Raw genomic sequence first — 144179 nt, forward strand, 5'->3', positions numbered from 1 at the left:
GATTGTTTATACATAGAGTCATAAAAGCCCTTAGCCACAAGTTGGCTCACCGGGCACCCACTCTTTCAATCTCCCACTTGCCCTAAAGCCAACTAGTCATACTACGTAGTCCCATTGCTTCGCGATGTTTGTCAAATAATGGTCCTGGCAAGGACTTAGTAAGTGGATCAGCGATATTGTCTGCAGAGGCCACTCTCTCGACAGTGATGTCTCCTCTTTCCACGATCTCCCGGATGATGTGGTATTTCCTCAGTACGTGTTTGGATCTTTGATGAGACCTTGGTTTCTTTCCCTGAGCAACGGCACCCGTGTTGTCACAGTACACCGGGACTGGACCAACAGCTTCAGAAATGACGCCCAACTCTTGGACGAAATTCCTCATCCAAACGGCCTCTTTAGCAGCAGCTGATGCCGCAATGTATTCTGCCTCAGTGGTGGAATCTGCTGTGGTGTCCTACTTGGAACTCTTCCAAGAGACAGCACCGCCATTGAGCATGAACACAAATACAGAGGTTGACTTCGAGTCATCCACGTCACTTTGGAAGCTAGAGTCGGTATAGCCTTCCAATTTCAGTTCTCTTCCTCCATAAACCATGAATACATTCTTAGTTCTTCTCAAGTACTTAAGAATATCCTTCACGGCTTTCCAATGCATTTGACCGGGATTGGCTTGATATCTGCTCGTGACACTCAGAGCAAATGCTACATCCGGTCTGGTAGATATCATCCCATACATGATACTACCTATGGCTGACGCATATGGTACATGTGTCATTTTCTCTATCTCTTCATCAGTCTTGGGACACATGGACTTGGATAGAGAAACTCCATGACACATAGGTAGATGTCCTCTCTTGGACCCATCCATTGAAAACCTTTTCAATATGGTTTCGATGTAAGTTGATTGCGTGAGTCCTATCATTCTTTTAGATCTATCTCTATAGATCTGAATTCCTAGAATATAGGATGCCTCACCTAAATCCTTCATCGAGAATCTACCTGATAACCATATCTTTGTTGACTGCAACATCCCTACATCATTCCCAATGAGTAGGATGTCATCAACATAAAGTACTAAGAATGTCACAGCATCCTTAATTACTTTCTTGTACACGCATGGTTCCTCCGGGTTCTTGATGAAATCAAAATCCTTTATTGTTTCATCAAATTTCTGGTTCCAACTTCTTGATGCTTGTTTGAGACCATAAATTGATCTCTGAAGCTTGCATACCTTACGCTCGCTTTCCACAGATGTGTATCCCTCAAGATGCATCATATAGATATCCTCCTTAATGTTTCCATTAAGGAATGCAGTCTTCACATCCATTTGCCATATCTCATAGTCATACCAAGCAGCTATGGCAATAAGGATTCTTATGGACTTGAACATTGCAACTGGTGAAAAGGTTTCATCATAGTCAACTCCTTGTCTTTGAGTATAACCTTTTGCCACCAATCGTGCCTTGTAGGTCAGTACCTTTCCATCAGGCCCAAGTTTTCTCTTATAGATCCATTTACACCCTATTGGAACAATTCCATCGGGAGGATCTACTAAAGTCCAAACTTGGTTTGTATGCATCGAATCTATTTCCGACTGCATAGCTTCAAGCCATAAATTTGAATCCGCATCAGAAATTGCTTCCTTGAAGTTTCTTGGATCACATCCAACGTCGGGTTCATCTTGATCCCCTTCAAGAAGAACACCATATCGAATAGGAGGTCTAGAAGTCCTCTCGGATCTTCTAGGTATAGGCGTGTCCTCTGAACATTCTTGAGGTATGGGATCATTATTTTGTATTTCGGGTTCTTCTCGAATTTTTTCGAGTTCCATCATCTCGCCTTTCTTATCCAATAAGAACTCCTTCTCCAAGAAGGTGGCATTCCTTGAAACAAACACTTTTGTTTCAGTAGGATGATAGAAATAATATCCGATTGAATTCTTCGGATACCCTACAAAATAACATAAGGTGGATCGACTATCCAACTTATCTCCCACTGTCTGCTTCACGTAAGCTGGACATCTCCAAATCCTCAAGTACGAATACTTATGAGTTTTGCCATTCCATAACTCGTATGGTGTTTTATCCACTGCTTTGGTGTGGACGTTTTTCAACAACAACACCGCCGTTTCAAGCGCGTAGCCCCAAAACGAAGGTGGAAGCTCAGTGATGCTCATCATGGATCGAACCATGTCCAACAAAGTTCGATTACGACGCTCCGATACACCATTCAGCTGAGGTGTCATAGGAGGAGTCCACTGCGAGAGAATCTCATTCTCTTTCAGATAGTCCAAAAACTCGGTACTTAAGTATTCTCCACCTCGATCCGATCGAAGTGCTTTAATACTTTTACCTAGCTTGTTTTCTACTTCAGCCTTGAATTCTTTGAACTTTTCAAATGCTTCAGACTTATATTTCATTAAATATAAATACCCATATCTTGAATAATCATTAGTAAAGGTAATGAAGTAGGTGTGACCAAATTTTGTACCAATACTAAATGGTTCGCAAACATCCGTATGGATCAAATCCAATAGATTTTGACTACGCTCAGGTTTTCCTTTGAAAAGAGATTTAGTCATTTTTCCTTTCAGGCAGGACTCACAAGTAGGTAGAGAGTTAATATCAGACATATCAAACATTCCCTCTCCCACTAGCTTTTTCATCATCCTTGATGAAATATGACCTAGCCTAGCATGCCAAAGGTTTGCCGGGTTTTGACTATCAATTTTTCTTTTGTTCGTTGTTACCGGTTTATCAACATAATTTATTGGAACGTCTTTTAATTTTAAGTTATATAGATCGTTTTCAAGTTGTCCATTTCCAATCAAACATTCATTCTTGTAAATATTGCAAATCTCATTCACAAAATTGCAAGAAAAAACCATCTCTATCAAGCATAGAAACAGAAATAATGTTTTTAATCAAGTGTGGAACAAATAAAACATCTCTCAAAAGTAACTTAAAATCGTTCTGCAATATTAAATAAACGTCTCCCACAGCTTTGGCTTCAACTCTAGAACCATTTCCGAGCCTCAGTTGGGTCTCACCCATTCTAAGCTTGCGACTTCTTGTCATCACCTGCAAATCATTGCAAATATGAGATCCACATCTGGTATCTAATACCCAAGAAGTAGTATTAAGTGAAACATTTATTTCAATATAAAACATACCCTTCGCAGTTCGCAACTGCTCTAGATATTCCTTGCAGTTACGTTTCCAATGACCGAGTTTCTTGCAGTGATGGCAAATATCCTTGGACTTTTCCATGTTTGAAGCCTTTGTCTTGTTCTTCTTCTCGGGTCCGGTTTTCTTGGATGGGGCAGAACATTTCTTACCCTTTGTACTTGGCCCCTTCTTAGCAGAAGAAGAGGAGCCCACCAAGAGAACCGGTTTATCCTTCTTTAAAGTGGCTTCATAAGTTACAAGCATATTGACCATCTCTTCAAGGGAGGCCTCTATCTTGTTCATATTGAAATTCACCAAAAAACCGTCAAACGATGAAGGAAGAGAGAGAAGTAATAAGTCCACATTGAGTTCATGCTCCAATACCAAATCAAGCGTTACCAACTTTTGAATGAGCCAAATCACGCGTACCCCATGATTACGGACCGAAGTCCCTTCACGCATGCGACACATCATTAACTCTTTTACAGTAGCGAACCTTTCAGCTCTCGATTGAGCCCCAAAAAGTTCCTTGAGTTGTACGTGAATGTCAGCAGCATTCACGGTATCCTCAAATTGCCTCTGGAGTTCATCAGACATCGAAGCTTGCATATAGCATTTGGCCTTGATATCATGGTCCCACCATTTATCAAGTTTGGCCAACTCTTCCGGACTTATATCAGCTGGTGCTTCCTTCGAAGGAGATTTTTCTAACACGTAGAACATCTTCTCCGAGGTCAAGACAATCTTCAACTTACGGAACCATTCCGTATAGTTTGCGCCAGTCAGTTTATTTTGTTCGAGAATAGAGAATAGTGGATTGCGCGAATTCATCTTAATGAAATACTGAAAAGAAACAGACAATAATCAATGATTGTTTAATTAATTTACTAAGACATAAAATAGGCGAAATTTATTTTATGAATCTCACTCCCACTATTTTAACGATTTCACTACCCTCTAGTGAAAATGAGAAACATTTTCTTTAGTGGGAACATGGAGTCCAATTGACAAACTATAGTCTCGAATAATATCAGCCAACCATAATTTTCAAAAGGTAGAGCCCAATTGCTTCCAAAGCAACCTCCATGTTTTTACCTCATGTCCAATAAGGGCCTAATAATATGACGCCGTTTATTGTGAGACGTCAAGATGACCCATCAATATTAAGTTGTGATGGACGGTCGCCATGTGGATCCCCAATAATATGAGCAAATCCCATGGGAGTTCCACCCAACTTACAACATGTGTCGATCCAATGTACAGCTTTCCGACAAACGGGCCCCCCCAATAATATGAGCCGGACCGTATCCGCAGGTAGCATCTCATACATTGATCGTTGATGGAAGGTAGGAACATTTAAACAATATTTAAATTCCCTTTTAATCTTGATATCAATTTTAAATCATATTTAAAATGAGGGATTTTAATTTTGAAAATTTGTCTCATCTTTCATTTTATGTATGCTTGCGGGATTCATATAATTTAGTCTAAAACATGCATACATCAATAATATCATATATTATTTAGGATGATCGATTCCATTTCTAATCGACCCGTGGTTGCCAATCACGAGTCTAAGTCCAATCCTAGGTAATATGCAAGTATGCAATGCAATCCTATTACATTGAGCTTCCAATTTATATTTCTTCAGTCTTTATTGTCTGCTGGGCCCACCTTCGTCTTCAAATCTTCATCTCCCACTAAGTATAATGTATTTACAATAAATAACTATGACAAGTAGGGGATACATTTTAAGGGGTGGGAACGGGCCATAAACCAGGCCCACTTTTATTACATATGACAATTCATATTGGGCCATAAACCAGGTCCATTAATAAATCCAACAACAATAAAAACAAATGTAAATTCCCTAACATACACCTACAAAATTGGTCATGGTAATCGATCATCCTTATCCAATAATATTTAATTCAAAATTAATTTATTGGATAACATGCAATGGCAATTAAATTAAAAAGGATAAAATCATATTCCATATATAAAATCTTATTTTACATACAAAATCATATTTTACCTTTTTATCAAATAAAATCATATTTTACATATAAAATCCAATTTTATACATAAAATCATATTTTACTCAATATTTTCATAAGCTCATATCTTATCATCAATTGTACCAAAAATAATTAATTTCATAAAATCTGATTTAACGGATAAAATCTATAAATTTTCCAAAAATTCAAATTTATCCAAAAATCAATTTTAAAATTTTCGGACTCGAACAATTCGATCCGACGCCTCGTGGACCAATCAAAAACAATTTTCGATCGGACCAAAAATAGAATTTTAACATATTAAAATTTTAATTAAAAATAAAAATTAATTTTCCCGGGCCGCCCGGGACGATCCCGGGCAGCCCGCGCCCCAAAAGGGGCTCGGGCCGGGCAGCGACGTTCGCTGCCCCGGGTTTGCCCATTAATTTTAAAATCCTTTTGTTTCAAATAAAAAACCAAGGCTTAAAAATTTTTGTACAATCGATTAATTTAATCGCTTGATCTGAGCAACTTGGCTCTGATACCACTGTTGGAATACGGTGTTCAGATCAATCAGAATTGATACCCGGTGCAGCAGAAGTTTTAAAATTTTATATGGAACGATTCCATATCATGGGTATCAAAACTTTACGATTAAATTGTGCGTGTAAAAATTAAATAACAATTAAATTTTTACCTTGAATCTCGAAACGAGATTATGGACACCAACAGATAACTCTGCTCTTGTTGTATATCCCAGGAACTGATGGACGAACAATTCTTCAATCAGGTCCATGAACAGAATTCGAATCCCTCTGATAGATTGCACTAGAAAATCTATCAGAAGTTTCTACGAAGAGAATTAACGAATTTGATCCGTTAAACCAGACTGCAAATTCGAAATTCACAAACTGGATTTCAGAGAGAAAAACACAGAGAGGGGGGCGGCCACTCTAGGTCTCAAAACCCTAGTGTTCGAAAAAAAAATGAGACTTGTGTCTAATTTCTGCACTGCAATAACTTATTTATAATGTGGGCTGCTAACAGTTTAGGGTCCATTAGTCATAAGTTAAAGCCTGACAAGCAAAGCCTGCATATTCAGAAATTAATATAGAATTCATCGTGACTCAGATTGATAAACCAATTTCACCAATGTGCACAGAAACATTTCCGCATCTTTTAAATTCAAGATAAATTTTCTGAATCCGAATTCAGTGATTTCCAAAAATGCCCATCCCTATGTCATTTTAGAAAATCTTACTCTTCTACTCTGATATAAGAAGTCCTACTTCTTTGTTCATTAAATTTAACTCTTTAAATTTAACTATCTCAACGGGAATTAGAAATCCATTACTTGTGTGACCCTCAATGGTTCAGGGATACAGCTAGCCGTGGGCTCACAACTCCTTGTGACTCGGAACAACAATTTCCGACTTGCCCATCGAATCATGGTAAGAGCGCCTAGCAACATCGCCCCATGATTCCCTAGGTATCACTGATAGTGCCTGCAAGAACCAGTAGATTTTGGTTAGCGTACAGTACGGTCCCTTCATCCATATATCCCGATCGAATCAACAACTATTGGTAAATCGAGAGTCGTTCGAGATTCGATAACTATGCAATGCATCTTGAAGATCAAATAGTGACATCGCATGTGCTACTAAGAAACCATTTCTTAAAACACATCATGTACTCTGGCCAGAGATTCGTCACACTAATATCTCCTCAGATTGCATAGGATATCCACACTCGCAAGTATGTGGTAAATCCTTGACAACAAAGCATCGACTCCTATATGTGTCGTAACTGTACCCAATCTCGACACCTGATGACCCCAATAGAATCGGTAAACGAGTCAAAGTACAGTACTAGCATATAGAGTCTCAATGATGTTTCAAGTAGTAAGGACTAATGGTGTACAACCAAAACCGCGGACTTTATCCACTCGATAAGTGATAACCACTTGGAAAGTCCGGATAGGGTAGTTCGATCATTCATCGTATGAATATCCATTTGCATGCTTTGAACATCTCTATGTTCCATACCAATGAAACGTGGTACTCGGCATCGCAAATGCTAGTCTTATTCTCGAGCGATCCTTATCCTTATTAACGGACGGCTCAATCGACTAGGAACTGTTTAGAATATACAGTGACTATAAGATGTGTTTCATGATAGCCATCCCCATGTGCCACCACATCTTACATACACTATAGTATATTCAAGGTCTTCATCTAAACATCTTATAGTATGTCACAACATAATAATATGATAAAAAATAAAGTAAATGCCATTATAAAAGTGTAAATTATATTAAACAAAAGATTGTTTATACATAGAGTCATAAAAGCCCTTAGCCACAAGTTGGCTCACCGGGCACCCACTCTTTCACTAAGGGTTATTTCTCGACTAGTTAGATGTTACCTGTAGTAACTCGTATCTTATTTTACAAGTTTAAATGGTTAAACTGGATTAAGAGATTTTAATATTATTAATCAGACCAAGAAATCGACTTTAAGATGTCCGAAAATAATGGTTCAAGAGTCAAAGTTGACTCAGATAATTTGGAAAGTCCGAACATGAACCATTGGGAGATCGGAAGATCCAAAGTGATCAGGCCAAGCGAAGGAGTTCGGAAGATAGATCGGAACTTCCGAAGAGTTAAGCCATGCATACTTGTGACGTGTTGCCAGTGTTTTGACATGCAGTTGCATTCATGAGATCAGAGCTTCAGAAGTAGGGATCGGAGCTTTCGATCAGCATAGATCGGAAACATGGCTGACATGTAGGGATCGTAACGTCCGAACCAGGATCGGAATTGTCGAAACCTTGCCTATAAATAGTGGCCGAAAACTCATAGTTCTATTTATGTTTTAGGTGTATAGGTGTGTTTCAGTGTATATTTTTAGGATTTTAGCCTTATACTTGAGGGTCGAGCGTTAGAGATGTGTTATGGGACTTATAACGGAGATATGCTAGGGTCAGTGCCTTTGACATCAGTGGGCTGACAATGGACGCAGGTATAATCCGAGATCCCTATTAGTATTAGGGATTATCTATTATTTTATTTAAGGCCTTTAGATTAGTACTAATGATGTTTGATTATCTTGGCTTATAGTGATGGACGGAAGATGTCTGTACATCTAGGACAGTTGTTGAGGTATGTAAGTACTGACTGAAATAATCATCGAGTATGCACGTTTATATGTTGCATATTGTATGTCATGCTACATGTTTACTATTTTGATATATTACGCTAAATGTGCATATCATATTGAGTTTGTTTCTCCTTCGAAATAAGCCTTACAGTAGGGTCGCTCAACCCTTATTTGAACGGATAGATGCTGAGTGTCACAGTGGCCGACGGGTTTAAAGGACTCTAGTGTTATTGGACAAGTGTAGATCCAAGTCCGGTTAGGAGTGAGGGAGTTACCTAATGGTTTGAGCTCCTGATGGTACTATTGATGTCTAGGCGCCAGTCTGAGCAGTATTGATCAATATATCTAGATACAGATACCAAGTTATTCATTTTGCATGCATCATATCAGTATGTTACTCATGCTTGCGTTCTGAGCGTATTTTGCTCACGTCTAGTGTTTTGTTTCTTAGAATGTTGTTGAATCCAGAGCAGTTAAGCACAGCAACTGCCTGCAGCTAGGTACTCAACTTCAGTGGTAGACGTGGCAATGGATGTTTGTTTCTTGCTAAACCATGAGATCAGTCTATCTCTGAGGAATTGACATGATCCACTGGTACTTTTTCTGTCCAGTTTAAATCCAGCATAGTCAGCATATGAGTATCCAACTATATTAAAGGAGTTATCTTTGGCATACCACAGACCAACACTTTGAGTTCCTTTGAGATACTTTAGTATCCTTTTGGCTGCTATGAAATGTGATTGCTTGGGATTGGCTTGGAACCTAGCACAAAGACATACGACAAAGACAATGTCAGGTCTACTGGCTGATAAATACAGTAGTGATCCAATTAGACCTCGATACATTGTTGCATCAACTGGTATTCTCCCTTCGTCTTTGTCAAGTTTAATTGATGCACCCATGTGAGTATTTGCAACTGTGCAGTTTTCCATTCCAAACTTTTTGACTAGTTCATTGGTGTACTTAGCTTGGCTTATAAATATCCCATTTTCCATCTGTCGAACTTGCAATCCAAGAAAGAAATTCAATTCACCCATCATGCTCATCTCGAATTTTTTCTGCATTAACTTAGAAAATATTGTGCATAGTTTGGGATTAGTTGACCCAAATATAATATCATCAACATATATCTGTACCAGTAGTGTGTGATAATCTTTTGTGAATTTAAACAGAGTCTTATCAACTGTGTCTATGGTAAATTCATGTTCAAGAAGAAACTGAGTTAGGGTGTCATACTAAGCTCTAGGAGCCTGTTTTAGTCCATATAGAGCTTTATTTAAATGATAAACATGATCAGGGAATAGATGGTTGACAAATCCAGGTGGTTGTTCAACAAAGACTTCTTCTTGAAGGTTTCCATTTAAGAAAACACTTTTGACATCCATTTGATAAACCTTGAAGTCCTTAAAAGATGCATAAGCAAGGAACATTCTTATGGCTTCCAGTCTAGCTATTGGTGCATAAATTTCGTCATAGTCAATTCCTTCCTCTTGCTTATATCCTTGAGCTACCAGTCGAGCTTTTTTCCTAATGACCGTTCCATCGTCATTTATCTTATTTCTAAAGACCAATCGAGTGCCTATAATAGATTGATGAGATGGTCTTGGAACAAGATCCCAGACTGAGTTTCTAGTAAACTGATTGAGCTCTTCTTGCATGGCTTCTATCCAACAGCTGTTAGTCAATGCATCTTCAATTTTCTTTGGCTCTACTTGAGATATGAAGGCTGCATGAAGAAGTTATTTGATCATTTGTCTTCGGGTCCTTAGTGGTGCTATAGGATTACCTATCACCAAACTGATTGGATGCTTCTTGGACCATTTCAGTCTATGTTCAGGATTAGTCTCAGTGTGCACATTTTCTTCTTGGGTTTGATTATACACATTGTCCTGGATGAATTATGTGCCTTCAGTGTGTAAGTGACGTTCTTGAGCCTCAAGTTGTTGTGCTTCACCTTCCTCAACTGGGTGAGTTTGGTGAGTGTCAACTGGTTGATCAAAAGAATGACCCTCAACTGCTGGTTCTACCAGTTCAGGTTCAGGAGTTTGAAGTGTTTTAATGAGTGGTGAGAGATCATCTTCACTGTCGCTGTCATTTTCACTGTCATTTTCCAGTTGAATTTCCTAAAATAGATATGAGATTTGATGAACATTAGTTGAGAGTTCAGTAGATGGATCCTCATCAAATATCACGTGAACTGAATCTTCAACGTTTAGAGTTCTTTTGTTAAAAACTCTATAAGCTTTAATAACTGAAGAATATCCAAGAAAGATACCCTTATCTGGCTTTGCATCAAATTCAGTCAGATGACTTTTACCATTGTTGTGGATGTAGCATTTGCATCCAAAGATCTTGAAGTAGGATACATTGGGTTGTCTGCCATTCTAGATCTAATAAGGAGTTTTCAAAAATTTCTTACATATTATCGATCTGTTCTGAGTGTAGCAAGCAGTGTTCACAGCTTCTGCCCAAAATCTTTGAGAGACTTTGGAATCAGCTAACATGGTTCTCGCAGCTTCTTTAAGAGTACAATTTCTCCTTTCTGCAACACCATTTTGTTGTGGCGTTTTAGGTGCTGAGAATTCATTCTTGATTCCATAGTGATCTATAAATGAAGACAAAGTTTTATTGACAAATTAAGTCCCCCTGTCACTCCTGATTCTGTCAATCTTACTGGATTTTTCGTTAAAAAGTCTTTTAAAAATTTTGATCAGTTGAGAGGCAGTTTGGTCTTTGAATTTTAAAAATATTACCCAGGTGAAGCGAGAGTAATCATCAATGATGACAAGGGTATACTTTATTCCCCCTAAACTTGTTACTGGTATTGGACCAAAGAGATTCATGTGCAACCGTTCTAAGCATCGGGAAGATGAGTTATAACCCTTGTTTTAAAAGATTACCTAACTTGCTTCCCAAACTGACAAGCTGAGCATACTTTGTCTTAGAAAAAATCAATTTTTGGTAGTCCTGTTACTAGCTCAAGCTTACTCAGACTAACAATTGATTTGTAGTTGAGGTGATTCAGTCTTTTGTGCCAAATCCAGTTGTGCTTAGAGTTGGAAGCTACAAGACAAACTGATTTGCTAGACTGATTGTTCCAACATACTTTGTATGTGTTTCTGCATCTGTTTTCTGTCAAAATAATTTCCCCAAAGACATCTTTAACAGTGCATGTTAGTTTTTGAAATTCAACAGAGTATCCATAGTCACACATTTGACTAATGCTGATTAAGTTATATTTCAAATTCTCAACGAGTAGAACATTTTGAACAATTATGTTACCGTAGATGATCTTACCTTTACCCACGGTCTTACCCTTCGAATTGTCTCCAAACGTGATGGTTGGACCATTGTATTTAGTGTGTTCAAACAGTATTTTATCATTTCCAGTCATATGTCTCGAACACCCACTGTCTAAGTACCATGATTATTCTAATTTTTTTTTAGTACATGTTACCTGTTCACTGGTGGATGCTTGCTCATGATCATTTTCCATTAGACACTTGACTTCTTCATCATCGTCACTGGAGCTAGAGGAGTAGTTGGGTTCTTTTGATTCACTATCCGATTCTGCCCATTTGGCTTTGCTATCCTTTGCAACCAGTGCTTCATGCTTCTGTTTCAAAGTGTATTTGGCATCTCTTGAGCTCTCCTTCTTTCAAAGTTCTTCGGTTTAGGACAGACAACTATGAAGTGTCTTGTTTTCCCACAGTTGAAGCAGCCTCTTTATTTTTCTACTGCATCTTTCTTTTGAAAATTTCTTCTATAATATCCCTCATGATTTCTCCGATTAATGAATTTTCCAAATTTCTTCACAAATAGGGACATAGAATCACTGCTCAGTTGCTCTGCTGTCTTTTCTGGTTGAGTAGGTGATTCTATCTTGACTGCAGGCAGGGCCTTAGTCAATTGAGAGGTAGACTGATCTTCCTCTCGAGTTTGCAGCTCAAATTCATAGGCCTTCAGGTATGCAAATAAGTCATATAGTTCCAATTTGTTCAAGTCCTTTGATTCCCTCATTGTCATTGTCTTTACATCTCATTCTTTGGGAAGACCTCGGATAACTTTGAGAATGACTTTTCTGTTGGGATATGTCTTTCCCAGTGCATTGAGTTCAATGACAATGCTACTGACTCTCTCATCGAATTCAGTCATTGATTCTTCGGGCTTCATTCTGATGTTGTCAAACTTCTGAGTAGCAACAAACAGTTTGTTCTCTTTGGTTTGTTCATTCCCTTCACAAAGTTGAATCAGTTTCTCCCAAATTTCTTTCCCTGTTTTGCACATCTTGATTTTACTAAAAGTGTTCTTGTCAAGGGTCTTGTACAAGATGTCTTTCGCCACATTATCAAGATTTTCTTTCTTCTTGTCTTCGATTGTCCACTCAACTCTTGGCTTCTCAATGTATTGTGGACCACCACCAGAAATGGCTATAGCAGTATTAACCTTGGTGATTGACAGAGGTCCATCAGTGATGACAAACCACATGTCATCATTTAAGGCTGATAAATGCACTTGCATGCGAATTTTCCAATCATCAAAATCTTCTTTGGAGAACATATGAATCTTGCTAAATGAAGTCATTTTGATGTAGTATTCAAGAGTAAGATAAAAACTTCTCTGATACCACTTGTTAGGATCGGTTGAAAGTGTAGAGGGGGGTGAATATACTTTCAAGCAGTTTAGTAAGAATTATTAAACTCGATCGGTTTAGTGACTGAGTTCGAGGCTTATCTTCTGATGTAATTTGTCAAACAAAATATGTGTGGAAATATGTCAAATTACAGATTTGAACACGGAGTAGATATCAGTTTAGGTTAGGCGATGATGGAGAGTAAACTGAAATAACACAATCAATTGTTTATGGATGTTCGAAGATTTAAACAACTCCTATGTCACCTCTTATTTCACCTCGGAAGGATATCACTAGAAGACTTTGAATTTTACAAACAATTTTCAAAACCCCGATCCGGTTTAGGACTTAACACTTCCTAAACAAGAACTCCTAGTACAACACCTCAGTTTCAGTCCTAGACTGATAAAAGAATAAAGATGATTACAATTCGAACTTCTTAGCACAAAATTGATCCTTCAATGATCAGAATGACATTTTGGCGTTTGTGCTTCGAGTTTCTTGATCAATTCTTGAGCGTGTAAGACTTTAAGAAATTCTCGTAAAATAACAGGAATTGCAGAGCGTGAGAGAGTTCCTTTGTTCGATCAAGATCTCTATTTATACCCTTGGATTGGTAACGGTCATAAATTCAAATTGAATCTTCAGATAGAGTTTCGAATTGTTTCCGTTGGATTTTTCACTATCATCAAAAAATTCTGGAGCTGACATTGCCTTTGCATTGCGGCACTACCTTCTGTAGAGTGTGTCAGAGTACGGACGAACTTATCCAGAAGTGACAAGGTAGTAGACTGATAGTTTAGCGAGTGTGAACTGATGAAGTCTGTTTAGCATCTTCGGCCAGTTGAGCGCGGTAGTTGAGCGTGAAGTAGTTTAGCTCCATGTATCAGTTTAGTGCCTTAGTTGTTTGATTAGTTTGGCCTTCTTTTAATCTTTGTATTTGTAAACACCAAAACTAATTTTTTTTCCAACATAGTTATAATAAAATAAATATATATTATATTTAATAATTCTAATGAATACATATTTTTATTTTCCAACATCTAATCATTTTTATGTTAATTGTTTTTAGATTTTCCTAAGAATTATGTTTCAATAAAATGTTATATCTCTAATGTATTTTTATTATCAAATATGTATTCAATTTTGACGTATCATTGTTTTCAAATTTTCTTATAAGTATGTCTTAACCAAATTTTATTTTTCTATTAAAAATTTTTTTTAAAAAAAACCACTTTGATACTCATGTGTTTTAAATTTTGTTTTCTTAAATTCATAGAAAATAATTCAAAACAATTCATTCAAGGTGAATTTTTATAATTAAATAAGAGGCAAATTGACATAATGTATTTTTAATAACAAAGAAACTATATGAAAATAATTTATTTCTTGACCGCCCTTATATTGTAATAGTATATATATGACTAACTTTATAAATGCAATATGATATTTACACTTCAAAAATTATATTATTATTCATACATCTATATAATTATTAGTCTATAACTTGATAGTATTGATAGTATTTAAAGTAGATGGAAAATATTAATGTAGAAATGATTTAATTTCCTTCATACCTCCTTGTCATGTTATGTATATAATTAAATGATCATTAATGATTGAAATTATTATTAGGATTTAAGTAGAATAAAAGTTTAATTATACTAATGATTTTCCTAATAATATCTCCTCACCATATTACACATAAATTAACTTTTAGAGATAGTTGATCTTTTCGTTTTATAATTTATTCATTCATATGTTATATTATATATAATAAAACAATGACGTAGATTAAAGGGGTATTGAAAGTTAATAAAGTTAAATATATAATTGTTCTACTCATAAATATTTCACTTGATTTAATTTATTGTTTATTTTTTTAAGTGTTAGTTTGTTTACAAATATACTACATTAGTTTAATAAAATTTGTTAAAAAATAATGATTTAATTATAAATTATTAGTAACTGTTAATAAAGATGCTAACTTTAATTATGTTAATTATCATATTAAAATTTTATTATATCCTCATTCAAAATTTTATCATTTAAAAAAAGTATTTTGTTTGATTTTTTTACCAATTAAAAAATTTATGTATCAAATGTAATGCTAAAACTAATAATCACTCTAAAGTTGTAGAGATTCATTATTACTTATGTCTTTATATGATTATAAGTTCATAACTTGAAATTATCATTAGTATTTAAATTGGATTGAAAAAGTTAGTGTAAATGGGAAAATATATTTTTTGGTCCTGTAAGTTTGTCACCTTGCGATTTTGGTCATCTATATTTTCCGATTTCAGTTTTAGTCCGCTATCTTTATTTATTTATTTTTGAAAATTTTAGTCTTTTTTTCGATGTGGTGCTGATGTGGCTCCAATGCAGTGCTGATGTTAAAGCTGACGTGCATTGTAGAGACCCTGCATGGAATCACCTACTAACTGGCAACTAATAGTATGCATTAAACTTAATACAGAAAATACTTAACAGAGTAAAAACGTACGGAAACATAATCCATAAATTACATATCAGCTTAGTAACATAATCCAGGCTTAAATCTGTAGTGATACAACCAAATCGAAATACTTAAACAGAGCTAAAACAAATCCTGCTGTATAATAAAATCTTCAAGGCTCCTGCTCTCTAGTCCTGCCTTGAACTACTAGCTCCGTGCATCCTGCGACCTGCCCCATGGAATAGGGTGTCCAAGATAACAACTAGGATGTGAGCGCTAACGCCCAGTACATAGACATGAGTACACGTAAATATATGATGCATGCAACATGATGACTGGTAACGGATCATCCGAAAATCATGCTCAGTACCGGCGCCACATAAGTGCTGCCACCGCACGGATCAACCTCTGGGTGCAACACACTCGTCTAGTACACCAGAGTAGACAGACATAAATGTCCCCGCCGTCGCGGTACTCTCAGTGATAGACTATCGAGTATAGAGTTGAGCGGCTCTATAGTCAGGTATAACAAGGTATATGCTCAACGTGTATATGCACATGACATATGAATATAGAAAACGGTAATCATACATCATGCCATATAATAATGCCAAATAAATGCAACATATAAACATGTATACTCGCTGGCAATCTCAGTCAATGTGTACGTACCTCTAGGCTAGTTCAAGTATAATAGGATCCTAGGTTCCAAGCCTATATTCAAAAGTTCACCGTATCACTACATAAATTCTATAAGCCTTAACTAAGCTAATAAGTACTCCCAAAACTTAAATAGATTCCCGGACCATACCTTCGTCCGTAGTTAGCCCTTTGGAGTTGCTAGTCCCGGATGACTATAACCACATCTTGGTTATTCCAGAACCTCTATTATAACCAATAGGGCCCTCAAGTGTATATCTCACACTATAAAACTGAAGAAATAAACTCGGGAATTCGTATTTCAAAATGAAATCGAACGAGCCCTATTTATAGGCAAAATTCCCGGCCAGGATCGGAACTTCCGATTTCGGGATCGGAGCTTCCGATCCAGCTCATTGCGTGCATGCAAGACACGCCAGGATCGAAACTTCCGATCGGGCGATCGGAGCTTCCGATCTGCTCTACGTTCAACACTTGTCAAAACTCGCGGCTGAGTCATCGAACATTGCTGGCAGCTGGAGATCGGAACGTCCATTCCAGGATCGGAGCTTCCGATCTCGGTGCTTCCGCTGAGCTTCCGAAGTGGCTAGGATCGGAACTTCCGATATGGATTCGGAGCTTCCGATCCGGCCCAAAGTCAAAAGCCCATATTCCCTTCCGAAGTCCAATAACATTCCGAAATTACTAACCCTTAATCATGTTTAACATATTATTATCTTAAAATTGAACCTGGGTTACTACATTCTCCCCACCTTTAGATATTTCGTCCGCGAAATAACATCTAAAGACAAAATCAAGATAATAATATGAAACATCAAAACATGTTTTATTACAACAACTGTAATTACATCTTACATGGTAAATCAAAATTACAAAGCAAACAACTCAGGATATTCCGCTTGCATATGACTTTCAGTTTCCAAAGTTGCTTCTTCAACGCCTCGGCGCTGCCATTGTACCATCACCAGTAGTATAGTCTTGTTCCGAAGAACTTTCTCCTTCCTGTCTAGGATACGGATTGGTCGTTCAACAAAAGACAGATCTGGCTCTAGCTGAATATCAGTAGACTGAATCACATGAGATTCATCAGCTATATACTGTCGAAGTAACGACACATGAAAAACATTATGTATACTGGAAAGATTTGGCGGTAAAGCCAAACGATATGCAACATCTCCGATCTTTTCCAGTATACGGAAAGGCCCAATAAAACGAGGAGACAACTTGCCTTTCACGCCAAACCTCATCACCTTCCTAAAAGGTGATACTCGAAGAAACACATATTCACCAGGCTCAAATTGAAATGGCCTGCGGCGAATATTAGCATAACTGGCTTGTCTATCTTGAGCAACTTTGATCCTATGCTTGATCAAATCTACCTTGTCTACAATCTGCTGCACCAATTCAGGACCCTCAACTTGTCGTTTCCCGACTTCATCCCAGAATAACGGAGTACAACACCGTCAACCGTACAATGCCTCGAAAGGTGCCATATCGATACCACGATGATAACTGTTATTGTAGGCAAACTCGATCAAAGGTAACTGATCCTGCCAAGATAAGCCAAAATCCATGACAGAAGAACGTAGCATATCCTCCAACGTACGAATCGTCCGCTCTGACTGCCCGTCAGTCTCTGGATGATATGCAGTGCTCAAACTCAGAGTGGTACCCAACGCCTCCTGAAAACTACCCCAAAAACGTGAGGTAAATCGCGGATCTCTATCACTGACTATGCTCACTGGAATCCCATGTAATCGTACTATCTCCTGGATGTATAAACGTGCCATGCGATCATAAGAATACTCCCGGTTATAAGGAATAAAGTGTGCTGATTTCGTCAAAAACGGTCAACAACGACCCAGATAGCATCACACTGACGTGACGTCATAGGTAAGTGGGTGACAAAATCCATAGTTACGTGCTCCCACTTCCATTCGGGAATCTCAAGATTCTGCAGTAATCCACCTGGTCGTCGATGTTCAGCCTTGACCTGTTGACAAACTAAATATCTCGAAACAAATTGATACACACTTCGCTTCATTCTTTTCCACTAGAATCTAGTTCGCAAGTCCTTATACATTTTCATGCTACCAGGATGAACTGATAATCGACTCCTGTGAGCTTGAGATAGAATATCCTTCCTGAGCTCCGCATCATTAGGTACAACCACTCGATTCGATAGGCACAATAAACCATCTGCCTGAAAATGGAATCCAGATGTATTAACTCCATTGGCCAGACGTGCCAAACACTGAGTCTTAACATCAGATATCTGAGCATCTCTGATCCGAGAATACAATGCTGGCTCAGATAGAATAGTATACAATCGAATCCCATTTCTCCCTTTCTTGTGCTTGAGCGTAAAACTCAATGAACAGCACTCTTGAATCATATGAGATACTTCACTAGTCTGAAGTGCAGAAAGTCTCACCTGCCGACTCAAGGCTTCAGCAATAAGATTAACAGAACCTGGATGATATTTGATTTCACAATCATAATCCTTCAAAAGTTCCATCCAGCGTCTCTGTCGCATATTCAACTCCGCCTGAGTGAATAAATATTTCAGACTCTTGTGATCCGTGAATATCTCAAATTTCTCGCCATAAAGATAATGCCTCCAAATCTTGAGCGCAAATACAATGGCGGCTAACTCGAGATCATGTACTGGATAATTACTCTCATGCGTCTTCAACTGTCGAGAAGCATAGGCAATAACATGTCCATGCTGTGTCAAAACACATCCTAACCCCTGACCAGAGGCATCAATATAGACAACATAACCTCCTGATCCAGAAGGTAGAGCTAGCACAGGTGCAGTAGTAAGACGTCCACGCAGCTCGTTAAATGACTCCTCACAATCCGAGGACCATATGAAGGCAACATATTTCCGTGTAAGCTGTGTCAAAGGCATTTCCAACTGTGCAAAATTCTCGATGAACCGACGGTAATATCCAGCTAGACCCAAGAAACTACGAATCTCAGCAACCGTCGTCGGACGAGACCAGTTCAGCACTGCCTCAATTTTACTAGGATCAAAAGATATTCCTGGATGATACTTGATTTCACAATCATAATCCTTCAGAAGATCTATCCAGCGTCTCTGTCGCATATTCAACTCCGCCTGAGTGAATAAATATTTCAGACTCTTGTGATCCGTGAATATCTCAAATTTCTCGCCATAAAGATAATGCCTCCAAATCTTGAGCGCAAATACAATGGCGGCTAACTCGAGATCATGTACTGGATAATTACTCTCATGCGTCTTCAACTGTCGAGAAGCATAGGCAATAACATGTCCATGCTGTGTCAGAACACATCCTAACCCCTGACCAGAGGCATCAGTATAGACAACATAACCTCTTGATCCAGAAGGTAGAGTTAGCACAGGTGCAGTAGTAAGACGTCTACGAAGCTCGTGAAATGACTCCTCACAATCCGAGGACCATATGAAGGAAACATCTTTCCGAGTAAGCTGAGTCAAAGGCCTTGCCAACTGTGCAAAATTCTCGATGAACCGACGGTAATATCCAGCTAGATCCAAAAAAACTACGAATCTCAGCAACCGTCGTCGGACGAGACCAGTTCAGCACTGCCTCTATCTTACTAGGATCAACAGATATCCCTTCATTAGAAATCACATGATCGAGAAACACTACCCGATCAAGCCAGAATTCACACTTTCTCAATTTTGCATACAGCTGCTTATCTCGTAACGTCTGTAAAACAATCCTTAGATGCTGTGCATGCTCATCCTTGTCATGAGAATAGACAAGAATATCATCAATGAAGACGATGACAAATCTATCCAGATACTCTCGAAATATCTGATTCATCAGATTCATAAAAACTGCCGAAGCATTCGTCAAACCGAATGGCATCATCAGAAATTCATAATGCCCATATCTGGTCCTGAAAGCAGTCGTAGATATATCTGAGTCTCGTACCCGCATCTGATGGTATCCAGATCTCAGATCTATCTTAGAATAAACAGAAGTACCCTGTAGTTGATCGAACAGATCATCAATCCGCGGCAAAGGATACTTATTCTTGATGGCGACACGATTCAACTGCCTGTAATCAATACATAATCGCATCGATCCATCCTTCTTCTTGACAAACAAAACAGGTGCTCCCCACAGAGAAACACTCGGACAAATATATCCCTTATCAAGAAGATCCTGTAATTGCTGTTTCAATTCCCTCATCTCTGACGGTGCCAGACGATAAGGTTCTCGGGATATAGGCGTAGTTCCTAGTACTAAATCAATACCAAATTCAACCTCTCGCACCAGAGAAAAACCAGGAATCTCATCTGGGAATACATCAGGAAACTCGCTAACAATCGGTAACTGATCAATACCCGTACTACTCGTGGACATATCAACTGCATAGATGAGGTAGCCCTCCCCACCTGACTCCAAGACATGACATGCCTTCAGAGCCGAAACAAGTGGCATCGGAGGTCGCGCACCCTAACCATAAAAATACCAGCTATCACCCTCAATCGGATGAAACTGTACCAAACGCTGATAACAATCCACAGTAGCGTGATACAAAGTCAGCATATCTATTCCCAAGATACAGTCAAAATCTTCCATCGCTAATATCATCAAATTAGCTGCTAACATATTACCCTCAAACTCCAGAATGCAACCCATCACTAGACGCTTAGTTACTATCTCTTACTCCAACGGAGTAGATACAACTAAATCCATATCTAATTATACATAAGGTAATCTATATCTCTTAACAAAGCGACTAGAAATAAAGGAATGCGACGCTCCAGTATCAATTAATACAAATGCAGGAATACCACATAACAGAAAGGTACCTGCCAACATGCAATCGCTTCCCTCTGTAGCCTGCTCCTGAGACAGAGCAAACACCTGCCCTTGAGTCTGGGGAAGATAACCAGAAGAACTCTGTGGTGCTGGCTGCTGACGTGGAACAATAGAAGCCTGAGATCCAACCTGTGATCTCGATCCACTAGCAGAACCCATGCGCTGAGGACAATCTCTTCGCAGATGTCCCTGCTGACCGCAAATATAACAAGCACCAGTAGCTTTCCAACATGAAGCTGCAGGATGCTTCCCTCCACAATGACTACAAAACTCCTCTTCTTCTTCTTCTTCCCAAAACGGAACATACCTCGTGAACCACGAGATCCAGATGAAATAGTAGGAGTAGAAGAAGACGTAGGTCCAGATTGCACAACAGATTGAGCTCTAGGCTCAAAAGATCCACTAGGCTGTCCTGGCATCATCAACTGTGCCCGTCTGTTGCTAGTCTCCACAAGACGGCAATGGTTCACCAAAGTCTCAAAAGATACCGGGTCATCACAGACGACAACCTGAGAGTAGATATCTTGGTTCAAACCTTGTAGAAAGATATCATACTTCGACGCATCACTCTCATTGATATGAGGACTGAAAGGTAGCAGATCAAGAAATCGTTGCTGATATTGATCAATAGTCATTGATCCTTGCCTCAAAGTAAGCAACTCCATCGATCGTGCTTGGCAAACAGCCGGAGGAAAATACAATTTCTGGAACTCCCGACAGAAATCCCCCCAAGTCACCTGTCCTCTCTCAGTACGTGCCTGAGCAGCCTTGGCATCCCACCAAAAACGTGCTCGATCCTCTAGAACGAATTCTAGAACTTCCAGTTTCTGATCCTCAGTACAATCGAAAGCACGAAAAGTACTCTCGAGTTTAGACATCCAGCTTCTAGCTTGTTCAGGATTCTCGCCTCCCACCAAGGGTTTCTGTCCTACTTGCATGAACTTATTGATAGAGTAGCGACGTCTACTCTCATGATGACGATGTAGATCATCATGATGGCAGTGACGATGATGATGACCACCTCCCTGGCCAACACTATCGTGACTCTCGTCAGCCATATCCTGAAAAGAATTGCACATTAAAATCCCAAATGCGCAAGAATTACTAAACTAAATCCCAAGTACTAATCCCAAAAGCTAAGCATGCTCTGATACCAAAAATGTAGAGACCCTGCATGAAATCACCTACTAACTGGCAACTAATAGCATGCATTAAACTTAATACAAAAAATACTTAACAGAGTAAAAACGTGCGGAAACATAATCCATAAATTACATATCAGCTTAGTAACATAATCCAGGCTTAAATATGTAGTGATACAACCAAATCAAAATACTTAAACAGAGCTAAAACAAATCCTGCTGTATAATAAAATCTTCAAGGCTCCTGCTCTCTAGTCCTGCCTTGAACTACCAGCTCCGTCCATCCTGCGACCTGCCCCATGGAATAGGGTGTCCAAGATAACAACTAGGACGTGAGCGCTAATGCCCAGTACATAGACATGAGTACACATAAATATATGATGCATGCAACATGATGACTGGTAACGGATCATCCGAAAATCATGCTCAGTACCAGCGCCACATGAGTGCTGCCACCGCACGGATCAACCTCTGGGTGCAACCACACTCGTCTAGTATACCAGAGTAGACAGACATAAATGCCCCCGCCGTCGCGGTACTCTCAATGATAGACTATCGAGTATAGAGCTGAGCGGCTCTATAGTCAGGTATAACAAGGTACAGGCTCAACGTGTATATGCACATGAAATATGAATATAGTAAACGGTAAATCATACATCATGCCATATAATAATGCCAAATAAATGCAACATATAAACATGTATACTCGCTGGCAATCTCAGTCAATGTGTACGTACCTCTAGGCTAGTTCAAGTATAATAGGATCCTAGGTTCCAAGCCTATATTCAAAAGTTCACCGTATCACTACATAAATTCTATAAGCCTTAACTAAGCTAATAAGTACTCCCAAAACTTAAATAGATTTCCGAACCATACCTTCGTCCGTAGTTAGCCCTTTGGAGTTGCTAGTCCCGGATGACTATAACCACATCTTGGTTATTCCAGAACCTTTATTATAACCGATAGGGCCCTCAAGTGTATATCTCACACTATAAAACTGAAGAAAGAAACTCGGGAATTCGTATTTCAAAATGAAATCAAACGAGCCCTATTTATAGGCAAAATTCCCGGCCAGGATTGGAATTTCCGATTTCGGGATCGGAGCTTCCGATCCAGCTCATTGCGTGCATGCAAGACACGCCAGGATCGGAACTTCCGATCGGGCGATCGGAGCTTCCGATCTACTCTACGTTCAACACTTGTCAAAACTCGCGGCTGAGTCATCGAACATTGCTGGTAGCTGGAGATCAGAACGTCCGTTCCAGGATCGGAGCTTTCGATCTCGGTGCTTCCGCTGAGCTTCCGAAGTGGCTAGGATCGGAACTTCCGATTTGGGTTCGGAGCTTCCGATCCGGCCCAAAGTCAAAAGCCCATATTCCCTTCCGAAGTTCAATAACATTCCGAAATTACTAACCCTTAATCATGTTTAACATATTATTATCTTAAAATAGAACTTGGGTTACTACATGCATAGTGTCACGTAAGTATTTTTCTCAATGTATTGTGGACCACTGCCAGAAATGGCTATAGCAATATTAACCTTGGTGATTGACAGAGGTCCATCAGTGATGACAAACCACATGTCGTCATCTAAGGCTGATAAATGCGCTTGCATGCGAATCTTCCAATCATCAAAATCTTCTTTGGAGAACATATGAATCTTGCTAAATGAAGTCATTTTGATGTAGTGTTCAAGAGTAAGATAAAAACTTCTCTGATACCACTTGTTAGGATCGGTTGAAAGTATAGAGGGGTGAATATACTTTCAAGCAGTTTAGTAAGAATTATTAAACTCGATCGGTTTAGTGACTGAGTTCGAGGCTTATCTTCTGATGTAATTTGACAAACAAAATATGTGCGAAAATATGTCAAATTACAGATTTGAACACTGAGTAGATATCAGCTTAGGTTAGGCGATGATGGAGAGTAAACTGAAATAACACAATCAATTGTTTATGGATGTTCGAAGATTTCAACAACTCATATGTCACCTCTTCTTTCACCTCAAAAGGATATCACTAGAAGACTTTGAATTTTACAAACAATTTGCAAAACCCCGATCCAGTTTAGGACTTAACACTTCCTAAACAAGAACTCCTAGTACAACACCTCAGTTTCAGTCCTAGACTGATAAAAGAATAAAGATGATTACAATTCGAACTTCTTAGCACAAAATTGATCCTTCAATGATCAGAATGACACTTCGGCGTTTGTGCTTCGAGTTTCTTGATCAATTCTTGAGCGTGTAAGACTTTAAGAAATTCTCGTAAAATAACAGGAATTGCAGAGCGTGAGAGAGTTCCTTTGTTCGATCAAGATATTTATTTATACCCTTGGATTGGTAACGGTCATAAATTCAAATTGAATCTTCAGATAGAGTTTCGAATTGTTTTCGTTGGATTTTTCACTATTAGCAAAAAAATTCTGGAGCTGACATTGCCTTTGCATCGCGGAACTATCTTCTGTAGAGTGTGTCAGAGTACGGACGAACTTATCCAGAAGTGACAAGGTAGTAGACTGATAGTTTAGCGAGTGTGAACTGATGAAGTCTGTTTAGCATCTTCGGTCAGTTGAGCGCGGTAGTTGAGCTTGAAGTAGTTTAGCTCCATGTATCAGTTTAGCGCCTTAGTTGTTTGATTAGTTTGGCCTTCTTTTAATCTTTGTATTTGTAAACACCAAAACTAATTTTTTTCCAGCATAGTTATAATAAAATAAATATATATTATCTTTAATAATTTTAATGAATACATATTTTTATTTTCCAACATCTAATCATTTTTATGTTAATTGTTTTTAGATTTTCCTAAGAATTATTTTTCAATAAAATGTTATATCTCTAATGTATTTTTATTATCAAATATGTATTCAATTTTGACGTATCATTGTTTTTAAATTTTCTTATAAGTATGTCTTAACCAAATTTTATTTTTTTATTAGAATTTTTTTTAAAAAAAACCACTTTGATACTCATGTGTTTTAAATTTTGTTTTCTTAAATTCATATAAAATAATTCAAAACAATTCATTCAATGTGAATTTTTATAATTAAATAAGAGGCAAATTAACATAATGTATTTTTAATAACAAAGAAACTATATGAAAGTAATTTTTTCTTGATCACCCTTATATTGTAATAGTATATATATAACTAACTTTATAAATGCAATATGATATTTACACTTCAAAAATTATATTATTACTCATACATCTATATAATTATTAGTCTATAACTTGATAGTATTGATAGTATTTAAAGTAGATGGAAAATATTAATGTAGAAATGATTTAATTTTCCTCATAACTCCTTGTCATGTTATGTATATAATTAAATGATCATTAATGATTGAAATTATTATTAGGATTTAAGTAGAATAAAAGTTTAATTATACTAATGATTTTCCTAGTAATATCTCCTCACCATATTACACATAAATTAACTTTTAGAGATAGTTGATCTTTTTGTTTTATAATTTATTCATTTATATGTTATATTATATATAATAAAACAATGACGTAGATTAAAGTGGTATTGAAAGTTAATAAAGTTAAATATATAATTGTTCTACTCATAAATATTTCACTTGGTTTAATTTATTGTTTATTTTTTTAAGTGTTAGTTTGTTTACAAATATGCTACATTAGTTTAATAAAATTTGTTAAAAAATAATGATTTAATTATAAATTATTAGTAACTGTTAATTAAGATGCTAACTTTAATTATGTTAATTATCATATTAAAATTTTATTATATCCTCATTCAAAATTTTATCATTTAAAAAAAGTATTTTGTTTGATTTTTTTACCAATTAAAAAATTTATGTATCAAATGTAATATTAAAACTAATAATCACTTTAAAGTTGTAGAGATTCATTATTACTCATGTCTCTATATGATTATAAGTTCATAACTTAAAATTATCATTAGTATTTAAATTGGATTGAAAAAGTTAGTGTAAATGGGAAAATATATTTTTTGATCATGTAAGTTTGTCATCTTGCGATTTTGGTCATCTATATTTTCCGATTTCAGTTTTAGTCCGCTATATTTATTTATTTATTTTTGACAATTTTAGTCTTTTTTCAATGTGGTGTTGACGTGGCTCCAATGCAGTGCTGATGTTAAAGCTGACGTGTATAGTGACACGTAAGTATTTTCGAAGAAAAATGATTGAAATTGCTAAAAATAAGAACATGAATGTCTAAAATTGAAATATGAAAATATAGATGACTGAAATCGCAAAGTGACAAACATGCAAGACCAAAATTACAGTTTTTCCAATATAATTTTCCACATATCTTCTTACCATGTTATGTATATAATTACTGAGTCAATTAATTGAAACAATTATATATTATGATTTAAGTTGATTAAACAATCATTTAAATGGATAAATGATTAAACAATCATTTAAAATAAGAACATGCATGTCTAAAATTGAAATATTAGAGAACATTCGTCTTTTGATTTTATGATTTATTCACTCATACGTTGTATTATATATAATAAAACCATTGACATAGATTAAAATATTATTAAAAGGTTAATAATGTTAAATATACAATATTACTACTTCTAAATGTTTAACTTGATTTAATTTATTTTTTTTTTTTTAGTATTCGTTTGTTTACAAATATACTGCAATAATTTAATAAAGTTTGATAAAAAAAACGAGTTAATTATAAAGTATGTGTAGTTGTATAAAGTTTCTCTATAATAAAATATCATTTCATCGTATTATATTGAAGAGAACTCAATACTAATCAATATAATTTTCTATTCATATTTGAACAAGTATAAATAAATTTAATTGAATATTAATTGCGAAATGCAAATATGCAATTATTAATATGATATTTGATTGAATTGACTAAAAACAACCTGATATCACGTGCCCTTTTTTTTTTCTAATAGTTAAAAACATGGGTACGACACCACCCATACGTGATTGGAAATACAATATATGAGAACTATTAAATGAACGATGATCGACAATGCATTGTGATGGGTCGTAATCAAAACTGGAAATATGACCTAATACTAACATTTCGGGTTTGTCACTTATTTTTAGAGGTTGCAAACACTACCTAAATATGATATTGAGGTAAAGCATTTCGGATATTAATATTTGAAATATTGAAACATCTTTTTTATTTTTGTATGAAAACTGAAACCTCGTGTTTTCCCTGTGCTTGTGTGTAAGATCATACAATTGAGAAGCAATTCTATATCTTACAAATTTACACATCTCATGGGATGGCAGCTCAAGAGGAAACAGTTTCTAGCTGAGCACTCAAATGATCGACACACTTTTATTAGTCTTGGTTGCTTCTCATTTCTTGTAGTTCCACTGAGGGGTCCAATTCGGGCACTTTGGACTGAAATAGCTGGACTCGACGCTGGAGTTGAACAGCTCGATAATAGGCTCGGATTTCACGCACCGAGGTGTTTTGTACTGAACGTTTGAAGACCCGAGGCTGATGGCAAAGTCCATGAGCTTGTCGAAGGTCCCAGCTTCAACAATTCTGATCTCAAGAGGGCTAATAATCTTGGAATTGCGGTGCTGGCGATACGTGCTGGCTAAGGACTCTTCAATGGTGAAGCAGCAGTCTTGAAAAACTGTTGGAGGAACCGGGTTAGATGATAATCCTTTTTGGCTGAGCTCCCAGTACAGCACATAGTGGCCTGGAATTTGAGTGGTGTCGGCATAGCTTGTGTAGTCTGCGACGGATACGTTGAATGGGATCAAATGGCTCGCTGCTTTTGCCACTGCATTTTGGAGTTCAGCTTCATCGGTCTTATCAGTATCTATGCTCAAGACAACATTTTCACGGCACACGAAGTTAAACTGAGGGGCATTGTTCTTGAATCCAGCCACACGAAGCACATCTCCAACCCGGTACCTGTAAAGCCCTGCACAAAGTATATTAACAACTATGTATATCAACAATTAAAAAAAGGTCAGATGGATGAAGCAAATTTACCAGCATAAGTGGTGACCACCACCTCGTACTCCTGTCCAAGTTTAACATTAACTAAATCAACCAATTCTTGTTGTTCCTCTCCATTTACAGATTTGGGCAAGAACTCGAAATAAGCCGGGGTGGGGATGAAGGTGTAGGCTACGTCACTAGGCTTGCAAAGAGGGTTCAGGTTGATGCCAAAAATACATTCGGAAGAAGCATACATACAGGAGACTAGGGGTAAACCATTGACATAGTAGTCAAGAATGGGTACGTATTGTGACATGGTGCCGGTCACGACAACATTTATGAACTTGATATTTGGCCACAGCCTAGGAATGATCCCCTGCCAAGAATCCTTCCCGCACTCGGATTCGACAAAATCTGCCAGCTCCGGATCGGGTCCGAGAATCCCCATCACTGCCTCCCTCACCAACGGATCGGTGATCAATGAATTAACACTTCCGGTTCTGATATCATCGCAAAGGAGGGACCAGTGTTCTTCCAAGAACCGGATGGCCCGAATGAAACCAGTGGGAAAATTTGCCCCAGCCTGCAGAATTTGTTTGTTTTGGCAGAGACCACAAAGCATTTGGGAATAGACGCTTTGGAAGTAGTCTTGGCAGAGAAACGTTTCCTTTGGGCTGGTGAAGGGATCGTGTGGTCCGGCAGTGAAATCGATCTTTCGTAATGCACTGGCTGTGGCTACCCGAGCGGGCAGCCCACATGGGGTCTTAGATTCCGATGGTAAAGACAAGAACCACATCGCTTTACCTCTGTCTAAGCCGGGAAAGCATTGACTTATCACAGCCGGCAAAAGGCTGTTAAATGATAACCTCCTCCGCATCTCTTCCTCAGTCATAGGCAACAATTTTCTCTCGCCACCAGATGTCCCCGAACTGCATAATCAAATGAAAAAGAAAGCAGAGTACAAGAAATGAAAAACGTAGGCATGAACTACCCCACATTGATCTCATGAACAAAACTCGAACCTGGTCAAGAACTCAGAGATGGGTTCGCAGCAGAGAATGGGAGACGAGTCGCCATTGGCGATGCGTTTGACATCAGGCTGAATGTCCTCGTAGGAGACAACGGGAACCATTTTCTTGAAAGTATCCGCATCCGTATGGCCGTCGAGCCCGTGTCTCTTCAAGTACTCTACGTTGGAATTTCTCGACAGGATTTCTGTAAGAACTTTTGTTTGAATCTCAGCAGCGTTTTGGGTCATCTCCTCAATGAACTCCATCTTTCTCCTGTTGATTTCTGCCACACGGAGAGGATAATTGTTTGCGGAGGAAGAAGAGTCGTGCGGTCTGTTGAATGCAAGAGATTGAGATGACTTGTGGACCAAAAACAGCTCGAAGTCGAATATGGGACTTTGAAAATGAAAAGGCTAAGCCTAAAATATCTCATGATGATATATCAAGTCCTTAATTTCTTTTGTTTTTTTCCCCGCTATAAATATTTCATCTTTATTTTAAAAAAAATAAATAAAAATAAATATCTCATCTTATTTTGTCTTTTTCCCCTTTACTTTGAAACCGAAAATTCGGTTCGATTTTCGGATTTTTGAATTTTTGATTTTTTGGTTCGATTCGGTTTTTTTCCAGCGGTTAATCGAACTGAACCGAAAAATTTTATTATATTATATATACACATATTTGCATTATATATTACATTATTTTTATAAATTCATAAATTATTATTATTGAAATTAAAAACGTTAGCAATTTCTTTGTTCTTATTTTCAAATATATTTTTCGAATCATTAAATCACAAATATTTTATTTAACCATTAATTTTTTTCAAAAAATTATTCGAAAAACTAAAAATATTTAGTTTTTTTTTAAAAAAAAAGTTTTAGTTTAAAATTTTATTTTGTTTTCAAAAAAACCGATTTTTAGAGAAATTTTTTTTTTCTAAAATTAACCGGTTAACCAAAAAACCGAACTGCTCAATTCAGTTCGATTTTCGATTTGGCCTTTCGGAGAACCAAAATTTCGGTTCTGTTCGGGCTAAACCGCCCGAATGAACACCCATATTATAAAGTGTATGATATATGGTTAATTAGACAAAAATCGCTCTTTATTGTTTCATTATGACTAATGATCCGAAGTACGCGTTGCATGTTTTTACATTATTTTTCTAATAAAATTTGTTTTTTATTTCTGGTTTGGGGGAAAAGAACGTTCGTTTGTGAGACATGTGAGAGAGACGTGGGATGAAATTAGACTAATGAAAGTTGTCAAAATGTCATTTTGCCTTTTGCCTTAAAAAAAAAAGCTGTGCAAAAAACTCTCAATGAACAGGGATAAAATGGAGAAGAAAATTGGTGTCATCTTGATACACCAAAAAAATAAATTTCTCATTATGATATAGTCCTTAATTTGTGGTTTTAATACCTTATAAAGTGTATGATATATGGTTAATTAGACAAAAATCGCTCTTTATTGTTTCATTATGATATGGTCCTTAATTTGTGGTTTTAATTTGTACGCCCTCACAAATACTCTCTATTTGTTTTTATAAACCCCCTAAAACAACAATTTTACACATCTAATTTCACTTGTCTTTCAAAAAAAAAAAAAAAAAATTTGTTGATGGATTTTGAACAAGTGCGAAAATTGGGTCAATTTTGGCAGCCTCAAAGACTCTGGAAATTGTCCATTCAATGGTGATGTGTTCGAGTACTATATATAGTTCAGCATATTTGTAGGCTTATTTTAATTTATTTTATTTTTAAAACGAAGTGATCACTAAATTGAATTGATAATTGAAGAATTATCGTCCATTTCTTTGGTTTGACAAAAAATAAACAAGTAATGGGTTTTCATTCTAAAACTCAATGAAATTATTTGTATTGGACATAGGACTATTATTTTATTTTTTTCCGTTTGTTTTTTGGTTTTCACTCAGCTCCTCTCTCTCTCTCTCTCTCTCTCTCTCTCTCTCTCTCTCTCTCTCTCTCTCTCTCTCTCTCACCTTTTTTTTTCCTTGGGATTTCTAAGCTTCTATTTGTACTGCATTAATATTTCAGTTCAAAGTTGTTTGATGTATATTAAGTGTTTTTAGACTAAGTGAATCGTTAGGAAAAAAATATTTAATGAAACATTCACACATATTTTATATCTCGCTTTATATATCTAATATCAATTATCAATTATCAATTATAAAATATGAGAAGAAAATTAATTGCATGGGCATTGTGTGGAAAAATGCTGTAAAAATTAGGGTCAAATTTGGGATATTTAATTTGTGAATAATAATCAATGTGTTGCTTATTCATTAAATTAGTGCATTTATTTTTTGAATCATTCAATACAACATTTTAATTGATTTTTATCATATTCTCACAAAATATGGGAAGAAAATTATTTTAATTGAATACAACATTTTAATTTATTTCAATACAATATTTTAATTAATTTTATCATATTCTCATAAAATATGAGAAGAAAATTATTTAATTGAATACAAAATTTTAATTTATTTTAATCATATTCCTAAAGTTATTCAAAATAAAATATAAGAAAAAAATTATAGATATAAAACATTTCTACCATCTATTGTTTTTAATAAACCATTTAAGTTGTGTATTTATTTTTTGACTCATTAAATATTTCAGCATTTTAATTGATTTTCATCGTATTCCTAAAGTTATTCTAAAAAAATACGAGAAGAGAATTATAGATATAAAATATTTCTACCATCTATTTTTTTATAAATAATTTACGTTGTGTATTTATTTTTTGACTCATTAAATATTTCAGTATTTTAATTGATTTTCATCATACTCCTAAAGTCATTCTAAAGTAAACATGAGACAAAATTATATATATAATATATTTCCACCATCTATTTTTTTATAAATCATTTAATTTGTGTATTTATATTTTGATTCATTAAATATTGCAGCATTTTAATTCATTTTCATCATATTTTTAAAGTCATTCTAAGAAAAACACGAGAAAAAATTATAGATATAAAATATTTGAATTTCATGATTATATTTTTGTTTACCATCAATTTTTATTTGAATTGTGATTGGAAGGTAAAAAATTTTAAATTGTGAAATAAAAAAACTTTGTCAGTTTTTATTTTATATAATATTTTACTGGATAGAAATTATTTTGGGATATAAATGTAAAAAATAAAATAAAAATTCGTTGGGGCATAAAAGAAAGAAAAAAATGTGGTTTATGCCTTTCAATGATGAGTTATTGTCGGTATATTTTCATTTGAGATTATGCATGATTCCAATACAACAAAAATGAAATTAATCACGGTACGAACATTTATATATTATGATGATTTATGAGACCTATTGATCAAATTATCAAAAAAATTTATGAAATTCTGTTTAAGTTATATTTTATTATTTTTATCACAACAAAATTAATCATGATACGTAAATTATGAAAATTTATTAATGATTATTTTATTATTTCAATTGATTTTAGTAATTAATAATTCAAATTTATGATTTAATTATGAAAACGTGAAAATCCCACTAAATAAAATTATAAAAAATAATTAATAAATATATTATATAAATAAAATATCACTACGTGCATTGTAATTGTTTACTAATATATATAGGTGTGAAGCTCGAAGTTTTTTCAACAATGACATCCCTACTCCCAACGTATTCGGTTATTGGTGTGAGACAATTTTTATATTAATATTATCGTGAAATATAATGTTTGATTTTTTTTACGTAATGTATTTTTGATATTGGTTGATATTTTATTTTGATTATTTGTCGGTGTTTTATCATTTGCATAATATAATTGTTTGGTAGTTTAGCAGAACACAATTTTATGTCAGATTTTCACCAAGAATTGAGTATCAAAAATCACATATCGAGTAAGTGTAAAGTCTATGAAATATATTACACTTAATTTGCAATATTTAGTACTAAATTTAAACAAGAAATTTTTTGTCATTAGCTATGTCAATTCTCCTGTCGAGCTTTCACGAGGAAATATAATGAATACCAAACATGATAACATAGGTATAAAACCTATCAAATTAAGCACCTTTTTTTTAGATGATCAAATTAAGCACTTACTTAATCATATAGGTATCATTTGGTACATGAAATGATAATGGGATGAGACACAAATTTTTACTCATCTCATGTTTTTTTCATTTTTTTGTTAACTCAATGATATCTCATGGCCCGATATAATATTAGATGTAGGTTTGATGACAAATACCTCTTAACCCATGGTATTAGTGGAGGATGACTGTCTTATAAGTGAAATTATGTGAAATTTACAATGATAATTAAGAGAATAAACAAAATAATCCTACAAAATAAAAAATATATAAAACAACATATTATTCATATCTATGACTTGTTTATCCACATCTCATCATGTTTTTATTCATATTGTACATCTCATCCATGATATCAAACGGTATCATATAGTACAAATTTGGATTAGTCAATTATCAGATTAGAATAGTATTAGATGTGGGTATAATAACCAATTTCAGTTACATAATATTTAATTACATTTTAAGAGTGCTTGATTATGGTTTAATTGTGTCCATTATTTGACACATGAATCAAATTATTGATCAAGCATGCAATTAAGTATCAAATTATATAATATCGCATAGTTATAACATAACAATATCAAATGAAGTACACTGACATACAAATATAGTGGTTTGTAACGAGTCAATTATATTTAGTGCATATCAAATTATATATTGTTCTACAAATTAAAACATTGATCCTATTAAAGGGGTTCATCGTTCATATCAAATTTATTTGAATTGAAGTTCCATAATGTGCCTTGATTTGATTGACATGACAATAACTTTATATCATTTTTGTTGCGTTGTTCTAATTCATTGATCTTGGTATGAAAATTGATCATCAAATTAGTTATTTAACATATTGGAGTTAATATATAGATACTAAAACTTAATTAAGGTTTTAAAAATATTTATATATATTTATTTTTGAGTTGGGGAAAGGTTGTTATAATTAGGTTTCGAAGACCTCGTCCTACACACGAGATCTTAGTGTCAGATTGATTTAATTAAATTATATAACCATAAATTATTGAAAGATTCACAGCCTTTGTTTATTGCATGAAACTCATATTTTTCCCGTGTTTGTGTATAAGATAACACAATTGAGAATCTAAAAAAAAAATGGATTACACAATTGAGACGCAATTATCCATAAGATATCAACCTATCTTACAATGTTTACACATTTCATGGGCTGGCAACTCAAGGGGAAACAGTTTCTGGCTTAGCACTCAAATGATCGACACACACTCGTACTCTTCTTGGTTGCCTTTGAAAAAAGTTGTCAATTCTTGTAGTTCCATTGAGAGGTCCATTGCGGGCACTTTGGACTGAAATAGCTGGACTCAACGCTGGAGTTCAACAGCTCGATAATGGGCTCGGATTTCACACACCGAGGTGTTTTGTACTGATTGTTGGAAGACCCGAGGCTGATGGCATGGTCCATGAGCTTGTCGAAAGTCCCAGCTTCCACAATTCTGATCTCAAGATTGCTAATTACCTTGGAATTACGGTGCTGGCGATACGTGCTGGCCAAGGACTCTTCAATGGTGAAGCAGCAGTTTTGAAAAACTATTGGAGGAACAGAGTTAGATGATGATCCTATTTGGCTGAGCTCCCAGTACAGCACATAGTGGCCTGGAACTTGAGTGGTGTCGGCATAGCTTGTGTAGTCTGCGACGGATAAGTTGAATGGGATCAAATGGCTTGCTGCTTTTGCCACTGCATTTTGGATTTCGGTCTCATCGGTCTTATCAGAATCAATGCTCAAGATAACATTTTTTCGGCACACGAAGTTAAATTGAGGGGCATTGTTCTTGAATCCAGCCACACGAAGCACATCCCCCACCCGGTACCTGTAAAGCCCTGCGTCACAAAATATATAATTAATGTTGAATAATATCACGTAGATTGTCAAAACCCACTGATCATAACTAAAGATAGATGAAGCAAATTTACCAGCATAAGTGGTAACCACCACTTCATACTCCTGTCCAAGTTTAACATCAACTAAATCAACCAATTCTTCGTGTTCCTCTCCATCGTTTTTATTCACGGGAGAGAACTCGAAATAGGCCATGGTGGGGATGAAGGTGTAGGATACATCACTAGGCTTGCAAAGAGGGTTAAGGTTGATGCCAAAAAAACATTCGGAAGAACCATATATATTGGAGACTATGGGTAAGCCATTGCCATAGTAGTCAAGAATGGGTACGTATTGTGACATGGTGCCAGTCACGATAGCATTTATGAACTTGATATTTGGCCACAGCCTAGGAATGATCCCCTGCCAAGAATCCTTCCTGCACTTGGATTCGACGAAATCCGCCAGCTCAGGATCGGGTCTGAGGATCCCCATCACTGCCTCCCTCACCAACGGATCCGTGATCAATGAATTAACACTTCCGGTTCTGATATCATCGCAAAGAAGGGACCAATGTTCTTCCAAGAACCGGATAGCCCGAATGAAGCTAGTGGGAAAAATTGCCCCTGCCTGCAGGACTAGTTTGTTTTGGCAAAGACCACAAAGCATTTGGGAATACATGCTTTGGAAGTAGTCTTGGCAGAGAAGAGTGTCCCTTGGGCTGGTAAAGGGATTGTGCGGTCCGGCAGTTAAATCAGAGTTTCGTAATGAACTGGTCGAGGCTGCGCGAGCCGGCAGCCCACTTGGGGTCTTAGATTCCGGTTTTACAAACAAGAAATACATCAATTTGCCTCGGTCTAAGCCGGGAAAGCATTGGAACATCACAGGCTTCGAAAGGTTGTTAAATGATGCCCTCCTCCGCAGCTCTTCCCCAGTCATAGGCACCAATTTTCTCTCCCCGCCTGCTGTCCCGGAACTGCACATATAATTTAGAAAAGAGAAAGACGTGATCAAGTTTACACAGTACGTACACAACTAAAAAATGGAGCAGGAAATGCCACATTGTTCCCAACATTTAGAAACAAAACAAAACAAAACTCGAACCTGGTCAAGAACTCAGAGATGGGTTCGCAGCAAAGAATGGGAGACGAGTCGCCATTGGCGATACGTTTGATATCAGGCTCAATGTCGTCGTAGGAGACAACGGGTACCATTTTCTTGAAAGTCTCTGCACCCGTATGGCCGTTGAGCCCGTGTCTCTTCAAGTACTCTACGTTGGAATTTCTCGACAGGATTTCACTAAGAACTCTTGTTTGAATCTCAGCAGCGTTTTGGGTCAGCTCCTCAATGAATTCCATCTTTTTTCTCGTTGATTTCTGTGACAGAGGAACAGGAGTCGTGCGTTCTCTCTTACGTGAGAGTGTTTTTGCAACTTTATAAAATACTCGGACGTACGTGAGACGGTGAGAGTGTTTTTCATTTTTCGTATTAATTATCCAATTGAATTCATTATGATGTTTATACTTTATACGGAAGATTTTGATTTTAAATAATGGTAAAGACAAATATAGCTAATCATATCTATCATCAATACACTATTCCAAAATCATTTTTTTAAAACAATATATATTCATGAGACTTTTCATTTTTTTAAATCTTTGTCATTGATTATTTTTCTTATCTCAACTTTTTTTTTAATTTCTCGCATTAATATGTTTAATATTCTGTTTTAGTAACTGATAAAATAATTATGTGTTTGTACTAAGGGTGCAAATGAGCCGGGCTACTCGTGAGCAGCTCGGTCAAAGCTCGACTCGAGCTCGAGCTCGAGTAGCTCGAACATACAATCGAGCTCGAGTCGAGGTTTAAATCTATGTGCTCGAGTAGCTCGCGAGCTACTCGATAAGACACACGTATAAAAAAATATAATATAAATATATATATATATATATATTTATATATTTATTTATTTAAAATATTTATATATTTATTTATTTATTATATTTATATATTTATTTGTTTATTAATAAATATAATATTATTACTTCAAATATATATATATATAATATTATATTTATTTATTTATTCATATATTTTTTATTTATATATATATATATATAATTTTTAAGCTCGAGTACTCGAACTATAGTCGAGCTCAAGCTCGAGTACAAAATTTACTACTCGATCGAGCTCGAGCTCGAGCTCGAGCTCGAGTAGTTACATATGCTCGGCTCGATTGCATCCCTAGTTTGTACCACATATTCTTTCTATTCTCTGTTTCACATAAATTGATTTTAAATATTAATGATATAAAAAATATATCCTACAAGTACGATAATTAATATTTGAGTATTGCTATAGGTACAACGAAATTTGTAAATCAAATTTTACGACACGAAAAATTCAATACAAGAATTTAATTTATCAAAATCTTACGATACATGAAACAAAAAATCTCGCGATAAAATAGCAAAATCTCACGATATTATTATTGTAAATATCGTTGTACATGATATTTGTTGTACTTCTAGCATTTTTCTTAATATTTACCGACAAATATAATTAGAATCTCACAAAGTTGTAAAAATTTTCACAAAATATTTATTTTGAATGACTTTTATAGATATTTGTAGGATTTTGTAATTTATGATTGTGATTTTTAAAATTTATTTCTTTGAATTACTAGTTAATGTCAATTAATTCTATTTATATTTCTTTAAAAAATTTTATCTATCAAAATAAATAATTTACTGACTTATATTTGATTTACAAAAATCGATAAATAATACTAAATTTATTGGAAGTAAGCAATTAATGTATCTCTATAAAATTTTAATATATTTAATTTCATATAATTGTCCATATATATATATATATATATATATATTTGTGTGTGTGTGTGTTTTTTTTTTATAATTTTTTAAAAATATTAGTGTATTGATGCACGTGTTGTGTGCTTGTATAATATTTTTTTAATGAATTTAATTTATATTCAAATAAGAGTAATATTATAGTTGTAAAAATTATATATCGAGAGATTAAACTAAATTTGAAATATCAAAATTGAAAAAACAAAAGAAAACAAAAGTATAATATTTATATCACATAAGGACAATTTGAGTATAAAAAAAGATGATATCTAAAGAGTAGATTCTTTATATATAGGAAAAGATATATATCAATATATCAAGTCAATGTATATCAATCACAAACATTACTTAACATCTAAAACATAAAAAAATAAATAATGAATTAAATTACAATTTATGGGTCAATAAAATAATATAATTTTTGTAATGTATCATAATAAATTTTGTGTTTAGAATTCGAAAAATAAAATAATGATGTTAATAATTTTTATTTTATTTTAAATTTGTAGTAGAAAAAAAATATTTGTATAGAGATTATTTTTAATATAACTAGTATGAATGAGACTATGGTTTTTATATACACTATTTTTAATAGAAATAAAATTGTGTATGAGCTTGAGACATTTTTCAATTAAATGTCATTCAAATCTTTAATTTGAATCAAATAAATTATTGACATTTTATTATTGTACATTAGACTTTAATTTATGTAATTAATAGAATTTCATGGAGTTTTTAAAATTTCATTGACATTAAGTCTTTAAAAGTCAAGTTTGAAAACAAATGGTTTTTAAAATCTAAAAATGCTTATCTTGAATAACATTAAACCCTATGGAATATATATAAAAGTTTAGATTGAATAACATATTTGCTTTAAGATTTTAAAATTATCATTATACTTTATTTGAAAAAATATATATAAAAAATGATTATAAGATAATTATGTAATTTTAAGTTCAATTTCAAGTACAATGTACACATAAAATGTGAGTTACATTGTTAAAAAAAATGTGAGTTACACATTATCGGAGCCTTAAAAACGAAATTTCCCTTTTTTTAAAAAAAAAAAATGATATCAAAAGTCTATTTGTTTTTCACACTAGAATTTATGGCTATTTTAAAGATTTGACAAGAAGATTAAAATGCAATTTACTGGATCCATAGTAGATGATACGGCTAAGCACCAAAATCTCAGTTCTTGTGGTTAGTTCCACCGAGGGCGGCTCCATTCCGGGCACTTGGGACTGAAATAGCTGGACCAAATCCTCGAGTTCAACAGCTCAATAATAGGCGGAGATTTCACGCACCGAGGTGTTTTGTACTGACCCATTGAGGCCCCTAGGCTAATCACATAGTCCATGACCTTATCGAAGGTTCCGGTTTCCACGATTCTGATCTCAAGTGGGCTGATTGTCTTGTGAACTCGGTGATGGCGATACGTGCTGGCTAACGACTCTTCGATGGTGAAGCAGCAGTCTTCGAAAACTGTAGGAGGTATTCGTCTAGACGATGCACTTTGACTGAGCTCCCAGTACAGCACATAGTGGCCTGGAACTTTGCTGGTGTCAGTATAGCTCGTGTATTCAGCAACACACGCGTCGAATGCGATCAGATGGCTTGCAGCTTTTTCCACTGCATTTTGGAGCTCAGTCTCATCGGTCTTATCGGAATCTATGCTCAAGATGACATTTTTCCGGCACACGAAGTTAAATTGAGGGGCATTGTTCTTGAATCCAGCCACACGAAGCACATCTCCTACTTGATACCTGTAAAGCCCTGCACATTGTCGAATATCAAAAACTAGTCCCCACCACCCCATTGATCGAAGCAATTAATTGATATACTTGATATATGAGGAATGTTTACCAGCATAAGTGGTGACAACCACCTCATATTCCTCTCCAAGCTTAACATCTACTAAATCAACCAATTCTAGTTGTTTCTCTCCATTAAGAGATTCGCCCACGGAGATGGATCCCGAGACCACATTGCCATCATCAATGCTTCTATTTAAAGGCAAGAACTCAAAATAAGCCATGGTTGGAATGAGGGTGTAGGATACATCACTAGGCTTGCAAAGAGGATCAAGGTTGACACCAAAATAACACTCGGAAGAAGCATATGCAGGGCTGACAATGGGCAGCTCATTGCTATAGTAATCAAGCATAGGTATGTATTGCGACATTGTCCCGGTAACAATAACATCTATAAGCTTGGTATTTGGCCACAGCCTAGGGATGATCCCCTGCCAAGAATCCTTCCTACACTCGGATTCGATGAAATCTGCGAGCTGGGGATCGGGTTGTCTGAGGATCCCCATCACTGCCTCCCTCACCAACGGATCCGTGATCAATGAATCAACACTTCCGGTTCTGATATCATTGCAAAGAAGGGACCAGTGTTCTTCCAAGAACCGAATAGCCCGAATGAGGCTGGCGGCGAAAAGGGACCCAACCCGTAGGACTTGTTTGTTTTGACAGAGACCACAAAGCATCTGAGAATACATGCTCTGGTAGTGGTCGTGGCAGAGAATCGTTTCATTCGGGCTGGTGTAGTTTGTGTAGGGATTAAAGGGTCTGTTCTTAAAATGGGAGCTTTTGTAATAACTGGTGAGAGCAGGTCGAATTGGCAACCCATTCGGGGTCTTTCCATCGGATCTCACAAACAAGAAATGCATCCCTTTGCCTCTGTCCAAGCCAGGCACGAAATGACTCATCACAGGCATCAAAAGCCTGTTAAACATCGCCCTTCTCCTCAGCTCTTCGTCAGTGAAGGGTATCAATTTGGTCTCACCACCAGATGTCCCAGAACTGCCAAGAAATAAAGGTCACAATCTTGAAATAACAAACAAAAGAAAACCAGAAAACCACATGTGCGAGAACCTTATCAAGAACTCGGACACGGGCTCCAAGCAAAAGATTTGGGACTTGTCGCCATTGGCAATGCGTTTGATGTCCGGCTGAATGTCCTCGTAGGAGATAACCGGGATAGATTTCTTGAAAGCCTCCCTGTCCGTATGGCGGTTGAGTCCGTGTCTCTTCAAGTACTCTACGTCGGCATTTCTTGACAGGATTTCAGCAAGAACTTTTGTCTGAATCTCATCGGCATTTTTGGTCAAGTTCTCAATGTACTCCATCTATTTGATTTTTGGTGTTTCTGGCTGATGATCGCTTGGTATTTTTTGAGTAACAACGGATTCAGGCTCAGCACAATGCATTTGGTTTATTAAACTTAGTTTTTGTCTGCAGATAAATAAATTTCAGCACTGCTTTGCTTTTGGCAATTGGCATGCCTCTATGCCAAATGGCCGCTTGGTATACCATGGTTCTCTCCGGTGACGTTAAATGAACATTAGATTACATATTGGATTATACTTTATATTTAAAATATTATAACTATCCTTAAATGCGCTTTTTAAAGATTGTTTCAAATAAAGTATGTGATAATTTTATAATTTCAATGTAACAGTACAATCCAACGTATAAATCAATGTGTATATATATATATAGATTTTATATTTCCAATAAAGAGAATTTGATATTCAAATAATAATTTCATTATGCGTCCATTTTTGTCTCAATGAGCTTGAAGCAATTTGATTGAAGTGATCAAGTTCGTAACGTTTAAGTACGAGTGAGTCTGTGCTAACATCAAAAGTAACATTTTTGGTTTTTATTTGTGTTTGAGATGTTTGGGCACAAAAATATTGGGTCTGTTGGTACTTATTTCTCCCAAATTTATTGAATCTTCTTTTCCCTATAGACTCGCGATTCATGGTCATTTTAGCGACCCGTCTCAAGTTACTTACTAATCAGAACTTAAGCATATAATTAATTTAAATAAATGAAAGATTAGAATAAAACAACCAAAACTTAAAGCATACCGTTATACAACTCAACTGGTGAAAGAAAGTATAGTAAATTAATAATATCTTTATATAACCAAATCGAAATAAAGTCTTTAAACAATATACATGTAGTAACCCAGATTTCATTTTAAGATAATAATATGTTAAACATGACTAAGGGTTAGTAATTAACCAATTCCAAAGCTTAATCGGACTTCAAAACTAAGAATTGAGCTTCCATTGTTTGGGCCAGTTCGGATGGTCCGAAGAGGACTTCGGACGATCCGAACTCAACAGTCCGGGGGCTCCAAAGAGGGCTTGTTGACTTCGGAGTTAAGGCCCGTTCAGACGATCCAAACCCATGATCGTACGGTCCGAACTTCCTTATGCCAAGCAGGCAGGATTACTCAGCCATGGATTTTGACAAGTGTTGGACGTTGAACACTTTGGACAATCCGAAGTGGCGATCGGACGATACGAAATCGACATGTTATGCATGCAAGCATTGAGATGGATCGGACGATCCGAACCTAAGTTCGGAGGATCCGAACTTGACCGATTTTGGGGTCTATAAATAGGGCTCGAATTCATTTTGAAATACGAATTCCGAGTTTCCTTCTTCAGTTGTATAGTGTGAGATATACACTTGAGGATCCTATCGGTTATTATAAAAGTTCTGGAATAACCAAGGCGTGGTTATAGTCATCCGGGACTAGCGACTCCAAAGGGCTTACTACGGACGAAGGTATGGTCCGAGAATCTATTTAAGTTTTGTGAGTACTTATTAGCTTAGTTAAGACTTATAGAATTTGTGTAGTGATACAGTGAACTTTTGAATATAGGCTTGAAACCTAGGATCCTACTAGACTTGAACTAGCCTAGAGGTACGTACACATTGACTGAGATTGCCAGCGAGTATACATGTTTATGTGTTGCATTTATTTGACATTATTATATGACATGATATATGATTTACCGCTTTCCATATTCATATGTCATGTGCATATACATGTTGAGCCTATATCTTGTTATACCTATTCATAAAGCCGCTCAGCTCTATACTTGTTAGTCTGTCACTGAGGGTACCGCGACGGCGGGGACATGTATGTCTGACTACTCTAGTGTACTAGACGAGTATGGTTGTACCCAAAGGTTGATTCGCGAGGTTACACCACTTATGTGGCGCCTGTACTGAGCATGACTTATCAGACGACCCTTTACGAGTCATTACGGTTGCATGCATCATATACATATGTTCACTCATGTTTATGTACTGGGCGTTAGCGCTCACGTCCTAGTTGTTATCTTGGACACCCCATTCCACAGGGCAGGATGGACGGAGCCGGTAGTTCGAGGCAGGACTAGGGAGCCGGAGCTTTCCAAGAGATTTTATACAGCAGGATTTTTTTAGCTGTATAATGTTTTAGTCAGTTGTATTTTAAGCTTTTCGATATGGTTGTATCACTATTATAATAAGCCTGAATATGTTTTACTAAGCTGATATGTAAATTATGGGTTATGTTTCCGCACATTTTACTCTGTTAAGTATTTATGCTTTAATTAAGCTTAATGCATGTCATAGTTGTCAGTTAGTAGGTGATTCAATGCAGGGTCACTGCTGTTGAATCTATATGCCCTCAAAACAATTGATTTAATATTTTATATGCATATTGAAACTTATTGGGTATATATTTTTATAATTGGTAGTTACACCAATTGGATATTTTACTTGGACATGTATTTTATTAAATTATTCTTATGATTAAAGAATCATCAGTGGGGAGTAATAATTTAATTATAATCATCCAAGTCGTTCTAGGTTACAAAATAACCTATACTTGTTGTGCTGCTATAAGATAGAATGATTTACTCCATCATTGAGGTAGTGACCTTAAGCAAACAAGTAGGTGTATTGTAAGTAGTACATGCACTGAACGGGATCAATTTAAGAATATATATAAACGTTATTGTCAAAATATATTCTTTCACAAATTCTTTTTTATCCTTAGACCTGAGAGATTTATGTATATTTTAATTTGAATATGCACGATTTTTAATATATCAATTGTTGATGCTGAATAAAAGCTACATACAGATTTATTGGGTCGTGCACATGAAAAATTAAATTATATAAATGCTCAACAAGGAATCCAAGATTCTCAATTAAAGAGAAAGCATATTCAATTTAAATTTCCATTAAGATTGGACTCAAAAGAAAACCGGCCGGTACTATTTTATATTATTTTGTATATAAAAATGTATGTAAATTAATATTTCAAATTTTGGAGTCCAATTGAGATATGGAAATCATGATTATCGATGGTTAATTATTTTGACAATTAACCAATATAGAATATAGTATTCTTGGAAGGATGAGATTGCAACTTTGTATGGAAAGGGAATTAATTATTATTTGTTTTGAATTTCAAATTAAATATGCATTATGTTGATGGATATAATTGCGATCTAATGGGTATTTAAATATGGAATTAGAAAAGTGATTATGGTAATCACGGATATTGACATATTAATATCCAAATTTGAAATTCAAATTCCCTAAGGATCCCACGCATAATCTCTCTATGAGTTCTTTATATAAAAGAACAGTTGATGTAGATATTGGCCATCACAATAATACGTCAAAAATCAATATCAAAAAGAAAGAGGAGAGAGCGTGAATACCTTGGGAGGCAACACACTTGAGTTGCTAAAGAAGTTAAAAGGTTGAATAAAATATTCTTCCTTGATTCTTATATTTATCATGAGATCATAATTTTATGCAAATAATTTGAAAATAAACTATCAGTGGTATCAGAGCCATGGTTGTATTATAATTATGAGTATTCGATTTCGTATATGTTCTGACATTCTGTTTGTTTGTTTTTCCGGTACTGCCGTATATTTCTTTATTCGATCTGTTCGACGTCAAATACATTGAACATTTGGACACGTGTGGTCTTGATGGAAACTGACGAACATGCAAATCGGTATGTATTTATCCGAGAGCTTATATTAATAACTTGTTTGTTATATGAATCATGAAAATGAGAAGGACATTATGATGTTTTCTGACATTTCTTAAAATAGACATTTAAATGTTTAATTGATTCTATTGTATACTTATAATATGTGGAACAAGTCAGATCTTGGTTATTCAAAAATCTACTCCACTTGAAAACAATTTTGAACATGCGATGTTTAGTAAAATCAAAGGTTGATTATAATTATTGGAGAATCACTAAATTTTCAATACTGAGTGCAAAATAGAATTATATGAATAATTTCTATGGTCATACATTGCTGATAAACATAAATTTTATTAGATTAAAAGTTCGATTGAAGCCAAAAAGGATACATTGAACTTTGATTTAATATTATTTATATTTATTTCTTGAGAAGATATGCATGTACATAACTAGTGGGAGTATTAACTAAAATAGTAATATTTTCTTACAAGAACGTGTATTTGCTATGTGATGGTGAGCACTCAACCAAAATTTTACATAACCGACTAAAACAGTCTGAGGCATGTTTATTTTGGAGACCAAAAGAAAATCGAGAATCATAATACGGTCATTATGATGAGTAGGAACTACTTGCTTTTATTTTATGTATTCAAATCAATTTCAAAAGAAATATTTGATGCATGAAAATATAAGTTCTTGATACCCACGTAAAAGTTAATATAATTGTTATATTACTGTGAAGTGTATATTTGTTTATTTTATGTGGGTGGCACCATTATGATTACAAAACCTGAATCTAATGGAAATATGCATATGAAAAAACGCTCATTTGTCACTAATTTGCAGACTCAGAATGATTAACCCTTTGTCAAAAATCTTGGACGATAACCGTTTGACGGGTCCAAACTATGTGGATTGGAAAAGAAATCTCACCATTGTTCTCACTGCTGAAAAGGTTGTTCATGTCCTCAAAAATGATCCACCCAAATTGCCTGCCAATCGGAATGAGGCAACTCAGGATCAAATCAGTGCATTTGAGAAATGGCACGAATCTGATCAGATGGCGAGATGTTATATATTAGCATCAATGTCTAATGTGCTGCAGAAACAAAATGAAGGTATAACCTCTGCAGCTAGCATTATGCTGAATCTGAAAGAAATGTTTGGTGAACAAAGCAGAAATGCTCGTCAAGTTGCTATGAAGAACTTGATGTCCACCAAAATGGTGGAGGGAACCCTTGTAAGAGAGCATATGCTGAAAATGATGTCCTATATAGATGAACTAGACATGCTCGGTGCCGAGATTGACGGTACGACTAAGATCGATGCGGTCTTAGCATCCTTGCCTGATTCTTTTAATCAGTTTGTGTTGAATTTCAACATGAACAAGATGGATGTGAGTCTGTCAGAGTTGCTCAATATGTTGCAAGCAGCTGAGGACCTCATTAAGAAAGAAAAGCCTTCTGTTATGCTCACTGAAAAAGGGGAGTCTTCTAAGTTCAAGCCCAACGGCAAGAACTTCAAGAAGAAAAATTACAAGTTCACCAAAGGAGTTCGTGGTGGAAAGATGACTAAGAACGATGAAAAGAAAACAAGCAAAGGAAATTGTTTCCATTGCGGTAAGCCGAATCATTGGAAGAGAAATTGTCGTCTCTATTTGGCTTCTCTGAAAAATGACAAACCTTCTGAAGGTATGTATAAATTACTTATCCTAGAAACAAATTTAATGGATGGTCCATTTGATACTTGGTGTGTTGATTCTGGCGCAACCTCACATATTTGCAACACGTTGCAGGGGTTCAAGGAGACCAGAAAACTAAATGATGGGGAGTTAAGCTTGAAGATGGGGACAAATGCAACAGTTGCAGCGGTCGCCATTGGAACTTTCTATTTAGAATTTTCATCAAATAAAGTTTTAATTTTGGAAAACTGTCTTTATGTTCCTCTAGTTCGTAGGAATTTGGTTTCAGTTTCCAAACTTGTTGTTTCCGGTTATGTTTTTCATTTCAGTTCAAAACTTGTTATCAAGTTTAATAATAAATTTTTTATTTCTGGTTACTTGAATGATGGCCTTTATTTTTTGAAACTCATAGATCGTTCCATTAATAATATTGAGAATAATGATTCATCTAATGTGCAATCTTTGAAAAGGAAAAGGGATGTTAATCCAACATATTTGTGGCATCTAAGGCTTGGTCATATTAACATTGATCGTATCAATAGGTTGGTACAAAATGGACCTTTAAATCTGTTAAAGGTTGAGCCATACCCAACTTGTGAGCCTTGCTTACAAGGGAAAATGACCAAGGCTTCCTTTATGGGAAAAGGAGTTAGAGCCACATGCACATTAGAACTAATACATTCAGATGTATGTGGTCCGTTTAATCATGCTGCAAGAGGTGGTTTCTCATACTTTGTCACCTTTATTGATGACTTTTCTAGGTATTGTTATTTATACCTAATGAAACATAAATCGGAAACTTTTGAAAAGTTCAAAGAATTCCGATGTGAAGTAGAGAAACAACTTGGAAAATGTATTAAGGTCCTTAGATCTGATAGGGGCGGTGAATACATTTTAGATGATTTTAAGAACCACCTAAAGGAAAATGGAATCATTTCTCAATTAACTCCACCGGCCACACCTCAGCACAATGGAGTGGCTGAAAGAAAGAATAGAACTATATTAGATATGGTTCGTTCTATGATGAGTATGTCAGAGTTACCAATCTCCTTTTGGGGTCATGCTGTGGACACAGCAGTCTATTTATTAAATAGAGTTCCTACAAAATCGGTTCCAAATACCCCTTATGAATTATGGACTGGTAAGAAACCAAGTTTAAACCATTTGAAGATATGGGGTTGTCCTGCTCATGTTAGAAAGTCTAACTTGGAGAAATTGGAATCAAGAACAAATAGGTGTTTATTTGTAGGATATCCCAAAATGACAACTGGATTCTATTTTTATAATCCTACTGAACAAAAGGTGTTTGTCAGTAGGAATGCTATTTTTCTTGAAGAAGATTATAGTTTGAATGAAAATAGAACCAATGTTGAGTTTGAAGAACACAATGATCAACCAATGACAGAGGCAAATAAGGAACAAAATACTTTGTCTCAAAAACCTGTTGAAACACAAGAGTCTCGTCGAGTTAAAAGGATAATAAAACCACCAACTAGATTCACATTGCTAAATGAGATTTATCAAATGGAATCAGTGGAATCTGACGAAGATCCTAAAACTTATGAGGAGGCCATGAAAGATAAAGATGCTGAATATTGGAAAACGGCCATGCAATCAGAAATGGATTCAATGTTTTCCAATGAGGTCTGGTGTTTAGTAGATCAACCTGAAGGTTTTAAACCTATAGGTTGTAAATGGATCTACAAAAGAAAGTTAGGACCTAATGGAAATGTAGAGACCTACAAAGCTAGACTCGTGGCAAAAGGTTATAATCAAAAGGCTGGAATTGATTATGAAGAAACTTTTTCGCCAGTTGCTATGCTGAAATCAATCAGAATTCTTTTAGCAATTGCAGCACACTATGATTACGAGATATGGCAAATGGATGTCAAAACAGCCTTCTTGAATGGTTATATTCAAGAGGAAATTTATATGGACCAGCCAGAAGGTTACATATCTCATGGAAATGAAACAAAAGTGTGCAAATTGCTAAAATCAATTTATGGTCTTAAACAAGCATCACGAAGTTGGAACATTCGTTTTGATGAAGCAATCAAAGAGTTTGATTTCTCACAAAACATGGATGAACCCTGTGTTTACAAGAAGGTTAGTGGGAGCTCTGTTATATTTTTGGTCCTTTATGTTGATGATATCCTACTCATTGGGAATGATGTAGGTGCAATGTCATCTGTCAAGTTGTGGTTATCTAATCACTTCTCGATGAAGGACCTCGGTGAGGCATCCTATATTCTTGGAATCAAATTGTTCAGAGAAAGAAAGAAAAGATTGCTCGGTCTTTCCCAAGCTAATTACATTGACAAGGTATTGGCTAGATTTTGCATGCAGAATTCCAAGAAAGGTTTCGTGCCTTTTAGACATGGAATTAAACTCTCTAAACAAATGTGTCCAAAAACACAAGATGAAAGAGAGAAAATGAGAACATGTCCTTATGCTTCGGCTGTAGGAAGTCTCATGTATGCAATGCTTTGTACTAGACCAGACATTAGTCATGCAGTTAGTATTGCGAGTAGATACCAATCTAATCCAGGTCCAGAACATTGGACTGCAGTGAAGCACATCCTCAAATATTTGAATAGGACAAAACACTATTGTTTAGTGTTTGGAGGAGAGGACTTGACAATCCATGGTTATACAGACTCAGATTTTCAATCTGATATTGATGATAGAAAATCAACATCTGGGTTTGTATTCAATCTTGGAAAGGGAGCCGTAAGTTGGAGAAGTCGCAAGCAGGATACTACAGCTGACTCCACAACTGAGGCTGAATATGTAGCTGCAAGTGAAGCTGCAAAAGAAGCCGTTTGGATTCGCAAGTTTATTCAAGAACTTGGCGTTGTTCCCTCCATTGAGTCACCTATCACTGTTTATTGTGACAACAATGGTGCAATTGCACAAGCAAAAGAGCCAAGAGCTCATCAAAGATCCAAACACATCGAGCGTAGATTTCACTTAATACGTGACATCATACATAGAGGAGACATTGCAATAGCAAAAATTGCTTCCGCTGATAATGTTGCAGATCCATTCACCAAATCACTTTCTCAAAAGGTGTTTGAGAAACACATTGATTCTATGGGGGTGAAATACATGTATGATTGGTTTTGAGTGCAAGTGGGAGATTGTTGAATCTATATGCCCTCAAAACAATTGATTTAATATTTTATATGCATATTGAAACTTATTGGGTATATATTTTTATAATTGGTAGTTACACCAATTGGATATTTTACTTGGACATGTATTTTATTAAATTATTCTTATGATTAAAGAATCATCAGTGGGGAGTAATAATTTAATTATAATCATCCAAGTCGTTCTAGGTTACAAAATAACCTATACTTGTTGTGCTGCTATAAGATAGAATGATTTACTCCATCATTGAGGTAGTGACCTTAAGCAAACAAGTAGGTGTATTGTAAGTAGTACATGCACTGAACGGGATCAATTTAAGAATATATATAAACGTTATTGTCAAAATATATTCTTTCACAAATTCTTTTTTATCCTTAGACCTGAGAGATTTATGTATATTTTAATTTGAATATGCACGATTTTTAATATATCAATTGTTGATGCTGAATAAAAGCTACATACAGATTTATTGGGTCGTGCACATGAAAAATTAAATTATATAAATGCTCAACAAGGAATCCAAGATTCTCAATTAAAGAGAAAGCATATTCAATTTAAATTTCCATTAAGATTGGACTCAAAAGAAAACCGGCCGGTACTATTTTATATTATTTTGTATATAAAAATGTATGTAAATTAATATTTCAAATTTTGGAGTCCAATTGAGATATGGAAATCATGATTATCGATGGTTAATTATTTTGACAATTAACCAATATAGAATATAGTATTCTTGGAAGGATGAGATTGCAACTTTGTATGGAAAGGGAATTAATTATTATTTGTTTTGAATTTCAAATTAAATATGCATTATGTTGATGGATATAATTGCGATCTAATGGGTATTTAAATATGGAATTAGAAAAGTGATTATGGTAATCACGGATATTGACATATTAATATCCAAATTTGAAATTCAAATTCCCTAAGGATCCCACGCATAATCTCTCTATGAGTTCTTTATATAAAAGAACAGTTGATGTAGATATTGGCCATCACAATAATACGTCAAAAATCAATATCAAAAAGAAAGAGGAGAGAGCGTGAATACCTTGGGAGGCAACACACTTGAGTTGCTAAAGAAGTTAAAAGGTTGAATAAAATATTCTTCCTTGATTCTTATATTTATCATGAGATCATAATTTTATGCAAATAATTTGAAAATAAACTATCAACTGCAATACAAGAATAAAAAAGTAGAACCTGATACCAATTCTTGCAACCATTGGCCCTATTGGCTCAAAACTAGCTTCCACCAAGTTCGTTCAGATTAAGATATGTTCCGTAGAATTGGATGTCCAAAAAAATATAAAGTTGTAGAAGTGAGTGCAATCACCAATACAAAAGTAAGTAATCATTTTATATGATGCATGTATGCAACTGTACTGGATACCAAAATCAAGGTAAGATCAACATACTTCCTTCGTCTCAAAAGTGAAAATCGTTTTTTTTCATTTGTCCCAAATATATATTTAAATTTCGATAATTAATATTATTTTCTCTAATATTTTATCAATATATTCTCATTATTAAATACATTGATTACTCTAATTAATTTTTTTACCCTAATAAAACACTCATTCAATAAGGTAAATGAAAATCCTTCCTAAAATTTATTTTTCCAATAAAATTTTAAAAATTATGCGAAAACACATAGAAACTCATACAATAAAAGCCTTTATAAATTAATAATGTTGAAACAATAAAATTTATTAATTCATAAAGGTATTAACTAATGGATAAATTAGCGATTTATTACTTTAAAGAGGACATTTTTTATCTAAAGAATATATAGTAATTGAATTGATGTAGAATTAGAAGCGATCTGTATTATGTACGTACTAAAAAATGTTTCTCATATTATCCAGGTGAAAATGTTCACGAGTTCACAGCATAGAAGAAATTACAACTATCGCAACTGAAAATCTCATTGATGATGAAGTTGATGATGATACAATATTTTTGAAACCAGTTATTCGAGAAAGCAACATCAGATATTTTGAATGTAATGAGAAAAATTAGAAATAAAATTCAACTAGAATCACATTAGAATTAGATTTGGATTTCAAAGAAAAAAATTAACAATGGAATCACATTTTAATAAATTACCCTAGATAGTTATTTAAATAATGGTCTTCTGAAAATTTATTATTTTATTAATTTATTAAAATTATTGATTTAATAAACTTAGCAATCTAGACTTGAAAAAAATATATTTTATAGATGTTATTAATTTATCGAGTATTAATTTAATTAAAAAAGTTTTACGATATTAATCAACAAACATGATAGTAGAGCTGTTAAACGGGCCAACCCATGGCGAGGCGGGCCGACCCACCAAAAACCCACCTTTTGGCGGGTTGATGGCGGGCCAACCCACCATCGTGGCGGGTTAGAAATCCTCAACCCAACCCAACCCAAGGTGGGTTGCGGATTAGGCAGTCCGGCCCGCGGGTTGGCTCGCGACAAATAAAAATAAATAAAAAATTTTATAATTAGTTATAAATATCATTTCATAAATAAATATTAATAGAAATATTAATAATAATTTTAATTATTGATTTTATGTGTGTAAATTTTATATAAAATAATTAACACAAAAACAAAATCACAATTTTTATTAAAAAAATACATATATTACAATAAAAATAAAAATAAATTATTTACTCTCTCGGCCCGCGGCGGGCCATCTCGCGCGGGTCACGAGCCATGGCGGGTTGGCCCATCTAGGCCCATATTTTGTTGGGTTGAAAAAATTTCAACCCAACCCACTTAAATTATATGGCGAGCCGGGCCAACCCGACGGGCCTAACCCAAATTGACGACTCTACATGATAGGAAGTGAAAAACAACATAAATTCGAATTATTGACGAGAGTGAGAACGACATATTAATTGACAAATACGAATTTCCTTACATGAAATGAAAATTTCAGACATGGCTTATTGAGAAATTGCAAACATACCCTAAAAATATATAAAACTGGAACCGTAACCAAAATCTCAGTTGTTCCATTGAGGGGGTTTCCATTCTGGGCACTTTGGACTGAAATAACAGGACAATATCCTTGAATTCAACACCTCAAGAATAGGCGCAGATTTCACGCACCGAGGTGTTTTATACTGGCTGATTGAGGCCCCTAGGCTAATCACATAGTCCATGACCTTATCGAAGGTTCCGGTTTCCACGATTCTGAGCTCAAGTGGGCTGATTGCCCCGTGAACTCGGTGCTGGCGATACGTGCTGGCCAAGGACTCTTCGATGGTGAAGCAGCAGTCTTCGAAAACTGTAGGAGGTATTCGTCTAGACGATGCACTTTGGCTGAGCTCCCAGTACAGCACATAGTGGCCTGGAACTTTGGTGGTATCGGCATAGCTCGTGTATTCTGCAACACAAGCATCGAATGAGATCAGATGGCTTGCTGCTTTTTCCACTGCATGTTGGAGTTCAGTCTCATCGGTCTTATCCGAATCGATGCTCAAGATGACATTTTTCCGGCACACAAAGTTAAATTGAGGGGCATTGTTCTTGAATCCAGCCACACGAAGCACATCTCCTATTTGATACCTGTAAAGCCCTGCACATGGTCGAATATTAAAAACTAGTCCAACGGCAACCCCATTAATCGAAGCAATTAATATGTATAATAAAGATAGTTGAGGCAAATTTACCAGTATAAGTGGTGACAACAACCTCATATTCCTGTCCGAGCTTAACATCTACTAAATCAACCAATTCTTGTTGTTTCTCTCCATTAAAAGATTCGCCCACGGAGATGGATCCCCATACCACATTGCCATCATCAATGCTTCTATTTAAAGGCAAGAACTCAAAATAAGCCATGGTTGGAATGAAGGTGTAGGATACATCACTAGGCTTGCAAAGAGGGTCAAGGTTGATACCGAAATAACACTCCGAAGAAGCATATAGAGAACTGACAATGGGTAGCTCGTTGCCATAGTAATCAAGCATAGGTATGTATTGCGACATTGTCCCGGTCACAATAACATCTATAAGCTTGATATTTGGCCAAAGCCTGGGGATGATCCCCTGCCATGACTCTTTCCTACACTCCAACTCGATGAAATCTGCAAGCTCAGGTTCGGGTTTCAGGGTCCTCATTACCGCCTCCCTCACTAATGGATCTATGATTTTGGAATTGAGGGTTCCGGTTCTGATATCATGGCAAAGAAGGGACCAGTGTTCTTGCAAGAACCGAATAGCCCGAATGAAGCTGGAGGCAAAAATGGATCCAACGCGTAGAACTTGCTTGTTTTGGCAGAGACCACAAAGCATCTGAGAATACATGCTCTGGTAGTAGTCTTGGCAGAGGATTGCTTCATTTGGGCTGGTGTAGTTTGTGTAGGGATCATAGGGTCTGTTCTTAAACAGGGAGCTTTTGTAATAACTAGTGAGAGCAGGTCGAGCTAGCAACCCACTCGGGGTCTTCGAATCGGATTTCACAAACAAGAAATACATCCCTTTGCCTCTGTCTAAGCCAGGTACAAAATGGCTTATCACAGGCATCAAAAGGCTGTTAAACGTTACCCTTCTCCTCAGCTCTTCCTCAGTGAAGGGCATCAATTTCCTCTCACCACCAGATGTCCCAGAACTGCCAAAAAAAAAAAGTCACAATCTTGAAACAACAAACAAACGAAAACTAGAAAGCCACACTCAAGAAAACGATAGAATATGACAGGCTGGAACCTTGTCAAGAACTCCGAGATGGGTTCGGAGCAAAGGATTTGAGACTTGTCGCCATTTGCAATGCGTTTGATGTCCGACTGAATGTCCTCGTAGGAGATAACCGGTACAGATTTCTTGAAAGCCTCCCTGTCCGTATGGCCGTTGAGTCCGTGTCTCTTCAAGTACTCTACGTCGGCATTTCTTGACAGGATTTCAGCAAGAACTTTTGTCTGAATCTCATCGGTGTTTTTGGTCAAGTTGTCAATGAACTCCATCTGTTTGTTTAGGTGTTTCAGTTAAGGCTTGATCGCTTGGCGGGTGATATATATAGCGGCGGGATGAAGTTATCTACAAGGGAAAATCACAAAGGCCGAATCGAATTTGAAGAGCAGCTCATTTGATCTTATCATGAATATACTGTCCGTATTTGGACAAAAGTATTCAGTACCAATGGAAGTAATCATGAAGGAGATGTTAATCAAGAGGAAGAAGGAAAATCATTGTATGCTTCACACGAAGTAAGAAATTTCAATTTCGTATTCTGTTTGAGTTTTCCTTATTTTCATTCATTCAACAGAAATTAGAGAATTAAGACTTCATTTTTTTCACGGGAGTTTTTTTAAAAAAATATTATATTCACTCTCGGTTTTTTCATATTTTGTGCCCATATACTTCGTGCTTTCATTTTTTTTCACGGGAGTTTTTAAGTGGATGACATTATCTCATTAAAAGATTTCATTTTAAGTTATATTAGAATTTTAAGCTTGCTTTCAATATATACTTTTTCGAATAAAAAATCGAGAGGGAATATAATATTTTTTTACTAGGATTTTCAGTAATAACATCGTTGTCATAAAGATAGTAGTGAGACAATAAATCATATTTTAAATGTAATTCTGATTTCTGAGTTTTGTAATGATCTTAAACATTGTCAAATTAAATCTATCATTTATTCAACAAACCAAAATGAAGTCTTAATTCTCTAATTTCTCTTCAATGAATGAAAATAAGGAAAACTCAGACAAAACAGAATACGAAATTGAAATTGTATCCTTCACATGGATACGAGTCGTCTGAAAGAAAGTAACGTATACATCATGATGTCAACTCCTCATTTTTCCCATTAAAATTTATATTAATTTCTTTTTACAGAAAAAATAAAATACACCACTGTACAGAGACCTGATAATTCTGCTTCAATTTTTTTTTTTTCCCATTTTATTTGTATGATTACAAAGTACAGCCATTAGTTAAGACTTATGAGAAGTGTTTCAAATTGTTTTCATTTGGTATAATTTAGACAGACAAATCCTATACAGCGTTCAATGGTACAGCTAGCGCATGCTATTGAAGCACATGGCTGGCCTGGATTCTCCTCTTGAGTTTAGCATTTCTTGAGTTTAGCATGTTCCGGAACCACTCGACCGAGGACTTGGGAATCCTGGTAAGGTTGTTCTTGAAGTCCACATAATATAGCCCGAACCGAACCGTGTATCCCATGTTCCATTCCCAGTTGTCAAGCAACGACCAAGCGAAGTAACCGCGGATATCACACTCGTCTTGCCTACATTATGAACTTCACCTAAATGCAATTCTAAATAATTGATCTAGCTCTCTCTAAAAAAAAAAAAAATTTGATCTAGGATTTGAAAACTCAAAATTATGTTCCTAGCTAGTCATGTAAATTTTATTATTATGGACTAAAACGCACCCTATGAACAGTTTTACACGACTAAACGAAATTTAGCCTTCTGGGAAACCAAAGAAAATAGAAAATCTTGCTTGTAAGATTAGGTTTAGAAGCATCATGCACTTACCTTATGGCGGCCGAAAGGTTTGAGAGGTAGTCCCTGTGAAAATTTATCCTCTTATCATCCTTCAACGCTTTATCAAGCGTTTCGTGTGATTTATTAGGATCATCCATCCCTGGAATCATGAATTCTAGTTTTCACATATATCACTAGATTTTAAAGATTTTTTTTGCCAAGAAACAGACTCACCGTTTTCGGTTATTATAACAGGTGGATTCCCATACTTGTCTTTGATGTAGTTCGCCAGCTTCCGAATACCCCATGGGACAATGTGCAACCAACTAGACGCAGCCTGTAATGGGCGAACGACAATAAGACATATCTTAGTCCAGGGCAAAGCCAATAGGGACTGATTTTATATGTAGTGCTTATCTTTGAGTAGAAGGATTCACAGTAGATTCCCAATATCCCACAGGCCACAGGGACAATAAATTTTTACCATGATAAAGAGATGCTACTTACCCTTTCGCCAATAGGGATACCGCGCTTTGAAGCTATTGGGACATGCACAAACAGAACATTAATACCATGTTGATGAAACTTAAGATGGAAAGATTTGAGTTTTTTCTCGCTTTTACGACATCTTACGTGTAGTAATTACAGCTGAGTCAGACGAAGCATCCTGTAATATCAGCTTACGAATTCGAGTTCTGTCATTACGAACATATAAACTAGTGTAATGGTTTATCCCAATGAAGTCCAACGAACCCTTAAGTAGTAGGGACAAGTCCGGACCGATTTCAGGGAGTCTTTCACCCACTAGCTTCTTCATTGAAAGAGGGTAACTCCCAAGCAGAAGTGGATCTAGGAACCTTAAAATGACATTCAAGACTTGTAATCACTTGCTACCAACCTTCATTTTCAAAAAAAAATACGAAAAGGTAAAATGTTTTCGTCTGTCTTTACCATCCGATTCCAAAATCCAATGCTCTCTTTGCAGCATCTATGTTTTCATCAACATCTGTAATTGGTTCATACCACTTGGCATCTAATGCTATCCCGACTACTCCTCGTTGGCTTGCCTGTTAAAAACAAGGTCTATTATATCAAGGCCCGGAGATGTTTTTGATCCCTCCGAAATAAGTTCTAAACAAACAGAGATACCTTGAAATTTTGCTTGTAGTTTCTATAAGCAGCAGCATGAGACAAGAGTATGTTATGTGCCACTATGTAAGGCTCGACAGATGACTTTCCTGCTTTGCAAAACAAATGTCCGAGGATAGAGCACCTCCCCGGAGCTTGTACCCCTAAATCATAACCTTGGATTGCGATACCGTGAGGCTCGTTGAAAGTCATCCAGTATTTAACTCTATCCCCAAAAGCTTTGAAACATGTATACGCGTATTCTTCGAAATCTTTTCTGTAACAAGTAGAAAAAGTTGACATATCAATCTTCATTCTCAACTCCAAGAAATGACACCGTAAGCAGAGTATATTACGCGAACAATGCACCTACACTACTTGGTTGCTTAATAGTCCTCCATATTTATCTTCAAGGATTTGTGGAAGATCCCAGTGATACAAAGTTGCATAGGGCTGAATTCCTAAAAAAAAGAATTATGGACCACCACATAACATTAATGAAGAACTTGTACCGTATGATTTATCACAAGTATATTCTTTCTCCTTATAAAACTAACCTTTTTCAAGTAAAGAATCTATCAGATTGTTGTAGTATTCTATCCCTTCTTGGTTTGGTTTTCCAGTTCCATCTGTAAATTAAATTCCTTGGAATGTTTTAAGCCAGAAACTAATATTGAAAAACAGGGCACCGTCGATGGCAAACGAGTGCATATTCGTTTATGTTCGCGATAAATTCACTGTGTGGATTAGGGGTGGGCACGAGTCATGTATTTCGGGTTTCAGATTCTTTGAGTTGGATTTCCAGGTAACATTTTATATGCTACCAAAATAGTCATGTGCCGACGAGATTAGGTCAGCTCGGGGAACTTCCCTAACAACCAACATGCATGATTTGTTTGTTGTCCTTTTCATTTACAATTTAGTAGATTTGGCAACTCCAGATTTTTTCCCCCCTTTTTAATTGGATACACAAGCTAGTTTCCGGGAGACAATTCTCTATTCCAAATACCAACAAAATTTAGATATATTAGGTGTGATCGGACCAATCCGAAACTATTATTTTTCTAAAAAAAAAATCGAACCGAATCGAACCAATCCCATGGTTTTTGTGAATATTGTACAAAAGTACAAAACCAAAGAGACGAAGAAAATAATTAATTGAGTAAAATCTTACTAGGAAAGATTCTGGACCAAGATATGGAGAATCTGTAGGCATCCATACCCAAGTCTTTCATCAAGTCAATGTCACCCTGTCGAATGAAAGATGAAAAGTCCACGTCAGATAGGAAAACATAAGACCTCATATTTATCGAAGAAACGTCTTCCTAATTTATTTATTTACCAAACATATATATTCTTGTTCTTATCACAAGCATGCATGTGCCACACATGCTTATTATTATTATTATTATTATATATTATAATATTCTTATGATTTTCTGCGACCAAACTATATGGTATTCTTATCCTCTCCCAATACTTTTTCACTAAATTATGGCTTTACATCAAAATCTTTGGGTATTGTTTATGTTTGATTTTCATGAGAAAAATTCAAGATAAAATTAAGGCTTTTCTAAAGTTCGAGTCATGGACTCATGGGACACATAAGCTAATTGATGTGCATTTTTTATGTGCAGTATTTGGGTTCGTACCGGATAAACTCAGGACAATATTATATGTATGCATGTGGCTATTTATATTTGGATAATACATTCACCTTGAAACGATGGTATTGATCAACGGCTGTATCTGCGTTGCTGAAGTCCAATATTCTTCCTAATGTCAAAAGACGAATAGCATAATCATTAACGAGTGAAATTCTAAAGTTACGGATTGGTCATTTTTTGCTGCATTTAGAGCACACCAAGTTCTTGAAATGAAATATAATTAATAAACCTGGTTGCTTTGTGAAGGTATCCCATATGCTGTCTCCTTTTTTTCCTTCATTTACAGCTCCTTCAAACTATATATTATGCATAACACCCAATAAACACAAAATCATCATCATATATAACTTCAGTTCATGCACTCGTTAATTCTCTGGAAAATGTAAATTTAACCTGGTAAGCAGAAGAAGCGGTTCCAAAAACAAACCCGTCTGGGAAATCGTCTCGGGAAATGGATTCCGAGTTCGCCAAGAATAATAACACCAACGAAAAAATGAGTAAAATGGTTGCCATTTATCATGAAATAAATGGGGATCGAATCAGGCTTTAATCTTTGAAGGGTAATTAAAAAGCCAAGAAAATGGGAGAATTATATTACAACAAATATTAATTTAACAGCTAGCGACTTAAGGTCTCTCTGAGTCTGATCTTCCCCTTTGATTTTGGGGTGCCTGTGAAGCAAAGTATGCCACTTGCTTACACGTAATCAAATCATCGATCCTTTCGTAAACAATATATACATCAGCCGTTGCTACCCAAAGGGGATTGAAATGGTGCCGCGCGCCTATATAACGTCATCAATACCAAATCAATAGATCACATATTTCGGACTCGGCCACATAAATATTATTTTTTGTTTTTACGAGGGACCGACCCATATATTTCAGGGGCTGATTAAAAAAATATGATTTCTTTGGGGAGTATTTTAAAAAAAGGGATGTTGACTCCATTTTAAAAAAAAAAGAGAGTTGACTCACTTAAATTAAAATTAAACCTAATAAGTCAATTAGTTAAACTAATTAACAATCCCCCTATCAGTTTATTTGATTTTTTCCCACAATTTGTCATGCCCTATTTTTCCGCAAGAAAAAACCTGTCATCTTCTTCATTTTTCTCTTCATCTGGCTGTTTTATTTTTCTCTTCACCTGGCTCCTCCATCCATTTCTATCCTTGAGCTGTGAAGCAGGACCTAATCTATTTCAAACATCGTCTATTGCTCATTCATCTGTATTTGAAGAAAAACAAAAACTTATCTCTGTGCAAGGGCAAGTAAGTTTTCTCCATTGTTGTTGATTGTAAGCATTAATCCGATTTAAGTCATATTTTTTTTTATTTAGCAAGTGTGGATAAAAAATGATGTGTTAGAATAAACTGAGTTTGATTTTATTGGTGATACAGCGCAGAAGAATTTTTTGGTCGATTTTTTGGTCGACCCAAAGAGTTCTTGGTCGACCATGGTTGACCCAGAGTTCAGTCGACCAAGAGAGTTTATGGTTTATGGTCGACCATAAACTCTCTTGGTCGACCATGGGTAAACCATGGAGAGTTCTTGTTATTTTTGGTGATTAAAATAAAATAGTCTTATTCTCATAATTTTGTGAATTTTATAGGTTATGCCTACAGTTATCGTTGTTCATTTTGATGGTAGATGGGAAGCGAGTGAAGATAACATATATAAATGGAATCCAGGGCCCAATTCAAAGTTTGCTGCTATTCCAGTAGATGATGATTTTTTTTCTTCTTGAAAATTTAAATCGTGAACTATATAGAACTGGGAAAATAGAAGAGTCTTCCAACCTGAGGTTGAGTTACCTTCTAGAGTTGCCGTGCAACATTCAACCGATTTATATAGATAATGATCAAGATTTGAAAGCATATCTGTATTTTGGTTGTCCCAAAACGAGATCGGTGCTTAAAGTTGAAATTGAACATGTTGTTGGTTTTTGAATGTTTCTGATAATGTGCATGAAGTTGGTATTGATGAAGGCAATACTGATTATAATGATCAAAGCTCTTATGATGATTATTTTGATTTGAATATTGTTTTTTTGGATCATAATAATATCAGTGAGGTTTTTGATGAGGCAAATGTGGTTGCAAATAGTGATGCAGTTGTGGTTGCGAATGTGGATATTGATAGCGAGGAAATTGTGATTGCAAGTAATGAGGCAGTTGTGATTGCAAGAAATGAGACAGATGTGGTTACAAATGTGGATATTGCTAATGACACATTTTTATTCAAAGATGGTTCAAACTTGTTTGTTGGTCAAGAATTTCCAAACAGAGATGCGGTGAAAAAGGTGTTAATAAGAATCAGTTTGGAAGCATGTTTTGAATTTGAGACAGTAAAAAGTAGCCAGATAGTGTATGCTGTAAAATGTACAGTGGACGATTGTAAGTGGAAAATCTGGACCTCAAAGATTAAAGATTCACATGCATTCTCCATTCGAACATATTGCCATACACACACTTGTGATTTGACGGGGAGACGTAAGAGAATCCGCGGAGCTAGTTCGGTTATTGTCCGTGATATGTAGGTGAATAATTTCCAAGGTAATCCAGTTCCAATAGCACCAAAAGCGGTCATGGCGATGATGCGCAATAATATGAATGCTGATATATCATATTACAAGGCTTGGAAAAGGAAAGAACTAGCAGACAATATTTTGAAAGGTGATCCTACCAAGAGTTTTACTCTACTGCCTTGTTATTTGCACATGGTTGAGAAGATGAATCGAGGAAGCATAACAGACATATGTGTTGACGAGGAAAATCGATTCAAGTATATGTTTCTTGCTTTTGGTGCATGTGTCAGGGGATATCGAAGCATGCGGAAATATGTATCAATTGATGGTACATGGTTGAAGGGAAAGTACACTGGTGTTTTACTCGTGGCATCCGCACAGGATGAAAATTATCACCAATATCCTTTGGTGTGGGGAGTCATCGATGTTGAGTCTACTTCTTCGTAGAGTTGGTTTTTGACGAAGTTGTTAGAAGTAGTACCAGACGAGACTGAACTGGTGATAATTTCAGACAGACATTAGGGAATAATTAATGCGGTTTCTATTATTTATAGAAATGCGCATCATGACCATTGTACGTGGCATTTATCCCAGAACTTGAAAACCAGGTGCAAAAAGAAGGGTGCAACGGAAATGTTTCTGCAAATTGCAAAAATATATAAGCAAAACGAGTTTGATGTTGCATACAGTGATTTTAGAAAGAGATATCCCGAGGCTGCGCAGTTTTTGAACGAGAGAGATACACTTGATCGATGGACTCGAGCATATTGCCCAAATACCCGTTACAATATTATGACGACAAATGGGGTTGAATCGATCAATGCTCGACTACTTGAAGAGAGAAAGCTTCCTATAATTTAACTTTTAGATTCTTTGCAGAGACTGGCATCATCTTGGTTTGTCCGATATTGCAACACATCAATTGCAGCTAACACTAATCTGACCACCCCTACCATCGAGGGAATTCTTCGTAGCCGGTTCACTGATGCCCAAGGAATGCAAGTTTCTGAATTGGGCCGTCTTGAGTTTGATGTTCGGAGTGGTTGACACTCGGCCATTGTGGACCTGGAATCTAAAAGATGCACTTGTCGAGTTTTTGATATTGATAGATTCCCATGTGCCCATGCCATTGCAGCCAGTTGGTTAATGAAGATTGACTTGTATCAATTGTGTTCAGAGTATTATTCTACGATGACATGGTTCATGGCTTACTCAGAGACTGTCTATCCAGTTCCCGAAGAAAGTGAATGACCACGTAACATTAATTTTCCAGTGGTATTACCTCCTTGTGTAGAAAAGAGAAAGGGTGGAAAAAAAACAAAATAGAATTCCTTCGATTGGAGAATTTAAGAGAAGGTAGAAGCAACCTTTGTGTTACGTAATTATGGGTCAAAATTATGTAAACATATCAAAATTATGTAAACATAATGTGGTAAAATTAAAATTAATGTATTGTTCTAAGAAGATTCTTGGGTCGACCAAAAAGTCCTATTGATGACCAAGAAAACGTCTTGCCCAAGAAAACTTGGGTCGACCAAGAAGCTCTCTTGGTTGACCAAGAGAAGCTTGGGTCGACCATGAGATCTTATTTGTTCTTGGGTCGACCAAGAGAACTTCTTGATTCTATTGTTAAAATATGTATGATCATAATCATATTAATGAAAATAATGGATACATATGTTATAAATTGCACGATTATATAAAAAAATCGTTAAACTAGTGGATTCAACGGTTAAAACATGTATCATTATATAACATACTCGTAAAAATAGCGGATACATATGTTATAACTTGCATGATTATATATCAAAATCATTAAACTAGTGGATTCAACGGTTAAAACATTTATCATTATATAACATACTCGTGAAAATAGCAGATACATATGTTATAACTTGCACGATTATATATCAAAATCGTTAAACTAGTGGATTCAACGGTTAAAACATTTATCATTATATAACATACTCGTGAAAATAGCTGATACATATGTTATAACTTGCACGATTATATATCAAAATCGTTAAACTAGTGGATTCAACGGTTAAAACATTTATCATTATATAACATATTCGTGAAAATAACAGATACATATGTTATAACTTGCACGATTATATATCAAAATTGTTAAACCAGTGGATTCAACGGTTAAAACATGTATCATTATATAACATACTCGTAAAAATTGCGGATACATATGTTACAACTTGCACGATTATATATCAAAATCGTTAAACTAGTGGATTCAACGGTTAAAACATTTATCATTATATAACATACTCGTGAAAATAGCAGATACATATGTTATAACTTGCACGATTATATATCAAACATTCGACCATAAAATACAAAATTAATCAATTGGAAAGAAATTAAAGATCAATACACAGTCCATTGATTATCAAACATATTACAGAGTAAAAAAAATCTAAACTCAGTTACAAGTCTGTCATCTAACTGTAATACTAGGTGATCACTTTACTTGGATAAAGCATATCCAGCAGCGGCTAGGACAAATGCTCCTGAATCCTCACTGTACAATTAAAAAGAGTAATGAAATTATTAGTCATATGTCAATGGTAAACATATTACACATTAGAGATATGATAACGTAGTGTTTAATCCGGGCTTTGAATTCATCATACATCGTTATAGACCATGACCTCTCAGGGTGTGGATTGTTTCCAACAAAGGATAACAGACGAGCAACGTTGATAAGTATAGGCCCTATGTCCTCATCCAAATCTTTGTAGTTAGGGTCGTGCTTTCGCTGCAAGTCAAATATAGTGCACTTATTGACCCCTGCCACAAGTTTTAGTAAAAACCAGCGCCCATCTTTGTGGACTGGGATGAGAATTATTCGCGCCTTTTCCCAGGAGACGCAGGGCCATTTTGGATCAATCCCTTTCACCACCCCACCAGATTTGTGTTGAGAACTCGGTTTTCATCTTCAGCCAGTACTGACATTGACATATAGAAATGCCTATCCATCAGCGACACGATTGGTGACATCACTTCAGGATGTTGCAGCTGAATCTTGAGTAATCCACGAAGAGCTTCACCCATGTGCTGAATTCGACAGAAGAATATGTTTTCAAAGTTAAAAAATAAGTGCTCTACAAATATTCACAAATCGTAAATGCTTACACAAATTGTGACGGGCGAATTCGCGATCGCCATGGACCTGTAGAACGACCTGTCATAATTGTCATAAAACTCTTTAATCCTGCTAGGCAAACTCATGAGCATCGATGCCCTAACTCGAGCCAACGACTTGTTTACCTTGAAAGTTACGCACTCCACAAACGACCTCACACCATCACAACCTCTCGACGTGGATGCCTCGGCACCTGACATAACCGCATCAGAAGTCACCTGAATATCTAAAAACATCAAGTTGATCGTTTATTATATTATATTATACTATACATAAATATATATGTCAAAAAATGCATTAACTTACCTTCGGAGTATTCCTCTGGTATAGTTGGCAGCGCAGCTCGGCTACTATTGGGAAACAATTCCATGACCATATTATCATCCACACCTAATAGCATACATCAAACAAATTAAAATTAAAAGGACAATTCTAATACATAATTCTCTTATGTGAACTTAATTAAAAATTACTCACCAACGTCTGCCTCAAGTACAGATGATTTCCTTTTCTGCCTTCTACTATAGACCATGTTATAATCTCTCTAAATATGCATTGCCGTCTGAGACCTGATCTCAGCCAAACCTGCTCTAATCTGTTCAGTCAAAATCGATCTCAACTCATCAAAACCAGCTTTCATTGCCCTTATACATGCCCTGGACTCGATAAATTGTGCTCTCATCTCAAGACGCAATGAGTTAATGGTATCATCCAATGCACTCAAACGCCGCCCAAAACGATGCTCCAGGGGTGATGTGCGGCGAGTAGTATTGCATCCAAAGTGGACTATAAGACCCGTAGGAATGGGAGGACGAGTGCTAGAGCTGGATCTAGTGGCATCAGCAGAAGGGGTGCTGGAGCTGGATCCAGTGGCTTTAGTAGAAGGGGTGCTGGAACCATCGTGATAAGAAGGTGTGTGCTGGACTAGGGGAGACTCCACATCATTCTCGAGAGGGCGCTGGCTACGTATAACTGTCTTACCCTGACTCCACAGCTCTAGTACCCGAGTGGTGACGACATCTGGTGCAGAATCAACAAAAACACCGGTGGTATAATATGATGACACGAGCTCCTCAGAAGTAGGTGTCAAACATCCAACACAATCCTATATTTATTTAATATCTTATCAGATAAATTAAAAATTTATATCCACAGTTACTATATCAAATTAATTCATATTACTTACATTGATATCACAGGCACCAAAGGCTGCACTAACATCAACATCATACGGGGCACGATTTGAGGGCCACGTGTTAGTCACCCACTTAAACATCCTGGGAAAAATCAAACCATCTTCCACATCTCTTCTCTTGGCAAAATTTTGTGCCACACTAGGATAATATTCATAAGCCAAGATCTGTAAAAAAAAAAAAAAAAAATTCCAACAATGTTATTATTACAAATAAAGATAACAAAGTCACTTTAACATTAAAAAAATTATATACCTGCAGAGGCAGCACAAAACCACTGAGAAAAAAGTTGCCATGAACTTCTTTAGAACCCTGTCCCTAGGAAGTATATTTCTTTAAAAGGTCCTTCTTCAAAGATCTGACGGCATCACGATAGGCTATTCTACTCCAGGGATACCTATTAAACATATCCAAATCATCTATAAGTCTTAGACATGTACTGTCGACCTTCACACTTTTTTTCCTACTCCCCCAACAGAATACGACACAATAAAAGTAAAGACTAGCCATCTTCAACTTCTCCACATCCATTCCCTCAGTCTCATTTTGTCCTAAGGCAACAATCTTTGCCTTCAAATCACTAAGAAAAATTTGAGACTTACCAACAAAGTGTCTTGAGACAAAGATACCTCCTCCATCTGGTAGATCTGTCGGCTCTACACTGCAGTCGAGACATGTTATTAAACAATAATCTAACATAGAAAATCTAACAGGCCTTTTGCGCACGACCATCCAAAAATCATCACTACCGTTATCAACTATCTGACTACTCATTAGATACCAGATAATTTGACTTGAAACATTAAAATCTCGGTAATACCTAACGAGATTACCAAATGGAGACTGCTAAAAAATGTTGCTCTCTCCTCGTTGTTCAGATTAGGGGTGTAAACGAGCCGAGCTACTCGTGAGTAGCTCGGTCAAAACTCGCCTCGAGCTCGAGTTGACCGAGCTCGAGCTCGAGAACATACAATCGAGCTCGAGCTCGAGCTCAAAATATATGTGTTCGAGTAGCTCGCGAGCTACTCGATAACACATATAAATATAAAATATTATATAAATATATATATAAATATAATGTATATAATATTTTATTTATTTATTCATATAATTTTTTTTATTTATATATGATTATATATAATTTTCGAGCTCGAGTAGCTCGAGATATAGATGAGCTCGAGCTCGAGTAAGAAATTAACTACTAGATCGAGCTCGAGTAGTCAAATATGAGTCGAGCTCGAGCTCGAGTAGTATGCTACTCGACTCGATTACACCCCTAGTTCAGAAAGTGATAAATCTTTTGGGCAGTCTCTTTATATCTCGACTCAATTGTCAATTTGACACGGAAAATTGCATTTCTGCCTAGTTTTGTTGGCAAATATACCTATTAAAAATAAAAATAAAACAAATACGTTAGGACAATCAAAGATACAACCACTGAATCATAAACATTGGCTTGGTTAGGCACCAAAGCTTGGATCGACCCAAGGCTTGGCTCTGGGTCAACCCAAGCTTTCCAAGGCTTGGGTCGACCCAAGGCTTGGGTAGAGTTTTGGGTGGACCCAAAGCTTAGCCCAAGGGTTGACCCAGAGCCAAGCCTTGGGCTAAGCTTTGGGTCCACCCAAAACTCTACCCAAGCCTTGGGTCGACCCAAGGCTTGGGTAGCATGGGTTGACCTAGGATGACCCAGGGCACCCAAGTCTTGGGTCGACCCAGGGCACCAAAGACCCAAGCTAACAAAAATTTTGAATATTATCAGATCATTGTTAGCCATTTGAGTGATGGAGTTTGTGTTTGACTTGGAAGGTACGTGTGGGATGAGAATGAAGATTTGTGGAGAAATTTTGAAAAAGAAAAGAGTTATCTGCGAAAAGAGAAAAGGGGAGACAAGGGGGTTGCTTTGAGAATGAAAGATTTGTGAAAAGGAAATAGATTTAAGTTTTAATAAACATTTCAGATAAGTTAAATACAAGGACATATTGGTAATTTAAGTAATAAATCCTTTTTTTTAAATACGATACAATGAACTCCCTTTTACCTAAATTTTCCTATATTTCAGTAAGCACGAGGTAAACACTCAAATTGAAGAAATAGTTTGTAAACCACGTTAGTCAGATAAACTGTCTTGACCAAAACCTGTGTGATTCAAGAAAGTGTTGATACAATATTTTTTTCATCTTTAATTTAATTTTTTTTTTCAAGATCTTAATGAATTTATGACTCTTTTTTAGCTTCAGTGCATGTCAATAATTCCTGATGACATGAAAAACAACTCAAAGCAGAAATAGTACTGCAGACCAATGACGAAATCAGAATTTTTAAACTACTCTGGCTAAAATTTTAGCCTCTAGAATTGTTTAATATTTTGAATCGAACCATTCGACCTACTATCAAATTAATCAAAAAATTTTCAAAATTAATATATATATAAATTTTAAATTTTTTCGGGCTACCCGGACTAAAACCCGATTACCACTATATGTGGTTCCCCCTTGCTGCAGACCGTGATTTGAATAACAATGAACCAAAAATGAAAATCATATAAATCACATGATACAAAATTGTAATCTTAATTTCATATATATGCGTTGTTTTAAAATTAAATTATATTTTTTATATCAAAGAAATTAAGAAAAAAAATAAGTAAATTATATATGTTCTTACTCTTTTTATTTCATATCTTTCCTATGCCATTATTATCAACCCGTACGTAAAGGAAATACACAATGATATAAAACATTAATAATATTTTCTTTAAATAATGAAATCTTCCATTATTAACGATACATGGATGGATTAACATGCACACGTATGGATATAATAATAATAAACAGGATAATTGGTAAGGCAAACGATATCATAATTGATCTTATCATTTCATATACATATATCCGTACAATATAAATTCATCCACTAAGCCATGCTGCCCACGTCAGCTCTAATTGTTTTGTCGTACTAATTATAAATCGAAATTTTTACACACTCAAATAATATTTTATATTTATTGGCCGATGTTACAAAAACTCCACGAATTAATGAATATCATGCCTGAAATAGAGTACAAATTTTCCGGATATATAATACAATATGGTAGTGTTTGTCGGATACATGCGTAAAAATTTTATTATGAAAAAACTGAGAAGTATTTTCTATAAAAATTTTACAAAATATTATTTATATATGCGCTCTAATAATCATCACGTAGTTACGTTATCACATTCTCACATAATATAATTATTTGAAGAAATATATATATATATATAGAGTTTTTTTCAAGTGCCCACCTATCATGCCCACCACTGATGTGACACTATTCTATTGGACCTACAATTTATCACATCTTTATCACATCCAATAAAATAGTGTCACATCATTGGTGGGCATGATGGTGGGTATGGTAGGTGGGCACTTGAAAGAAACTATATATATATATATATATATATATATATATATATATATATATATATTAAAAAAACAAAAACACATGGTTTTGAGATAAAATTGGAGAAAAGTGAAGGAAAAAGAAAGAAGATGGAGAGAGGTTTGATGGATGTAGCCACTTTTGATATTACTAATGAATAGTTAGTTTTCCTCAACAAAAAAAAATGTATTATATGATCGATAGAAATTATATATATATATATATATATATAGTTTGCATATATAGTTAATGACGTGTAATAAAGATTGGCGATTAGCATGGAATTAGATAGCGCATCACGTGTGTATTATGGGGATAAGACGGGGAAAGAAACGTGGTTAATTTTACTTGCTAGTAACCGATGCTTATCGTAATATATGTAATTTGTGATATCCTTATTTTTATTACAATTCCTGTCAATAAAATTATTTTTTAATCATATTCGTGAGATTATTGAATGGATAGATTTTGTAAGATAAATTTTGTTTTCGAAATTTTTTTATGTTAAAAGTATCACTTTTCGATTTCTATATAAATCATGTTGACTCGTTTCAAAAATAAATATATGAGAACATGTGCCACGAGAAACTATCATTTCTTAATAAAATTACATAATATCATAGATGAAATATACGTTCCGTATAGGAGTTTTTGAAAGTGTAATTTGATAGAAAGTTAAAATTTATTTCCGATATTTCAATTCAGATAGCATGCACGCGACAGCAAGTGGTTGTTTTCCCCTTTAATTTCCGTTTCAAAATTTTTGTTTGTATTGTCATAATATATATTTTATGAGAGCTCAAATTAACTTTTGAATGTTCGACTCGAGCTCCATTCCCATTAGTTTTGCACTGAATTTAGTTTCAAAATTTGGAAAAGTAGTATTATTTGACACGTAAGATAGATAACGAAAGGATATAGATAAGTAACATGAGTAGATAAAAAAAAACATTATACATAAATTAAATTTATGGAGTGTAATTAATTATATGAAATTTGATATATAAGTGTGGAAAGACAATCAATATATTATTTTATCATCTACCCAAATGAGATACCATGTGATAAATTGTTCTAACGAAAAGTCATTTAACATAAAAAAAAAATTAATATATACTCGCAATATTAATATATAATACACATATCTCGTGGGTGTCAGTCGTAAATGGACCATTTGAAATCTAAATTGTACATGGGTCGCGTGAAAATAGACTACCTATTGGGCTTGACCACATAAAGGCCCATATCTAACTTGGCCGCTATTAAATTTCCAGTTTCGGACCCTTGGCCTGCTTACAATTCCGGCCTCGTATTTAAGGCAACTCCAACTCTTCTTTTTCCGCATTTCCCTGTGGAAAATCTCACTAAAACCCTCCGTAAAATGGCGATGAGAGCGGCGGCCACTACGACGGCGGCATACGCCAGCGGCAGAGGGTTGAGGGCCATGTTCTCGTCTCTTTCGAGCTTTCCGTTCAATATACCTCAAACTAAAACCGAGAAGCCTCCTCCGGCGGAACCTTCTACAAATCTCTTCATTTCTGGTATGCGTCCCTCTTTTTCTCCTAACCTCCTTCATTTCTTCCATCTTTTTCTGACTTCTTTTGAGGTCTATGATGATCTGTTTTTTCTTTCGCGTGCTTGCCAGCCTTTTTAGTTCATTAATCCATTTCTGTATTTGATCGTGAACTATTTAGTTCATAGGCCATAGCGCTTCAAAAAACGGTATACTATGACAGATTCGTTTACTTATTTTTCATATTAGCAATTTAGTTTATTCGAAAACTTAGTAAATTACTAGTAATCGACTGGATTGTAGCTTTGTAGTAGTTGCGTATTCATCAATCATGGTCCCTTTTGTTATATTTATGAACTACCTCGAAGAAATTACTATTTTGTTTTCGTAAAAAAAAAATCATAGCTTTTTACATTTCCGCTCTCCGTTTATTATACCTGCTGGCAATTCCATGCTTAGTTCTCTGTTGAACTAATTATTCATTTCTATTCTGCAACACCTGGTAGCATTCATTTTATTTCTTTCTAATGCTGCTGTGTTGATTATTTGATCATTCCTGTGTAACCATTGGTGGTCTCTATAATTATATCAGGTGTAGTCTTCTTGTTATGTGGCAACATCTTAATTTTGTGAGTTTCTCTATGAGAAATGTTTGATGACACATTTTTAAAAATCTTCGAATGTTGTTGCTCCATTTTGTTTCTTTATTCATCTGTTATTTCACTTTTTTGCTATTAGTGACCTTAATGGAGTTCCTCTGATTCCTGTCAAGTTGCTTCTGAAGTGCAACTAATTCTTGGATATTATTCTCTAGTATATTTTTTTCTCTTTGTATTTCTATAAAAAATTGTTTGTTTTTCCTTTCTCCCCGCTCACAAGCAGTTGTTGGCATGACTAGCTTTCAAGTTCTCTGTATTTTTTCTGTTCCTTTCATACTATCAAGTATCAATTTCCAAAAGTGTGGTATGGTCAATCTTGTGGAATAGTGAATTTCTCAAAATTCTGTGCCAGTCATGTAAAACTACAGAGTAAGTGTTTTGTTGCGATTCATATTATCTGATTACTGCTTCCGTTCTCTTTTCGATAGTCACAATTTGAACCTGCTTTTTAGCAGCTAGTTTATTTTTCTAGGACTGGCCTCCATTTTTTCCCTTAGGAGACACAGAAAACTATATCATTGATACAGCATCATTCATTTTTGGTCTTTTTTTTCGGCATGTTGTATGGTTGGACATTGTTGGAGGGATATGTTGTGTTGACTCTACCAATGAAATGGTATAATTAAGTGTTTTTTTCTGGTCTTCTGTCACTATTTGCATACTGCTACTAGTGATTTTCAGTATCCATTCTGCCCAATGATTTTATTTGAGGTGATGCATTATGTAGATACAATCTATTCAATTGCAGAATGCATTTCCAATCAGAGTGGTGAATTGGAATATCTTGTAACAGCTGTGTGTGACAGTTTGTTGCTGTCGATTCTGACATTTTACCCAAGGACTACCTAACTTTTACAATTTATATTCCCTTCTCATTGGGGCTGCTACTCGAATTATTGTACTTGGATCTTTGAAAATTATGGTAGGTATATGTCTTGTTGGATATGTCCGACTCCGACTTGTTTGGTTATATTATTATTTGGCTGATTTTGCTCATCATAAAAGTTTTCCATGGTGCTGTCTTACTGCGCTTAACTTCATCGAACTTTCTTTGATATGAATATGATGTTCAGGGCTTAGCAAACGTACAACGACAGAAGGTCTGCGGACTGCCTTTGCTAAGTTTGGTGAAGTGGTCCACGGTATGTTATTTTAATTTTTTTTAAAAATGCATTGGGGCTGGATAGGCTCACACTTAACTATTGGAAAATTTTAAAGCAATTGTTTTTTGTTATTTTTTCAGCTAGAGTGGTTACTGATCGGGTCTCTGGCTATTCAAAGGGATTTGGTTTTGTAAACTATGCATCATTAGAAGATGCTGCTGCAGGGATTAAGGGCATGGATGGCGAGGTGATTATGTGTTTTGTAAAATTTCTGTTCGAGGATGGTTATAGTTCATAAATGGTAGCTTAACGCGACATAGATGGGATTTGCAGAGAAAAGCAGTGTCTTCTACGGTTCTACCTGATTCTTATACTCATGTTCTTTCTGCTAACTTCGAAAGTCATAACTTGCTGCTTGACCCATGGCTATATATGCATCTGACCAAGGCTCTATAACTAGATTCAAAACAAGCGGGTCCAGTTTCAAAACTAACAGTTTTAGTTGTGGTGAAACCTGGAATTTAATTCAAATAGCGGAAAGTTGATTTGATTCCAGCACCCAAAAATTCTGGTTTCGCCTCAGTTACGGTTGGGACTGATTTTAACCGAAGCTTACTCATGTAAAGTAATGATTGAAAAAAAAATATTGATGCGCCTCGAGTTCATATGAGATAAATCCCAATTTATAATCGTCCAATAGTTATGTTAATCATAAATCTTTGTGTAAAAGAAAAAAGAAATACAAATTAATCTGGAATATAATGTTTATGAATGGAATAATATATATATACATATAAATTAAGTTATTTAGTAGTTTTTGATACCTTGGGAATTTATGACCAGTTTATAGTTTGGTTTCGGCTCCATGCAATTATAGTTTTAGTTTTATTTTCAGTTTTTTGTTCTAGGAACTGTAATGAACTGTAAGTACTTGGTTTGATCAAACAGAAACCAAAGACTGGTTACAGTTTCAGTACTTCGCTCAGGCATACAGTGTTCTAAAAATCGGCCTAGGCATCCGCCTAGGCGCTAGGCGGCGACCAACCGCACCGAAAAAGTGCTAGTCGGCCAGCCTAGGTGTCCTCGACACCTAGGCGGACTTAGGCGGCCCTAGGCGGAAATGAATTTTTTTTTTGGCCTTTTAGATCATAAGCCCAGTAAATAAAATGAGATAAATTTTATTAACCTTCTACAAAAACCCTTTCAATGTTGTATCCAAATAAAAGAGAAAAAAATGTGGAGAATAATAAGTAGAGAAACAGATGGAGAAGAAGCAGAGTAAATTTATGGAATTTTATTAATTATGTGATTTTTAACTCATATTAAATTTGATGTTATCGTGTTGGAGTTATAATATCTGATTTATTATGTTATACCGAGGAATCGGCCTAGCGGCGCTTAGTCCCCGCCTAGGCGCTGGGCGCTGGTCTGGCGTCCGACTAGCGCTTAGCGAATTTTAGAACCTTGCTGGCATAGCTGTGAAGCTCTTTCAGGTTTTTGTGTCTCTTATAGAGTTTTAACATTACAAAATGGAAAATTGGAGGTAGAAATAATGAGAATGAAAGGATCTTGGTGAAGCTGGTAAAGTGAGGGGGTCATTGTGTTCTAATCTGGGACCATGCATGAAAAAAAAATGATATTCAGTGATTGTGTCATATCTCGCAGGTTAACATTGTTTTCGCTCGCAAGTATCTCCTTTCCTTTGTTTGCTTTACAAGCATTTTAAGATCAATGGTAAATGTTAGTTTCCAAAAAAGCATCAACTCGCTTGTATAGTGAGAAAAGGTAATATCCTTTTCAAATTGACATGTTTATAGGTTTCCATCTTTTCTTCGGAAATAACTATAGTCCAAGTACTTCAATTTGGAGTCTATTTTTATTTTTGCCCGTTTTGGAGAAGCTATCACCTCATGTTTGATGGGCTTGGAAATTTTTGGACGCTTGACTGCTTAGGTTGAATTGAAAAATAATGGAATGAGACTTTTAGGGAATATTTAGTAGCATTTTTGTGCAAAATTCTTTGAGAAAATATGTTGTGCAGGATTCTATTAGAGAATATTTGGTTTTATTTTTTATGCAAAGAAAATTCTACTATAAATATATCATGCAAGAATCTGTTGGTTTGGTGATGTCACGTCATTCATATTCAATTATTTTAATGACAAACGAAATATTTTAAAATATAGTTTTATAATAAAGTATTTTTTGGCTGAAATGTTAGGATATAAAATTGGAAAAAAGATTAGTCTTGGGAGATTGTTTTGGAGAATGTGATATATGTTTGATTTGATTTTATTGTGGAAGTATAGAAACACTTATGACACTTAAGTACCTTAATTCTCATCTTTAATTGTGCAAGAGGTTATTCCGATGTATATGTGCTGTAAATCGAGTAAGAAATGAGTTGGCACGGTAAGCCGTCATTTTACTCCTTAAAAGTGAATGCCAAATCTCCAAGTCTCTGTTCATCAAGCTAACTCAGTGCTAAGTGCAATATGTATGTCTTTTCATGTGCAGTTCAGTGTCCATCAGGAACCCCTTTGTTAACAACCTTTCGATTTTTGACTCTCTTGTTTTTGCAGTTTCTAGACGGTTGGGTTATATTCGCAGAGTATGCAAGACCAAGACCTCCCATCCCCTCACTCAACAACGGACCTCCTCAGGGTTGGCAGTGATTTAACCTTTTGAGAAGAATCCATGCTCACCAAAATCAAACTATACGATAATTAATGTTCTTGGAATTTCATTGATAACGAAGAAACCTTCTGTCTCGTGATCCATTCCCCACTGCAGTGCACTTGTCTGCAGATTACATTGTGATGTGTATCACTCGTTGCATGTTTTGGTGGTAGTTTCTCCGCAATATTTATACTAGAAGTACCTATTCTGGGTGCTTGTTTGTTTGCTGTAACCGATTGATTATAATTAATTGTTTCGCATTCGGTGAACCACTTGAAATATGTCCGCTCAGTTTAGATTGTGAACAAGTCGAATTTGGTTTGAATTTTACCAAGTCCGGACATATTTACCCTTGTCAAGATTTGAATTCTTGGCCATTTGTGCAAGAATATCATAATTCAACTTAAGATATCTGAAAATAAATGTTGGGGGCCGGCTTGCAGAAGGGGTAAGATTTAGGAATTCCTGTAAAATTTATGTTTGAGACGTTGATTATTTACAATTTTAGTTTATTCAACTGTTGTGATTCATTCCTTTGACCACTTGTACATGGTGATTTAGCCTGAGATCGAGGATGATTGTGTTTCTTTATAAAATTTGTTATTCAGACTTTTTGTTTGGGTCCTATAAGCAACTGAAGAAGCCCAGCACTCAGGGGCGGATCCAGAAATTTTGTTGAAGGAGGGCAAAAAACCAAAGATAAAAAATAGTTTATATGTTTTAATTATATAGACTTGTTTTTTCAAACTTACAAATTAAGAAAAATTATTGGAAAAATAAATTTACACACAAATTTTATATTTTATCCTACTCGATTCATTCAAAAATTGTTACATGTTTTTCAAAACTTATTTAATAGGAGTATATATATTAGTAAAAGAGAAGAAACAAGATTAGTAAATATATTAGATAAGCCTAGCTATATATTTGAGAAAAAAAAATGTTACCTATAAAATCGAGACACAAACAAAATAAGAAATATTTCATTTTTAATACATATAATTGAATATCATTCAGATGTTCATCTCTCATTGGATTATGAAGACGATTCTTAAATGACATAAAGAGTGGTAAACTTTGACTTCTAGATCATTTGCTTAATTTTATGTGCATAATTTTAATTTTAAAATCAAAAGACATACTATATTAGTACTTTGATATCAAAACTCAAAAAGGAGCATCTGTCCTCCCTTGCCCCTTAATAGATCCGCCCATGCCAGCACTGCAACACAACATGGGGGCTTTTTTCGGATTATAAATATCGATGTTTTTCTTGGGTTGTATTTGAATTGATGAATTTGGATTGATGTCTTAGTGATAAGTGTATTTTATACACTTAATTTTTATATGATTTTAATTGTTAATTATTTGTTTCGAGCGGAATTATGTCTGAGTTTTGTTGTTTTTGTGCTTGCAGAGAATTATGGAAATAATGGGAAAAAGAAGAATTATTGTGGAAGAAAAGGAGAAGAAAATAGGAATTAAAAAAATTAAAAGAAAAGTATAAAGAGAAAAGAGAGAAAAGAACGTTTAGAGAAAAGAAAAGGAACAGTGTTGGGCTTCTTTATTGGGCCAAGAAAGATTAGCGCCTGTTGTTAGCGCATAACTTAGAGCAATCGTTCTGTGTCATGAGAAATCTGAGAATTGGAAATTGCGAGTTGAAGGCGCGCCCGCGCCTTCACTTTAGCGCCCGCCCCGTCGCTGTTAATTGAAAATTTTATTATTTCGGGCAATTTTTATGGGCTTGGTTTTGTGGGTTTTTGTACGCAATATAAAAAGAAATTCTTATCAGAAGAGAAAGAGAGAGCCGCACAACCTATTACACGAAATATTAGAGAGAACAGGGCTTGATCGTTGGAATTTTCTGAAGATTTCTGGAGCTTAATCTGAAGAACGAAGACGGAGTTCGATAGTCCGGACACGGCATTGACGACGGATTTGATTTCTTACTTTTATTTAATTCTGAATATGTTTAGATTTATAAATTATTGTTTTATTCAGAATTTTATTATGAACTAAATTTTTATAGTCTAGAGGTCGGATGGAACCTGGTTTAGACACTTTCATGAATTCTTGATTTTATTGGATTGAATTTTTTCTAGATTAATTGTTTTTTCTAGAATTGATTGTCTTTTCAATTATCTGATCAATAATTGATTTGTTATATTTATTTGAAATCATTGCTCGGGAGAGGGGATTTTGAATAGGACATTAGAACTACACTGTTAATTATTTATACAGCTCGGGAGAGTGTATGATTTTAACAGAGCTTTTAAAAAGAACATTGTTTTGTGATAGATCACTGCAATAAATTCTTAATAGGGATATTGAAATTTAATTGTAGTTGATAAACATTATTTGTTGCTCGGGAGAGGGAAATAATATACGTAAGTGTTCTTGGCTATTAATTGATTGGAATTCATGAAGATTAATCATTTAGGATTGACTGTTGTTGAAACCAGGTGAAATCTATACCTCTAGACCATTTTTCTCTGATTGATTTTTCCTGAAAGTTGTGTGCGTGCTATCAAAACTTCACTGATTATTTATTTTTCTGCAAAATTCTCAAAGTTTGATTTTCTAGATAAAGTTTAGACAATTCTAATTACAAGTACTAAATATTTTCATTTTACTCCCTGTGGGATCGATATCTGAATTATTCACTATATTAAAACTTGACACTCGTACGCTTGCGAGGAATTTTCACAGACAAGTTTTTGGCGCCGTTGCCCGCGGGGAGTAATTTTGATTATTTTTTTTTAGTCTTGTTACCAATTAGTCTAGATTTTAATTTAGAGTTTTTTTATTTTTATTTTGAAGTTACTAATTAAATTCTTCTTAATTTTAATTGCAGTTTATGCGACGATCTCAAAGTGCGAATTCTCTACTTTTTGATCCGGAGATCGAACGAACTGCACGTGCTTTGAGAAGAGCGAGAAGAGAAGAAATTAATAACATGACTGAAGAGAATGTGAATCAAGCTCCCCTGGTACCTATCAGAGATCACTTCAGGCCGACGATCCAGGCTCACTACTCTGGAATAGCTCGAGGAACAATCAATGCCAACAATTTTGAGCTAAAGCCGGCCTTGATCAACATGGTTCAATCGAACCAATTTAATGAGAGTGCCACAGCTGATCCTCACTTGAATCTCAGGACCTTTTTAGAAATTACTGATACGGTAAAATTTAACGGTGTTCTTGAGGATATTATTCGTTTACGCTTGTTTTCGTTTTCTCTCAGGGATCAAGCCAGAAGTTGGTTGCAATCACTACCGCTAGGAAGCATCACTACTTGGGAGGGGATGACAGAAAAATTTCTTGCTAAATATTTTCCACCTGCCAAATTCACCCAGTTGAAGATCGAGATCAGCACTTTCAGGCAGATGGATTCTGAACAGCTTTACGAGGCGTGGAAAAGGTACAAATAACTACTTAGACGTTGTCCTAACCATAATTTTGCAGATTGGGAACAGATCGAGTGGTTTTACAACGGACTGAATGCGCCTACGAGGATGAACGTGGATTCTGCTTTTGGAGGAACTATTTTTGCAAAGGACCCCGCTCAAGCCTATGATATGCTGGAACAGATGACGATAAACAGTTTTCAATGGCCATCAGAGCGAGTGGGAGTCAAGAAGCCAGCTGGAGTGTATGCAGTAGATCCTCTCACATCTATCACGGCCCAATTATCTGCACTGACTACACATGTAGCTTCTTTGAATAAGATAATCGTTGCAGATTCCATTGGAGTTGAGGGATCATATAACCCAGAGGAATTTAATTATATCCATCCTAATGGCTACCGAGGTTATGGAGCTTACAGAGGTAATTCTATTCCCAATACTTTTCACCCTAATTTGCGGAATAATGAAAATTTTTCATATGCTAACAATACTAATAAGGGTGATGGTAAGTTGTCTTTGGAGGATGTGGTTAGTAATTTTGTGCAGGAATCAGGTAAGAGGATGGCAAGAACTAAGTCTCGTCTTGACAGTTTGGAGATGCACATGACCAACATGGGTGCGGTGTTGCAATCCATGGAGACTAGCATTGGGCAGTTGGCGAACGCACTAAAGGATAACAACCGCGACCAGTTTCCTAGCAACACTAAGGTAAATCCCAAAGAGCAGTGCAATGCTATCACGTTGAGGAGTGGAAAAGAAGTTGAAGTCCAAGAACCTGCGGTTGAAGAGAAGGAAGTCGAGAAGAAGGAGCCTGAACTGGAGCCGAAACCGATGTACAAGCCTCCACTTCCCTACCCGCAAAGGTTCAAGAAGAAGGCATTGGATGAGTAGTTCTCTAAGTTCTTGGAGATTTTCAAGAAAATTCACATCAACATCCCCTTTGCTGATGCATTGGAACAAATGTCAAACTATGCAAAGTTCATCAAAGAGGTGATGTCCAAGAAGAGGAGGCTGCTAGAGAACGAGGTGGTGAGCTTAACTGAAGAGTGCAGTGCCGTGCTTCAAAAGAAGATGCCACAAAAGTTGAACGATCCAGGGAGTTTTACTATTCCTTGCACAATTGGTTCTTTTTATTTTAATAATGCACTTTGCGAACACTTTCGATACAAGTCTCTCGTTCGAAATAGGATCACCAAGAATAGATGCTTCATTCGCAAGGCTCTTCAACCTTCCATTGTATTCCATGATGGTCTCTGATTCCGCCATTCTCATTTTCTCAAATTTTGAAGTTATGAGACGCATCCTTGTCTTCTTGACACTAGCCGAGCCTTCACAGTGGGTTTGTAGTTTCTCCCAAGCATCCCTAGCACAAGTACAAGTACCAATTAGATTAAACATGTTCATATAAACTGAAGTGAGCATAGCATTAAGAGCTTTAGCATTATAAATAGCCGTTGTATTCTCATCGGCTGTCCATTGTGATCTTGGCTTTGGTCCTGGTACATCATCATCTCTCATGGGTGGTGTCCAACCGTCAAGAATACGCTGCCAAACCCTGGACTCAATGGATTGAATATACATGCTCATCTTCAATTTCCAAGGGCCGTAGTTTGTCCCATCCAAAATAGGTGGACGAATTGCACTTGTGTACGGAGTGTCCATAACTAACCTGTAACACAAACCAGAAACTCACTTAGTAAAGTCAAGTGGTGGCTCTGATGCCACGTGAAAGAAACGGTGTACGTGATTGTTACGTAAAATAAGGCAGTGTTGTCGTTTGTGTTGTAATACCACAGACAACACAGTGCAGCGGAAATTTAAAACGTAAATAAAAACACAAGTAAATAATTTTGCACGAGTATAAAACTCGTGCGGGTGCCTTAGGGCTAAATATCACTAGTAAACGTAAGAATAGTCTTACAAAGTAATCCTAGTGATTTTACAAAAAGTCATTAAATCCTAAATTTCTCAACGAGTTGAGAAATCAAACTTGCATCCTAAAATACAATAAAAGTATAAAAGAAATTGGATGCAACTCCCGTAGCCTAAATTGAAGAGACATAAAATATCTTCAACAACACAGTTCCCACAATGTTGTCTCTGATGTCTTCAACACGAACGGCGACACGGGGACATGCAACAACGATGGCTGCAAACCTTGCTTCAGAATTCTTCAAGATCTTCCTTGAATTCTTCAGAGTATGCGCAGAGTATTTTTCGTCTGAAGCTCTCACTTTTCTTGTGCGTGGAAATCTTCTTTTATAGATAAGCATCCAAATCTTGAAGATTGCCTTAGATAGAGTCCTACATAAATAAGAAAACTAGTTTTAGTAGGAAATAAACTCTATCAAATTTTGTAAATCAAATCTTGATAATATCGAATTATATTATGTCAAATAATCACCTTATCAAGATCTAATTTAAACTTTGGCAAATATATCATTAACATATTCGAAAATATACACTCAATATTTACCAAATATCCTATCTTGTCTAGAAAGCAAAATCTTATAATTTCCAATTAATTAGGGCCGAAATATTCAAGGAATAAAATTCCTTCAAATAGGAACCGGAACACCCCTCCTGGCCAAATTATCTCTCGTCGGTAAACAATCACGACCAACTCTCAATAAAAAGCTCTTGACTTTCGGAGGTATCCGAATTTGCCATAAAGATTTCCAGTTTACACACACACACACCATTATTTACCCTCTCTTCCAAATCCATCGCCACCTTGTACCCTGACTTGACTGAATAAATACCATTTTTAGTAAAATGCCAAATACGACAATCTGGGCCAGCATTACAAATCAACGGTATACTCGTAATTGGATCAACATCCTGCGCACAAAAGACCTCATTGAGCAGTTCAATATCCCATGTTACACTATCAGGAATCATCAACTCATTAACTATCAACCCTTGGAGACCATCAATTTGAGATGACTGGATTAGAAAATTATCGTGAGTGCGTAACCAAGGGTCTTTCCGAACCTGCACTGAACATCCTTCACCAATTTTCCAGCGAACTCCTTTACGAAGTAAAACCTGAGAACATCAAATGCTACGCCAAGTGAAACTTGGGTTCTGCCCTAATCTGGCATTAAGAAAATCCCCTTGTGGATAGTATTTAGCTTTGAATAACTTGCAAACAAGTGCATTTGGGTTGGAGATTAAATTCCAACCTTGTTTCCCGAGCATTGCCATATTAAACTTGAAGAAGTTTCTAAACCCTAAACCACCTTGTTCCTTACTCTCACATAACAAATCCCATCGCATCCAGTTCAAACTTCTTTCTCCAGCTTTTAGGTATAAAAAAATATATATTTTTCTCGATTTTCACTTGCACCAGTTTGTTAAATTAATAAGATAATATTTTTCAAAAGACACTTATATAAATATATGGTCTACTCGACATCACACATTAATTATAATTTTTACAAAAATTAAGACGATATCATGTTTCAATTTTGTGAGACATCTCCTATTTAGATCACAGATAACCTATGAATAAATATATTTTTTAAATAAAAAATATTATTTTTATTATAAAAATATAAGTAAGGTTAGAATTTTATGCCAAAGTATTAACATTTTTACATTTTATGACTTGGGAACCGCAGTCCCTATCTTTCGGTGTGCATTGGTGACCTCTGACTAATGCAATAACCTGAAAACTTTGATAGTCAGGTAAACATGTACACTAGGCAAGCTCTGCGCGACAGACTAGTTTATGAAGATGTTGGTAGGAAAAAATCGAACTCTTGACCTCTTGTCAAATGTTCAATTCCAACAACTAGGATATCTCCTTTGTAAAAAAATAATTATTTTTTATTGTAAATATGGAAGATTGATTGTGTCACATATAAAGATTAGGGAGTCCGTGACATCTTCTCACAAGAGACATAACTTGAGCATTATTTGCACTCTTTGCGTGTTTTTACAGCTTAAAAATTTATCTAGACGCAATACTTTTTAATTTTTAAAATTAATAATTTATTCTATATATTTTTATTAAGAGCGAAAGATTATTTAAATTTTTTTTAAAAAATAACATGTTGACATTGAAGATTTAAAAATAAAGCTTATTTCATGGGAAAAAATATGAATAAAGTTATACAATGAGAATATAATTATAATTTAAATAAAATTTGATCTCAACTTTTCCTTCACAAAATTTTGTTATTTTGTGAAGGAGAAGTTTAGAAGTGCTTCCTAAAAGCTCTCACAAACAATATCTTAGTTTAGTATTGGAGCTTCGACTTTAATTAAAATACAAAAATATTGGAAGACCGTTAATTTTTAGAGATGAGTCTCTTACTTGACCCGACTCGTAAACAAATATAACTTGAATTTCACTCAATTGATATTTATATATATATATATATATAATTATTTTGGTACATGAACTATTAATAAAATATCAAATTGATACATGAACTATTGAAAATAGTTTAATTGGTATATGATGAAACTCATAAGTCAACTTTGTCATTTACTTAAATTTTAAGTCCAATATTATTACTAAATTCAAATAGATTCATTTTTTAAATTTTAAATTATTTTATTACTTAAAATTATAAAAATAAATTCATATTTACTACTACTGTTATACTATAAAATGAAAATAATATCTCATATATTTGAAAAAAGTATTCAACATGAAAAATTTGTATATTATAAATGAAAAGACACACACAAACATATATATAATTTGTATATCATCTTTTAATTGTATTAATATAAATAGTAATATTACGTTTATTTTTTTACTAATAATAGCACGTGTATTATTCGATATATATATATATTAGTAAAAAAAGTTTTCTGGTATTGTATAGTATTTCCTGTAAAAAAAAAAAAATGAAGGGAAGGGAAGGGAAGGGAAGAGAAAAGATACAAAAAGAAAAGAGGATAAGGTGAAATAGTGCAAGGAAAAGGGATAAAAAGAAAAAAAAGGAGAAAAATTTAAATCTAAAAGATTAACATATATAAAGCCCATGCATATATATTAAGAAAGCCCATCAAATAATTACCGAATGCTGTGTGGGAGGAGATCTTGATCATATGTATATATATTTCAACGATATATGCTTTAATTCGTATAAACAAAATAAGCACAGCTCCTTCCTTCTGATCAAGTCGACATAATGAAGTTGTTGAATATGATCAATCTCCCCAGAAAATCTGAGATGCCCCCAAAGGTGGCGAAAGAACAGAAGCAGCAAAGAAAGGAGATCAAGATCAGCAGAAGATGGCGGCCTTCTCTTCCGGCAATATCGGAAGACGACGTTCTGACAGAGGCTGCGATGGTTAAAACTAGTATCCGAAGACCACCGGCGACCGTGGCCCCAAAGAAGAAAAAGGTTTCATCGGTGCCGAATGAAAATAAAACTAGACCTTCTTCTTCGGATCGCCATCATTCTTGGAAAATCTTCTGCCAATCACTATGTTAGCATCGGAATTGATGTAACAAAAATTTGTTGTAATAAATCAATAAATTCATGATTTGTTGAATCCAAAGTGTACGTACTTTAATTTAGATCCATTTTCAGTTTAACATATTCATATTAAATTATCATTCATGCATATATATATATATTTCTTGTAAAAGTACATACAAGAGCTAGGTCAAGATTACCCCGATATATCGAAACCGGATCGGAGGAGCTAGCTAGGACTGTCAACCGTCGTCCATATATATGGTGGTGCATGTACGTGTTGTCCGGGAAAGGATATATCGATCATTAAACCTTTCTTGGTTTGGTTTTGTTTGGTGGAAGAACATATTAAAAAAAAGATGCATGGATCGATAGAGAAGAAAGTTTTCAAGATTCAAAAAACCAATTAATTAAAGGACAAGCTGCTAATTGCTGCAGTAGCTAAGAGTTCAATATTTAGTATTGTGTACTTATTTGGATGCATGACAATTATCTCAAGGAATCATGAAATTAATAATGTATTAATTGTTAGGCATTAAATTAGCTTACCTAATGTATATCTATATTTTCTTATAAATTAATTTGACGAGTGTCTGCGTATGGTTTTTCTTTTCTTCGGTTTGTCGAAAAATTCAAAACATTTAATTTCTCTATGCACAATGTAATTAATTTTCTAGTCATGGACCTTTTTTCCAAAAATAAAAAAATAAATAAATCTTCTTTATTGACTATTAAAAAAGGTTTAAATACATTTATGACACGCACAAAATTCATTTTTAAATTACGCTTTCTTTTATTTCATGTATCCAAAATTTTAAATATATCCTCACTAAACAAATTAAAAAATAAAATAATTAAAATGGACAATATTTAACGACGCAATAGCATTGTTTATGAAGTTGCTAAGATAAACTGTTGGAATAAAATACATATGAAAAAAATATATTTTACTATAAGTGAATACAGCTTAATTGTTTAATAAAATTTTATCTTTAAGGACTTAATTTTTATATGAAATAGTACATGCTCAGCTAGGATTCTATTAGAGAATATTTTTTTTATGCAAAAGAAAATTCTACTATAGATATATCAGGCAAGAATCTGTTGGTTGAAATGTTATAGAATATAGTTTGAGTATCTAAAATATAAAATAATAATAAAGTGGCCGAAATGTTAGAAGGATATAAAATATTGGAAAAAAGATGGTGTCCTGTCCTGGGAGATTATTCCCATGTATTTGTGCGCTGTAAATCGAATAAGAAATGAGTTGGCACTGTAAATGAGATTTTTTCTGCATTTCCCTGTGGAAAATCTCACTAAAACCCTCCCTAAAATGGCGATGAGAGCGGCGGCCACTACGACGGCGGCAGAGGGTTGAGGGCTATGTTCTTGTCTCTTTCGAGGTTCATTTTTCCATTTCCGTGGTTTGATCGTGAACTATTTAGTTCAGAGCGCTTCGAAAAAGGGTATACTATTCGTTTACTTATTTTTCATATTAGCAATTTAGTTTATTCGAAAACTTAGTAAATTACTAGTAATCGACTGGATTGTAGCTTTGTGGCAGTTGCGTATTCATCAATCATGGTCCCTTTTCTTATATTTATGAGCTACTTCGAAGAAATTACTAGTTTTGTTTTCGTAAAAAAAAAATAAAAAAATCATAACTTTTTCTTTCTAATGCTGCTGTGTTGATTATTTGATCATACCTGTGTAACCATTGGTGGTCTTTATAATTATATCAGGTGTATTTTTCTTGTTATGTGGCAACATCTTAATTTTGTGAGTTTCTCTATGAGAAATGTTTGATGACACATTTTTAAAACTCTTCGTATGTTGCTGCTCCATTTTGTTTCTTTATTCATCTGTTATTTCACTTTTTTGCTATTAATGACCTTAATGGAGTTCCTCTGATTTCTGTCAAGTTGCTTCTGAAGTGCAACTAATTCTTGGATATTATTATATAGTCGATTTTTTTTCTCTTTGTATTTCTATAAAAATTTGTTTGTTTTTCCTTTCTGGCCGCTCACAAGCAGTAGTTGGCATGACTAGCTTTCAAGTTCTCTGTATTTTTTCTGTTCCTTTCATACTATCAGGTATCAATTTCCAAAATTGTGGTATGGTCAAACTTGTGGAATAGTGAATTCCTCAAAATTCTGTGCCAGTGATGTAAAACTATAGAGTAAGTGTTTTGTTGTGATTCATATTATCTGATTACTGCTTCCGTTCTCTTTTCGATAGCCACAATTTGAACCTGCTTTTTAGCAGCTAGTTTATTTTTCTAGGACTGGCCTCCATTTTTTTCCCTTAGGACACGCAGAAAACTATATCATTGATACAGCATCATTCATTTTTGGTCTTCTTTTTCTGCATGTTGTATGGTTGGACATTGTTGGAGGTATATAATTAAGTGTTTTTTTTTTCTGGTCTTCTGTCACTCCTTGCATACTGCTACTAGTGATTTTCAGTATCCATTCTTCCCAATTATTTTATTTGAGGTGATGCGTTATGTAGATACAGTCTATTCAATTTCAGAATGTATTTTCAATCAGAGTGGTGGATTGGGATATCTTGTAACAGATGTGTGTGACAGTTTGTTGCTGTCTACTCTGAATTTCCATTTTACACAAGGACTACCTAACTTTTACACTTTATATTCCCTTCTTATTGGAGCTGCTACTCGAATTATTGTACTTGGATCTTTGAAAATTATGGTAGGTATATGTCTCTTTGGATATGACCGACTTGTTCGGTTATTATTATTATTTGGCTTATTTTGCTCATCATAAAAGTTTTCCATGGTGCTGTCTTACTGTGCTTAACTCCATCGAACTTTCTTTGTTATGAATATGATGTTCAGGGCTTAGCAAACGTACAACGACAGAAGTTCTGCGGACTGCCTTTGCTAAGTTTGGTGAAGTGGTCCACGGTATGTTATTTTATTTTTTTAAAAAAATGCATTGGGGCTGGATAGGCTCACACTTAACTATTGGAAATTTTCAAGCAATTTTTTTCTTCTCTTTTTTCTGCTAGAGTGGTTACTGATCGGGTCTCTGGCTATTCAAAGGGCTTTGGTTTTGTAAACTATGCATCATTAGAAGATGCTGCTGCAGGCATGGATGGCGAGGTGATTATGTGTTTTATAAAATATCTGTTCGAGGATGGTTATAGTTCATAAATGGTAGCTTAATGCGACATAGATAGGATTTGCGGAGAAAAGTAGTGTCTTCTACCTGATTCTTATACTCATGTTTTTCTGCTAACTTCGAAAATCATAACTTGCTACTTGACCCATGGCTATATATGCATCTGACCAAGGCTCTATAACTAGATTCAAAGCAAGCGGGTCCAGTTTCAAAACCAACAGTTTTAGTTCTGATGAAACTTGGAATTTAATTCAAATAGCGTAAAGATGATTTGGTTCCAGCTAGCACCCAAAAATTCTGGTTTCGCCTCAGTTATGGTTGGGACTTATTTTAACAGAAGCCTACTCGTATAAAGTAATGATTGAGAAAAAAAAAATTGATGAGCCCTCGAGTTCATTTGAGATAAATCCCAATTGATAATCATCCAATAGTTATGTTAATCATCCAAAACATGATACTTACAAGACCAAAACCATAATTTTCCCTAAAACGAGGTCTAGTAATTGTTTTTTGGTGATGTTTTTTTCTCCTCAATTCCAAAATTATCATTTTAATATGTTTAGCTATAACACATATATATAGCTAGTGTTTGAGAGAACTTCTATAAAACACATCATCTTGTCTTTAATAAAATTTTGAAATTTTTTGAAAATTTGTTAATGAAAAGTTGAGAAATACTTCTCAAAAACACTCTAAAACATTGCGCCATAATTTTGTTCTTGAAATTGACTGTTTCAACAAAATTTTAAAAAAAATTATGAAATGTTGTGTTCGGTTTATTTCGTCAAATATTCTTATAATCGTATTTAATTTTTTTCTCTGTAATTTATATTTTATATGTTAAATTCTTAGCTAGCTGAGACCCGAACTATCATTTTGTTCGAGATAAGCTGAGACCTTAGACGATCCATAAGTTAAATACCCTATTACAACGCATGATCTTGAGACACTTGGAGAAGATCTAGTGATTCAGTTACAACAAATCTAACAACTTTAAATAAAACAAATAAAATGATAATTATTTAGAAGAGTCTAGTAATTGGGCTGCACAAGTATTTGGGCTTTGCTCCATGGGTTAACAGATTGGGCTTGAGGTCTTTAACTCCATATGACATTTTGATACGTGTTTTTTATTTTTCATTTTTACTCCTTTTTCCCCATTCTTTCCGCATGTTACGTGGGAACCCGCAACCAATTGTTTTAATTTCCTCCTTGTCCGATTTTAGTCAGTGCTGATAAAAACCAAGTCAAACGAAACTAATTAACCAATCTATAAAACATATATAATATCCTTGAATAATATGCATTTATCTCACATACAACATGAATTTATTCGATCGACAATTTAACATATATATGCCAATCCTTAAATTGTGATCACTCGTACGTAGGATAATTACCAAAGCCAGTATATATACTTATTTTGCTGATCTTGAATCAAATCGATAGCGGCTCGACGAGCACTGTTTTGAGCAAGTCTTTCAATATAGTTTGGGAATTTGTGTATGAATCCTGCTCTCCTTTATACAAAAGATGTACAACTCCTGCGGCATTAACAAGTTGCCGGAGGATAAACATGGGAACTGGGGTTGGTCGAAGACATTCTTGATTTATATCCTTCCACGCACTCCGTACCCTTTTCTTAAATTCATCAAATGCCTCATCCTTGGAACAAACTGTTTCTTTCATGTAACAATCCACCGCGCAATTTTTTTGTTCGAACTGCAAAATATACATGTAATTTATCATCAAAAGAAACTATTCCATCTTAATTAGTAACGAGTAGAGTTGTTATGGATTAGTATAACACCAAAACTCTTGTGGTCAATTTTGTGAGATGAAACCGCGTAGATATACATAATTAAGGTGCTAAAAAGGATTTTGAAATTTTTACCCCATATCCTGCCATATCATCCACTAATCTCGCTAATGTTGCTGAAGATCGAAGGATCAATGGTTCACTTGTTATCCATTCAAAATCTTCCTTGGAAACCTTATTTCCCATTCCTATCGCGAAACAAATGTTCAAGAAAATATATGCCGCAGTTACTAGTGCCACCTTCATATACTCTTCCATAGTAGGAATATGATTACTGTAGAGCCATTCCACCTCTTGAATATATGCCTTCATCAGGATTTTCATCTGCGAAAATTTAAAAATAGAAAGAATCAACAGATCACTCCTAAACTTAGTACCCAAAACTTAAAAAAAAAAAAAACAAACATAAAAATAAGTACTTCTTCTTTGATGAAATCCACCCGGTACAATAAGCTTGCTTCTCCCAATTCAAGTTCCATTTCGGCATAGAAATCCAACAGGGCTTTGTAACATGTTCTCATATATGATGGTAGTCCATCCGCGGCGCTAATATCCCACCTACGTACCATTAACATATCGTTAATTAATGTGAAACGCATGGATATATATCTCATGCATTATACATAGGAATAGTGCATATATATATACCTTTGGATTGCTTCTGTAAAACTTTGAAGTTCATCCAACGTTCCTTGTACGTCGTAAAGGTCATCGAGAACAGTAATCAAGGCAATGGCTTTGGTCGTTATTTTTCTTGAAAGTCTGTATTGGGGCTCATAATTGAATCCCAATATCCACATGTAGCATTCTGCCACTCTGTCTCTGGCAAATGGCCAATTTGTTTTGGCATCTAAATCATTCCACCACCTATGCATATATATTCGACATATATAAAATATAGTTACATATATAGCTAGATTAATCCATATAACAGAAATATATACTTCGAATACGTATATATTATAACGTAATTAAGTTTGTAGCTGACATACTTTGTAATATCGCTTAGTTCTTTCTGAACCATCTTCTGCCATAGGTTGAAATTCGTTTTTGCGAACTTTAGCAGTGTCTTATTATGCGATTCTTCATTTTGATACGTAGACATGAACTTCTTTGCTTTACACATTACCAAACTTTTGTGGATTGGCGAGTTTAAGGCTTCTTCAATTTGTGTGACAAGTACTAGAGAATCATTAGTACTGTTGAGAAGGATGGATTGGAGGTTGTTGGTGCAAAAGTCTAGTGCCTCGTCTAGAATATCCTCCCCATGTATTCCAAAATGTGCTGCCTCGTACAGGCTCAACAAACCATGTGGGTCGGTAATCAACGATCTTTCGAATTTTCCTTGGTCGTCCGTGAATTGTTTGAACACATCTGCTAATAATGCAACGTACACAAGAGTTTCGATTGTGATGTTAAGAAGATAGAAAAGAAGAGTAATTAAGCACTTACCACACGAGACAAGATGTCCATGTTGTCTAAGTAGACGAAAACGAAGAGCAGCGGCTCTAAGATTGGAATTAAGATCATCATCACGAGAATCCAGCAGCTCGTAAATGTGGAGTAAGGACTCGTCAATCTCTTCTTCAAAATGATAGCCCACTCCGAGGCGTTGGATTGCATCAATGAGATCTAATTTTTGGCTCAAAGAGTACTCATCCGCCGCCGCAAACATATTTCTCACCTCTTCTCTTTGTTTTACAATCTCTTCTTGTTCAGTAGCCAATCCTTTCAGCTTATAAATTAAGACACAAACATATATATATTTATGTATGTAGTGAGTAAGTGCAGGGGGAAACAAAAAAGGGAATGCATGCAAAATTTATATAACTTGGTCAGTAAATTCGTATTATATATATATTATTCACACACACACATTAGATGAGACATACCGTGATATCCAGATCAGCATAAGAAAGAAAGTGGTTTCCCCAAACTGTTGAATGGTATTTCACTGATCGACGAGCATTTTCCAGTTCAGTATTCATCTTGGTCGAAAAAGGAGCTGCAGATACTATTTTGGTCCAATTTAAACGAAATATAAAGATACAAGAGTTGGAGTTTTTTGGTTCATTCAAATGCATTCCTTGCTCATGGGTATTTTTATACATGAGAAAATATGGATCCCACAGTAGGGGTAGGGGTACCCTTTTCTCCACAGCACATTTTTTTTTTCCCCTGTTTTTTTCGTTCGCTTGTTTGTTTTTGTTTTGTTTCTTTCAAAACACAGCATGTCCTTTTTCCTTTTTTTTTTTATAATTTTTTTTTTATTAATTTCGTTTATTCCTAGTCCCTAAAGTTTATACTGATACCATATAATATATACTAAATTGCGAAGGAGATAAAAGTTTATTTGTTTGTTTGTTTTTTTAATGATGAAGGAGGTCAGAGGTCTGCTGTGTAGAGATGAGAAAAAATACCGAAATGTCGAAATACCGAAGATATCGTACCGAAAAAATATCTATATTTCAGATGTACATATGATTTTATATGATTTTATGATCTGGACTTGTTTATCATCTTCATTGCTACACCTATCTAATTTATTTTTTTATTTTTATTTTATCAATTTGTTAAAATATGTTTCAGATGTACATATGATTAATTTATGAGTATGATTTTATTATTATATAATTATAGACAAACACTCCCATGAGACGGTCTCACGGGTTAATTATGTGAGACGGATCTTCTATTTGGGTCACCCATTAAAAAGTACTACATTTTATGTCAAAAGTATTACTTATTATCGTAAATATGGGTAGGATTGACTCGTCTCACGTATGAGACGATTTCAATTATAATACTTTAATATAAATAGAGGAAAAAATATAATTTATTATATATTTATAAATATTTTGAAAATGCATTATATTTGATTATATAATTAGCAATAGATCGATATTCTATAATTGATTTTCAAAGAATAAGATAATTATTTATTAGTTTAAAAAATAGATAATTAATTATTATAATATAAGGTTTAAATAAATTTTTATACTTTTATAATAAAATAACTTTAAATAAAATATATAATCTGTATGATTGAACATCTCTATGTCCATACCAATGAAACGTGGTACACATCATCACAGATTCTAGTCTCGAGCTCGAGCGATCCTTATCCTTATTTTGAACGGCTCAATCGACTAGGAACCTGATTTAGAATATATAGTAATTAATAATATGTGTTTCATGATTGTCATCACATGTACAACCTCATATCTTACTATAGTATATTCAAAGTCTTTATCTATGCAACTTGCATGGGTATACAGATAATGAAAATGTCAAATAAAAGATTAATTATATTAAAATAAAGATTGTTATTACACTTGAGTCAATAAAATCCCTGACCAACATTTGGCTTGCAGGGCATCTACTCTAACAATCTCCCACTTGCCCTAAAGCCAACTACTCATTAGTTTTAATCCCATTGTTTCGCGATGCTTCTCAAACAATGGTCCTGACAAGGGCTTTGTTAGTGGATCAGCAACATTATCTGTAGAGGCAACTCTCTCGATTGATATGTCTCCTCTTCCCACAATCTCCCGAATGATGTGGAATTTCCTCAGTATGTGTTTGGATCGCTGATGAGACCTTGGTTCCTTTGCCTGAGCAATGGCACCAGTGTTGTCACAGTACACCGGGACTGGATCAACTCCATTTGAAATAACGCCCAACTCTTGGACAAAATTCCTCATCCAAACTGCCTCTTTGGCTACAGCAGATGCTGCTATGTATTCGGCCTCAATGGTGGAATCCGCAACTGTTTCTTGCTTGGAACTCTTCCAAGAGACAGCAGCACCATTAAGCATGAATACAAAACCAGAAGTCGATTTCGAATCATCCACGTCACATTGGAAGCTAGAATCAGCATAACCTTCCAATTTTAATTCTCCACCCCCATAAACCATGAACAAATTCTTAGTTCTTCTCAAGTACTTAAGAATATCTTTCACGGCTTTCCAATGCAATGGACCAGGGTTAGCCTGATATTTGCTTGCAACACTCAGAGCATATGCTATATCAGGACGCGTTGATATCATACCATACATGATACTACCAATTGCTGATGCATAGGAAACACGTGTCATCATCTCTATCTCTTCATCAGTCTTAGGGCACATTGATTTAGATAGAGTAACACCATGACACATTGATAAGTATCCTCTCTTGGACTCTTCCATAGAGAATCTTTTAAATAGGTATCAATATACGTGACTTGGGTGAGCTTCATCATCTTCTTTGATCTATCTCTATAGATTTGTATTCCCAATACATAAGATGCTTCACCCATGTCTTTCATGGAAAATTTACTTGCTAACCATACTTTAGTTGATTGCAATATTCCTATATCATTCCCAATGAGGAGGATATCATCAACATAAAGTACTAGAAATGTCACTGCATTCCTACTAACTTTTTTGTACACACATGGTTCCTCGAGATTTTTAACAAAACCAAACTCTTTGATAGTATTATCAAATCTAAGGTTCCAACTCCTAGATGCCTGCTTGAGACCGTAGATCGATCTCTGAAGTTTGCATACCTTATGCTCACTTCCCACTGATGTGAAACCCTCAGGTTGAGACATATAGATTTCTTCTCTAATGTCTCCATTGAGGAATGTTGTTTTCACATCCATCTGCCATATTTCATAGTCATACCATGCAGCTATGGCTAGCAATATTCTAATTGACTTGAACATAGCGACTGGTGAAAAGGTTTCCTCATAGTCAACTCCTTGTCTTTGAGTATAGCTTTTTGCCACTAGTCTTTCTTTGTAGGTCAATACCTTTCCATCCGCCCCAAGTTTTCTCTTGTAAATCCATTTGCATTCTATGGGAACAATTCCCTCAGGTGGATCTACTAAAGTCCATACTTGGTTCGAATACATGGTCCATTTCGGACTGCATATCTTCAAGCCATTTAGATGATTCAGCATCAGATATTGCTTCTTTGAAGTTTCGTGGATCACATCCATCGCTAGGCTCATCATGGCCTTGTTCATGAAGAAGCGTATATCTTGCAGGCGGTCTGATTATTCTTTCAGACCTTCTAGGTATGTGTGATTCAACTACTGGCTGTTGGAGATTGGGTTCAACTTCTACAGTCTTGGGTGTATCTCGAATTTCCTCAAGTTCTATCATTTTGCCTTTTCTATCTAATAGAAACTCCTTCTCCAAGAAGGTGGCATTTCTAGAAACAAACACATTTGCTTCTTTTGGATGATAGAAATAATATCCAACAGAGTTCTTTGGATATCCCACGAACTAGCACAAAATGGATCTACTATCCAATTTGTCTCCCACTGTCTGCTTCACGTAAGCAGGACATCCCCATATTCTCAGATAAGAATATTTGGGAACCTTTCCCATCCATATCTCATATGGTGTTTTATCCACTGCCTTTGTATGGACATTATTCAACAACATTGCCGCAGTTTCAAGCGCAAAGCCCCAAAACGATCTAGGTAATTCAGTGAATCCCATCATAGATCGAACCATGTCCATCAAAGTTCGATTTCGACGTTCAAAAACACCATTCAATTGTGGCGTTCCTGGTGGAGTTCACTGTGAGAGAATCTCATTCTCTTTAAGATAGTCCAAAAATTCAGTACTCAAGTATTCTCCACCTCGATCAGATCGGAGTGTTTTAATACTTTTACCCAATTGTTTCTCTACTTCAGATCTGAATTCTTTGAACTTTTCAAATGCTTCAGACTTGTATTTCATCAAATACACATACCCATACCTCGAAAAATCATCAGTAAAGGTAATGAAGTAGGACTGCCCATATTTAGTGCTAACATTTAGTGGACCACATACGTCCGTGTGGATCAAATCCAAAAGACCATGTGCACGTTCTACATTCCCATTAAAGGGAGTCTTGGTCATTTTTCCTTTCAGACAAGATTCACAAGTAGGTAGAAAGTTTATATCTGACATGTCAAACATGCCCTCTCCCACTAACTTGTGCATCCTTCTTTGAGAAATATGACCTAGTCTAGCGTGCCATATATGTGCAGGGTTTTGACTATCTTGTTTTCTTTTGTTTGTTGTTATTGTTTGGACATTGTTTAATGGAATATCTTTTAATTTTAATTTATAGAGATCATTTTGTAATTCACCAGTTTCAATCAAACATTCATTCTTATATATAGTGCAAACACCTTTTGCAAAATACAAGAATAACCATCTCTATCAAGCATAGAAATAAAAATAATGTTTTTAACCAAATCAGGAATATACAAAACATCTCTCAAAAGCAACTTAAAATTATTGTTTAATATTAAAATAATATCTCCTTTGGCCTTGGCAGCAACCCTTGCTCCATTTCCAAGTCTTAGAAAGGTCTCACCTTCTCTAAGTTTCTTGCTTCTTGTCATCACTTGCAAATCATTGCATAGATGAGAACCACATCCGGTATCCAATACCCAAGAAGAAGAATTCATTGAGATATTAATTTCAATATAAAACATACCATGGCCAGAACGCTTCTGGGAAAGATATTCAGTGCAATTACGCCTCCAATGTCCAGGCTTGTTGCAGTGGAAACAAACTTGTTCTGATTTATTTGGCCTTTTGGGCCCTTGAGAAGGTTTCTTGTATGGCTTCTTATTAGGCTTGTTCTTAACTGTAGGGGCAGAACGCTTCTTTCCCTTGTTTTGGGCTCCCTTTTTCATCCCAGACGACGAGCCCAAAAGCAGACAGGCTTTTCTTTCTTGATTGTGGCCTCATAATTAACAAGCATATTGACCAACTCTTCAAGGGTGGCCTCTATCTTGTTCATATTAGAATTAACCACAAATCCGTCGAACGAGGAAGGTAAAAACAACAAGAGAATATCAGTCGAGAGCTAATGAGGCATAACCACATCGAGTCCCACTAATTTCTCAACTAACCCAATCATCCTAACACCATGCTCATGGACCGAAGCTCCTTCTCGCAAGCGTGTAGTCATGAGTTCTTTCACAGTTGCGTGTCTTTCTGATCGAGTTTGAACACCGTATAACTCTTTCAGATGAAAGTGAATGTCAGCAGCATTCACAGCATCCTCAAACCGCCTTTGCAGTTCATTCGACATAGAAGCCAGGATGTAGCTTTTAGCTTGGAGATCATGGTCCCACCATTTCTCAAGCTTGGCTAACTCAGTCTCACTGATGTTAGGAGTTGCTTCCTTCGGTGGCTTCTTTTCAAGCACATACGCAATCCTCTCAGAGTTTAGAACAATCTTTAGATTTCTTAGCCAGTCTTGATAATTAGGTCCGGTTAGCTTGTTTTGTTCGAGAATAGCAGAAAGTGGATTGCGTGTCGACATCTTAAACATACTGAAATTGAAAATAGGTAATCGTTACTAATTATTTTAAAATAATTATAAGATATAAAATATGGACTTTAATTTTATAAATTTTCTCCCACTATTTTGACATTTTCACCACCCTCTGATGAAAACGGAAAATCGTATTTCCTTAGTGAGCACGTAGAGTCCAATCTAGACAACTATGATCCCGAATAATATCAGCCAATTATAATTTCTAAAAGGTAGAGCCCAATTGCATCCCCATGCAACCTCTACGTGTTTTGTCTCACTCTTGATAAGGACCCAATAATATGACGTCGTTTATCTTCGAGTGTCAAGCCGACCCATCAATGTTGAATCGTAGTTGACGGTCGCCATGAGTTCCCTCAATAATATGAGCCGGAGTCATGGGAGTTTCACCCAATTCACATCACCTATGTCAGTGGAAGTCACAGCTTTTTGGCGTCCAGGTCTCCCCAATAATATGAGCCAGACACTGATCACGGGTAGCGTTCATCATGCAACCACCGTTGATGGAAGACAAGAATAAATTAAACTCTTTTAATTTTTACTTTTATGGCTTGATATAAATTTTGAATCATATTCAAAATGAGGGATTTTAATTTTGAAATTGTCTCATCATTTTATTTAGAATCGCGTGCCATGAGTTTGTATGTTTGCCGAATTCATGCAACTATATTATCGAATAATATACATACATGCATATTACTATATATCACATATATCATAATATGACAATTAAATAAGGATGATCGATTGCCAATACTATTTGATCCATGTGAGCCAAGCATGGATCAAGGTCCAAATCCTAGGTAAATGCAGGGATGCAAATCCAACTTATTACATAAGCTTCCAATATTTTACATGTCGTCATCTTGATCATCGGGTCCACCATCTTCCAATCTTGATCTCCCATTATTACAAATATTTACATTTGAATAGCCATGGCACATAAGTGATACATATCAAGGGTGGGAACAAGCCATAAACCAGGCTCACTTTAATTTTATCAAATAAAATTATACAAGTTGAGACATGAAAAATATCCTAACATACACCTAGCACATTGGTCATTGCTCTCGATCATCCTTCATGCATATAATATCACATATTATATAATTCATCAATTTCATGTATCTTGTTATTTTATCACTAACCGCCACAATTATTAAACGAATTAATAAATTAAATAAACTTTTTTATTTAATTTCTAATTAATTCAATAATAATTGATTTCTTGTAAAACTCCTTTTACTATAAATAATTAGAATCACATTCCAATTATTTATTTCATAAGAAAATTTATAATTTTAAAATCGCATTGGGTTCAAAACCTTTTGGCATCCCGATATTTTGACTACCCGAACCATTGAAGTATGACCCACCATATTTATTATTATCATTATCAATATATATATATATCGTGTGTATATATATATATATATATATATTTAAACATATATGTCCCACATATTTATTATTGATAACGATAATAAACATATATGTCCCACATATTTATTATTATCATATACGTCCCACATATTTATTATTGATAACGATAATAAACATATATGTGCCACATATTTATTATTATCATTATTAATATATATATATATATATCGTATATATATATATATTTAAACATATATATATTAATGATATATTCATATATATGTATCGCATACAAATATATATATAAATATCATATATCCATATATATATGTATCGCATACATATATATATATATTTAAACTTTAAAAATAATAATAATATGATTTTGCGATTTTATAAATTTTCTTATGCGGTTAGAAATAAAAATACTCAACATGAAATAAACCATACGATATAAAGAACCTGACTTTGATACCACTGTAGGATCTCAGATCTCTATCGTGCCCAAAAGTAGCGAAAGTTTAAAATTTTATTTTGACATTCAAAATATTTTTGGACACTCGTATGGTTTAAATAAAGTTCATAGGATGTAAAGAGATTTATATCTATCAATCTTAAAAGATTGATGATGGCTCCAACTATTTCGAAAAATCAAAAATAGCTCTTGTTGTATATCCCTACAAACAATCAACTGGATTTTTCCTCCTTTCTTCAAATCAGGTCCACGACGGGATTTTCTATTCCTCTTCTAAATCGCACTTAAAAGAAGAAGAAATTTTGCTTTGAAATCGAACTTAAGAATTGATCGTATCAATTCTAAGTAACCAGAGCGAAAACAGAGAGAGCAGAGAGGAAGCCGAAGAAAATTGAATGAATCAAAAATTCTGATTGCAATTCACAATTGCAATGTATTTAATGAGTTGTCTCCCGACAACTCATTAATTCTTTTTTTATTATTATTATAATAATATAATATATTATTATAAACATAAGGTCCAACATCCATAAATATATATTTATTATATATATCTATATATATGCATTTATATATATTGTGTGAGTCCTTAAATCTGAGTCCAACTCGAAAAAATTAATTAAACCCTTTTAATTAATTTTGTTCTCAAAATTTCTATAAGCCTTTATAAACCATTTATAAAGCTTATCTATCGATCCAGTCAAATTTGTTTATCATAAATTCAACTCTTTGAATTTATTATTTCAACGGGAACAGGGAAATCAGTACTTGTGTAACCCTCAATGGTTCAGGGATATAGCTAGATGTGGGTCTAGGCTTACCCTTATTAGCCTCATTCTATGCATCAACTCCTTGATCATAAAATGTCAGAACTCATTTCTGATTTAACACATCGAATCATGGTAAGAGCGTTAAGTAGCACCGCCCCATGATTCCCTAGGTATCACTGATAGTGCCTGCAAGAACCAGTCGATTATGGTTAACGTACAGTACAGTCCCTTCATCTCATATATCCCGATCGAAACTAAAACCATTGGTTCATCGAGGGTTGCATGTGAATTTCGATAACGATGTGATGTCTTTTAGAATACATAGTGGCATCGCATGTGTAACTTGGTAAATATTTTACTCTACTACACATCTTACACTCTGGCCAGAGATTCCATGCACTATTATCTCACTTGATCACATAGGATATCCACACCCGTAGGTGAGCGGTGAATCCCCAACTACAATGCACTGGCTCCTACATGTGTCGCAACTGTACCCAACCTCACCACCTGATGACCCTCATGGAGTCGGTAAACGAGTCAAAGTAAAGTCCTAGCATATAGAGCCTCAGTGTTGTCCCGGGTCGTAAGGACTAATGGTGTACAACCATAACCACGGACTTATCCACTCGATGAATGGTAACCACTTGGGAAGTCCGAGGGAGGGTAGTTCAGTGAACTCATCACCAATCTGTATGATTGAACATCTCTATGTCCATACCAATGAAACGTGGTACACATCATCACAGATTCTAGTCTCGAGCTCGAGCAATCCTTATCCTTATTTTGGACGGCTCAATCGACTAGGAACTTGATTTAGAATATACAGTAATTAATAATATGTGTTTCATGATTGGCATCACATATACAACCTCATATCTTACTATAGTATATTCAAGGTCTTTATCTATGCAACTTGCATGGGTATACAGATAAAGAAAATGCCAAATAAAAGATTAATTATATTAAAATAAAGATTATTATTACACTTGAGTCAATAAAATCCCTGACCAATATTTGGCTTGCAGGGCATCTACTCTAACAATGTGTAGATGCAAGAAGCTTTTGGAGAATTAATTTTCATCGTCAGATCAAAACGATCCTAGTCATTAATTGTAGAGAGCCACTACTATGAAAGGGCGGATCCCATAGTTTTAAATGGCCAAGTAGAAAAGCAATACAGAGTATTATCAAATCTCTCTTGTGTTTTTACTTAAACACTTGCACACACAATTGCGCTACAAATGCTGATTTGCTAGTACTTACGAGGCGTGGAATTAAGGAACAAAGGCCGCACGAGAGACCTTAGAAGTGCTAAGTCCGTGAAAAGTGGTATTAGAAATCCGTTTAGTTTAATTCATCGCAATTGATCATGGTAGGGTAAGATGCTGGTTCATCAGCAATGACCGAGGAGCGCGGAAAGGATACCATGCCCGTCTATGGAAAGAAGCGTCGGGATGTTAGCAAGACTCGAGGGGAAGGAACTTGGAAGCAAGTTATGGGGGAAGTATCTAAACGAGTTGAGAAGTTCGAGCATACTTTGGAGACATTGGAGGGCCATGTCTTTTAAGAACTTGACTTAATGAAGTAGGATATCCAAGGAATCCATGAAGAAATTGTAGGGCGGGACGTTCACATCGCTCAGCTTGAGGAGATGATCGAATCCCTCCAAGCTTGCGTCGAGAGGATGTGCAACGATGTGACGATATGCAAACGAGAGGCTACCACCGATAGAGGAATCCAATCCGTTAAAACTCATAAGATCGAGTTGCTAAACCAAAGAGATTTGTTGGGAAGAGGGATGCCAAAGAGACGTTGAGAACTTCTTGTGGCAAATGACAGTCTACTTTGAGGGTCTCAACATGAGGGACGAGGCAACCAAGGTACGTATCGCTACTTTGTATCTCAGTGATACTGTCATGTTGTGGTGGTGCCGCAAGTATACGGACATAGAAAATGGGTTTTGCCGGGTTGATATATGGGAAGAATTAACCAAGGAACTCAGGCACCACTTCTACCCTAAAATGTGGTGTATGAGGCTCGTAAAAAGTTAAGAGAACTTAAACACCGGACAACAATCTCTGAATATGTTAAAGAATTCACTACTCTTGTTATTCAAATTCCAAAGATGGATGAGAAAAATCTCATCTTCCATTTCATTGAGGGTTAAAACATTGGGCCAAGCAAGAGCTACAACGACGAAATATCAAACGTTGAATGATACTATTGCCGTCGGCGAATCCTTGTCCGAGTACCGACGTTGTAACAATGGGTCCAAACAAAACAAATATACAAGTAACTGGGGCAAATGTTGGGGAGAAAAGGAGTTAAAGAAGAACTACTTTCAAGATAAGACAACCGACAAGAGGTCTAGGGGCGTAATGACTATTCGGATAAGAAAAGGTCTTTTGTCCCCAAATATGGATTTGTCGTATGCAAAGGGCCATTCCATGAATAGCTACCTGAATCTTGGTTTTTTGTCAGCCATACTAGAAGTGAGTGAAGATAATGATCCAAAGGTCGAAAACATGGGGTCCGTACAACTCTCAATGCCTTGAAAGCCAAGCCAGTGTCCACTACATCAAGCAAATGACTCATGTATGTGGAGGAAAATATCAATGGCTGACTTACTAAGGCAATGGTAGACACCGGAGCCATCCACAACTTTACTACCGAGAGTGAGGCAAAGCACTTGGGATTGCATGTCACACACGGTGTAGGGTGGATCAAAACTGTGAATGCATCTGCCCGACGTCTCAATGATGTTGCTAAGGATGTTGAGCTATCCTTGGGTACTTGTCAAAGTCGAGTGGATCTCTCGGTGGCACCTCTTGATGACTTCAACTTCGTACTAGACATGAACTTCTTGAGCTATCCTTACTTATACTCATATGAATCTTGGAAAAAGGCTCTCCATGCATGATTCAAGCATCAAGTGCTCAACCCGGGACAATTTCAATGAAGCAACCGTCGGCCATGCAACTAGGAAAAGGGGTGAAGAAAGGCGAACCAACGTTATTGGTCACGCTACACTCGAGTGATGGCCTTGACACTCCTTTGTTAAAGGAAGTTCCCACTTACATCAAGAAGGTCCTTGAAGAGAACCAAGATTTGATGCTGGAAAAATTACCAAATGAGTTTCCACCATGGAGAAAAGTCAATCACAAGATTGAGTGGGAACCCGGTGTCAAGCCGCCTGAAGTGGCACCATACCACATGGCACCACCCGAGCTACAAAGAGCACCGAAAACAACTCACTTAGCTATTAGACACCGGACGGATCAGACCATCTAAATCACCATATGGAGCTCTCGTGCTCCTTCAAAAGAAGCATGATGGCTCATTGAGGATGTGTGTACTACCGGGCACTTAATAAGGTAAACATAAAGAACAAGTACCCCATCTCTTTGATAGATGACTTGTTTCATCGTCTTAGTCAAGTTAATTACTACACCACGATAGACCTAAAAAATGGTACTATCATGTTCGAATTACTAAAGGGGACGAGCCTAAGACAAACTGAATTAATCGATATGGATCCTTTGAGTGACTCGTCATGCCATTTGGCCTAACCAATGCCCCGATCACATTCTTTACACTCATTAACAAGATCTTTCATCTTTATCTTGACAATTTCATGGTGGTGTACTTGGACGACATATTCATCTATAGCCACACATTGGAGGAACATTCCCAACATTTTCAAACTGTATTCCGAGTCTTACGGGAGAATGAACTATATGTGAAGGATGAAAAGTGTTCCTTTATACAAGAGACGTTTAATTTTTTGGGACACACGATTAAGTATGGGAAGCTCAAGATGGACGAAATCAAGGTTCGTGACATCATGAATTGGGAGCCGCCGACAAAAGTAACTAAAATTCGTTCTTTCTTTGGACTAGTCAATTAATATTGCAGGTTCATAAAATAGTATTCCACCAGAGCTGCACCACTGACGAATCCTCTTAAGAAGCCAGCCATGGGGATGGTCGGACGCATGTGCCAAAGTCTTTGATGACTTAAAGGCATCGGTAAGCAAAGAACCTATCTTGGCTTTGTCATCAAACGCTGTCGTTTGATGGCACAGCCTCTTCCTTTTTCTTTTTCTTTTTGTTTTTTTTTTTGTTTTTTTCCCTTTCTGTATTTTTTAATAAATAATTCTTTAATTTTAATTTGGTTTTTTGGTTAAAAACTATGTTTTTTTTGGGTAAAAATATAAGTTCTAAATTTTGGTTTGTTTTTTTTTAAGAAAAAAATTGTTTTTATTTTTAATTTGATTTATAAAAACAAGTGTCCTTAATTTTAGTTTGTTGGATTAACTAATTCTGATAAAATAATAAAAATAATAATTAGTCTCGGTACACATATAATTAGCATATTTATTATACAAAAAATTCAGTACAGTATCAGTATATGCCGTTTAAATGAAAAACTTAAATATATTTTAATTTAAAAATGCTATATATATTTTATTAATTTATATTATTTTGATATTTAAATCTATACTAAAATTTTCAAATTTTATATTGTTATCGTATAGAAAATGTAGCAAAATTAATTATTAGTTTAACTTAAAAATTAAATTTAAAAAATATTTAATTAAAAGATAAATTTAAAATAATTATATATATATATATTTAAATTTATTGTTAACTTTATTTTATATGAATCATATATGCTGTTATAAATTTAAATTAATATTTTTAAAAGCAATTAATATTATTATATTAATAATAATATTTTTATCAATTAACAATTTTGATATGAATAATGTATCAAATTTAAAAATTTTGGTACATATAAAATACCAAAATAATATGTAAGTAAAAAATATAAAATCTTTTTAAACAATATATTTAAAATTTAAAAAAAAATATAAGTTTGTTTTTTAGTATAAAACTGTATTTACCGATGATATATTCCAAAATTTCAGTTTCATAAGTATGCAAGTTATAGGTATAAAAAATTTTGATATATCAACAGGTATTATCTGAATTTCGTTACAATAATCGATTTTAATTATATATACAAAATATTTTTTAATATACTAAAACTAATTATTTTTTTTATTGATTTTATGTTAATTAATGAATTCAAAAAATCAAAATTTAGAATCTATGTTTTTACCCCCAAAAAAAACATATTTTTTAACCAAAAAACCAAATTAAAATAAAAGAAATATTTTAAAAAAAGAAAAAGAAAAAATAAAAAAAATAAAAAGGAAGAGGTTGTGCCATCAAACGACAGCGTTTGATGGCACAACATGGGGTGCGGTTTCCTCTCCACAGCACAGAATCCGCACCCCTCAAAATGACACTGTATTTGGAGCACAACATCCCCTACTGTGGCAAGGGGCACAGTAGGGGATCCATGAAACGACCCTAACTCTATATTTAATAAATAAATATGCGGAAATTTTTTTTTTATACTTACTAAATAAAATATGTACATATATGCTCATACATATATGCACAGAATAAATGTTTAAAAATAAATAAATAAATAATAATTTAATTACTTAAATAAAAATGCATTTTTTAAATAAAATAAATATCTGAGTCAAACATTTAATTAAAAATACTGCATAAATAAAATGATTAAAATTTGCATGCACTGACAATATTCAATAAAATATTCAAAACTCACAACCACTGAAATATAATATAAAATGTGTAACGCGCTGACATAATCAAAACACGCATGTGACTCAGACATCTATCACGGTCACGGGGTCACTGCATGTCCACTCATAGGTCCTCGCCGCCGGTGGGTACTACTTCATCCTCTACGTACTCACCTGCACCATATAAGCGTAGTGAGCCTAGAGGCTCAACATGTCTAATCCTTTATAACAAGGTTAAAAATAATGCATCACATAATTACTAATACATATCATATACATGAATGTGCATGCTTAAATATATCATAAACATAACATCAACTTAAATTAGACTTGAATATCATAATAATACATAAACATTGTTGAGCAATTAATTTTCTAACATCGCATGGTTGTATCCGTAGTGTAACCTTAAATCATACATTAAATACTGATCAGCGTGAAAACCAACGTACGTGGCGGTGACGAATCACCTCTTAAATTGGCAGTAAACTGCCCTTCAATAGTTCACATATGGGGACAAATCCCCCTTAAATTGTCACACTACTTCAACTTCCAACATAAAATTATTTTCTTTGCTCAACCTTAAACATTAAATTATGCCATAAAATTATTTCATGAATGCATGCACTGAAAATATATCCGTAATATATATTTAATTAATTTTTTTTTCATAATATAATATACTTATACTTAAAATAGACTTTATGCATAAAAATAATTAAATATATATTCCGCACTTATTTATTTTTCATGGGTTGATCCAGACTGCTGGTCAGTCACTCTAAGCCCATTAAACTTAAATTAAAGCCCAATAGTCATATCTTAGCCCAAATAACTTAATTAAACTTAATTGGGCCTAAATAAAAATATTTAAGCCCATTAACTTAATTAAACCCAATAAAATTCTAGACTGGCCCAAAAATCCACTGATTGGCCCAAAAATTCCTATGGGCCCATGAGCCCATAAACATTATTGGGCTAACTTAAAAATAATTTTAAAAGCCCAAATAAAATTATTTGGAGGCCCAAATAATTTTCTAACTAATTTTAAAAGCCCAAATTACACTTAAACTCTTAATTGATTTAAAATTAAAAATACCCGAGCCCGGCCCACCTAACCCGGACCCGGACCACCTGACCCGAACCTGGACACTACGGACCCAACCCGGACCCCCAGGACCCGACCCTGAACCCACCCCCAGCCCAAACCCGTACCCCCCTCCCTACTCTCTTGGCTGCGCGAGCAGCAGGCCTTAATGGCCTGCTGCCGCCCGGCTTCGGCCGCCCCTGGCCGGAGCACCACCGCCCAGACGTAGCCCACGTCTGGGCGGTCCTAACCCACCAGGCCTCACCCTCGGCTAGCCCCTGCATGGCTCGAACCGAGCCCCCTTCCAAAAACCCTAGGCCTGCGCTTGCTGTCCTCCTAGCCGAGACACCCTTCGGCCGAGCCTCTAGCCACCCCTCCCTTGGCCATGGCTCGGTCCCTTAGACCCTAGTTGACCCTTAGAACCTCTGTCAACCGTCAGAACCAAGCCCCATGCCAAGAAAATTCGACCCATGCAAACCGTGTGCAAGCAAAGAAAAGAAAACACTAACATGCTTCGACCCTTCAGAATTTAAACGTGTGAATCATAATAATTCTGATAAATCATGAAGTAATAGCTTATATGGTGTTGAATGGAGGAATTAAACATGCCTTTTATTTATTTGACGAAGAAAGACGCGTATACGAGGCTCCGGGACGATGAATGACCAAATAAATCCTCAAATAAAAGTTGATCGGCTATGGTGGCTTGTTTTCTGCTGAAACCGTGAGGAAGATGCAAAAAGATATGGGGAGGCGGCTAAGGAGATTGTGGTGGGGTGTAGGGTAGGTTTAGGGTAGAATTTAGGGTTATAACTTAATTAAAATAGGTTTTAGGATATTAAAATATTAATAATGATTTTAATACTAAAATATATAACTTAAAAGCTCCAACTAATACTTAAAAATCTGATACTAAAATAAAATCCCGAAATATTAAATTAAGGAAATTTTAAAAATACTAAAAAGTCAATATTTTGGCTTATTTTGAATAAAATGGACTCCTAAAATTATATAAAATTAAATACTAAAATTTTTGAGATAATAAAACTCAAAATAATATTTTAGGGCTCTAAAAAGGCTCATGAAATTAATTGGCTAGAAAGTTGTCATCTCGTCCGTCCAAGGTCCCGTCTACGCGATAAAATAATTAAAATACTAAAAATCATAAAAATCACTAATTATGGGTTAAATGCTTAAAAATAAATTAAATCATGCACAAATAATTCACATAATTATTTAACCCATAAATCTAAAATTTAAATAATTAAATATCCTAATTATGCATGTGGATTTACGTATTTAAAATACCGGGTGTTACAATTCTCCCCCCCTTAAATTGAATTTCGTCCTCGAAATTAAAGTACTTACCCGAACAACTCCGGGTAGCGAGTCCTCATATCTGCCTCGGTCTCCCAAGTAGCTTCCTCCTCCGAGTGATTCAGCCACTGGACTCTGACCATCGGTATGACCCGCGTCTTAAGCCTACGCTCCTCCCTTGCCAAGATCCGCACTGGCCTCTCCTCATACACTAGATCTGGTGGCAACTGTAAGGGCTCGAAATCCAATACATGCGACGTATTGGAGACATATCTCCGAAGCATGGATACATGGAAAACGTTGTGCACTGCCGCTAGCCCCGGTGGTAGAGCTAAACGGTAGGCCAACGTGCCAACTCTCTCCAAGATCTCGAATGGCCCTATATACCTCGGATTAAGCTTGCCTCTCCGGCCAAAACGCACTACTCCCTTCATCGGTGACACCTTCAGGAATACGTGATCACCTACAGCGAACTCCAAATCTCGTCGTCTGGCATCTGCATAACTCTTCTGCCGACTCTGAGCTGTCCTCATCCGATCTCGAATCTGAGTCACTATGTCAGATGTCTGCTGCACAATCTCAGGACCCAGCAAAATCCGCTCACCAACCTCATCCCAATGCACAGGAGATCTACATCTCCTCCCATACAATGCTGCATAAGGAGCCATACCTATAGACGACTGAAAACAGTTGTTATAGGTAAACTCCACTAATGGCAGTCTAGTCTCCCAAGAGCCCCGAAAATCAATGACACAAGCTCTCAAAAGATCCTCGAGAACCTGGATCACTCTCTCAGACTGACCATCTGTCTGGGGATGAAATGTTGTACTGAACAAAAGCCTCGTCCCCAAAGCTGTGTGCAGACTCTTCCAAAACGCAGATGTGAATCTCGGATCTCTGTCTGACACAATAGACACTGGTATGCCATGCAGTCTAACAATCTCTCTGATGTAAAGCTCTGCATACTGTGTCAAAGTATAAGTAGTCCTCACCGGCAAGAAATGAGCTGACTTGGTGAGTCTATCCACAATCACCCAAATCGCTATGCAACCTCTGGCACTCCTCGGTAAGCCAACCACAAAGTCCATCGTAATATTCTCCCATTTCCATTCCGGAATAGGAAGAGGTCTAAGAAGTCCTGCTGGACGCTGATGCTCTGCCTTGACTTGCTGACAAGTCAAGCACTCTGACACCACTCTCCCGATGTCACTCTTCATCCCGGGCCACTAATACAATAGCTGCAAATCTTTGTACATCTTCGTACTTCCGGGGTGAATGGAGTACGAAGATGTGTGAGCCTCTGCTAAAATCTCAGCTCTCAACTGATCGACGTTCGGTACCCACATCCTACCACGGTACTGAACGATACCATCCTCCACTGTATACAAGAGATTACCTCTAGCCTCATCTCTCTGTCTCCATCGCTGCAACTCCTCATCAGTAGACTGTCCCTCCCTAATCCGATCTCGCAGAACTGGCTGCACCGTCAACACTGACAAGCTCGGTGCATGGCCACTCGGATAACACTCCAAGCCAAATCTCTGAATCTCGCTCTGTAGTGGTAACTGTACGGTCAAACATGATACCACTGACGACTTCCGACTCAAAGCATCGGCCACTACATTAGCTTTACCCGGATGGTAGCTAATGTCACAGTCATAGTCCTTCACCAACTCCAACCATCTGCGCTGTCTCATGTTCAACTCCTTCTGTGTGAAGAAGTACTTGAGACTCTTGTGGTCTGTGAAAATCTTGCACTTCTCGCCATACAGATAGTGACTCCAGATTTTCAAAGTGAAAACCACTGCTGCTAACTCCAAGTCATGCGTCGGATAATTCTGCTCGTGAATCTTCAGCTGCCTCGACGCATACGAAATAACCTTACCACACTGCATAAGCACTGCGCCTAAACCTAGTTTAGACGCGTCGGTGTACACCACTAACTCCTCGTGTGGTACTGTCATCGCTAACACTGGTGCAGTAGTGAGTGCTTCCTTCAGCTGATCGAAGCTCCTCTGACAGTCTGAACTCCAGACAAACTTCGCATTCTTCTTGGTCAAGGAAGTCAAGGGTACTGCAATAGAGGAAAAACCCTTGATGAACTTCCTATAATATCCTGCCAAACCCAAGAAACTGCGAATCTCTGAAGCATTCTTCGGAATACCCCAATTCTGCACTGCCTCAACCTTAGACTGATCAACTGCAATCCCATCTCTCGAAATAATGTGGCCAAGAAATGCCACCTGCTCAAGCCAAAACTCGCACTTGCTGAACTTGGCATACAACCGATGCTCCCTCAAAGTCTGCAAGGCTGTCTGAAGATGCTGTCTATGCTCCTCGATGCTCCTAGAATAGATCAAGATATCATCAATAAAGACTATGATGAACTGATCTAAATACGTCTGAAAGACTCGGTTCATGAGATCCATGAAAACCGCTGGAGCATTGGTCATCCCGAATGGCATCACTAAGAACTCGTAATGCCCATATCGTGTCCTGAAAGCAGTCTTGGACACATCTGTATCTCTAACACGCAACTGATGATAACCAGATCGCAGGTCGATCTTGGAGAACACCGAAGCTCCCTGCAACTGGTCAAATAAATCCTCTATCCTCGGCAATGGATACTTGTTCTTCACTGTGACCCTGTTGAGCTTTCGGTAATCGATGCACAGTCTCATACTGCCATCCTTCTTCTTCACAAATAGCACCGGAGCCCCCCACGGAGAAAAGCTAGGACGAACAAAGCCTTTCTCTAACAACTCCTGAATCTGCTCCTTCAACTCTTTCATCTCGGTAGGAGCAAGTCTGTACGGTGCCTTAGAGATAGGCACGGTGTCTGGCACTAAGTCGATGCTGAACTCCACCTCTCTCACTGGTGGAATTCCGGCAACATCCTCCGGAAAGACATCCGGAAAGTCACGAACCACCTCTATCTCTGATAATGATCTGCTAGATGGCTCTGAAGTCGTGACAATACTCGCTAGAAACCCCTGGCAACCCCGTCTCAACAACTTCCTCGCCTGAATATGAGATATCACCTGAGGAATATCACTGCTCTGAGATACATGAAAAGTGAACGGGTCGCCTACTGTAGGTCTCACTGACACTGATCTCCGAAGAAAATCAATCGAAGCTCCATTGACTGTCAACCAGTCCATGCCCAAAATCAAATCGAATCCACTCAATGGCAAAAATACTACATCTGCTCGAATGGAGTGTCCCTGCAGCTCTAACTCCAGTCCTCGAATAACCTTCGAGGTAGAAATAATCTGCCCTGACGGCATAGTAACATCATACCCACTGTCACTACTCTCAGGTGTGATGCCTACCCGCCTGATAAACTCCAGGGAGATAAACGAATGCGTAGCCCCTGAATCTAGCAACGCAAACGTGGAGTTGCCTCCAACTAGAATTCTCCCTGCACGCAGAAAATTCCCAACAATTTCATACCACTACTAAATTTTCCCCAACGAGTCACTACAAATTCTTAATTCTAATCACAAGTAAAACATGCTTCCTATTCTAACATGCAGTTAAATAACCCAAATAACAACAAATTCCATATTAAAGACGAAATTTTAACCAAAGGAAAATTATAAAAGTTAGGGGTAAGATATACCGGTGATCAAGGAGGTGTCTGGATCTACCTCCTCGGCCTGCATCACAAACACCCTACCAGCGGTGTTCTTCTTCCTCGGGCAGTTAGCTATCTGATGCCCTGGCTCCCTACAGTGGTAGCAAACTCCTGCTCCCAATAGAAAAGGTCCCGAATGCATCTTCTGGCACTTCGGGCAAGTGGGATAAGCTATGGCATTAGGGGATCCGCCCCTCTGCTGCTGCAGCCTCTGCTGCTGTGGCCTCTGCTGTGGATTCGGGCCCTTAGCCGGCCCTGTATACTGCTTCTTCGCAGGAGGCTGCGAAGATGGTCGCTGATACCCAGCCTGAAACTGCCTCTTCCCCTGCTGCTCTCTCTAAATCTCTCTCCGACCCTCCTCGGAATGCAAGGCTCTACTGACTGCAGACTCATAAGTAAGGACGTCTGCCATGCGAACATCATGCTTGATATCCGCCTTCAAACCCTCCACAAACTGCCTCAACTTCTCTGGTGGACTATCTGAAATCAGAGGCACAAAGTGACAGCCCCTCTCGAACTGTCTCACATACTCAACCACTGTCTTGTCCCCCTGACGGAGACTCATAAACTCTCGGATCATGCGACTGCGCACATCCTCAGTGAAGTACTTGGCGTAGAAGATACGCCTAAACTCTGCCCAGGTTAGTGTAGGAAGGTGAACTCCCCTGGCTGCACCCTCCCACCAGAGCGCTGCATCACCCCTCAGCATGTACGTCGCACAGTTCACTCTGTCGGTGTCTGTGATCCCCATATAAGCAAAGATGGACTCCAGAGAGCGAATCCATCCCTCCGCCACCAAAGGATCGGTGGTACCAACAAACTCCTTGGGTCCCTTCTTCTGGAACCTCTCAGCAACGTCCTCCTCATGGGACAACCTGGGACGAGTAGCCTGCTGCTCTAACAGAGCAGTAATCCCTGCCATCATATTCGCATTGGCCTGCTCCAATGCTGCTAGAGGGTTCTGCGGAGGTGGAGGTGGAGGTGTAGGTGGAGATCCCCCACGTCTATTCATCGGTCTAGGAGGCATTCTGCACCACCACATATTTCTTTACGTAAATCGCCATGCATAACTAAGTTGTTTAAAATTAATGCTAACTTAAATTCTAAAAATTAAATCATGCTATAAACACTTAAAACTTACAGACCGGTAGCGTGGACTTTTGAGCTCGCATAGCAGTAATGACCCCTCCGAGGACCGTGCTTTGATACCAACTGAAACGACCCTAACTCTATAATTAATAAATAAATATGCGGAAATTTTTTTTTTATACTTACTAAATAAAATATGTACATATATGCCCATACATATATGCACAGAATAAATGTTTAACAATAAATAAATAAATAATAATTTAATTACTTAAATAAAAATGCATTCTTTAAAATAAAATAAATATCTGAGTCAAAAATTTAATTAAAAATACTGCATAAATAAAATGATTAAAATTTGCATGCACTGACAATATTCAATAAAATATTCAAAACTCACAACCACTGAAATATAATATAAAATGTGTAACGCGCTGACATAATCAAAACATGCATGTGACTCAGACATCTATCACGGTCACGGGGTCACTGCATGTCCGCTCATAGGTCCTTGCCGCCGGTGGGTACTACTTCATCCTCTACGTACTCACCTGCACCATATAAGCGTAGTGAGCCTAGAGGTTCAACATGTCTAATCCTTTATAACAAGGTTAAAAATAATGCATCACATAATTACTAATACATATCATATACATGAATGTGCATGCTTAAATATATCATAAACATAACATCAACTTAAATTAGACTTGAATATCATAATAATACATAAACATTGTTGAGCAATTAATTTTCTAACATCGCATGGTTGTATCCGTAGTGTAACCTTAAATCATACATTAAATACTGATCAGCGTGAAAACCAACGTACGTGGCAGTGACGAATCACCTCTTAAATTGGCAGTAAACTGCCCTTCAATAGTTCACATATGGGGACAAATTCCCCTTAAATTGTCACACTACTTCAACTTCCAACATAAAATTATTTTCTTTGCTCAACCTTAAACATTAAATTATGCCATAAAATTATTTCATGAATGCATGCACTGAAAATATGTCCGTAATATATATTTAATTAATTTTTTTTTCATAATATAATATACTTATACTTAAAATAGACTTTATGCATAAAAATAATTAAATATATATTCCGCACTTATTTATTTTTCATGGGTTGATCCAGACTGCTGGTCAGTCACTCTAAGCCCATTAAACTTAAATTAAAGCCCAATAGTCATATCTTAGCCCAAATAACTTAATTAAACTTAATTGGGCCTAAATAAAAATATTTAAGCCCATTAACTTAATTAAACCCAATAAAATTCTAGACTGGCCCAAAAATCCACTGACTGGCCCAAAAATTTCTATGGGCCCACGAGCCCATAAAAATTATTGGGTTAACTTAAAAATAATTTTAAAAGCCCAAATAAAATTATTTGGAGGCCCAAATAATTTTCTAACTAATTTTAAAAGCCCAAATTACACTTAAACTCTTAATTGATTTAAAATTAAAAATACCCGAGCCCGGCCCACCTAACCCGGACCCGGACCATCTGACCCAAACCTGGACACTATGGACCCAACCCGGACCCCCAGGACCCAACCCTAAACCCACCCCCAGCCCAAACCCGTACCCCCCCTCCCTACTCTCTTGGCTGCGCGAGCAGCAGGCCTTAATGGCCTGCTGCCGCCCGGCTTCGGCCGCCCCTGGCCGGAGCACCGTCGCCCAGACGTAGCCCACGTCTGGGCGGTCCTAACCCACCAGGCCTCACCCTCGGCTAGCCCCTGCATGGCTCGAACCGAGCCCCCTTCCAGAAACCCTAGGCCTGCGCTTGCTGTCCTCCTAGCCGAGACACCCTTCGGCCGAGCCTCTAGCCACCCCTCCCTTGGCCATGGCTCGGTCCCTTAGACCCTACTTGACCCTTAGAACCTCTGTCAACCGTCTGAACCAAGCCCCATGCCAAGAAAATTCGACTCATGCAAACCGTGTGCAAGCAAAGAAAAGAAAACACTAACATGCTTCGACCCTTCAGAATTTAAACGTGTGAATCATATTAATTCTGATAAATCATGAAGTAATAGCTTATATGGTGTTGAATGGAGGAATTAAACATGCCTTTTATTTATTTGACGAAGAAAGACGCGTATACGAGGCTCCGGGACGACGAACGACCAAATAAATCCTCAAATAAAAGTTGATCGACTATGGTGGCTTGTTTTCTGCTGAAACCGTGAGGAAGATGCAGAAAGATATGGGGGAGGCGGCTAAGGAGATTGTGGTGGGGTGTAGGGTAGGTTTAGGGTAGAATTTAGGGTTATAACTTAATTAAAATAGGTTTTAGGATATTAAAATATTAATAATAATTTTAATACTAAAATAAATAACTTAAAAGCTCCAACTAATACTTAAAAATCTGATACTAAAATAAAATCCCGAAATATTAAATTAAGGAAATTTTAAAAATACTAAAAAGTCAATATTTTGGCTTATTTTGAATAAATGGACTTCTAAAATTATATAAAATTAAATACTAAAAATTTTGAGATAATAAAACTCAAAATAATATTTTAGGGCTCTAAAAAGGCTCATGAAATTAATTGGCTAGAAAGTTGTCATCTCGTCCGTCCACGATCCCGTCTACGCGATAAAATAATTAAAATACTAAAAATCATAAAAATCACTAATTATGGGTTAAATGCTTAAAAATAAATTAAATCATGCACAAATAATTCACATAATTATTTAACCCATAAATCTAAAATTTAAATAATTAAATATCCTAATTATGCATGCGGATTTACGTATTTAAAATACCGGGTGTTACAATCCATCCCCACGAAGGAGATAAGTTAAAATGATAAATTTTGTGTTTTTAATTATTAATTAAAAAAGAGTAATGAAACAATATAGAATTAATAAATATAGTGATCACCCAGATATGCATACATTGTGCCAAGTATTAATATTCTGCATATAGATTGCACTTTTATAAATATGGGTGCAACATATTTATTAAAATTATTAGAAATATACTGGTTAGTTCAAATAGTTTAATTATAGTATTTTTCCTTTTTTTCGTTTGTTTTCACAATTTATAAATTTTGTGTTTTTAATTATTAATTAAAAAAGATTAATAAAACTCGGGTCGAGAAAATGTTGGATTTGATTTTTTTGGGACAAGAATGAGATGAAATTTGGTAAGGGTCGGGATTTTGAGAATTTTTAACATCCCTACAATATTTTTTTAAAAAAAAATTAGATAAATTAGAAAATAATAAAAGCCAATTTCGTTAAAAAAACCTGTTGAGTTAAAGAATAAAAAAAAATACAAAAACTTGAAAGAAAAAAAATACAAACGAAAAAGAAAAAGGACATGCTTGCTGTGGAGAACGATATCGTTTTTCCACAGTACTCCCCTACTGTGAAAAGTGGTTTTTTTTCCCACCAACTTGTTTGTGTTTTGATCTACTTTATTTTTAAATATTATGATCCGAAAGTCTCAACGATTTTTTTACTATTTTGATCCAATTTTAGAAATAAATATTATGATCCGAAAGTCTCAACTAATATAAAGTCAAAAGAAAAATATAATATAGTTTATGCAAGATATAATTATTTGTCATGAAATAAAATAGACAAATGAATTTTCAAAACTTGGAGATGATGATCTATGGCCTATGGGTTTCTGTAAATAAATTGATTTAAAGTTTGAAAAAATAATCGCACTTAATTGTGATTAAACACATTTATATTATTGACAAAAATCTTTTAATGGTGCGGCTTAATATGTCAACTTATATTATTGCCAAATCATTTCTAACATGCTTAATATATGATCAACTTATATTATTAGCAAATCGAAGAGTTTTTGTCAAGTTTCACGTTTATCTCATCTTTGATGACAACAAATGTATTAAATTCAATCTTGTTTTATTGGATGTGGTACTACACTTGGAAAGATTCATGCATGAGAGCTAAAGAATCACATGCAATGAACTACTGAAATCCTCCGTTACTATATTGAACTTTGTGCTATATTATTATGCTTAATTACAAAATAATATATATTTGTTACTCTCGTCAATTGTTACAATCATGATATTATTCTTAATTAAACAATCAAATTAATTACAAAAATATATACAAATTCATGATGGACACAATATTAGTATATGAATTAAAGTTTAGCTATTGGTAGATCTTCCGGAAGGCACGGAATTAGAAAATTGTAGTATGAGGGGTGAAAAAAATAATTAATTATAATTATAGAAAAGTATAAATTTAATTAGTATGTTAATTGGAATATACATAAATTAATAATCATCTATATTTGAAGATGCTTGTAAAATCAAATACTTACGGCCTTGTTTTTGAGACCATCTCACTTGATAATTTTGTGATACATATATCTTAAACATTATTTTTTTATGCTAATAGTATTTTTTTCACTCTATATATAAATCGGATTAACACGTCTCACAGATAAATATATGAGTCCAAAAATTAGAGTTGGGGATGTTGAACTCAAATTATATATTATTATTGAAAAATATAATAAATTATATATTATCTATATTATTATATTATTAATATTATTATATTATAATAGACGATAGTTTTATTCTAACCATTTTTTGTGTGTTAAATCACACCAATTTTTTTTTCCATTTTACCCCTAAATTTAACACGTCTTCTTTAATTTATATCAAATGACTAATGTATCATCATTTTTCTCTAACATCATTATCTTATTTTTCAAATTTCATTATCTGATTTTATTAAATTATCCAAATACATTTTTTAAAAATTCTCTTTACTTTTTAAATGCTCACATGTTTTTTCTCTATTATAAATTTTTATGCTTTTTCCCAAATAATTGAATTGTCGAGCACGAGAATCAGATATCACGGTTGCTAGTATATATTGTTTAATAAAGTTGTGCCTTATTAACGTTGAATTTATATTTTCAGTCCTCTAACTTGCTTCTTTTTTTTATCATTTTTCTTTTTTGGTCTTATTACAGTGAATTCTAATTTTAAGTCATGTAACTTGTATATTTATTTTATTTTGGTTCTTTCAACTTGTAGTTATTTTTATTTTTTATTTGTTCATAAAAATATCGGAATTGAAAGAATTAAAATAAAAGTTAAATGATAAAAAAAATAAAAACAATAGACAAGTTACAAGATTACAAATGAAAATTCATCATAACAAGACCAAAAATAAATAAAAAAAAGAATATGCAAATTAGAGGACAGTAAAGAAAAATATAGGTGGGGGGAATGTCACGAACTGACACCTTCATGCGCATTCCGAAAATATTTAAACTATGGGGCATTGTAGAGGTAACATAAATTCTAGAACATTCTAGAATAGAGCTCACTAGAATTCACTTGTGTATATAGGACTTGTATAGAAGCATGTAGATGAAAACATTTAGACATGTGTAGATGCAAGAAGCTTTTGGAGATTTAATTTTCACCGTCAGATCAAAACGATCCTAGTCATTCATTGTAAAGAGCCACTACTATGAAAGGGTGGATCCCACAGTTTTAAATGGCCAAGTCGAAAAGCAATACAAAGTATTCTCAAAGCTCTCTTGTGTTTCCATTTAAACACTTGCACACATAATTGCGCTACAAAGGCTGATTTGCTAGTACTTTCGAGGGGTGGAATTAAGGAACAAAGGCCGCACGAGAGACCTTAGAAGAGCTAAGTCCGTGACAAGTGGTATTAGAAATCCGTTTAGTTTAATTCATCGCAAGTGATCATGGTAAGGTAAGATGCTGGTTCATCAGCTATGACCGAGGAGCGCGGAAAGGATACCATGCCCGTCTAAGGAAAGAAGCGTCGGGATGTTAGCAAGACTCGAGGGGAAGGAACTTGGAAGCAAGTTATGGGGAAAGTATCTGAACGAGTTGAGAAGTTCGAGCATACTTTGGAGACATTGGAGGGTCATGTCTTGTCGGAACTTGACTCAATGAAGTAGGATATCCAAGGAATCCATGAAGAAATTGTAGGGCGGGACGTTCACATCGCTCAGCTTGAGGAGATGATCGAATCCCTCCAAGCTTGCATCGAGAGGATGTGCAAAGATGTGACGATATGCAAACGAGATGCTACCACCGATGGAGGAATCCAATCCGTTAAAACTCCTAAGACCGAGTTACTAAACCAAAGAGATTTGTTGGGAAGAGGGATGCCAAAGAGACGTTGAGAACTTCTTGTGGAAAATGACAGTCTACTTTGAGGGTCTCAACATGAGGGACGAGACAACCAAGGTACGTATCGCTACTTTGTATCTCAGTGATACTGTCATGTTGTGGTGGTGCCGCAAGTATACAGACATAGAAAATGGGTTTTGCCGGGTTGATATATGGTAAGAATTCACCAAGGAACTCAGGCGCCACTTCTACCCTAAAATGTGGTGTATGAGGCTCATAAAAAGTTAAGAGAACTGAAACACCGGACAACCATCTCTGAATATGTTAAATAATTCACCACTCTTGTTATTCAAATTCCAAATATGGATGAGGAAGATCTCATCTTCCATTTCATTGAGGGTTGAAACATTGGGCCAAGCAAGAGCTACAACAACAAGATATCAAACGTTGAATGATACTATTGCTGTCGGCGAATCCTTGTCCGAGTACCGACGTTGTAACGATGGGTCCAAACAAAACAAATATACAAGTAACTGGGGCAAATGTTGGGGAGAAAAGGAGTTAAAGAAGAACTACTTTCAAGATAAGACATCCGACAAGAGGTCTAGAGGCACAATGACTATTCAAAAAAAAAAGGTCTTTTGTCCCCAAAGATGGATTTGTCGTATGCAAAGGGCCATTCCATGAGTAGCAACCCGAATCTTGGTTCTTTGTCGGCCATACTAGAATTAAAAGTGAGTGAAGCTAATGATCCAAAGGTCGAACACATGGGGTCCGTACAACTCTCAATGCCTTGAAAGCCAAGCCAGTGTCCACTACATCAAGCAAATGGCTCATGTATGTGGAGGAAAATATCAATGGCTGACTTACTAGGGCAATGGTAGACACCGGAGCCATCCACAACTTCACTACCGAGAGTGAGGCAAAGCACTTGGGATTGCATGTCACACACGGTGTAGGGTGGATCAAAATTGTAAATGCATCTGCCCGATGTTTCAATGAAGTTGCTAAGGATGTTGAGCTATCCTTGGGTACTTGTCAAAGTCGAGTGGATCTCTCGGTGACACCTCTTGACGACTTCAACTTCGTACTAGACATGAACTTCTTAGTAAAATGTAAGTGATATTCCGATTTTTTACTTATACTCTATATGAATCTTGGAAAAAGGCTGTCCATGCATGATTCAAGCAACAAGTGCTCAACCCGGGGCAATTTCAATGAAGCAACCGTCGGCCATGAAACTAGGCAAAGGGGTGAAGAAAGACGAACCAACGTTATTGGTCACGCTACACTCGAGTGATGGCCTTAACACTCCTTTGTTAAAGGAAGTTCCCACTTACATCAAGAAGGTCCTTGAAGAGAACTAAGATGTGATGCTGAAAAAATTACCAAATGAGTTTCCACCATGGAGAAAATTCAATCACAACATTGAGTGGGAACCCAGTGTCAAGCCGCCTGAAGTGACACCATACCACATGGCACAACCCGAGCTACAAAGAGCTCCGAAAACAACTCACTTAGCTATTAGACTTCGGACGGATCCGACCATCTAAATCACCATATGGAGCTCTCGTGCTCCTTCAAAAAAAGCATGATGGCTCATTGAGGATGTGTTTACTACCGGGCACTTAATAAGGTAAACATAAAGAACAAGTAACCCATCTCTTTGATAGCTGACTTGTTTGATCGTCTTGGTTAAGTCAATTACTACACCACGATAGACGTAAAAAAGGTACTATCAAGTTCGAATTACTGAAGGGAACGAGCCTAAAACAAACTGAATTAATCGATATGGATCCTTTGAGTGACTCGTCATGCCATTTGGCCTAACCAATGCCCCGACCACATTCTTTACACTCATTAACAAGATCTTTCATCCTTATCTTGACAATTTCATGGTGGTGTACTTGGACGACATATTCATCTATAGCCATACATTGGAGAAACATTTCCAACATTTTCAAACTGTATTCCGAGTCTTACGGGAGAATGAACTATATGTGAAGAATGAAAAGTGTTACTTTACACAAGAGACGTTTACTTTCTGGGGACACACGATTGAGTATGGAAAGCTCAAGATGAACGAAATCAAGGTTCGTGACATCATGAATTGGAAGCCGCCGACAAAAGTAACTGAAATACGTTATTTCCTTGTCCTTGTAAATTAATATTGCAGGTTCATAAAATAGTATTCCGCCAGAGCTGCACCGCTGACGAATCCTCTTAAGAAGCCAGCCATGGGGATGGTCGAACGCATGTGCCAAAGTCTTTGATGACTAAGGCATCGGTAAGCAAAGAACCTATCTTGGCTTTTCCATCAAACGTTGTCGTTTGATGGCACAACCTCTTTCTTTTTCTTTTTCTTTTTTTTCTTTTTGTTTTTTTTTGTTTTTTTCCTTTCTGTATTTTTTTAGAAATAATTCATTCATTTTAATTTGGTTTTTTGGTTAAAAAAATATGTTTTTTTGGGTAAAAATATAAGTTCTAAATTTTGGTTTGTTTTTTTTTTTTAAGAAAAAAAAATTGTTTTTATTTTTAATTTGATTTATAAAAACAAGTGTCCTTAATTTTAGTTTGTTATTAATTCTGATAAAATAATAAAAATAATAATTAGTCTCGATACACATATAATTAGCATATTGATTATACAAAAATTTCGGTACAGTATAGGTATATACCGTTTAAATTAAAAACTTAAATATATTTTAATTTAAAAATCCTATATATTTTTTATTAATTTATATTATTTTGATATTTAAATCTATTCTAAAATTTTCAAATTTCATATTGTTATCGTATAGAAAATGTAGCAAAATTAATTATTAGTTTAATTTAAAAATTAAATTTGAAAAATATTTAATTAAAAGATAAATTTTAAAATAATTATATATATATATATATGTGAATTTATTGTTAACTTTATTTTATATTAATCATATATACTGTTATAAATTTAAATTAATATTTTTAAAAACCAATACAGGTTGTCCGTCGTGGTTACGAATGACCCCTCCAATTTCAACGGCGATCATCGACGACATGGTCTGCTCCTCCTGAAAATAATCTCCGCTTGGATGTTGATTTTGCTGCCTGCTTACAATGAGAAAACTAGCCATTACGCAATTGGAGGGGCCATTCGTAACCACGAAGGACAACCTGTATTGGTTTTTGGACGACATATTGACAAACCCCTCTCTGTTTTATGCTCTGAGTTCCTAGATATAGAAGGAGGATTAAAGCTTGCTTATGCCCACAACTTTCAAATTAATCAAGTTACTTCAGATTCTCTTCTAGCGGTGCAAGCAGTTATCAAGCCGGAATAGGATCTCAGTTATGCACGATCCATTGCTTCAGATATCAGACGTCTTCTGGATTCTCAGAATAACACGTATCTTAGCCACGTTCGGCAAACGGCGAATGTAGTAGCTCACTCGTTGCTTTTTGTATTTCCTCCTCTTCCAATTTTGTGTGGAAGCCTGGGGAATTTCCTTTGTGGTTAATTCATCTTGTAACTAAAGACCTATTAGTTTTTTAATAAATTACAAGATGTTTTTCGTAAAAAAAAAAAAGAAAAAGTAACGTGTAACTAAGTTGAAGAAAACATTAGAATTGGAGGAAGAGAAAATGTTACGTGGACGGCAAGAAGAATGGGCCGGATTCATGATCCAGACTGAAATTTATAAAAACCAAGTCAAACGAAACAAATTAACCAATTTATAGAAAATATATAATATCATTGAATATTAATTAATCACTCGATTTATTTCACATGCATACATATGACATGAATTTATTCGACAACTGCCCTAGCCGTTTACAAAAACCGAAGGTAAGTGCTTCCGTCTCTATGCTCTCCTTATGTTTCTGCATAATTTATTTTATATATGCAAATTGTTTATCTCTACGCTTTGATTTTCAGTTATTTTTTCCCGTGGTTTTACCTCATATCTGTTTACGTTCCTTTCTTCTTTTTTCATTTTTTATTTTTTTCAGATCGTGGTATATCTATACAATCTAATAATGCATGAACTCCTTAGAATAACCACCTTGGTCAAATTAATGAATAGACAAAAATGTCCTTGCTACTTATAAATATCATCTTTCAATTATATTTTTGAATTTTAAAATATAAAAAAATATTCATTATTTTTAGATATAATATAAAATATTTATGCACGTGAATTTTCGCCTACTTGAAGTACTAGCATCTATTAATCTTCTCCTCTCAACGCATCAACTTTGCCCTAGCCGCTCAGAATCAACAAAGGTCATCACTTCGTCTCTATCCTCATTCCTTTCTTCATTAATTTTTTTCATCAGATTAATAGATATGGATGAAGATGTTAATTTGTAAACTACGGAATATTGTAAAATTGTACTGTGGATTATAGAATGGAAAAATTATTTTTCTGGTCATACACTTCAATGAATTTTTTTTTGTTTCCCATCTTTTATTTTTTTAAACAAGGGTATTTTAGATATTTCATCTTGGGTTTCACCAAATTAATTTAAATTCGATTACTAAGTAGAGCTCTTCTTTAATAATATAGTAAGACATAGCAATAGCGATAACAAGTAACAACATGATGTTTGCTGATCTTGAATTAAATCGGTATAGGCTCAATGAGCACTGATTTAATCAAGTCTTTGAATCTAGTCTTGGAATTTGTGTATGAATCCTCGTCTGTGTAAACAAGATGTAGAAACCTTGTGGCATTTGTAATTAGCATTAGGATAGGCATTGGAGCTGGGGTTGGTACAAGGCATTCTTGATTTACATCCTTCCACGCACTCCACACTCTTTTGTCAAATTCACCGAATGCTTCATTTTTGGAACAACCAGTATCTTTCATGTAACAATCCACAGCGCACACTTTTTGTTCAAACTGCATGCGTAATCGGAGAAAAAATATATAATTATAAGTAGATGAGTACTTGTGGATCGGTATATATATATGACTGATCAAGGTTTAATTTTGTCAACAATTAATATTTGACAAGCTGGGAAACACTTGAAATATTAATAAGCTCTTGCAAATGCAAACTATAGTCAAGTACCATGGGATCATAAAATTAAGAATTAATGATTATAAATATAAATTATTAATTTACCCCATGTCCTGCCATATCATTTCTTAGTCTGCCAATTGTGGATGAGGCTAGAATGAGTAATGGCTCACTTGTTATCCACTCAAAATCTTCCTTGGAGACCATATTTACCATACTCACCAAGAAAGTTGTGGTCAACATAATATAACCAGCGGAGACACGTGCCACCTTCATATACTCCTCCATACTTGGAATATGGTTAGTATAGAGCCATTTGGCCTCTTCAAAATATGCTCTCGCCAGTTTTTTCATCTGCAAAACATTAAAAATAACATTGGAAGGATTAACAGATTGATGATAATTAAACAAATCATATATATCGGTCGATTCTCTAGCCAAATATATGGTTAGATACCACCATACTTTTGGGTGAAATGAAAAAGTTACGTTGTTTTAGATTATAAAAAAGTCATCTAGATCATCGATTACTTCTTCTTTCGCATAATTTAAATTCGCCCGGTGCAATGAGCTTGTTTTTCCCAATTCAAGTTCCATTTCAGCATAAACATCAAACAGGGCTTCGTAACACAGTCTCATATACGGTGGTAGTTGATTTGAGGAGCTGATATCCCACCTGCCATTAAAATATCATCGTCAAACGCATGTATATTATTTCACAATACAAATCAAAATTTTACTTACTTTCGTCTCAGTCTTTAGGTAGTATTAACAAAATAAATTCATAATAACTTTCGTTAGAGGTAACAAACACTACCTTATGCTATATATGCATCTCATGCATGTGAGCAATAGCTAATACATGAATAGTGCATATATATACCTTTGCATCGCATCGGTAAAAATTTCAAGTTCATCCAACGTTCCTTGTACGTCGTAAATGTCATCAATAATTGAAGCAAAGGCAATGACTTTGGACATTATTTTTCTTGCAAGCATGTACTGTGGCTCATAACAGAATCCCAACATCCAAAAGTAGCATTCTGCCACTCTATCTCTGGCAAATGGCCACTTAGTTGTGGCATCTAAATCCTTCCACCACCTATACATGTACACATAAATATATAGTCACATAGATTGCAGAAATTGTTCGAGTAAGTAGAATAATATATATATTAACAATATTATAATTAAGGTTCGAGCTGAGATACTTTGTTGTATCACTTAAGAGCCATCTTCTGCCACAGGTTGAAATTCGTTTTCGCAAACTTTAGCAGTGTCTTATTATGCGATTCTTCATTTTGATACGTAGACATGAACTTCTTTGCTTTACACATTACCAAACTTTTGTGGATTGGCGAGTTTAAGGCTTCTTCAATTTGTGTGACAAGTACTAGAGAATCATTAGTACTGTTGAGAAGGATGGATTGGAGGTTGTTGGTGCAAAAGTCTAGTGCCTCGTCTAGAATATCCTCCCCATGTATTCCAAAATGTGCGGCCTCGTACAGGCTCAACAAACCATGTGGGTCGGTAATCAACGATCTTTCGAATTTTCCTTGGTCGCCCGTGAATTGTTTGAACACATCTGCTAAATGCAACATATATACATATTAATCACAAAATTTTCAATTGCGAAGTTAAGTAGCTAGGTATGGTACATACCACACGAGACACGATATCCATGTTGTCTAAGTAGACGAAAACGAAGAGCAATGACTCTAAGATTGGAATTAAGATCATCACGAGAATCCAGCAGCTCGTAAATGTGGAGTAAGGATTCGTCGATTTCTTTTTCAAAATGATAGCCCACTCCAAGGCGTTGGATTGCATTGATGAGATCTAATTTCTGGCTCAAAGAGTACTCATCCGCCGCAAACATCCTTCTTACCTCTTCTCTTTGTTTTACAATCGCTGTTGTTTCTTCTTCTTCTTCACCACTAGCCAATTGTTTCATCTTTATGACACAAACACACACACATTTATATATATATAGTAATAAGCAGGACGAATAAAAATTAATGGAAGGCAAAATTTGTCAGTAAATTCGTAAACATACCGTCATATCTAAATCAGCGCCATATGCAAGAAAATGGTCTCCCCAAACGGTGGGATGGTATGTCACTGATCCACGAGCATTTTCGAAATCCGTATTCATCATCTTGGTTGGAAAATTAAAATAGTACTGAAACAGAGAATGTTCAAGAGTTGGAAGTTACGTTTCTGGTTGATCCAAATGCATGTCTCGCTCATGGGTATTTATAAATGGGAATTAAAATAGTTTTTATTTTATTTATTTTTTTAATTTTGTGTGTTATCTTGAGCAATTTTAATTTTGTGTTTTGATCCATTGTACGTTTAAAGTTTGGTTTTAGTACACTAACTTTTAATTTTTATATTATTTATACAATTGATGCGAGATGATGATCGATGGGTTTTTTTTTAAATAAACTGATTAAAATTTTGAAAAAAAAAATCGCACTTAATTGTGTTTAAGTGCATTTAAATATTAAGCTTACTGTGGTCATCGACAAAGTAGAGCTTTGGTCATATTTCGCGTTTATTCCATTTTTTTCGACACATGTGTTAACTGGATATGTCGATGCTACCCCATGGGTGGCCAATAAAAAACTGACATACTGCAGTGAGGGCAGCATCGATTTTTCCAATACTAAATGCAATTGTTTTTACTACACTTGGAAAAATTTGTGCGACCTAAAGAAACACATGCAATATAATAGATTTTATTTTTGGAAAAATAGAAGGAACATGTCGTAGGGATAATAATGTCATTTTTTTCGAAAACTAATTAACATTTATTGGAGTGTTAACCCGTCGTGATGGTGGGCGGTGGGTCGGCCCGCGCCATCTGGTCGACCCATCTGACAGCTCTAGACATACCCCTAGGCTAACCCACAAAATTACTCAAATAGGTCGAAATCAAAATCTGATAGAACCCATTATCATCTTCATATTTAAAATTATAGAAAACGTTTATCAACTTCTTTTAACCTCACATATGTTGAATCCTACGTTTTGGTGATAACTAAACAATATATTAGTGTTATAGTTTTTGTCGCCTTCTCTTGTATAACAGGTAACGACCGCTCAACTTAAGATCTGGAGTATCGACTGCTCATCTGAAGCCCTGAAGCAACGACCCTCGACAAGCTACAAGACAAACACCAATTACACATATCAACCGGTCACTTACTCAAGTTTCCTCTCAACCGGTTTCCAAAGCTCTATACGATCTCTTACACCCCATAGAGTCGACATTCTCTTAACGGTCACAAAGGAAAGAGTCTATGAACTAGCCTAGACAACATTAAAGAGCCGCCTGAAGCATTTATGAGCAAACAACAGAGTATGTTGAAAAGTTACTCGAAATGATTATTGAGATATCTTTGCTCATAGTCTAACTACAGTCGTTACCTATCGAATAAAGAAAAAGTAACATCTCGTATTTATTGAAGACCCTACTTACATGAAAGAGACAAGCAAAAATGGTATCAATACATTTAAGATGTTGGGACTTCCTAGGAAATCTGCTACAGTTAAAGAACATGTGCATTTCTTGAACAATAAAGATGTTGGAAATCATGGTACTATATATACTTGAATATTGCTTGAAGAAGAAAGAACGAAGCTTACTATATGCGAAAATCTTAGCAATCTCATTTTGAGAACTCATACTCGAAGTTATTCACTTTTCTCACATCAACCCCCACTTCATCAGAAAGTTATCAGATTATTCAAGATCATATAAGGGTTCCTCAATTCCCTCTATTGCTCAAGAAAGAGAGTTTAAATCGAAGGATTTGAGCATTTGAGTTTTGAAACTCAAACAAGGATTGTGTTGTTGAAAGAGTTTGATAAGAACTTTGAATCTTATCCTTGGTGAAATCTAGGAGTTTCGAGTTAGGCAGTTTTGAAGTCCTAATATTAGAGTGGACAGATTACAAGACGTTGTAGTTGCCAAAGTCTTCTAGTGAATTCCTTCCTGTGTGAAAGAAGGAGAGACGTAGAAGGATTCAGCCTTCGAACTTCCATAACTTATAACCACTGGTCTACTTACATATCACTGGAAGTGCTTGAGCTATTTCCACACTTATCTTACTTGTTCAAGCACATTCAGAGGTTGAGAATATCGGTTGAGTGGACTAACATTCACTCAACTATTTGAGTTTATCGAAAACATTTTGAGTGTGTATTCTCCCCCCCCCCCCCCTTTTTATACACACACACCCGATCCCCAAAAAGTGGTATCAGAGCGGAGTTTTTCTCAACTGCTGATACTCATACCTCAATAATGACTTCGTTTAATAAAATTCCTATATTTTCTAAAGAAGAATATGATGATTGAAAAATACGTATGCAGGCTCATCTCTCGGCCTAGTATGGTGACATGTGATATGTCATCACAGACGGACCCATGAAGATCCTCAAAGCAAACATTATCGTAGCTATCTCCAGTGGCGAGCCACAAATGGTGGACAAGCACCAGTCAAAATGGACCACAAAGGATAAGAAGAAATCCAATCTCGATAATATTGCTAAGGACATCCTCTACAAGACTCTAGACAAGAATATGTTCAACAAGATCAAGAATTGCACCACTGCTAAGGAGATCTGGGAAAATCTGACTCAGTTGTGCGAAGGCAACGATCAAACCAAAGTGAACAAGCTAACCGTCGCCATCCAAAAGTTTGATGAATGGTTTAGCAGTATTGTTTGTGAACTTATTACTCTTGGTAAATCTTACACTAATCGTGAAATTTCCTTGAAGGTGATGAGAGCTTCGCCAAGAGAATGGCATGTCAAGACAGTAGCCATGCGAGAATCCAAGGATCTGAACAAACTCGAGCTCCATGACATATTCACATATCTTAAAGCATATGAGTTCGAGCTTGGGATAAGAATAGAAGAGGAGACTCAACTTCTCACCCAACCATGGCACTTGCTACGACCGTTGCATGTCAACCGGTTTAGAAGATATGAGACCCCTGTCCCACATCAGAAAAATAAAAGCTTTGAAATGAGTTTAAAATGGGCTACAATGGACTTCTATAGCAACTTGGGTTAATCATTTTCGTAAAATGAATACAGATATAAAGTAATTGCTAAAGGGGCCCATTGTGTAGTTGTCCAAATGCGGGCCTGGGCCCGGGATGTGACAGAATGATATCAGAGACAGTCACCGACAAGAACCTCGGGAAAATAATTGTTATGCGGAACAAAGTGCAACGTGCGTGGCAGCCACCTCTTGAACCTGTAGAAGACATATCTAGATTCCTGGTGCTGGTGGAAGCTCTGGTGTAGCTATCAGAGAAAGAGATCTTCCTCTGTTCCTCATGCTCTAGGACACCTTCCATCTTGAAGATGTCCTCCACTACAAGAAATTTGGGATTCAACAACACCCAATAGACAACGGTTTTTCGAAAAACCGTTGTGTTTTTTCATTTAACAACGGTTTTTAATAAAACCGTTGTTGTTGCCTCTTTTTTGTTGAAATAAGACAACGGTTTTTTAAAAACCGTTGTCTTAGGTATGTCAAAGACAACGGGTTTACAAAACCGTTGTCTATGAGAGAGTTTTTTTGTGCTACGACAACGGTTTTAATCATCTTTTGTTGTATCTTCAAAAACTCGCTCATAGACAACGGTTTTTTAAAACCGTTGTATTTGTTGTTTAATTTTTTTTTTATAAAAAAATAAACTTATTTTAATTTTATATTCAATATACATACGCACACATAGTTACACTCTCCTTCACTTTAAAGTTTTCCCGTCATTCTCGTCACTTTCTACACCTCGCCTTCCCGCGATCATAACTTTTCCATCTGTTGCCGGAATTCCAAATTTCTTGAGGGGTTTTGTTCCTTGCATCTTAAGCTTTGATTTAATCCATAAATCATAATTTTTGAGCTAGGGTTTTTTCATGCCAGAAAGGGACGAAAAGGCTGCTGTGGAGCGAGAGAGGGTGAGGGACTTCCTCATTCGTTATAGATGGGAAAATGGCTGCGGCTGCGACTACTTTAGCCAAAGCATCACCCAAAGATTTCATGGTGGTCCGGAGAGAATGGGATGTTGTTCGTATTTAGACCATTTTCTGAGATTTTCTTGTAATGATCCCTATTTTACTTAAGTTAATGATAACAGAATCGCATGTGCTCTGTTTATTTTTTGTTATTTCCCTTTCCCTTCACTTTCGCTATTTCCGCAATTAATCTGAAATAAATTTAGGGGTTTTGTTGCTCATACCCTAAGCTTCATTACAAGCCTTCAAGCGATAATTTTGAGCCAGAAATAGAGCTGTCCGAAGTATGTTCGTGAGTTGTTTTGCTTGATTTCTTCCAATCCTTATTTTCTTCCGTTTTGTTTCTATGTTTTCGAGGGTGTTTTTTGTGTATCGGTTGTTTACCTGTTTGCGTTTATTTTTGCTTGAGAGATGGTTGGAAAATGAGAATATTATGTGATTATTGGGAGGAAATTGGTTGTGTAATGGAGAGGAGCATAAATTTGACGACTACTTCTGTTGCCAACAGTTTGTCGAGGAGGCGACGGAGAGTCACGTCTTTGAAAGATTCAATTTGTTGGGTAAAATTCTTTTGGAGTCTTTGTTTTTTAATTATTGTTTTGTTAAGTGATTTTTTGAGATTTTCTGTTATTTAATTTATGTTTTTTTTCCTTCAAAAGAGGATAGGGAGATGGAATTGCATGAATCAGTGAGGTGAAGAGATCGAGAGAGGTTGCAGAAGAAGGATCGAGATAGGGAGTTTCTGAAGAGGAGGATTGAGAGGTACTTCTGTGATATTTTGTTAGTTAATAGGATGGATTCGAATCTTGGAAATATCCTAAGCCAATCCCTGATTTTGCAGTTTGTTTCACTTTTTTGGCGAGTTTCCGACGGAGCTAGTAATGCGTTGTTCGGATTTCAGCTAAGTTTAGATTCGAGTTGGACAAATTTTATGTTTATTTTCAGCTTTTAACTCAATTTTTTAGCTCATTAACTTGAAGTTCAGTGGGCTGCTTGGATATGAAAAATTATCTCCTTTATTTATTTCAAATTTTATTGAAATTTCCCGTGCTTCAAGCTCGTAATTATCGGTGATGGTGCACTGGTAATTTTTAGGTTTATTCAAAAATTGATTCTTGTTTTCGCATGTTATTTCTTTCATAGATGAAATATTTGTGATGATTTCAGAACTTTTGTTATATGTTCGAAGGTGTATCAGTAGTAATTAGTTCGGATCTAGGCTTAAGTTTTTTCACTTTTACTTCTTGATTAGGATGTTAGACTAGTTCAAGCCTCGGACAGAATAATTGATTAGGATGTTAGACTGGTTTCTGGCCATTATATTTCCATTATTCGGACCAATTAACTCCACCGTTGGATCTTTTCTTGTTAGCTTCACCGTCTACATAATTCCTGCCTTGGCTCATATGATCACTTTTGCTTCTACTTCTGCCAGAGAGGTATATATCTATCTATCTATCTATCTCTCTATATATATATATATATATATATATATATATATATCTTTTGAGAAAATACTTATTATTTCTATAAATGAAATTAATTAATTCCTAGCTAGTAATTGAATCATGCAATTCTTCATTAATAATTAGCTTTATCACCAGTTTGAGATTAATATTGTTAGGCAGATAATGAAATAGACAACGCATGCATGCACTTTCCTCCACCCCAACATGAAAACCCAAAAAAGTCGAGGAAAAGATAAAAAGAAATTAGTTTGTTAATTAAAAACACTTTCAAGAACCATTTTTTTACGATTCTTATTCATGATCTAATTATAACAATCTCATCCTAAAAAAATATGTTTAGTTATATCTCCTCTTCTTTGATTTTATTATTATTATTATTATTATTATTATTATTACAAAATGCAGTGGAGAGACCTCCAAAACTTGTTGGAGGGTGGGTTGGCACATATTAGGTGAACATATTTGTGGTGGCATGGGTTTTTATTATAGGATTTGGATTTGGAGGTCCGAGGTAGGGCGAGCATAGTGAATTTTGTGCATCAAATTGATACTATTGGACTCTTCACCAAGTGTTATCAATGCCCTAAGCATACATTTGTGCATTGGTTTTTTAGTCGTCTTTCTTTATTAGTTTTTTGTTCATAATGCTGCTGCAGGCAATATTTCATGGACTATATGTGTTATGTCCGTTCAGAAGTTTCATTTGGTGGAATTGATTCTTGCATTTCTTTTTTTGATGGAGGATGACTATTCCAATGAATAACAACAAAGAAAAAGTTTCCTCAAGAAAAAAGGCGTATCCATCCTTTTTTCACCACTAACATATTTACATGTGCGATTTTCAGAAGCCTCAAAGGAAGAAAATTGTTGAGAAAAAAAGTAATCCTGTTTTGCCATCCAATGTGCCGAGATCATTGCATATTTTGTACTGTTATGTTAAGCGTGGGCTGGAAATACCTGGAAAACATATATCAATATTTCTTGATCATGATTTATTTGACGATGAGTACGAACTACTTGTGGACCTTGAAGATATCATACCTTTTTATCTGTTGGAGCCAATATCTGCCAATTGTATAGTTGTTTACATGTGGTAAGTTTTCGATTAAATTTAACTTTTTTCTTTGAATTGTTTAGCATATATTTTGTATAAAATTCATTAATCTGGTAACATTTTTCTGTTCAAATGGCAGGATTCTCTTCAAAAAGATGAAAAAAGATAACAAGGTCGAAAAATTTAGCTAACAAGGTCTGGACTCTGTAAAAAGCTTAAGATTGAAATTTTTTTTCTTTTGTAAAAGATTAATTAGAAGGTGCATAAATAAAACACTAGCTAGGAGAGGTCTGGACTCTGGAATTAATGGGAACTATCCTTCATTAATGTTTTAGCCCTCCTAAGTAAAGACTATTTTTTGAGGAGAAATCTCACATGTTCTTGACCAGGTGCTTTCGTTAGATAATGCATCATGATTTGTAATTTTGGATGCTTTTTGGTAGTGTCAATGTCTAGGTCTGTAAGACACTTTGTTTTGTGCTGTAGCATCTACCTTGAATGAGACAATTGACAAATCTATTATTGAGACACACACATACACACAAGATTTTAGTGTGAACAAGTTCACTTCTTATAGTGATTATGCTATTACTCATGCATGTGTAACTACAGGTTTCTGACTCCAATTTCTGTTGTTCCTTTGGTGGCTCTTGTCGTTTTTGGGCTCTATGAGCTTGGATTCCCTAAGGTACGAACAAGGCCTAACTAGCTGCATAGGATCTTTAGTCAACTTTTAGTTAAAATGAAATATGCTGTAGAATAGGAGAGATTAAATATGCATAGCTTATTTTACATGTACCTAAAATAATGTTAATTTGCTTATGATATCAAACAAGAAGGCAGATCCATGCTAGTATGAATTAAATTTGGGAGGCTAGCTTATTGGGATGTGGAATGGAACTTGAAATGGTGTGTGGTTTGAGTTATTGGGATGTTGTGGAGTGGAACTTGAAAGTGCCAAATCCATGGTTTAGCTTGTGGCCTGTGGGTTGGTCGGAGTCCACGGTTTGTCAACTGTGCCTACTATATTTTATGAATTCAATATAAATGCAAAAATGAGTTTAATAAAATCTGCACTGCCTTCCCTTTTGGATTTGCTGAGTTTTTTTCTTTTATTTTTTTCCATGACAAGCGAGATATTAGTTTGATAGTTGAGATTGGATTCCATGTTTAAATTGGTCTAAGATTTTGTTGATAATTTTGGACTGAGAATGTGTTTTCTTGTAGGTAACTCGGGAGTCATGCATAAGGGGTTTTGATGCAAGGATTGAGCTGTGTTTCGACTACGTAGTATTATCTTCCAAATTATATGTGTGTAACTATTTTGGAACTTGAATATTTTCATGGATTCAATGTAGTAAATATTTTATTTTATATTGATTTCTTTATTAATATTTATAGTTCGTATGAAGATTAATTAGGCAACGATTTTAATGACTCCAAATACAACTGATTTATGTTATTGCCAAAACCGTTGTCGTATATCACAAACGACAACGGATATACACTGTTGCAAAAACCGTTGTCGTCATTCAAAAACGACAACGGATATACACTGTTGCAAAACCGTTCTTGTAATCCACAAACGACAACAGATATAAACTATACAAAACCGTTGTCTTAAATAGTCAATGACAACGGATTTACACTGTTGCAGAACCGTTGTCTTTGGAGACTTACGACAATGGTTAAAAACTGTTGCAAAACCGTTGTGGTAGGCTGTCTACGACAACGGATATAAACCGTTGTTATAGGGCACGCTTTTTACAACGCCCCCAGTTACAACGGTTTTAATCCCCCCTAAGACAACGGATAATATCCGTTGTCGTTTTGCAATTTTCTTGTAGTGGATCCCTGCTGGTAGTGCCCATCAACCGCGTAAATCGCCTCTCTCTGGCCAAGAAACTTCAGGCAAAGGCTATAGAAATGAGGGGAAAATAGTGGATCTGTAGCTTTGTAAGCTCTCTTTTCGAGCCAAGTCTCGATCGTCTTCTAATAGATGACCTTTTTCGTATTCTTGCTTCTGGGTATCTAGCAACCAAGTGTAGAACTCTGCAACAAGATCAGTCGGCCTAGGCATTTTCTTTGCTTTTGAAAGATTATAATTTGTTGATACTTTTGTTTAACCCTAGCCATGGACTCGTGTATTTATAGCAAAAACGGTAGAAGTCGGAGAGTCACACGACTGTTCTGCTTCCAATCTTATCTCGAGTGTAAATATGTTAACTGGTATTAGGCATACTTATCATAATGATGGCTTCTGATGAGGTGCTAGATAGGCGGCTATGTCCTATCTAGTACACAGGGTTCTCTGACCACCACTCAAGGGAAGTATTTGGAACTCCTGGTTCTATCATTATAGTCGTTATCCATATCATTATGTACGAGTACTTTACGCGCCTATTTTCATTTTTCAAAATTCAAAATTCTATCGTACTGTTACTTAATCAATTCACTGACCCATCGAATCCTATATATTTGCACATTACTCATCATTCCAAACTTATGCACTCACACATTATTTCCAAAATTCCTTTGTGCTTTCACTTGTTCTTTGCCAATCCTTCGTGTTCACATATTACAGCATGTCTATCCAGAAGACTTGCCTAGGAATCAACTTTGAGGTTGTTCACGTAGTGAAAAATGCAAAAATCTCAAAGGTCTTCAATATGCTGGAAGCTTCCGATCTTAGGAAATTTATCAATGGATGATCTACTTTCAACCTATACCGGTCGTCAAGAAATTTTTTGCTTTTGTCCAAATCGTCCATGGAACGATTGTTTGCATTATTAGTGGGAGGAAACACTCTTTTGATCAACAATTCTTAGGTGGTGCTTTTGATTTGCCCACAAAGGGTTTGGGAAAATGCTCCGAGCTTCCTGAAAGAAATGCATCGATTCACTGGATGGAGCCCCTGTCAAGATTCCGGATCTCAAACAAAATATCAAAGTTTGTTATCGACTGTTGGCCAATATTGTGGCCAAAACTCTCCTCGCTAGAGCTGGTTCTTATGACAAAGTTACACTTGAAAAATTCTAGTACATGGCTTCCATCGCATCCAAGATTGACATCAACTGGTCTGATATTCTCTATATCACACTCTGTGACATGATTAAGGGAAAAGAACAATCCAAAGATTTTTCTCTCCAAATATGTCATCTTCTCAGTATATTGGGTGTTGATCTATCTGAAACATAGCCTCTTCATGCTGCCAAACGGTTGAATGAGGCCACAAATCACAAATTCTTGAAGAAAAATCTGGTGAGTGCACAAGCGGTTCTGGTGAAGAATAAACTGTAGTGGCCCGTATCCAAAACTAATGATTAATGAGTAATGAGTAATTAAATCATATAATCATGTCGGAATTAAGTAAAACATGATTAAGGAAATTCCAGAAGGGTTAACGGATTCCAGAAATGGATCCAGGACACTCGAAAATAGCTTAGAGGGTTTCATGACTCGAGTGGGATCGGAACCACCGATCCAGGATCGGAGCCTCCGATCTTGGTGAGTTCGGAACCACATCGGAAGCAGGGAGATCGGAACGTCCGATCAGGATCGGAGCTTCCGATGGCTGTCGGTGACAGGTGTGTGGTTGCATGTGGACCGAATTGACACGTAGCGAACGGAACTTCCGATCGGGGAACGGAGCTTCCGATCTAAACGAACGGAGCTTTCGATCGAGGAACGGAGCTTCCGATCGATGCCTATAAATATGAGGTCCGAGCTCCTCATTTCTTGCCAATTCCGAGTTCCTCTCCTTCGCCTAGTAGCTCTATTTTAGGGCTTTGGGTACTCTTATTTTAGAGTTGGAGTAGGAAATATATTCTAGTATAGTCAGACAGTGTCTGACATAGTAGCTGAGCAGTACTCGTTTAGCAGAGCAGTGCTCGAGGCTGTGGAGCTGCAGCAGGGGTGTGCCCCTAGTTGCGGGATAGTCGCCATCAGTGGGCTGACGACGTACGCAGGTATAGCTATGGTCTCCTTAAATTATTTAGGAGTATGCAATAGCTTAGTTAAGGCTTTTAGAGCTTATTGATTGATGCATGAGTATTTGCATTGTAGACTTGATGATAGGCTTGGAACCTAGAGTGGGACTACTAGGACTGCCTTAAAAAGGTACGTAAGTACTGACTGAGATTGCCAGCGGATATGCATGCTTATATGTTGCATTTATGTGTTTGCATGTTATTATTGTTATGCGGCATGTGTATATCATCTTGTGCCTGTACATCTGTATATCTTTTGAGATGAGCCAGTTAGGGTTGCTCAGCCCTGTTAGGACGTTTGATATTGAGTACCCTTAGGTACTGATATCTAGAGGACTCCGTGGTCCGCGTCCGGGATTTGGGAATGAGTGGTCGCACACAGTGGTTAGCTACCCCGATGTGACGAGCTTATATTCCAGGCGCCAGTCTGAGCAGTTTGTATACAGTTATCCCAGATATGGATACCCTGTCATTTGCATGCATCATATTTGTATGTTTATCCGTATTTGCGTATTGAGCTTAGAGCTCACGTTCAGTCTTTTTTGTATATCTGGACACCCTATTCGACGGGGCAGGTATAGGTGCAGGATTGAGCACCAGGAGTCTGGAGTAGCCAGTGACCTTGAAGACAGCAGGATTAGCTGTAGGTTTTTATTTAAATTCGATTGGGTTGTATAATTGAGTTTTTTTAGCCGGTTGTATTCCGCCGGTCTTTTTGTATTTAAGACTTCCGCAGCGATTTATTTAATGCATGCTTAATTATGCTCTTAACTCTGTTTAGGTAGTGGATCCGGGATGGGTCACTACATTTATTGGTATCAGAGCAATGCATGCAAGGGACTTAGGAAATTGATATTAAGACTTCTTGATTATCCTTGTAGGATTGATTGAGGCCCAGCGAAAGAAGATTTGGTTTTTCATTGCCGAGGTTTGCGGCATAAGTCTTTACTATAAGGAATGCAACAGTGATGAGAACACCAGTAGTAGCATATCGATAGATAGACTGACTGCTGTGGACAGTTCATCATTCGATGCATTGGGATGTTGATCGAAGAATATATGGATTCCAGCCAAGGAAGACTGGAAGAGAAGATCGAGTATATCGCGTCAGATACCTCTGAGGGCTTTTTGGAACGAATGGTGTTTAATAATCCATGTGGTTCCAGTCCTCGAATATTCTCCACTCGTAGTTGGAGAGATTGTCAGATAGACCTTTACCAGGGAATGCTTCGAGTGCCTAAGGCATGGCAGGTTCCTAGCGTAAGATCTGTAAACTCATGCAGAACATGGTTTTGTCGGTATGCTTGCATTGATGCTTTTGTTAGGCATACGGGAAACTTCATGTTCAAAAGCATGATTCGGATACAAGAAGAACGCTGATGGTAGATCGCGAGCAAAAGAAGTCGACCGACATGCACTGACGCAGAGCATAGCTGGTTAGCTATTACGTGCCATTTCTCCGGAGTTCTTCACGGGAGGACATGTAGAGAGACTTGGACGGGAGTATGCTTGTATCGATGCATGTGTCGATGGGAAGCTTCATGCTCAAGGAACGAAGACAAGATTTGATGATTTTAAATACTGTATTTTTGTAGTTGTAAACAGTATTTCAGTTGTAATGAATCATTAGAATTTGGTTGTATCAGTTCAAGTTATTGGATGTACATTTGTTGTATTTTGAATACTGTATGTATTACATGGGATTGTAATAAAGGAAATTGTACATAACTTGAAGTAATGATACATGTTTTATTTATTCAGAAATTCGTGATTGATTGCAAGAAATTTTATAAAGTTTGGCTTGGAATTAGTTGGTTGGTAATCAACTAGGTTAGCTCATGGATTTTGGGTAAGCCAGCGGTAACGAATTGAAGTGTGGTTAGTCTAGGTGTTTTCCTAGGATTGACCTATTTAGTCATTTGACTGGGTTAGTGCCATTGATGAGGTGATTCATCTGGGGACATGGGATTATTGATCTTGTTTTAGAATTTTGAGTTTCGTTCTAGGTGATTTCCATAGATCAATAGCTTGATTAACCTTCATAGGTTGAGACTTCGTGATGATGGGATTTCATCGGGATACCAAGTCGAGTATATATACCGAGAGTTGTGGACTATGACCATGACTAGACATGATGGAGCGCGACCCTATGCCAATGTTACTCTGGGAGTCTTTCGTACTTTGGAGAATGTCTGGAAGCCTTCGTGCTTCAGGATTGGCGGTGGGAAGGCTACTAGTCTAGAGTTGTGGTAACAGTCACAACGGGGTATGAATTTGGATTAATTGCCTTGGTTAGGTATCAGTGGTTTAGATATCGTTTGACTGTCTTCAGAGATATTGGCTGGTTAAGTATCTGTGGTTTAGATATCGTCTGACTGTCGTCAGAGATATTGCTTTGGATTTTGTCATAAGGACCAGTCTTGGAGGGATTTCCTTGACAAGTGCGTACTCTGAGCAGATAGTTTTAGACTATTGGTTACTGCTAGACTAGTGGATCTAGTCGGTGTTTGGATGCTCTGGTGATAGGGGCTAACTAGGAGTTTGGTTTGTGAACTTCCTATAACGTTTGACTCGGGGATTAGTATTTTTTTTTCAGCATTGATGGTTTCCTTCAGTGATAGATTATATCTGATGCTAAGGATTGTACATGACGATTTGAGGCATGAGGATAGCGTGATTTATGCCAGTGTACACTTGGTGGTGATTTCAGGTGGGACACCGCGGCAAGAAACCTCAGTCTCGATTTGTTGCAGTCTTAGCAAGAGATATAATTATCAGGAGTATGTTCAACGATAGTTGAAATCATTCGGACTTGTATTGCGGCTTGAGTTGAACAAGTCCTTATGATCATCTTGGATGAAGATAGACAGTGGATAGTATGTCTAGACTGGTGCAGGTTTAGCACTAGTGACTACTTGTAACTGTTGTCTGACTCTGTCAAAGATGAGTGATTGAATCAGCTGTGATTCTTTTGATTTCAAGTATTTGGGATCTGCGGACGTGTGGCATTGAGATCATTGATAGTGATCGGCCATGGGATTTTTCATTGATCTGTGATTGTCTGATTAGAATTTGTATCTTCAGGCATAGCAAGAGCTACAATAGATCAACTTGATTGATCAGAATATTCCAATTGGTACTGATTGGGATATAGTGAATCAAGAAGTGCTGGAATAGTACTTAATTATGGTATGCTATGATATAGCGATTCAAGTGCATTTAGGAAATTCTTTAGTCGCTAAGGAATCTCCAGGGATGCGGGAATCGAGAGTTTTGGATTCTGCGAATCACGAAAGTGGTCATTAGTTTTCTTTTGCGATCGTAGTTGTTGGTAACGTTGCTTTGGCTACCAGTGACGGATTTTGATCTGAACATTGCTTGGTTTTAGCAATGATTTATTCAGTTTGCGGAAAAAGGATTCAGTGATTGTTCCAGGATTGTCAGTGAACGAATTTTGGAGACTGTTAGTCGGAATGATCAGCTTGGGTGCTTCCAGCAGATTTCTCAAGAGTTGTTCTTGAGCGGTAATTCGACAAGTGCTTTTGGATTTCAATGAGCATTAGCATGATAGCATTAGTTGTTTCATGGGATGAGACAACAGCTGAGACTTGTGTTTCTGAGTCTGGCAGGATTGTTGTCACTGATATCCCAGTGCGTTCTGATATGCTGTGTCATTGAAAGGATTTGATAACGTAATTTCCATCCGTATTGATAGATTCTGTGCGGGATTGCGGTGAATCAGTTTGGTTATCCCCGCTAGGGAGCCAAGGGTTTGGTTATCTGGAACAGGATTAACCGGAATCGTTTTCGTTGATACTATCTCTAGTTCTGATATGGAAGTAAACATTTGATTGAGACTACTGCTGAGGATGGTGTGGTCCATCTGGGTGTTTCAGCATGATGTTAGTGAATTTCGAGACGACGACCTCGAAGAATGCTTTTAGACAAGAAATTGTGTATAAGGATCTTATCACAATTGGGGTTAGTAATCTTTGTTTGCTAGTTGTTGTTCTTTGGGAACATTTGTTGGCCAATGGCAGGATGACTAATGTAATCGAGTAGATTCTATCTACGATGGCGAGATTCGGATCAAGGTTTATCGCAATTATTCTAAGGATTTCAAATGGTTAGAGTCGCGTGCAGTGGTGCGATTGCTCTGCGAGCGGGTGGCCAGTAGCTGCCATTTCTATTCGCATAAGGTACTGTTTTGGAAAATATATTTTATCCTTCGTGATAAAAAGTAACTCACACGAGTTCTTGGAAAAAGGATATCTAGGATTTGACCGAGAGTTGAATCTAGGTCGATTGTTTAGGGCTTTTCGATAACATCAAGAGATGAGATGTTACCGTTAGACCAGTGAGATACAATGTGTTGTATCTTGTTCTCTAGTTGGACTGCGATGGAGTTCGTACATATCTATAGATAACTGCTGATTAATTACTATCTTAGCAAGGGTGTCATCGCTAAGATTTGTAGGCAGTGTGACTGATTCAATGGGCAATTTGGACCGAAGGTGCCGTGTTGTTGAGGTTATCGATGGATAACTGACGGTAGTCAATAGTGTTACACTATTTTATCAAGGATTGGGTCTGTCGAAGGTTATTTGACCCAATATTTGGAACCGGAACTATTGCTGAATTGGACAAGTGGTTTGTACTATATTCCGAGGTTTACCTTAGATTTCGAGGACGAAATCCTTTTAAGGTGGTGGGAATGTAGTGGCCCGTATCCAAAACTAATGATTAATGAGTAATGAGTAATTAAATCGTACAATCATGTCGGGATTAAGTAAAACATGATTAAGGAAATTCCAGAAGGGTTAACGGATTCCAGAAATGGATCCAGGACACTCGAAAATGGCTTAGAGGGTTTCATGACTCGAGTGGGATCGGAACCACCGATCCAGGATCGGAGCCTCCGATCTTGGTGAGTTCGGAACCACATCGGAAGCAGGGAGATCGGAACGTCCGATCAGGATCGGAGCTTCCGATGGCTGTCGGTGACAGGTGTGTGGTTGCATGTGGACCGAATTGACACGTAGCGAACGGAACTTCCGATCGGGGAACGGAGCTTCCGATCTAAACAAACGGAGCTTCCGATCGAGGAACGGAGCTTCCGATCGATGCCTATAAATATGAGGTCCGAGCTCCTCATTTCTTGCCAATTCCGAGTTCCTCTCCTTTGCCTAGTAGCTCTATTTTAGGGCTTTGGGTACTCTTATTTTAGAGTTAGAGTAGGAAATATATTCTAGTATAGTCAGACAGTGTCTGACATAGTAGCTGAGCAGTACTCGTTTAGTGGAGCAATGCTCGAGGCTGTGGAGCTGCAGCAGGGGTGTGCCCCTAGTTGCGGGATAGTCGCCATCAGTGGGCTGACGACGTACGCAGGTATAGCTATAGTCTCCTTAAATTATTTAGGAGTATGCAATAGCTTAGTTAAGGCTTTTAGAGCTTATTGATTGATGCATGAGTATTTGCATTGTAGACTTGATGATAGGCTTGGAACCTAGAGTGGGACTACTAGGACTGCCTTAAAAAGGTACGTAAGTACTGACTGAGATTGCCAGCGGATATGCATGCTTATATGTTGCATTTATATGTTTTCATGTTATTATTGTTATGCGGCATGTGTATATCATCTTGTGCCTGTACATCTGTATATCTTTTGAGATGAGCCAGTTAGGGTTGCTCAGCCCTGTTAGGACATTTGATATTGAGTACCCTTAGGTACTGATATCTAGAGGACTCTGTGGTCCGCGTCCGGGATTTGGGAATGAGTGGTCGCACACAGTGGTTAGCTACCTCGATGTGACGAGCTTATATTCCAGGCGCCAGTCTGAGCAGTTTGTATACAGTTATCCCAGATATGGATACCCTGTCATTTGCATGCATCATATTTGTATGTTTATCCGTATTTGCGTATTGAGCTTAGAGCTCACGTTCAGTCTTTTCTGTATATCTGGACACCCTATTCGACGGGGCAGGTGTAGGTGCAGGATTGAGCACCAGGAGTCTGGAGTAGCCAGTGACCTTGAAGACAGCAGGATTAGCTGTAGGTTTTTATTTAAATTCGATTGGGTTGTATAATTGAGTTTGTTTAGCCGGTTGTATTCTGCCGGTCTTTTTGTATTTAAGACTTCCGCAGCGATTTATTTAATGCATGCTTAATTATGCTCTTAACTCTGTTTAGGTAGTGGATCCGGGATGGGTCACTACATAAATGCTCTAAGCCCCTAAAAAGGAAAGTGGTCTTTTTTCTGAGGATGAAGAAGAAGCAATGGATCATGCCCTAGTTGTTCAAGTGTTCGGCACCCCCTTACCTGGAAAGAAAGCAGAGGCTGTAAAAACAAAGAATTTGAAGTCTCTAACAGATGTCATATATATCCTTGGCACCACCGCAAACCGAGCCAAGGCTTGAAATTATATCTATTGAGGAAGTCTCTAAACCATCACCGGCTGAGGCCGTATCACAAATCACAACGATCGCAGAACATCTCTTCCCACCCGGTTCATCTCCCTCCACACGACCGATGAATAGAATCATAATTATTGAACCCACTGCTAAAACATCTTCTAAAGTCCCAACTTTTGATCCTAAATACAAAGGCAAAGCTGTGTTGTTTCCAAAATTAAAACCTCCATCGGTTGTGATAGTTGAGGCCACCCTCATTTATCACAAGTTCTTCGAGCGGTAAGATTCAGACTCCGAGAATTTGAAGAATGGTTTACTTACAAAACTTCAATTACTTTCTCTAAGATCTTGAAGGAGAATATTTTAGTTAAGGTGGCTAAACTAAAAGATAAAATGATTATTCTTACTTCTTTTTCCAGCATCGAAATGATTCTCGGCTGGCATAAGCTCATTGATGTACAGCTCCGTGACAGTTTGCTTCGTTACATCATCAATCAACGGGAAAACAATTTTGATCCTCTTAGCAAGACTGCTGCTGATAAATTCGAGGTACTCGAACGGTTGAACAAGGGGTTAACAAGACTGCTGATTTTCTTCATTAGTACAGGATCAAGCATGACATCAAACCCATACTTTTTGTTGCTTACATCGAAGCTTATATGGCCGAGGTCAAGGCCATGCTTCCTACACTGGACGCAAATGATGAAACTGACATGGCTTAGCAAGTTTTCAGCCTAGAACAAGAAGTCTTATTAGGTCTTCGAGATGATCCTACCATGGTTCAGCCCTCTTCCTCCACAGCACATGTACCTACCCAAACAATTGACCAATCTCCCTCAGTACAAGATGCATCAAACGTAGCTCCTGACACTTCCACAGCAGAAACAGATCAAGCTCAGGTACCCTCTACTCTCTCATCCCCTAGAATTGTAACCGGTTCTGTTTTGGAAACTCCACTCCCGGAGATACCATTAACTTTAGTGGATGGAGGTTGTCAAATCCATCTCCGAGTTTTCACTCTTCAAGGACCCAGTTACTCAAATGGAAACGGACATTGGTTGTCACCACTCCTCTCCCGAAACTATTTTTGAAGAACCTCCTACTCAATCAACTGTTAAAGAAACCACTGCAGCATCTCTGCCTCTCTCTCCTATGCATATGGAACAAGGGAGCGGTGAATCTCTTGTTTTCCAACAATTGAAGCAATCTTCGGTACTCAGACAAAGGAGACCATTGCACCATCCACTGCTTCTAGCTCCAGTTCGGAGTTTGCCAAAAATGAGGAAACACATATTCCATCTTTCAGCAAACAACTTGTCACTCTAGAGATTGAATCCAACATTCAGGTCGTGTATGATCATCTGGAGGATCTTCGGACAACAATTCTCTCCATGGATGCCCATGTGATGGGAACTCAAACGGTGTTGCTAACTCTAGAAAGGCCCTCATGGAAAACTTGAGTTTTCTCTCCTCTGAAATTGGCCTTTGCATGGCACGAGTAATGACAACTAAGCATACAAGTAAAAAAAAATGCTTGTCGATCTCGTGGGCAAATAGTTCAAAGTGAGCATCGTGCTAACAAGCACACAGATACTCGCATTGACACTTTGAAAACCGAATTGTGTACTCATTTTGATGCTCGCATCGACTCCTTTCAAAGTGCCATTGTGTAAGGCCCGGGATTAATTAGAGATTAATCCGAATTTATTTAATTTTAATCCGAGTATATTTAATTTGGGAATATTTAGAGTTTTGATTTAAATTCTAATATTCTTAAATTATTTAGGATTGAAATTGAATTAAAATAGGGGTCGAGGACCAAATTGCAATTATTGAAGAATCTAGGGACTAAAGTGCAATTTTAGTCAAAGTTATCAGATATTGAATTGATTACTCAGCTTATGCACGTGTATGAAGTATGATTTTCAAAAAAATAAGAACAGAGCTCGATTTCTTCATTTTGCCTTTGAAATTTTGATTTTCGAATTGCCATAACTTTTGTTCCGGTTGTCCGATTTCGATTCCGAAAAGTGTTCTGGAATCCTTACAACGAGGGCTTCGATCTCGTGTAAGTTTTATGTTATGTTTTATGGATTTCGAAATTGATATGTGGCAAAGATCAGATTCTGAAATTTTGGAATTGTGCTTGGTGTTCTATCGTTTGAATATGCAACACCGGAATTGATGAGCTTATGTTATTGTGTCCAAATATGATCTCTAGCTTATGATTGTAGATTATAGCTATTTCAATGAAGATTTGAATGAGTTATATCAGCTGGTTTGAGAAATATATCTATAAGTTTGAATGATATTGAAAAGAGAAATGATTTCGAAGTCGGGATTACGTCGGTTACCGATTTGGAATCGCTACGTCGTTTAATCGAGTTTTGGAACTGTTTTGATAGCCGAATTCTGAGTTGAAGTTGTTATTGAGATGTTATCAATTTTATAGTATTTTTATTGTTCAGTTTCAGTCAAGTTTGGAAGGCCAACAACACGAGACGCCGACTTTGAACGAACGAAGAAAGAGTTGAGGTTTGAAATGCGATTGATTGATGAATTCTTGATGGTTTTGACTCGTTTCTAAAATGATAGATTGGTATGAAGTTTGATATAT

At 36.1% G+C, this 144179-nt stretch overlaps 9 protein-coding genes and 2 pseudogenes across 11 annotated transcripts; 1 reads left to right on the top strand and 10 right to left on the bottom strand.

Moving 5' to 3' along the window:
- Nucleotides 1-12360: 12360 nt before the first annotated feature.
- On the bottom strand, nucleotides 12361-12906 carry LOC140890251 (uncharacterized). Its single transcript, XM_073298012.1, has one exon. It carries the CDS (start codon nucleotides 12904-12906, stop codon nucleotides 12361-12363), a length of 546 nt encoding a protein of 181 aa, XP_073154113.1.
- Nucleotides 12907-27177: 14271 nt separating this feature from the next.
- Nucleotides 27178-29402, bottom strand: LOC140887798 (indole-3-acetic acid-amido synthetase GH3.6-like). The gene is made up of 3 exons (XM_073295286.1): nucleotides 29012-29402; nucleotides 28041-28918; nucleotides 27178-27969 (listed from the first exon to the last, which is right to left on the bottom strand). Exons 1-3 carry the CDS (start codon nucleotides 29263-29265, stop codon nucleotides 27389-27391), a joined length of 1713 nt encoding a protein of 570 aa, XP_073151387.1. The 5' UTR covers nucleotides 29266-29402; the 3' UTR covers nucleotides 27178-27388.
- Nucleotides 29403-34341: 4939 nt separating this feature from the next.
- On the bottom strand, nucleotides 34342-36290 carry LOC140892300 (indole-3-acetic acid-amido synthetase GH3.6-like). The gene is made up of 3 exons (XM_073301146.1): nucleotides 36037-36290; nucleotides 35028-35908; nucleotides 34342-34934 (listed from the first exon to the last, which is right to left on the bottom strand). The coding sequence occupies exons 1-3, from the start codon at nucleotides 36288-36290 to the stop codon at nucleotides 34354-34356; spliced, it is 1716 nt and encodes a 571-aa protein (XP_073157247.1). The 3' UTR covers nucleotides 34342-34353.
- A 2716-nt stretch (nucleotides 36291-39006) lies between these two features.
- Nucleotides 39007-40948, bottom strand: LOC140891817 (indole-3-acetic acid-amido synthetase GH3.6-like). The gene is made up of 3 exons (XM_073300469.1): nucleotides 40685-40948; nucleotides 39669-40612; nucleotides 39007-39578 (listed from the first exon to the last, which is right to left on the bottom strand). The coding sequence occupies exons 1-3, from the start codon at nucleotides 40936-40938 to the stop codon at nucleotides 39007-39009; spliced, it is 1770 nt and encodes a 589-aa protein (XP_073156570.1). The 5' UTR covers nucleotides 40939-40948.
- Nucleotides 40949-52298: 11350 nt separating this feature from the next.
- Nucleotides 52299-54673, bottom strand: LOC140893407 (indole-3-acetic acid-amido synthetase GH3.6-like). Its single transcript, XM_073302478.1, has 3 exons — nucleotides 54157-54673; nucleotides 53121-54061; nucleotides 52299-53026 (listed from the first exon to the last, which is right to left on the bottom strand). Exons 1-3 carry the CDS (start codon nucleotides 54408-54410, stop codon nucleotides 52452-52454), a joined length of 1770 nt encoding a protein of 589 aa, XP_073158579.1. The 5' UTR covers nucleotides 54411-54673; the 3' UTR covers nucleotides 52299-52451.
- Nucleotides 54674-55217: 544 nt separating this feature from the next.
- On the bottom strand, nucleotides 55218-59503 carry LOC140893408 (putative beta-glucosidase 41). Of its 3 annotated transcripts, none has more exons than XM_073302479.1 (13): nucleotides 59090-59501; nucleotides 58926-58992; nucleotides 58747-58805; nucleotides 58204-58279; nucleotides 57587-57658; nucleotides 57403-57490; nucleotides 57051-57306; nucleotides 56853-56968; nucleotides 56535-56758; nucleotides 56409-56440; nucleotides 56136-56238; nucleotides 55953-56061; nucleotides 55218-55699 (listed from the first exon to the last, which is right to left on the bottom strand). In XM_073302479.1, the coding sequence occupies exons 1-13, from the start codon at nucleotides 59207-59209 to the stop codon at nucleotides 55480-55482; spliced, it is 1542 nt and encodes a 513-aa protein (XP_073158580.1). In that variant the 5' UTR covers nucleotides 59210-59501; the 3' UTR covers nucleotides 55218-55479. The 3 variants fall into 3 exon arrangements, with proteins under 3 accessions (XP_073158580.1, XP_073158581.1, XP_073158582.1); XM_073302481.1 differs by having other exon boundaries at nucleotides 55557-55717; nucleotides 59090-59503; XM_073302480.1 differs by lacking the exon at nucleotides 57587-57658 and having other exon boundaries at nucleotides 59090-59502.
- Nucleotides 59504-64923: 5420 nt separating this feature from the next.
- On the bottom strand, nucleotides 64924-66346 carry LOC140890252 (uncharacterized). The gene is made up of 4 exons (XM_073298013.1): nucleotides 66020-66346; nucleotides 65828-65890; nucleotides 65566-65739; nucleotides 64924-65484 (listed from the first exon to the last, which is right to left on the bottom strand). Exons 1-4 carry the CDS (start codon nucleotides 66344-66346, stop codon nucleotides 64924-64926), a joined length of 1125 nt encoding a protein of 374 aa, XP_073154114.1.
- Nucleotides 66347-70327: 3981 nt separating this feature from the next.
- On the top strand, nucleotides 70328-75480 carry LOC140887599 (organelle RRM domain-containing protein 2, mitochondrial-like). The gene is made up of 4 exons (XM_073294947.1): nucleotides 70328-70534; nucleotides 72239-72307; nucleotides 72409-72515; nucleotides 74851-75480. Exons 1-4 carry the CDS (start codon nucleotides 70375-70377, stop codon nucleotides 74941-74943), a joined length of 429 nt encoding a protein of 142 aa, XP_073151048.1. The 5' UTR covers nucleotides 70328-70374; the 3' UTR covers nucleotides 74944-75480.
- Nucleotides 75481-88374: 12894 nt separating this feature from the next.
- LOC140891971 (beta-caryophyllene synthase-like) lies at nucleotides 88375-91127 on the bottom strand (annotated as a pseudogene).
- A 4490-nt stretch (nucleotides 91128-95617) lies between these two features.
- On the bottom strand, nucleotides 95618-96079 carry LOC140890254 (uncharacterized). Its single transcript, XM_073298014.1, has one exon. It carries the CDS (start codon nucleotides 96077-96079, stop codon nucleotides 95618-95620), a length of 462 nt encoding a protein of 153 aa, XP_073154115.1.
- A 26120-nt stretch (nucleotides 96080-122199) lies between these two features.
- On the bottom strand, nucleotides 122200-124760 carry LOC140890255 (beta-caryophyllene synthase-like; annotated as a pseudogene).
- Nucleotides 124761-144179: the final 19419 nt, after the last annotated feature.

This window comes from Henckelia pumila, chromosome 3 (assembly GCF_033568475.1).
Source record: "Henckelia pumila isolate YLH828 chromosome 3, ASM3356847v2, whole genome shotgun sequence".
NCBI lineage: Eukaryota > Viridiplantae > Streptophyta > Magnoliopsida > Lamiales > Gesneriaceae > Henckelia > Henckelia pumila.

Excerpts from the sequence above, each read along its gene's own strand:
- LOC140893408 (XM_073302479.1), bottom strand. The coding sequence starts at position 59,209 with ATGGCAACCATTTTACTCATTTTTTCGTTGGTGTTATTATTCTTGGCG. Across the intron at positions 56,441-56,534 it reads CTCAGCTGTAATTACTACAC|CTTCAAAGCGCGGTATCCCT; the intron begins GTAAGATGTCGT and ends ATGTCCCAATAG. Across the intron at positions 55,700-55,952 it reads AACCTTTCGGCCGCCATAAG|GCAAGACGAGTGTGATATCC; the intron begins GTAAGTGCATGA and ends TTCATAATGTAG.
- LOC140890254 (XM_073298014.1), bottom strand. The coding sequence starts at position 96,079 with ATGTCGACACGCAATCCACTTTCTGCTATTCTCGAACAAAACAAGCTA.
- LOC140891817 (XM_073300469.1), bottom strand. The coding sequence starts at position 40,938 with ATGGAGTACATTGAGAACTTGACCAAAAATGCCGATGAGATTCAGACA. Across the intron at positions 40,613-40,684 it reads GTGTCCGAGTTCTTGATAAG|TTCTGGGACATCTGGTGGTG; the intron begins GTTCTCGCACAT and ends ATTTCTTGGCAG. Across the intron at positions 39,579-39,668 it reads GGTTGTCACCACTTATGCTG|GGCTTTACAGGTATCAAGTA; the intron begins GTAAACATTCCT and ends GACAATGTGCAG.
- LOC140890251 (XM_073298012.1), bottom strand. The coding sequence starts at position 12,906 with ATGACTTCATTTAGCAAGATTCATATGTTCTCCAAAGAAGATTTTGAT.
- LOC140887798 (XM_073295286.1), bottom strand. The coding sequence starts at position 29,265 with ATGGAGTTCATTGAGGAGATGACCCAAAACGCTGCTGAGATTCAAACA. Across the intron at positions 28,919-29,011 it reads ATCTCTGAGTTCTTGACCAG|TTCGGGGACATCTGGTGGCG; the intron begins GTTCGAGTTTTG and ends TTGATTATGCAG. Across the intron at positions 27,970-28,040 it reads GGTGGTCACCACTTATGCTG|GGCTTTACAGGTACCGGGTT; the intron begins GTAAATTTGCTT and ends TACTTTGTGCAG.
- LOC140887599 (XM_073294947.1), top strand. The coding sequence starts at position 70,375 with ATGGCGATGAGAGCGGCGGCCACTACGACGGCGGCATACGCCAGCGGC. Across the intron at positions 70,535-72,238 it reads TACAAATCTCTTCATTTCTG|GGCTTAGCAAACGTACAACG; the intron begins GTATGCGTCCCT and ends TATGATGTTCAG. Across the intron at positions 72,516-74,850 it reads TTAAGGGCATGGATGGCGAG|TTTCTAGACGGTTGGGTTAT; the intron begins GTGATTATGTGT and ends TTGTTTTTGCAG.
- LOC140890252 (XM_073298013.1), bottom strand. The coding sequence starts at position 66,346 with ATGAGTAGTCAGATAGTTGATAACGGTAGTGATGATTTTTGGATGGTC. Across the intron at positions 65,740-65,827 it reads GTTTTGTGCTGCCTCTGCAG|ATCTTGGCTTATGAATATTA; the intron begins GTATATAATTTT and ends TTTTTTTTACAG. Across the intron at positions 65,485-65,565 it reads TTGGTGCCTGTGATATCAAT|GATTGTGTTGGATGTTTGAC; the intron begins GTAAGTAATATG and ends AAATAAATATAG.
- LOC140893407 (XM_073302478.1), bottom strand. The coding sequence starts at position 54,410 with ATGGAGTTCATTGACAACTTGACCAAAAACACCGATGAGATTCAGACA. Across the intron at positions 54,062-54,156 it reads ATCTCGGAGTTCTTGACAAG|TTCTGGGACATCTGGTGGTG; the intron begins GTTCCAGCCTGT and ends TTTTTTTGGCAG. Across the intron at positions 53,027-53,120 it reads TGTTGTCACCACTTATACTG|GGCTTTACAGGTATCAAATA; the intron begins GTAAATTTGCCT and ends GACCATGTGCAG.
- LOC140892300 (XM_073301146.1), bottom strand. The coding sequence starts at position 36,290 with ATGGAATTCATTGAGGAGCTGACCCAAAACGCTGCTGAGATTCAAACA. Across the intron at positions 35,909-36,036 it reads ATCTCTGAGTTCTTGACCAG|TTCCGGGACAGCAGGCGGGG; the intron begins GTTCGAGTTTTG and ends TTATATGTGCAG. Across the intron at positions 34,935-35,027 it reads GGTGGTTACCACTTATGCTG|GGCTTTACAGGTACCGGGTG; the intron begins GTAAATTTGCTT and ends TTTGTGACGCAG.